This window comes from Rhopilema esculentum, chromosome 9, assembly GCF_057945365.1.
Source record: "Rhopilema esculentum isolate cy_ngs chromosome 9, ASM5794536v1, whole genome shotgun sequence".
Classification (NCBI taxonomy): domain Eukaryota; kingdom Metazoa; phylum Cnidaria; class Scyphozoa; order Rhizostomeae; family Rhizostomatidae; genus Rhopilema; species Rhopilema esculentum.
The window spans coordinates 11,439,298-11,583,476 of record NC_142823.1 but is presented as its reverse complement, the minus strand read 5'-3'; the positions used below and the strand labels follow the sequence as shown (position 1 = coordinate 11,583,476).

General features: G+C 36.2%; 11 protein-coding genes, 1 long non-coding RNA gene and 1 pseudogene across 19 annotated transcripts; 5 read left to right on the top strand and 8 right to left on the bottom strand.

Annotated features, from left to right (window-relative positions):
* Nucleotides 1-8,471: 8,471 nt before the first annotated feature.
* On the bottom strand, nt 8,472-9,325 carry LOC148959673 (uncharacterized; annotated as a pseudogene).
* Nucleotides 9,326-36,760: 27,435 nt separating this feature from the next.
* On the bottom strand, nt 36,761-55,694 carry LOC148959672 (uncharacterized). 4 transcript variants are annotated; one of them, XM_089110272.1, is made up of 5 exons: nt 49,726-49,884; nt 49,143-49,181; nt 48,880-48,947; nt 48,440-48,561; nt 36,761-47,306 (listed from the first exon to the last, which is right to left on the bottom strand). In XM_089110272.1, exons 1-4 carry the CDS (start codon nt 49,882-49,884, stop codon nt 48,528-48,530), a joined length of 300 nt encoding a protein of 99 aa, XP_088966398.1. In that variant the 3' UTR covers nt 36,761-47,306; nt 48,440-48,527. The 4 variants fall into 4 exon arrangements, with proteins under 4 accessions (XP_088966398.1, XP_088966399.1, XP_088966397.1 ...); XM_089110271.1 differs by lacking the exons at nt 36,761-47,306; nt 48,440-48,561 and adding exons at nt 51,370-51,491; nt 51,811-55,694 and having other exon boundaries at nt 48,765-49,181; nt 49,726-50,184; XM_089110273.1 differs by lacking the exons at nt 48,880-48,947; nt 49,143-49,181; nt 49,726-49,884 and having other exon boundaries at nt 36,761-46,868; nt 47,180-47,306; nt 48,440-48,557.
* Nucleotides 55,695-57,016: 1,322 nt separating this feature from the next.
* Nucleotides 57,017-58,339, top strand: LOC148959671 (uncharacterized). The gene is made up of 2 exons (XM_089110341.1): nt 57,017-57,263; nt 57,297-58,339. Exons 1-2 carry the CDS (start codon nt 57,017-57,019, stop codon nt 57,737-57,739), a joined length of 690 nt encoding a protein of 229 aa, XP_088966467.1. The 3' UTR covers nt 57,740-58,339.
* A 1,177-nt stretch (nt 58,340-59,516) lies between these two features.
* On the bottom strand, nt 59,517-60,362 carry LOC148959670 (uncharacterized). Its single transcript, XR_016144080.1, has 3 exons — nt 60,236-60,362; nt 59,876-59,996; nt 59,517-59,647 (listed from the first exon to the last, which is right to left on the bottom strand). It is a non-coding gene; the product is annotated as an uncharacterized LOC148959670 (long non-coding RNA).
* A 2,022-nt stretch (nt 60,363-62,384) lies between these two features.
* On the top strand, nt 62,385-72,612 carry LOC135695263 (uncharacterized). Of its 4 annotated transcripts, XM_089110199.1 has the most exons (9): nt 64,832-68,910; nt 69,296-69,346; nt 69,577-69,654; nt 70,101-70,169; nt 70,297-70,385; nt 70,515-70,632; nt 70,840-70,945; nt 71,194-71,252; nt 71,518-72,612. In XM_089110199.1, the coding sequence occupies exons 3-9, from the start codon at nt 69,607-69,609 to the stop codon at nt 72,037-72,039; spliced, it is 1,011 nt and encodes a 336-aa protein (XP_088966325.1). In that variant the 5' UTR covers nt 64,832-68,910; nt 69,296-69,346; nt 69,577-69,606; the 3' UTR covers nt 72,040-72,612. The 4 variants fall into 4 exon arrangements, 1 of the variants encoding a protein (XP_088966325.1); XR_016144056.1 differs by lacking the exons at nt 70,515-70,632; nt 70,840-70,945; nt 71,194-71,252; nt 71,518-72,612 and having other exon boundaries at nt 62,385-68,910; nt 69,577-70,418; XR_016144057.1 differs by lacking the exons at nt 70,515-70,632; nt 70,840-70,945; nt 71,194-71,252; nt 71,518-72,612 and having other exon boundaries at nt 62,385-68,910; nt 69,296-69,654; nt 70,101-70,418.
* Nucleotides 72,613-72,642: 30 nt separating this feature from the next.
* LOC148959669 (uncharacterized) lies at nt 72,643-79,616 on the top strand. Of its 2 annotated transcripts, XM_089110264.1 has the most exons (5): nt 72,643-75,342; nt 75,467-75,533; nt 76,636-76,855; nt 77,176-79,073; nt 79,237-79,616. In XM_089110264.1, exons 1-3 carry the CDS (start codon nt 75,298-75,300, stop codon nt 76,770-76,772), a joined length of 249 nt encoding a protein of 82 aa, XP_088966390.1. In that variant the 5' UTR covers nt 72,643-75,297; the 3' UTR covers nt 76,773-76,855; nt 77,176-79,073; nt 79,237-79,616. The 2 variants fall into 2 exon arrangements, with proteins under 2 accessions (XP_088966390.1, XP_088966389.1); XM_089110263.1 differs by having other exon boundaries at nt 72,649-75,533; nt 79,237-79,579.
* An 8-nt stretch (nt 79,617-79,624) lies between these two features.
* On the bottom strand, nt 79,625-80,929 carry LOC148959668 (uncharacterized). The gene is made up of 2 exons (XM_089110340.1): nt 80,629-80,929; nt 79,625-80,403 (listed from the first exon to the last, which is right to left on the bottom strand). Exons 1-2 carry the CDS (start codon nt 80,743-80,745, stop codon nt 80,167-80,169), a joined length of 354 nt encoding a protein of 117 aa, XP_088966466.1. The 5' UTR covers nt 80,746-80,929; the 3' UTR covers nt 79,625-80,166.
* Nucleotides 80,930-84,054: 3,125 nt separating this feature from the next.
* LOC148959667 (uncharacterized) lies at nt 84,055-87,868 on the bottom strand. Its single transcript, XM_089110197.1, has one exon. It carries the CDS (start codon nt 85,652-85,654, stop codon nt 84,371-84,373), a length of 1,284 nt encoding a protein of 427 aa, XP_088966323.1. The 5' UTR covers nt 85,655-87,868; the 3' UTR covers nt 84,055-84,370.
* A 345-nt stretch (nt 87,869-88,213) lies between these two features.
* LOC148959666 (uncharacterized) lies at nt 88,214-88,684 on the bottom strand. Its single transcript, XM_089110339.1, has one exon. The coding sequence runs from the start codon at nt 88,682-88,684 to the stop codon at nt 88,214-88,216; it is 471 nt and encodes a 156-aa protein (XP_088966465.1).
* Nucleotides 88,685-93,922: 5,238 nt separating this feature from the next.
* On the top strand, nt 93,923-110,244 carry LOC148959665 (uncharacterized). The gene is made up of 2 exons (XM_089110266.1): nt 93,923-98,494; nt 98,967-110,244. Exons 1-2 carry the CDS (start codon nt 98,167-98,169, stop codon nt 99,014-99,016), a joined length of 378 nt encoding a protein of 125 aa, XP_088966392.1. The 5' UTR covers nt 93,923-98,166; the 3' UTR covers nt 99,017-110,244.
* Nucleotides 110,245-111,142: 898 nt separating this feature from the next.
* LOC135695255 (zinc finger MYM-type protein 1-like) lies at nt 111,143-127,829 on the bottom strand. Its single transcript, XM_089110178.1, has 2 exons — nt 123,084-127,829; nt 111,143-122,956 (listed from the first exon to the last, which is right to left on the bottom strand). Exon 2 carries the CDS (start codon nt 120,666-120,668, stop codon nt 118,554-118,556), a length of 2,115 nt encoding a protein of 704 aa, XP_088966304.1. The 5' UTR covers nt 120,669-122,956; nt 123,084-127,829; the 3' UTR covers nt 111,143-118,553.
* Nucleotides 127,830-128,170: 341 nt separating this feature from the next.
* LOC148959664 (ATP-dependent DNA helicase PIF1-like) lies at nt 128,171-131,047 on the top strand. Its single transcript, XM_089110219.1, has 2 exons — nt 128,171-128,873; nt 129,059-131,047. Exons 1-2 carry the CDS (start codon nt 128,463-128,465, stop codon nt 129,473-129,475), a joined length of 828 nt encoding a protein of 275 aa, XP_088966345.1. The 5' UTR covers nt 128,171-128,462; the 3' UTR covers nt 129,476-131,047.
* An 11,092-nt stretch (nt 131,048-142,139) lies between these two features.
* Nucleotides 142,140-143,372, bottom strand: LOC135684111 (uncharacterized). The gene is made up of 2 exons (XM_065199514.2): nt 143,212-143,372; nt 142,140-142,859 (listed from the first exon to the last, which is right to left on the bottom strand). The coding sequence occupies exons 1-2, from the start codon at nt 143,323-143,325 to the stop codon at nt 142,140-142,142; spliced, it is 834 nt and encodes a 277-aa protein (XP_065055586.2). The 5' UTR covers nt 143,326-143,372.
* Between the last annotated feature and the right edge of the window lie 807 nt (nt 143,373-144,179).

The following is a 144,179-nucleotide window of genomic DNA, read 5'->3' as shown; positions in this document are numbered from 1 at the left end:
GCTGCTAATTTCTTAACTCATTCACTCCCATAGCGACTATAGTCGTCATCCCCTGCTAACAATTTGCAAACAATAGCGCCTGCAGTCGTCACGCATTTTCTTCAGTAGTATTACAATAGCAACTACAGTTGTCCTTGAAAAACAATGGTATTTTTACGAAAACCGTTTTTGATTGGCCAATTCAAACTTTATAGTCAGTTAGGCACATGTTGAAGCATTGTTTTAAAACAATAAGTTGATATTTGTGTTCGCTGCCATACTTGCCAGTTGGTCCAACAAAATCCCTGGGTGAAGATGCAAGTGAAATTGACTTTTTCGAACTTCTCTTTCCGAAGGAACTGTACGCCCACATTAGCATTGAGATGAACAAACATGCTCTCCACAAACACCATCCTCCAATGGTATCCAAGAAGAAGTCAAACTTTATCTGGGAATCAGAGTTTATTTGAACTTTCCGTCATTTGCGCAATATTGGAGCAAAGATTCAGTATTTGGAAATTCTTCTATTTCAAATCTGATGTCGAGGAATAGATTCCAAAAAATTAACAAATATTTTCATGTTGCTGATAGGACAACAATGCCTCCCAAAAGTTCGCCAGACTTTGATAAACTCTTTTTAGTGAGACCTGTACTTGATGCTGTTTGCAAAAATTGCTTGAAAGCATATAACCCTCATAAATGTTTTGCTATTGATGAGGCCATGATAAAGTTTAGAGTGCGTTCCAGCTCGAAGCAGTATTTGCCTGCCAAACCAACAAAATACGGCATCAAGTGTGGATGAGGGCAGACTCACTGAATGGGTTCTGTAACAAATTTTTTGTTTACATAGGAAACCCACAGGCAAAGAGTCAGAGAAAAATCTTGGTCATAAAGTGGTGAAGCAGCTGACCGAAAATATTGAAAAAAGGGACACCACGGTTGCGGGTGTGGAGGAACGTTTCGAAAAAGGAGTTTATTTGTGTGGCACAATCAAGTCAAATGCCAAAGGACTTCCACAAGAAATAAAAGGAAAGAAAATATGCAAGGAAGCTGGATCTTACATCCAGTTTCAGAATGGGGGATCGGCTTTATCAGCTGTGGCATGGCGACATAAAAAGTCTTGAAAGCCAGTGAAGATTCTCTCCGCCAATGTCAACCCCTCTGCCAAAATTTCATCTGTTTCTCGAAAGCAGAGGAATGGAACAAGAGTTCCAGTTATGTGTCCAATCCAAGTTTCGAACTACAACAAATTTATGAATGCTGTAGATGGCAATGACCAGAAAAGGGCACAGTATATGACCTATCGTCGCTGCAACCGTTGGTGGACATATATCTTCTGGTTCCTGTTTGATTTAAGTGTGGCAAATTCATTTATCCTCTTTAAAGTATGGCCAAATCACAAACAAAAAACAAGTCTGGGAAAGATAAAGGAAAAACACAGTTAAAATTTAGAATGGCTCTAACAAAGCAGCTTATTGCCCAGAAGATTTCGAGAAAAAGGAAGCGTGGGTCAGCCAGCCTTGGTGGAGAGGTGGCAGCCACTAGGCATTGGCCTAAATTTTTGAAGGAAAAAAAGGTTGTTGTAGAAACTGTCATAAAAAGGGAATTCGCCTTGAACCTAGATACATTTGTGGAGCATGTACAGCATTGGCAAAAAATAACGAAAGGATCCATTTGTGTCCAGAATGCTTTGGAGAATACCATTCAATGACAATGCCAAACATTTAGGTTGGTAAAGTTTAAAATACAACAGACACATTATTTTTTACATTGTTTTAAATTAGATAAGCCGTCTTTTCAATGTATGTAGAGTAACTTTTATATTAAATATTTTTTTGTTCGAAGCCATCGTAAAAAGTTATTTGAGAACAACTTTGGTGCGCTTTCTTTTCTGATTCCTGCCATTTTGCTTTGGGATAGAAGCGATTGTAAACAAATTCGTAGCCTGGGATCGAAGGTCATTTAGCGCTTAAACTTTACGGTAGTGATTGGGTTAACCAAGTGATCAATTTCTGGGACACTCTTACATAAGTCTCTGTATGCATTTGCAGTTGAATGCACTGCACAAACAGACTTTAGGATGGGGATGTCGATGTCTAATTTCCTTTGGTTGTTATCCAGGAGCTTCCAGAGACCACATTGCTCTCCAACATTCTTATTTTCCCAGTCAGTTGATAGATGAGTTATCACTTTCATTACTTCATTGAAGCCAACAGTATCGTCCGCTCCCAATTTCAATGCTGCGAGATGCCCAGAGGCACCAGGCTCAGTCACGTGTCCAGTGCCAATAAACTTGAGATCTGGTTTCCCATTTTCATCAATTACATTAAGTAGCATGTATTGATGATCCTTCAGCCTCTTATCCATGGACGCATCAAAGCAAAGAGATGCAGCAATACAGGAATGAATTTCTTCACTCTTGAAGGCCAAGAAAATGCTGATGATGTCAAACATTTTGCATCATTGTACACATTGATTATTAGATCTTGTTGGCCAATTTCTGGCGCTGCGAACTCAACATCTTAACCAAGGGCAAAGTTTGAGATTTCTTGACAGATGAAAGTTTCTTCAAGCGCTTGGGTCCCAGGCATTCTTCATGTGCTTCACTTTGTAAATGCTCTTGAATTGTGCGAGTAGATGCTCTTGAATTGTGCGAGTTCTTGCCTCTGTGCCCTCGGGAAGACAAATTGGTGGCACTCTACCCCTGTAGCAGAAACGCTTCAGTATGGTGGGCATACAGCACACAGCACATGCTTCCTTTTAGCTCTTGGTCCTGGCACACGCTGGATACATTTGTCATTGATTTATGTATCTACTTTTGAATGGGTCAATGCTTTTGGCTCGGCATCGACTTCGTTTCTCGGAACGGAAGAGCAAGGACAGACAGAATCATCGCACCTGTTGCGGCTAGAGCTTGTTTCCTCGTCATCGCTAATTATTTTTCTGTCTTTTCATGTTTTCAAGCCAGAGAAGAAGAAAAAAGACTTTTTACAAAAGAAAGACTGTATCTACAACATCTGAAAGTCAAATGTCCCTTGAAGCCAAGATAACGACACAGCAATTAGATAAAGTAGAGGAAGGTCATTCCTGCTTGACATGGTTAGGTTCCATGTTTTCAGTCATCGTTGTAGGCTTCAAAAGCACGTTTCAGAAAATAAATTTAAGAAAATTTTTTATATATATTAAAGCATGTTTTCACATGATCTCCTTGTGTACAGGGTTTGATAAGCAGGGTCGTGTTTCTCTTGGCCGGGCTTAGGCCTAAATCTGTGAATACAATCAGCTTATAGGACAAATCAATAACAAACAAGAAATTACTTAGTTTTATACTGATATAATAAGAGCACATTCCTGAATTTGCCATATTAATGATCTCATTCGATTTCATTTGATTTCAGTTCCCAGCAAGTAAAGAGACTTCTGCCAGTGAGAAAAAACTGGGTGATGCTGGTGCTACCACACCAAATTCGGCGGTTCTGAGCGGATTCAGAATCTTTCATCTGTCATTTTTGGAAGCCCTTCTTGAATCTGTTGTCTGTTGAAAATGCAAATTTGGAAAAATCTCCATCACCGAGGTCAGTGCCAAGAAAATGGGCCTAGCATCCTTCTTTGCCTTCGAATGTGACTCTTGTGCAATGGGATGTGAAATGTATTCCTCGCCCCATTCTAAAGGCTCCAGAACTTTGGAGGTCAATAGCAGATCAGTGCTAGGGTTGGGGCTGGCAAAGGAGGATTGGAAAAGTTTTGAATATGCTTCAATGCTATGACTGATGAAGCATATAACCAATTTGCAGAAAGTGAAAGATGCATGAAGCCAATGAAAGTATGAACAAGACTGCAGTGGAAGAACACTCAGAAAAAGGCTTAGAACCAACTGAGGCCATTGAGTGCAAAGCAATTTTTGACAGGACATGAAGAAAAAGAGGGTACTCTTCATTGCAAGGAAGCTGTAACTTGCATATCTGCAGCTACAGGCAAATGCCTTGATTATGAGACCCTCAACAAAGCCAGTTGTTCAAGGTGGGCCAAAAAACCTATTTCTGCAGAAAAAGAAAGATGGGCGGCAAACCATGTTTGCCCTATCAATTTTGCAGGGCCTGCACTAGCTATGGAGCCAGAAGGAGTGAAAAGGATTTTTCTGCGATCAGCTGAATCCAGGCACCTGCAATATACTGGATACATTGGTGATGGGGACTCTAAGGCATTTTCCCAAGTAAAATTGCTAAGACCATATGGAGACAAAAACATTACAAAAATTGAATGTATAGGCCATGTTCAAAAGAGAATGGGAACTTCTCTACGCAAATTAAAATCTGCAAAGGGGAAACAAAAGCTAAGCGATGGAAAAACAAATGGTGGAGCTGGCAGACTGACTGGGGCGCTTATTGACAAGCTTCAAATTTATCGTAGGCTTGCCATACTCCGAAACAAGGACAATTTGAAGAAGATGCATGTCAAAGTAAGGGCGGCCTTTACCACTCGGCTTCAACAGGCGAGCATCCCCAACATCAGTATTGCCCCAAAGGGCCAGATACTTGGTGCAAATTTTACCAAGACCAGGAAAATGTTATCCACCACACTCACAAAAAGGAAATTGCAGATGCTGTTGTCCAAGAGCTCATCATCACAAAAGACTTTCTTCGGAAGAAATGCTCAAAGACTGTCTAGGTTGGCTATATGCGAAGCTATTAGTCATTTAATTTGGTCAAGATGCCCCAAGAGTGTCTTCTCTGGGAGAGACCACTTGCATTCTGCCAATGCAGGGTCAGTAGTAGTGTTAAATAAAGGACTGAATGCTATAGGAAATGTCCTGTTTCATCTTAGAATAGAGCCAGGAAGTAATACAATGACCTTCTTCTTGAAAATTGATAGAAAGCGCAAGCCTGAGAGTGCTGCGAGTGCAACGGTTACTTAAAAAAAATTAGGCAATCAAAAAGGAAAGCAAAGAAACGGAAGGAAGACATAACTGCAACAGAAGAAGGAGTTACCTATGAGGTTGATGGCTTCTAAAAAGACTTTAATAGATATTTGGTCATGTTTTGTATTATGTTTATTTTTAAATTGATTTTTCTTAACTTCCAAATTTGCGTGCATTGGTACTTTTGTGACACCTCTGTAGATGGCATTTTAAAAGATATCTCGATGAAATTTTCAGCAATATCATATCAATAAAGATATCATATCAACACTTGGAAGTGTGCAATTTCTTTTTTGTTTTTCAAAAATGTAAAGATTATTCCAGACTAGCTTGGATTCCAAAAATATTTCAGAAATGGTTCAGAAAAATATCGAAAATTTGATATATTGAAATAAATTACCAATAATTTTAAAACTATTACATCTAATAAAATTTTGTTCCCATATTGCATAGTACTAGCCCTACCTTATCTACTCTGAGTTTTACAGATAAATTGGTGCAAAAATTAAGGCTTGAGAACCTAACATCACATCTCTCTCACTTACTGTGTTCTCTTTTCCCTGATGTGTCAAGTTATGCCTCTCTCTAAGGAAAACCATTGTAGCGAAAGTTATGATGCAGTTGCATGGAGGAAACATGGCTTTATTGGAGATAACCGTTTTTGTTGTATTATTTGCCGAAATTGGTGAAAAAATTACCCAATAAATCAAAGGAGGTATGTCTCGATTTTCTACCAGGAATCGATCCACTGCATCAAAGCCAAAAAAGGTTTGTAAAATGTTGTTTTTCTTGGTTTAGGCAACGATTTGGTACTGGAAACTGTATTAATTAGACATGTTTTATTAATTTTTGTTTTCTTGTTGATTTATTTAAGAATTTCGCACTTTTAGGCCCCATTTTACGGGCCAGCCTATTGAGAGTTATAAGTTCAAGGAATGCTTACGTCAATAGTTAGATACAAGTGATACATGAACCACAAAGATTCGTCTTAAAATGATAAAAAGTAAATTATAAAATAAAATTTCAAAGAGAAAGCATATCGAGCTTCCTGTCCCCTAGAGTATTCTCGACTCTGTATTAACTGCACAAAAGCAGGGTATCATCGGGTGCCACAGACTTTGATAATTAGGTACTTTTGAACAAAACCATATTTGTTGACTGCTGGCGTACACCAATCTTGTCTTTGTGTATAACATCTTTTGTATATTGCTTTTCATAAGTTACAAGACGAAGGTGACATATTTTTCAATGATCTTCTTGAGAAGCTGGGAAGCTCTTGCAAGTTCTTGGTTAATAAGGTGAACCAAAAGTTCTAAAATCTTTTTTGATGCAATTTGTTTTTCTTTTGAATTAACCCCCATGACTGCAACCCTAAAAACCTTTTCACACATGTTTACGATTTTGACAACCTGTTGATGTGGAAAAACTAGACTTCCGCGATTTTTGGAATTGATAAGATGAAGTGACACAGGACTGGCCCAATCTGAATAGTAGTGATCTGTTACTGCTGGCATTTCTTCGGGGTTCAAATAAAGTGCTTTATTGAAAGTTGGACACTGAACTTTTCTACATAGCTCCCTTACTATATATCCAGCTATATATCCTAAAACGGCCTTTTTCTGTGTGGTCAATTCATATGCTTTGAGGCTTGCAGTAAGGTCTTGTATATATTTGTCATCTTCTTGAGAAATTGGGTTTTCTGCCATGAGTGGAGCTATCCTTTTAGTCTATTTGAGTGAAAAAATGGACCCAGCAAACTGCTCTTGAAATGTTAGGCGGTTCCTATGTTTTGAGCCAATTATGGAATTTCTTAAAATAATTTTTGTAAACTTGATTTTAATTGCTGCACATTTGGATTATTGCTAAAGCCATTTCTCCCTCGAATACAAGCAAATAACAGTTCCAACTGGTCTTGAGAGAGTTTATATGTTAGAATATATTTCAAATGATTAAATAGCTTGCTCAATAGTAGGGATGCCAAGTCTCTTACGCTTGTTTATGTGTCTCCTGTGTTTTAAAAGTGGCATGCCTGATTTGTCTGTGTGTGCTATCAGATAGTTGATGGAATTATTTATTATTTTTTCCACTTTGCAGCATCATGCAGAAAAAGTGCTTTTTGAATCCATTGCCAAATGGATTTCTCAGATTCAATAAATCTAAGACTTGGTTAATTACACGTATGAATCTAATGGTTCCCTCTGCATTAACAAAATCAGGATGTCCACTATTCTTAAGATACTCCATAGCATCACCACCAAACTACTGAGGGTTTGAGCTGCAACCTTAACATTCATTTTATGTCCCTCAAACTCCATATGGCCTTTTGAGAGTTTATTACCAATTTTCATTTTATCTCCTGCTTTGCATCATGACAAAATACCTTGAGATCTGCTAGAGCATTACGGGCAAGTTTCAACATGTGGCAAGCCTCAGGGATGAAAAACGAAGGATGGTTATAGGCCTTGTGTGAAAAAGAACCTTTAATATCACTCAAATTGGTTCCAAACTCACACTCAAAATACCTCATTGAATCAAAATTAGCTGGATAGCCATCACATGTTACACAGTGACGGTCAGAGACCGATAGCCTTAAAAAAAGAAACAAACAAACAATGATAATAATATCCTAAGCACAAGGACGAATTCCCTATGGCTAACCCTAGCCTTGGTGAAGAATAACTAGAAATATAACCACCAAATATATAAGTGAAACGATGGCTCACTGTTCATGTCTCAACAACAAGGATTATATACGTTAATACTGATAAAGTTAAAGCATACTAAATACAACATCAGAAAGCTAATCAAATATATTGCAAAAAAATACGACTTCCAAAACAACTTGGCAGACCCAAAGACCATAAGGTATTACTCCGAGATTACAGGGGGTATCTACCAGCTGTAAGCAAACTTATGCAACTTGAAGTGCTACTAAAGGATTCCTGTAAGAAACCTTATTACACAAGTGGATGGCCTTACTTACTTACTTTTTTGTATAATAGGCTCCCTGGTAAACCAGCCCCTTGATGGGAGGCTACTTTGGGTAAAATGATTAAAATAAACAAGACAGGAAGTACCAGTAATTATAGGAGTGTTTGGGGCTTAAGCCCCCTTCAATTTATGTTTCTGTTGCTTAATTTCAGCTTTTAAACCCTTCTCGAGATATTCTATGAAGTGTGTTTTCTTGTTGGAAAATTATAGGCCTGAGCCAATCCTTGGAATTTTGTAAATTTTTATGGTAATTAACATTCTGCTTAAACTTAGTTTACCCCTTCTATGTGCTTATTAGGTCTTATTAACCTAAATAATGTTCTTTCATTATATGGAAGTTTATACCTAATTAATTTTTGTTGTGTTGATTGTAATTGGGTTTGTTGAAGTATGTTTTTTGCATTATATGTTCTCAATATTTGGAAAGCTTTACTCATATCGTGATTTTCAATGCGTATCATGTGTGTATGGGTCTTGTCTTGGTAACTTTGGTGGCTTTTAAAAAACCGTTTCTGTTGTCATGCAAAGATGTGATTGATTCCTCTCCTCTGCCAGAATCTTGATGGAATTTGAAAAATCAACCTTACCTAAAATATTCATCAATGTTTGGAGGTTTCACATTGAAGAAGGTTGATGTTGTGGAGCCATGTAAACATGTCAGGGCATTTCTTGAAAGGGCACAAACTACATAGATTTTCCCAACAGCACTCATTCCAATTTTAAGGTTTTTCTTAAAATCTATAAACTTAAAATAGTTTGCAATGTCCCCAAAAACCCATTCAACAGCAACACGAACCCTACTCATTGAGGTATTAAAGGCTTGTTCGTCTTCTGTTAAAGGTCTCCTCCTTATGATAGGACATTGCAGGTGAACCCTGTTTGGGTAGGCAGGATAGAAGCATACCACTGTCATGCCTGCGTCCTTCAACGGGCCCAAAAAGATTCGCAATAAGGCCATTTGGAGCCACAACTGATTGAAACTTCAATGCGTGGACTCTTTTGTGCCCATTGTAAACGACCCTTTGATTCCTAGTTGGTCAAGATATTGGCCTGACAGTGCCGTCTATAAAACCCCAGCAATTTTCCAGGGCTGCCCCCTTTGCATGGATGGCATCTGCATACAATTTAAGATTTACTGGGGATAGGTAAGGTTGATCGATGTCCCTGAGAAGATGTGCAAAGTTGTTGTAAATAGTGTTCACAACAGTGTTAAACATTGTGCACAGCTGCGGGATGGGCCTGCCAAATCTCGGGATCATATCGCAATATCTGCACGGGATATGCTAGTCTTTTCAGACAGATGCATAGAGCCTCAACTGCATCCACCTTCCAGCCATTGTAACACCGTATAACCCCAGGGATTTGCAGTGTGTTGACTAGGCCGTATATGTCATTTTTGGCGAATCTAAATTCCACCAAACATTCATCTTCGCGCATTTGCTCGAGGTCAATTTTTGGATACTGCCAATATGGCAGATTAACATGTAAATTGCTACCAAAGTCACGTGCCTACAAAGAGCGTCTTCAGATGGCGCTTCCAGAATCATAAACACTCTATTGTCTGTGAGATTTGCCTCCAGAAAGATCACAAACTGAGGCAGTTTCACAAATCCGAGAGATGGAACGTAAGTGACTTTATCAACCTTTTTGCACATGTTCATAAATGTTTCTGTTCATTGCGTTTAATGCCCTCTCAGAGACGATTTTTATGCAAAACTAGCTACCCATCCTCAATGATATACCTGACCCCGTTCCCTTGCTTTTCGTAACATCTAAATGTATTTTCTTTCATCCAAAAGAGCAAATATTATGTCAGTATTTTCATTTTCAGAAATTTAGCAATTCTCTGTTAAGATGATAATTTAATCAAACCAAATCCTTATTGTTTGTTGTCATTCAAATATTTTGCTTATAGTTATAAAAATTTGAAATGCTATCTCAATGTGGATAAAATATAATTTGCTATATATGTAATCTTGACAAATTAGGAAAATTTCATAAAAAGTGCGAGGCCATGTAAAAATTTTGATGTTTCTGCTGACATTATGTTTGCCCTTTGGTTTTTTCTGCTATAAACATTAATACTAATTTGTTTGCATGACAAGGAAATGAAGAACTGGCCAGTCCCTGTACCTTTGATGCTCCTCTTGGAAATAATCTATGCAATTCCCATACAACATACAAGAGAAATATTGAATGGTTGATATCAAGGTATACCTATATTTGAAAAAGCATATAACGATGATAATTTTACCTTACCAGTCCAAAGTTACATTTTTCATATTTTATAAAAATATTACTTCCCAATGTATACCCGACATTTTTTAAAAATATAGAAAGAGTAGATGACTGCACTATTCAATTCTGTGAATGTTGTCCAAAACCAGTAACCCTTTTAGAGCTTGGTCTTTGGTCATCATCGAGTCTGAGACCAACTACTGCATATATAATATATACCTTGGATTTGTCAATTCACTTAGATGGAAAAATAATCTATCAAAATTCCAAGTGAGTATGGCTAATTGACACTGCTATAGTTTGAAATTACCATAATGGTTCTCAGTTCTTTTTATTCAAAAGCTTTTACTGTAGAAAGCTGGTTGCAACCTTTAAAAATTTTGGTCAACACAACATCTATTTATATATCTCAAAAAGCATGATTAAGTGATAATCTGTAATAAACAACTTGATTAATGTTTTGCAATATGCTTCTTCAGAAACTTCAGAAACACAATTCTGTTTTTTCTTGTGGTATTCGAAGTTGGTTCGTAGTGTAGGGTGTATTTGTATCCGCTTTCATTGAGTGCTTTTTGGTATGGTGGCGTGGCTTGGTCGAATGATGATTTGTCAGAGGAAAGTGATGACAGACGTTTGTTGATGCCGATTGGTATATGTTTTGCTGTGGTTGTTGGGTGGTTGCTCTCGCGGTGGACATACTGAAGGATGGTGTCAGGCTTTGTGTATGGCTGGAAGGTACCTTTTTTCAGATTGAGGGTGACGTCTAGGAAGTTGCTGATCTGTTTGTTGGCTTCTATCGTGATGCGTAGTCCATTGTGGCTAAAAATTTGACATATTTTCTTTTTGATATTTTCGGTGACTCTTGGTGGTGAGTTTGAAATGGCTAGTCCGTCGTCTCGGTATAGTCCTACATTGATGTTGAGGTGTTGTAGTTGTGACAGCAGAAAGCTTCCAACCAACTCGCGTGTTTCAGCACTGTCGTAGCTGCCTGTTGTAACATCAAACGTGGTTTTATTTTTCTTTTTCCATGGTTGATTTTTCTGAACAAGGATGGAGTTTTTGGCATGAATGATGTTGTTACGTTCGTCAATTGTGATATTGTCACAGTCTGAGGCGAAGTCCAGTGCTCTGTTTAGGAGTTCTTGGCTGATTGAAGGGTAGAAGTCTACAACATCGAAGCTGATGAAGGTGTTGTTGTGTTTGCTTTTGGTGGCTTTAAACCATTCAATTACCGATGTTGTGTTCTTCCATCGATTCACCTTCTATTGATTCACCATTGATTCCACACGATGTTTGATGTTGTGTTCGCCCCTAATTCACCTTTTGTATAACCTCACACATTATGTAACACCTTCTGTACCGTATTATCTATTTATTCGAGGAATATTCCAGTATATCAACATCTCCTGAAGAGTGAGTTACTCACAAAACAGGCTTGTAGAGATAAACCATGTAGTTTTACTTTCTTCAATCTATGATATATCACGCTCTATGTGCTAACGTATTGAGCAATGTGCTACGGAAGTATCAAAAGACAAATTTCTAAATAATATATATGTATATTATTAAATGATAAGAATAATCTATATAAATAATAATCTAGTAATAATTAAATAATAATCTATATATACATATATTTATATAGATATGTATATTTCTAGGCAAATTCCCTCTACTGCTTGCTTGTAAATGAGAGTTTTGAAGAATTTCGCCATTTCATATATCAAAACAAAACCATGGAAAAGCTTTATGGTCTTGGTGATGGAGATGACTGTTTTATATTCACAGGTAAATTGAAAGCTTTATACTACAATGCTTCCTCTTTTATTCCTTTCTTAATTTGTATACCATAAAATTCTGAATAAAGGCCACCAAAATAAAGTCCCCTGTCCCTAATGTTAAGCCTCCCACAAAAAGTACAGGGCTTGAATTTAGACATAAAACACCATATTCACCATATACCAGAAACCACTACTTGTCATTTTTTTCAGTTTCTAATGCTTGTTACCTATAAAATTTGCTCCCTTTGTCCATGTGCTTTCCTGGTTTTTTTCAACATACATCTATTCTCAACATCCAGCTTGATTGCAAATGTCTCTGGAACATGACCGATAGTTGCATTTATGTTTGAGATGATATTGCATTTCTCCTGGTATTAACTGAATTCTGACTATAATTCCTTCCCCAAACAAAGCCCCCTAAATATAAGCCCCCTAAAATGACCTTTGAACCCCTTTTATGCTTCATCTTTGCCTGTTTTTACAACTGTTATCAGAATTTTATATAATGTACCTTCATTAAGGCCATTCCCAAAACATTGTGATAAATTTGCTTGCTTCATGTGCTTGGGATAAATTTGCAGAGTCTCTTAATGTAGTTAAGGAGCTAAGGTTTTGTGTAGACAAGAGGCGCGTCAGGGAGCGATATACAAAGCTTGAGAAGGCCTTTAAAAAAGACAAGAGAGGAGCACAGAGCCAGTGGCATCAGTCCTGAAATAACAGAGATTGATGAAGCCTTAGAGACAGTTGCAGCATTTTCAGAACTTTCAGAGGCAGCTGAACAAGAAATGATAGAAGCTCAAGATAAAAGAAAGAAACAAGTTGAGAAAGAGTTAGAAACAGCTGAGAGTGTAAGGAAGCGGTCCATGGAGAGGCTTTCACAGACAAAGGAAAGGGAAGGAAAAGAAAATGGAAAGAAGAGAAAGAAATCAGGTTATGAATTGGTTGATTATTTTCAGGGCAAAAAAATGAGAGAAGAAATTGAGGGAAAGAGTGAATATGAATTAAAGGAAAGGCAGTTGGCACTGGAAGAAAAGAAAGACTTCTTAGATTTGAAAACACAGGAACAAATGCTCAGAGAGAAAGAGTTGCAGTTACTGATGAGACAACAAGAGGAAAGGGATAAACTTATACTAGAAACAATGAATTTTTTTTTAGAAAATCAGCAGACAATTTTTCAAAGACTTAATGAACAAAAAGCAAAAATAGACTTAATATTAAAAAGGCAATAATTTTGTGAATAAAATAGAAGAAGTTTGTAGAAGCAATGAATTACGCTGGGTTTCTAAATTCTTCAATTACTTCAAAAATATTGCCTGACCATAAATTTTGCATTGAGCCCCTTTCTCATTAAGGCGTTTTTCACTAAAAGACCCTTTTTTTGAGTGCAGACAAAATTAGCCCCCATTTATCAATGTTTCAAAACATTAGAAATATAATATTTTATTTTTTATTCACTGCATTGACATCAAGATTTGTATGTTTCTGTTTGTTAACCTGTGTTTTCTACTAGTTCATTTATTAATTATATATATGAAAGGCTTAATTTTCATTTGAAATTGCCTCAAGGAGTCCTGGAACCACATGACCTTTGACCTTCTAAATACCTTTGACCAGTGGGTAAAACTCCAAGCAGTATATTCTAAAAGGCCCCATTTTTATTGACCCTCCTTCAATGTATCAAAAAATTATCCCACAGTGGCTTAAACATTGTAAACCTTCAGTTCTTGTATTTGGAAAATCAGTGCATTGAAAAAACTGATTTTTCCGATAGAATTTTTCGATTAGAGTTTTTGATAGAGTTTGTTAACTTTTTGTGTTATTTGGTAAAAGCTAAGTTTGGCAAATTTGCTGGCTTTTAAAAAAGCCGTTTTTCATTGAATCATTGCAGTTTTTATTCCCCATTAAAGGGCAGTTGGTTCGCTGTTGAAATATAATGCTGACCTGGCTCATGGACAGCACAACTCTCCTCTCAAACGGGCACTGAAGATGCCTTCTTTGGGGATATGCAGGGTCACCATAAGTACACAATGGCTGGCCTGTTGGTGAAAACAAGTATCTTCAAGCTGGTCCAACAAACCAGACATTCCTAATACCACACTGTCATGCTGCCTTCCTTCAACTGATCCAAATAAGTTGACAATAAGGCCATAAGGTGCAACAGCAGACTGGAATTTCAGGGCATGTACTCGTTTATTTTTCATTGTGAACAACTCTTTGGTTTTGTTTAGGTCTACAAATTGGACAAACCAGCAATTGTCTAGACTCCTTACCAGATGTCCGTGAGTATGAACAATAAAGTCAATTAATTTATTGAAGATCAGACACAACTGAGAAACTGGCCTACAAAACCTTAGAACCAAGACTGCATATCAACTAGGGTATGACAAATGTCTAAGGCAAGTGCACAGTGCTTCTACAGAGTCGACTATAAGGCCATTCGTGCATTTGAGAACCTTACAGGGAGATGCAATGCAAGGGCGAGACAATAAATATCGCTCTTCTTAAAGCGAAAATCCACCAAACATTCACTCTCATCCATGTCCTCCAGAACAAAACAATCGTATTTTCGGTATGAAGCATACCGTGAACATTATTTCTCCTGTTGGCAATATCAAAAATTAGAACCTCTTCAGCATCCAAAAGTCAATTGCAAATACTAGAGATAAAGGACATAAAAAACCCCACCTTTCTTCACTTCGAAATTCTGATCACCATGAACCAAGAAAACTAACTGAGTTGGATTGACCCTGATTAAGTTGAATAAGAGGCTACATTCACCAACACTAAAAGACAGACCAGCATCTTTGAACAACTGGACAAGATTTTGTTGCCATATGGCAACTTTGCCCAATAAAGGGATAAAATTCCTCTACCAAATAGTTATTTTACCAAGAAATGGAGAAATGAACTCGAAAAAATATTGTTACAAAAGACCAGATCATTGATAAGAATCTCCAGCGACCAATCAACTCCAACAGGCTTTATTTTTGTGAAAAGCACTTATCGGAAGACCAGCTTTGGATCTGTAAGTAATTTGCTTTATATTCGTGTTTAACTGACAATAATCCTGCGTTTTCTTATTTAGATATTGGACAGCTTAAGGTCTTTTACCTGAGCCTTTCGAACACTAGGCCAAGCTGTAAAGCCTGTTTTGAAATATTATACTAGGTCAGGACACAACACTGGATTAATTTTAGTCTCTCACAAATATGACATTGTCTGGTCTACAAACAAACAAAATCCAAGAGTTTTTTACTTGATTAACCATGGAAACAACCTTGACTACGAATCATTTCTCTTGTCTTGCTTTTGAAATATTTTTTGTACAATAATGGGGGCCTCCTTTTTTATCAGGCACTCGTTGAAAATAATTAATGAAAAATGTTGGGGGCCTCCTCTTTTATCAGGAACTCGTTGAAAATAATTAATGATTTATTATTATTTTCTACATATTGTTTCTCTTTAGTTATAATGTTATAATGTTGTAATGTATCAGTTGTAAAGAATTGTCACTTTTTACTTGGGATTGAATGATAAGTGAAACAAAATTTAGATATAGTCCTCAACAACTTTTATGCTTTATCAACAGATGCTACACGGAAAGTACTTAAAGATGGTGCTCTGCCATCACTTAGTCTCCCAAAAAAGAGCATTCCAAGTTCTTCTATTTTACCACACTCAACAGCTGCTATAAAGAAAAGAGAAGAACATGCATCTTCTGTATCTTTGGAATCTCCACCTAATGCTAGCTTGATATATGAAAGTCTTCCTGAATTTCTGAATTGTATTGGCAAACTGAAAATTTGTGCTTGTTGGCATATTTTATCTTCAGAATCTTTGGTAAGAATCTCTTCTTACTCAACTGAGCATTTGATTCTCAAGTATGAAATATTTGTGAAATCTTCTCTTCGTTTCTCTTTACGAATATTTGGCTGGATACTCACTGAAGACCATGATATATATACTAAATATGAAATATCATTTGGCAATGTTACTTTAACAAGTTTTATTCAAAAGGTTCAGCAATATGTTTAATGTAATGGCATTCATTTTCCTGACTCAAGAGCTGCAACTTTTATTCAGAGATATATTATCCCAAGGAAATTTTCCTTTTTCCAATATCAAGATAGTTCCCTGCAGTCAAGAATCAATCAAGAAGATTTTTAAGATCAGTAAACTGTTATCTTTTAATTAATGGAAGCAATTAATGCTCATCTTGTCAAACTTTTGGAGCAAGATATATATATATGAATCTACTATTCCAGATTGCGTTGTCTATTCTGACGTGACAGTGCTCGATGTGCAAAAGCACAGAGCAATAGATATAATAAAATAGAATATATACTAGAAATGAGACATGTTCTCCGTTACTCCGAGTTTCGTGCTTACGCACTCATCAGACAGACTATAATGAAGAATATTCCTGTTACCGCGGTATAAATATACAAAAGGTGTGATAAAGTTAGACAAAAGAAATTTTATATAATACAGGTTAATTAGTTAGGTGGAGTTCTATTGTTCATGAGATAAAACTTGTTTTCGTGTCGGCATTTGGAGATTAATTCGGATCGTTTGTTCAGAAGGGTGTTGTTATTTGCTTTGATGATGTATAGTTTTTCTGTTAAGCATAGGTCACACCTTTTTGTAATGTTGTTGTATGGTTTGGCTGAGGTGATGATGGTCCATTGTATGTCATAATCCTTGTTTTTGTCTTTAAGTTCCCAGATGTATTTTGATAGTTCGGTACTGTTGGCGTATTTTCGGTTGCGGAATGAGAGTTTGTGTTGTGTAAATCGTTGTTTGAAGGTTCCTTCTGTTAGGCCAATGTAGTTTTTGCTGACAGTGTCTTCGGTTGTGGTGATATGTGCGTTGTAGATGATGCTGGAAGAGAGGCAGTTGTTGTCTAGTGGGCATTGGTCTTTTTTTTGGCAGTTGCATGTTTTCTCGTTGGTAGTGGTGGGATTGGTGTTGATAATTTTCTTGTTGTGTTTGTTGATGATAGTTTGCATATTATCCATACAGCTGTAGCTGACTTTAACGTTGTTCTTGTTGAAGATCTGATGGAATTTGTGATTCTTGGGGAAGTGTATGTGTATGAGCTTGAGGAAAGTTCTGCCGATGTTAGTTTGTACATTCTTGCTGTATGGTGGGTTGTACCAGATTATGTTGCGCTGTCTATTTCTTCTTTTACGTGTGGGTGATGTGTGGTTGTTGTATTTTAGGGTGTCGGGGTATCCACTGGCTTTTAGGGCGTTTTCGTAGATGGGCTTGGCTTTGTTGAATTCACTTTCGTTGCATGATATGTCAGTTATTCTACGGTTGATTGCTCCAGGTAAGTGCTTTATGATGTTGGGGGGATGGTTGGACTTTGTATTGATGTATAGTGGCTGGTCGTTGGGCTTTCTGTATGGACAATACGATTGATTTGTTAGGTTTAGTGTTACGTCGAGGTAGTTCACAATTTTTAGGTTGGTCTGTATGGTGATGTTGAGGCCGTGAGTCTTGAAAAGTTTTGTAATGTCCTTCCTGATTCTCTCTGCTTGTGGACCAGGGGTGTTCTTAAAGATAGCGAGTCCGTCGTCTCTGTATAGACCTATGTTGCCTTTTCCGTATTTTGCACCCAGCTTATTGAGGATGAAAAGACCAACCAGTTCACAAATTTCCGCGCCGTCAAAGCTCCCCATAGTCACATCGAACATGTGGCTGTCTTTTTTCGTCCATGTTTTTCCTTTGCTGAATAGGAGTGATTTGCGGGCATGCATTATGATGTTGGTATCCTTTTCGGTGATTTTGCAGTATTTCTTGGCGAAGGAGATAGAGTCTGTAAGGAGTTTTTCGGTTATTGAGGGGTAAAAGTTTTCAATGTCGAAGATAACAAATGTATGTTGATGCTTGTTTGGTATGCTGTTGAACCAGTTGATTACAGACGAAGTGTTTTTCCATTGGTTTAGGGTAGTTTGGTTTCTGATGGTCGTGTTGATTCTGTCAAGGATCTGTTTGCTGATACGGCCTATTTCACTTTTTGCGGGGTTGATTAGTCTGCAGGTGGGGTTGTTCTGGAAGTTTTCTTTATGGTCTTTTAGAGTTATGAATGCTTGTCGTTCTGCCATACATTCTGTTCGGTCTTGGATGTTGAGTTCAGTGGCGATGTTCCGTGCTTCGTTGTTTATTGTGTGGATGGCGCTGTCGTTTGCTTTCTTGTAGGTTGTGGTTATGCTGTTAGTTAGTAGTTTGTCATGTAGTTCACTATCCAGTTTGTAGTAGTTGGTTGTTTTGTCAGCGGGGATGAAGGCTTTCGTGGAGGCGTTGATCTTTTTGATGTCTTCGCGTAGCTGGTCTTGAAATTGGTCGTGTGTTTTCCTGAATTGGATGTGCTTGATCATGTTGAGTAAATCAGACTCAAATGCATCTAGGTCTTCGTTTTGTGGTGGACATTTTCTAGACTTGAATCCGAATGTTTTGTTTTGGTCCTCGGTTTGTTGGTCGTCTTCCTTTGGCTTTTCGTGGAAGAAGGCTTTCCATCTCATACGCTTGATGACACTTTCAGTTTTCTCGATAAGTTTCTTTATGTAGCTGTTTCTTGGCGGTATCGGTATATTTTTCATTGATCGGTATATTTCATTCCTGGAGCAATCAACCGTAGAATAACTGACATATCATGCAACGAAAGTGAATTCAACAAAGCCAAGCCCATCTACGAAAACGCCCTAAAAGCCAGTGGATACCCCGACACCCTAAAATACAACGACCACACATCACCCACACGTAAAAGAAGAAATAGACAGCGCAACATAATCTGGTACAACCCACCATACAGCAAGAATGTACAAACTAACATCGGCAGAACTTTCCTCAAGCTCATACACATACACTTCCCCAAGAATCACAAATTCCATCAGATCTTCAACAAGAACAACGTTAAAGTCAGCTACAGCTGTATGGATAATATGCAAACTATCATCAACAAACACAACAAGAAAATTATCAACACCAATCCCACCACTACCAACGAGAAAACATGCAACTGCCAAAAAAAAGACCAATGCCCACTAGACAACAACTGCCTCTCTTCCAGCATCATCTACAACGCACATATCACCACAACCGAAGACACTGTCAGCAAAAACTACATTGGCCTAACAGAAGGAACCTTCAAACAACGATTTACACAACACAAACTCTCATTCCGCAACCGAAAATACGCCAACAGTACCGAACTATCAAAATACATCTGGGAACTTAAAGACAAAAACAAGGATTATGACATACAATGGACCATCATCACCTCAGCCAAACCATACAACAACATTACAAAAAGGTGTGACCTATGCTTAACAGAAAAACTATACATCATCAAAGCAAATAACAACACCCTTCTGAACAAACGATCCGAATTAATCTCCAAATGCCGACACGAAAACAAGTTTTATCTCATGAACAATAGAACTCCACCTAACTAATTAACCTGTATTATATAAAATTTCTTTTGTCTAACTTTATCACACCTTTTGTATATTTATACCGCGGTAACAGGAATATTCTTCATTATAGTCTGTCTGATGAGTGCGTAAGCACGAAACTCGGAGTAACGGAGAACATGTCTCATTTCTAGTATATATTCTATTTTATTATATATATGAATCTAAAAACAAAGAAGTACGATTATACCAACCTGCTAAATTGAAAGCCTCTGTTAAATTTACCTCTACAGAAAGACTAAAGTTAACACTTCAACAACAGGGATTTACATACAAGCAGCTTGAGCAAAGGGTATGTGAATTGAGACAATCCTTGGAATACCATAGTCAACCTGTAGATTCTTAGCTAAGTCAAGATTTCATATCCTTATTCAGTGGTTGCAATGAAAAAGATTTATGAAGTTATTTTGGCAAGAGCAGCAAAGTTGCAAGAGCAGCAATGAGCCTGCAAGAAGTATTCGATATCACCCTATGATTATAAAGTTTTGTCTTTCTCTTGCTACAGAACCCGTCTCCAGTTATTCAGATCTTGGCAACAACAGCAAAACTGGCTCTGGAATCTTAATCTTACCGAGTTTAAGAACCCTAAAAGACTAAAAAAAATTTGTCCGCAAAGAGGATTCAACAAATATGTTATCAAAAAATTGTCTGAGAAGACAAAACAGTCCTCTTCTATTGAAAGATTTATTATAATTTTATTTGATGAAATGAAGATCAGGAAGACCTAGTCTGGGATAAGGAAACTGGTGAGCTCATTGGCTTTGTTGATCTTGGAGACACTGATTCAAATTAAGCCACACTCCAAGATATAAAAGAGCTTGCCACACCTGTTCTTGTCTTTCTCATTAAAAGTATTGTCAACCCACTTCAGCTTCTTTCAGCTTTGCAACATTTGCCAAAACTGGTGCAACCTCATACCAAAACTTTGATATATTCTGGAGAGCTGTTTCTATTTTAGAGAAGATCAGTTGAAAGTTATTGATGCCACTGCTGATGGAGCCTCTTCTTACCACAAACTTTTTAGGATGCACAAGGGTCTTCAAACTGAGTCAGAGGAAAGTGTGGTTTATCGGGCCAATAATATTCACAGTAATGAGAACGGTTTTTTTCTTGGCTGATGTTCCCCATCTAACAAAGACTGCATGCAATTGTCTTTCAAATTCAGGATCTGGTCGTGCCACTTGCTTTAAGCAGAACCATGGTCTCTATATCTTATGGTCTCACATTTCAGTATTTTATTTCCAAGATCTGGACAGTGGTCTCAAAAGTCTTTGACAGTGGTCAAAATTACCAAGCGATCACTTAAATTTGACATCATTTTCTGTTATGAGAGTTCACCTTGCTGCTGAAGTGTAGAGTATTACAGTGGGAGTAGTATGCTTGGAAAAATTTGGACCACCTGAATTTGCTGGAATAGCAAAATTCTGTATCATCATGGATAAATTCTTTGAGTGCTTTAATGTGAAAAAAACTGCAGAGCATATCTCAAAGAAGAAGCCATTTCTAGAGTCATAATCCTCCATTGATGATCCCCGTTTTGCCTGGTTAGATTAATTCCTTGCATATTTTTCTGAATGGACATGGTCAGTTGATGAACGTGAAGGGGAAGTCACAGCGAATGCAAGAAGAAATATGTTTTTATCCTGGCAGACCCACTAAGGTCTTCAAATGACTGTCCATTCTTTCAAAGAGGTTTGTAAATATTTGTTGCAAAATGGTGTGCATTATGTTCTCTCAAATAGATTCTGCCAAAATGATCCAGATAATTACTCTGGTAGGCAAGACGCTATCGCAAGCCCATGCTACACTGTGCTGCGTTGTGTCGCTGATCATGTTCCTCACTTCATCTTCTCAGAAGAGAGACCAAAGACTGTGCTCAAGTGAAGCAATGGTTTTTGCCTCGAGTATCAAGGGTATTTCTGGGTTCTTGATAAATATTCATAAAATTCAACTTTTTCAAATGGGCTAAATTACTGGTGGGGCAATTTTTCCTTAGCGGTGGGACAAAAAGAGGGCAATAACCCAGCAGTACATATGTAAAAATATGCCTTGCCATTCGCCCAATTGCTAGAAATGTAGATGGAAATCTAAGAAAATATGATCCCAATGATACCCAGCCAATCCCAAAAGGAAGAAACATAAATAATTCATCAGTTGATATGTTATTCATTATATATTATTCATTGCTGACGAAATTAACATTACGAAAACGAATAATTATCTTAACATATTTTACTACTTTTCTTATTAAAAAGTTAGTTTAACAATAATTAGTTATATTTTGTCATGATAATCTCAACTGCAGGTTTTGGAAACAGTTATAATGCAACTGTTACAACATATTTTTGGGGTTTATATGGAGATGCGCATACTGCTTAGCACCCGTGACCCTTTGCTTTCTACCTTACTGTGAAACATTTAATGAAAAGGGTGTAGTGAACAAGGTGGGGTTGAATATGTGGGAGGGTTTGGAATTATTGTGGGTAGGAATTGGAGTAGAACTGGAAACTTCAGAATCCTGGAATTTAGAATCTAGAAAATAGAGAATTTAGTTGGCATAATTAGTCAGTTTAGCAAGAAGTCATGGAATTAGCAAAAAAGCATAGCATGGAATTTGTGGGATTGGAATAAATGTGAGGGGAGCAAATAAATGGGAGTGTGCTGGAAACAGGGCTTTTGGCTGCATGTAGGGATATCAGAAAGCAATAACAACCAAAGTAACCACTGATTAAATACTTCTGTGCATCATTTAGCTCTTGAATCAGTACGCATCTACTGTTTGTAGTAGACTATTCCCCTACTTAACTTTATAGAGATGGTATTTCTTAGAGATGTAAAAGTTCTGACTCTTATAAACAGTGTTAGCATGTGCTCCAGTAGATCCATGCAAACATCTTTATCAATTTGAAGAATGGCATCCAAACAGGTTTCTTTATAATAAGATAAGACAGAGGAATCTTGTAATAGTCTTTGCAAATTGACTATAGTAACTATGTCTTTGCAAATTAGTTTTGCTTTAAGAGAGGACGTTACTTAGACCACAGTTCTATAGCGTAATTATAATTGTAATTCATTTTTAAAAGTGAATGCAAATTTTTGGCGGAAAGATGGAGTGTAACTTTTACTGCACACCTGAAAACTATGGCTTTTAATTGAAGAGGATGAAACTTTTGGCAACTGATTTCATCAGTTGAAGAAAAGAAAGGGAAGGGTAAAGATGATGGCATATTTTCTGCAGAGCCTGACGCCATACCAGTGTGACGACCATATACTTTTCTGTGCTTTGAATTGAAAAGCCTGGTTAGTTCATGGCGAGATCTACAGGTCATTTCTCAGACGTTACATTTAAAACCAAAAGCAATTTCTTCATCTCCAGGTACCTCATCGATTTCCTTTATGAGATCATCATTATTAATGGGAAAACCACCTTCAACCAAATATAATATGTCTTCTCACAAAATTATTGCACCATCCTATTCCAAAATGGCCATGGTAGTCTGGGTACCGGAAACAGTATTATGCAAATGAGCTAGGGTTAATGCAGGGAATCACATTCCAAACGGAAATGAAAGTTCTATCAATCAAAATTGAATATTATTTGAAAACAACAATAACATTTGTTTATTAACTTCGTAACTTATTGTTTAAAGGTCTTTTTTTAATATTTTGTTGAGTAACCAAGCATTGTTTTTATTGCTGCGAGTCTTCTAGGAATAGAGGCGTAAAATTTGGAGAGGTATCCTTGCGAAAGTTGATTCCATATTAGCTGAACTCGATTGATCAATTCATCTTTGGTCTTCGGACCACCTCTTTCATCTGAATTGAGCTTAATTTTCATAAGCCTCTACACATTTTCGATGATGTTTAAGTCAGAACTTTGAGCAGGCCAGGGAAGGATATTAATATCATGCAAAGGAAAGAACTTTTTGGTTGTTTTGGCAGTGTGGGGCAGAGCATTGTCCTGCTGGAATATGCAAGGTCTCGCTTTGCAACCATTAATCATTTTAACGGGGTCTGGAAGGTTCTTTTTGAGAAGAGAAACATATTTTTGCCATTGATATTGCCATTACAAACGACCAGTTTTCCGACACTGTTGGGCCCAACACACCCCCAGAACATCCCTGACAGAGCATTTTTAAAACTTGGCTGAAAAAATTCGGGATTTTCAGACTCTGCTGTTGTTCGCCAAACTCTAAATGTTTTAGAGTCATTTTGCAAACTAAAACGGCATTCATCGCTGGATATTATGACGTCCCATTGACTCACTGTCCACTTGCTCAAAGCATCAGCCTACTGCAAGCGATACTTACAATTTCTTGCAGATACGAAAGTTTTGTGCTATCTTTCGTGGCTGTGAATATTGTATTTGTGCAAAATTTTCTTCACTAACACTATAGAAGGATTAGTTACAAAACCTATGCCACCTTGCTCCTCGACAAATTACGCATTCTCTTCTTTCGTCATTTCTTTTAGGCGACCTGTCCTTGCACACCTCTTCACTGAGCCTGTAGAAATAATTTTTTTTTATAAATTCTGAACACCGTAGTGTGGCTGCAGCCAATTCTTTTGCCTACTTCACGAAAAGATAGCCTACTTTGACATACAAAACAAACACCAACTCTTTCTTGATACGTCAATTCTCTAACTTTTCCCATTGTTTACTTTTTCAATTTTTTGAAAAAATTAAGCCATATTTTGCTATTTAATGGTTTCTGAAATGGCATCAGAACATTTTTGGTAATTTTCCCGCTAAAACCACCACTCCAATTTAAAAATGGTAGCCTTTAACAATATCTTGAAATTTTGCCTTGTGAAAAGCTGTTCAACGTTGCAACCATTTTGGATTAGGTTGGTGTAATACTTTTGTATAACATATGTAGATCAGGGGAGTCTAGATCATCAGAAGCTAGAGAGGCCTCTGACTTCTCTATCATGATTGTGAAGTGTGCACCTTTATGTTGTTGTTGCGCACCATTATTGCTGGTAAAAGTTTAACTTTACAAGAAAAAAATTACTTAGAAAAAAGCGACCAAATCCATAGCATACCTGAAAAACAAATTTCTATTTGGATTCCCTATTTGCAGAGTGAGCAGCAATATTATTCTAAGTTCACATTTTGTTTGTCAAAGGCGCAGTGTATCCATACTTCACAACTAGAACGCTCCACCCAGTCTACCATTTCTTCATTCATTGTATCGTTTTCACAGAAGAAAATCCCACACAAACGTACCTCTTGTTGCTTTAAATTTTCCTTCACATTATCAGTATTCTCAATACTTGGCTTCGTTTATATTCTTTTTCTTTTTTGTTGCCTTCTGTTTTGTGCTATAAAATTTTCTCTGCTTTTCAAAATGTATATTATGAGGGAACACCTCTGCCTGTTGCAAACTTTGTTGGTTAGAGTTCAGACTTGAAATTCTATCCAGGACAGCAATAGATGCTCATGTGCAGCTTCTAGGGCATCTGGAACAGAACAAATTTCCATTTTGTTGGACAAAATAACCATTTTTCTTTGAATAGACTTTTTGATAAAAGCCAAATCTGTTATTCTAACTGTTTTGTTTAACTGATGTTGAAAATATTGTCGTTTTCCAGTCACATCTTCATTTTCTTCTGCTCTATAGTTTTGAACACATCATCATCATCATCATCAAAGGCGTAGGCCTAGTGGCCCTTGGCACCTCTCACAATGGCAGCCCATTTGAGGCGATCTTGAGCATGCCTCGTGGCAGTTGCTAGTGGAAGACCAGTGAACATTTGAACACCCTGCTTATCATTTTCGAAAAAAATTGAATGTATGGCATGTATGTGTTTGCAAGGCACTGAATGGATTGCATAATCTGCACAGGAATAAGAGCATTGATGAACACATACTTTGCAACTGCTGCATTCCATTTTGCAATCACAATGATAGTCATTTTGTATAACCGTTTGTTTTCTTCAATTTGTTTTCTTTTGCAGTAGATGGAAAAATCCATTGTGTGGCATTAGCATTAGAAACGTCCAAGGCAAGTTCTAAAGAAGTCTTATGGCGTTTGTCCATATCCCTAATTTTGCTGGAACGGTTTCCTTTCTCAAGCTTTTCCCATGCCTCATGAGCTTTGTCTCTGGCAATTGTCGAGAGTACACAAAGTAGGTGATCAACCCTCTTGTTTCTTTTCCTATGGAAATAAATTGTTTTCAAGACTCTGTGAAAATTTCCAATGACATAATGGTATTGGCTTCTGTTGATGTCTGATAGCATTAAGCCCATTTGTGCATTCTTTGCAAAAACTCCTTTTTGAAATAAAATAAAGGGTAACTGTACTCAAGAAAACTGCACATTTCTTGTAACATAGTTTTAAACTCCTTTTCTTTGTTTCTGTTTTCAAAACCTTTACGTATTTGTAGACTGTTATTTGATCTTCAGGATTTGTTATTTTCTGCATTACAATTGTACGAAGGATTTTATCCACATGTCAAGAACAAATAAGCTGCCTATTTGGCACTAGAAATTTATGCACCAAGAGTTATAAAAAGATTCGGCATCATCACTCATAATGTCTATTTCTGACTGCTTTTTTAGGAAAGCAAAAAATGGATCCAGTGAACAATCAACCTCCTTATTTGCTATAAGCCATGCAACCCACACTCCCTTTCCAAAAATCATCTTTCACCACAACTGTCACTAACAAAAAATCATACCCTGTGGTACTGTGGGTGGAATCAATACAAACCAGCTTTGAAGCATATTTGCACTTGGTATCTTTTTGAAACTCTGTCTGTATACCTAGCAAGAAGTCGTTGGTTGGTAGGCCATATTTTGCTTCGCCTTGTGGTTTGTAGCATAAAATGCAGTTGTAGTCATCCTGCAATTCTCTAACCCAGCAGTGAACGCTTGTAGAGTCAGAAGAATGTTTCTGGGCAAGATTGATGTTGAATTGATGCATGACAATATATATGTCTTGTTTCCGTGTCAGATTATCATGATTTAAGTGCCCACAAAGGTTATCATAAAGCTCATAAAGAATGACTTCTACTTTCCTGGATAATTTTTCCGGCTATTTCTTCACGTAGTGCATCCCATCAGCATAGACTGCTTCAAACATCCTGTTATTATCATTCTCTCAAATCGGTTGCCAGCTGAGACAATTCATCACGTTTTTGGCACAAGAACAAAGGTGATTTATACGGAATTAGGAACATTTCAGTTTCATAACATAGGCTTGCTTTGCATACTCGTATCCTTGTTGGACATTTTCCATAACACCCCTATAAATAAAGAATTTAAAATTATTTTTAAAAAATTATATTTACTTATCTTCCGTTCATTTTGTCATAATTTGTAGAGTCATTGGCTACATTCAGTTTCTGAACATACTCTCTTTTGAGGGCAAGCGTTTTAGCATCAGAGCTTACAATATTTGGGAAATCACCAAAAATACTGTATAAATAACAGTCTTTAAAATCAATTTCGAGTAACTCCAGAAATGAATACCAGGCAACGCAGCATTGTTGGTTATTGATGACTGCTTGCTCATAATTGCTGCCAAGCTACCTCTTATTATATTGAAAAATTTGCGTACCTCATGTTTTCGAGCATCAAAAATTCACAATGAGGTAATGTTGTATCATGGGATGATAATGTTATACAATAAGAGTATGTACATGTGCTCTTGTATTTTAACTTGATGGTTTTCATCTTAACTTTAATTTAATTCGAAAATGGAAAAACATTTGTAAAGAATCAAAAGTTGTTTTTAATGAAATATTTTTAAAACCAATTAAGAGGACAGTTTCTCCAAATGTTTTCTTGAAATTTTAATTTCAGTATTCATTCTTATTAGATCATCGTCCAATTGATTATAAATTGCCAACCAGTTTGATATATCCAGGCTCTTGTATTTTAACTTAGTGGTTTTCATCTCAACTTTAATTTAATTCGAAAATGGAAAAACATTTGTAAAGAATCAAAAGTTGTTTTTAATGAAATATTTTTAAAACCAATTAAGAGGACAGTTTCTCCAAATGTTTTCTTGAAATTTTAATGTCAGTTTTCATTCTTATTAGATCATCATCCAATTGATTATATATTGCCAACCGGTTTTATATATATCCAAGATTACACTATTGCCATCTCTTTCTTCTCAATATTCGTCTTCTCTGACATCTGCATCTTGTGAAGACTCAATTCTTCTCCTCTAATACTTGATTTGCCAGGATTGACAGTTATAATTACAGGTAAATAATAATAATACTTTTTAATCAATAATGGAAATACTACTCTCGTCAACATATGTTCATACATCAATTTTGAATCATATGCACTGCAGCCTTTGCTGTATCTTTCCTTATTTTACTTCGAAATAACAAGAAGTATTTCAATGTAGTCTGATAGATGATTATATGAAGTCTGAAACTGACACCTTAAAAGACGGGGGTCAAATCCTTAATCACCTGCTTTTGATACAATTTTTGTCACTTATTATTAGAGTAGCCTCTCCGTGATACCTACCTCTTCGTGAGACTTCTTTGTTTTCACTTACTTTAAAGCACATGACCAGTTGGTCAAAGAGTTTACTGACACAGGGGTCCTGTCACTTAAAATTATTTCAATATTGTCTAATCTTATGTAGCTTTTTTACCTCAGTAAATACCTCATATCATAACTCTGTCCTCTCCTTCACTATTATATTCTCTATCAATGAGAAGACAAAAAAGTATTATTGAGAATGGCTTTAGATGTAATAAGAAATCATGTTGACATGCAAGACATGTTACATTGTTAATTTTTGCATTGTTCACTTGCTTTCACTCAAAAACAAAATATGTATCTTTTCAAGATCAATGATAATCTAATGCTAGCTTTGCTAACTTAATATTGTTTTTGTGGTTGGTCGTTTTTCTTTGTAGATCTGTCGTCTGACTTTAAAAGCAAAATCTGATACTGCATCTAATACTGCTTTTCGGGTCTTGTTGCCTTTACTTGTGGGCAAACAAGAGGAGGGGTCAGAAGATGTGGCCTCATTTTTGTTTTTTTTCGAATAGAACCATTTCTCCTTCAAATAAATTTTTTTGGTAAAAGCTATCTCCATCAGGAAAATTAATCTTATACATGGAAGAGGGCAATACCTCATCAACTTCGGCAATGACATTTAATGGCAAAAAATGGGTCATGGTTTCTCTTTATATGTAATATAGATGTAATTCTATAAATTTAATTTATTTTGAAAATTTTATTTGACATTGGATTCTCGTCGTCATATTGCTTTGTTCCTGCTCGACCAAATTTATGTCTGGGTTCTTAACCAGAACTTTGTCACCAACATCAAACTTGTCACCAGGGGAATTTTTTAGATCCCTCTCAATGTTACGGCGGATAGTTATTTCAGTGGCCTCAAAAAACTTGAGGTGATTCAGGAACCTTTTTTTTGACAAATTAAACAGACAAGAAGAAAAGTTACGACTTTCAAAATCTGATTACTGGCTACATTCAGTTTCTCTTGCCTCTATCTTGCCTGAATCATTACTATTATCATTGGAACGGTCTACAAAGTGTTTTGGACAAAGAGGCACCAAGACATGACTGCATTATCTCATTTGCTGGAATGGTTTTCACAGAGGAAACATCAAAAGACGAGGAACAATCTAAAACTTGTTTTTGAAAACTATCATCCTCACCTGTACCAAAACTATATTCATCTCCACTAACAGAACTTGTTGCAGATTCTTCATCGTCAGCTTGCGCAGCATCAACATAGGAAGATTTAAGGATTCTGTCTTCAGGTGTAACAGTGAAGCCAATAGTGTTCCAGTACGATTTCTATACACTCTGAAGGGGATGTCGTCAATTCCAAAATTATAAGATTTTTTTATTTTATCTGCAATACCAGGAAGTAACTGGCCACATTTTTGCCTGTTCTTCATGTGGTCAATTTTGCATTTTGCAAAGGTATGCCTTAACTGTTTTCTTCAAGTTCTCAACTTGCCCTTGATGTTTTGGTGTATAAGGTTTTCCCCACACCATTCTGAAATTATAATCCTTACTGAACTGCCTTATTAAATTATTTACAAATTCTTTGCCATTATCAGACTGAAGAATGTCAGGTGCACCCTTGACGTCAAAAATAAATTTTTTCACCCTGTACACCATTTCAGCTGTTTTATATTGCAAAGGGAAGAGCCAACAGAATTTACTAAAACAGCATTTTATGGATAGAATGTAACGGAATCCCCAAGGATTGTTTTTCATGAAAGATCTCTTAGCTGGAGCCATGTCAATAAGGTCATACTGAAGTCTTTCATGTGGACGAAAAGAGCGAAAAGGCTTAGGAGGAGCAATCTGTGTCAAGGGAAGAGGTGTGTTAATAAAACAAGATTTGCATCCTTTTAAGAAAGACGGAATTTCCTTGAAATAGTATTTAGAAGTGAAAATCTTCCTCAATGCATTTATGCCACCAGGGACACAACACGTTTCTCTACCAATTGTTTGAGTGTAGTGAAGATCTTCAAGAACATCGACCACATTTTCCTTACATATCACTGTGGATGGTAATGGTAGCACTGCAGCATACCATCCACAGACAAACAGGGTTCGATTTGAATCCATGCAGTTCATATAGCTCCTCTGTTGCCATTGGAGTAATTTTTTGGCTGCAGTCAAATCAACTTAATGATATGAAATATTCATGGTCACACCACACTGAATTGTTTGTTCAGCGCTTTCTGTATCTTGCGGCAGAGGAAAAGTCATTAATTTTTTGTACAAAGCAAACTCTAATTTAACTTTTCCAATTTGCAAAAGAATATTTCTGTTTCTTGTACTCATATTGCTGTTGTTGATTGTAAAATAATCTTAAAAGTTTGAACACACATTTCCGTTTAGATGCTTTCTCACCAGTAAGATAGCATCAGTAATCATTGATCTACAGTGTGTCAGTGCTTTTCAGTGCTTTTAAGTTATTTAGCTCAGTGATCAATGCTTTTCAGTGTGTTCAATGCTACTAATATCATGCTTCAAATGTTCCTTCTTCATCAAGCTGAATATAAACATGTGCCTGTATTTTTCTTCGGAACTTGGAGAAAATTTCTTTGGTAGATAAACATATTGTTCCTTTTTAAGAAAAGATAGAAGAACATTTAGAAAATTTCCAAGAAGCAAATGTAGCCTAAAGATTTCTCTAAAGATTTCGCAACTTTTTATAGAAAGTGATAGCAAAATAGTGAGAATCTAGGAAACAGCAAATGAAGTCATTAGTCCCAACTTATTTAGCCCCAAAATCCTCCTATTCAACTTGGGTAATTTTTTTGGTACAATTAGGCCCATATAAATTGTTAATTCGTCAACTAGCGAAGTGCCAGCTAATGCCACAAAATATGTTCAAATAATGTGAAACAGTCTAATCAAAGCAAATATATAATTTGGTGGAATCAAATCAAAGCTAGGGAAATGAGGGAGGCAGTTTTTGTCATAAAATGCAGTACATCTCCCTTACAAGGCCATTCTACTCAAATTTACCTGAAAATCTGGTAGCTCTATGTCCTTTCTCTGTCATCACAAAGATCTATCCTTAAAATAAGTGAATATTTCTTGTTGCCAATGAAAATGATCTGATTTGAAATCCACAAGGTTCTCTGAGGCCCAAATAAGAACTGACTTGAAGAGTTTATTGACAATGAGAAAGAATCCCAATGTATTACATCAACAAGTTTTGTGTATCAATTCCAAAGCAATTTTCCACACTTATCGGAGCCAGAAGCACCTCCACAAAATGTTTGTTTAATTAAAAGTAACTTGAATTATCGATTCAAAATTTTCAAAAATGAAAATGGCTGATTAAACAATAGCTTAATTAGGCAACAACAAAAGTTATTGTGTGATCCACCATTAATTGCCCTAGCGGGTGTTGCAATACTTTTGTCCTGGTAGTGTAAGTCAAGAAAAGTGTTCTTGGTAAAATAATTATGGTGATGTCTAATATATATTGTTAACTGCTCATTCTTTCAGACCTGCATCTGTAATACAATTTGTAGACGTAAAAATGGCAAGAAACCTGGTTGCCCCTGCAGGGATGCTAACCTAAGTTGTTGTGCCGATTGTCAGTGTGGGAAAAGGCACATTGGTCCATCATTAGACCTTGCACAAATGGAAAAGTACACAATTGTCAGTGTGGAAAAGTGATTTTTTCTTGTAATTTTCTGACCTATGATTGCATCTTCAAGTTACACTACTTGCCAGTTGAAGTTACTACGTGGTACAGTCACAAAAAAGTTTGTCCCAAACATGCAAAACTATTAACTAAGCTCAGTTTACAGTCATGTGTGACTATTACCAAAGTCTAATACAAAGGTTTTGTGTCTGTTAGAAAGGCTATTTAGCCTAAACAGTTAATTATGCAGAAGTGTCATCAAAAATGTCATCAAGTTTAACGTTTTATGTATCTGCGATTGACACAGAACTGCACACACTTGCAAATAACAGCTCTCTCGTTCGAGATGCTGTCAAACCATGCTGCTGAATAGGTTGTGCTATTTAGTGGTAAAAGTTCGACAACTGTTTGTTACAACTAACCAAATCAGATCCACTGGAGATAGTGGTAAGTTACCCCTTACAGCCTCATCTTGGCACTTATATGTTTGTTTGTTTGTTTATATGAGGTCAATTCAACAACACTGAGGGCTAAACTAATTCCTACCGTTGGAAATATGATCAATAAAGCCTACCTCCAAATGAAAAGGCTATTCAATGCCACACATAATAATTACCATTCGTAAAACAGGCCTACTCGAGCCAGTGGTCAGTTTTTATTTACGGCCCTGTGGAAATTTTCTATTCTTCCTTCTTCATTTTTACAAGGTCATTGTTACAACAGTAACTACTAAATGTTCTACTGCTTGGAAATACCTTAACCTATAAAAATAACAGTTTTAAACTGATATAATTACTACACATTTAAATGATCCCCTGGTGCAGTGCTAGCAATTTAATTCACGGCTCGCCAATGTTTTCTTATCTATTTCTCCTTTGGTATGAGGCCAGTATGACAACACTTACTGATTAACTATTCCCTCGTATTGGAAATATAACAATTAAACTTCATGTCCAAATCAAGCGGCTTTTTCAGTGACATACATATGTCACATAACTGCCATTACAACTCATCCGATAGACCCATCAGGTGTATTCGTAAGTGCGATTTTACTAGAGCTCGTTGATATAACTGTTACTATAACAAAAACAAACATTTTTCCACCAATAATCTCGCCACATTCTCTATGGACAACGATATTGTGGCGTCTGATACAAGGAAACATGCACATGTTGAAATACAAAGTTTACACTAATCAATTGGTGCCTCAAATGGGGCCCCTGAAACAGATAAGGCATCCCAATTCCCCCCCCCCCTCCCTTGTTCCAAACATTCAACAGCCCTGTCCTCCATCCATTCTATACATACAAACCCATTCCCAGATCAGGTACCCTCTTCTTCCTCTACCCAACCCATTTGGATCGCCCTTCCCATAGCCACACCCAACCCCGCCAACTCTAACTTTATGCTAACCCTAACCCTTCCCATTTCACCCAGCCCTTTATTCCCAAAGCCACGCCGTACCATGTTTATCCTCTTCACCCACTCAATTTAAATGCCTCCATACACTCTACAGTCCTACTTTAGTAAGCAATCTGTGTCGGTTGCTCCTTTTTGTTGATCGTTATAATATATATATATTTTTTATTTGTATTTCCTAACCTTTGCAACCGTGATCCTGGACACAGGATTGCGAGGGGCGCCTACGAGAAATGGACATACCGAATTAAAGCCCCGAAATGTCCCTCGTGGGTTTCTGGCTGATGAGTTGCTTATTTATCATTTTCTGCCCACTTACAAGCTAGTTGCTTAAAACATACAAGGGCACACACAACCACCCCCCATCTGAGTTTGAGGCTGTAACCAGGTGGTAGTGACTACTCCTTATCTCCTTTTTTCTCATTTTTCTATTTTGGATTTTATACTTTGATTCACATATTGGTTTTTTAGTTTTTACCTTCTATGCCTATAAAAACTATTACCAAAGTCTAATACAAAGGTTTTGTGTCTGTTATGAAAGGCTATTTAGCCTAAACAGTTAATTATGCAGAAGTGTCATCAAAAATTTCAATGTCATCAGGTTTAACGTTTTATTTATCAATTACAAAACAAATGACAGCAAGTTTTTGAATGACCTTTTGCTGTTCATGAATAATTTTTTATTGAAACGCATAGGTACAAGAACAGGGAAGTTGCAAAGAACATCTGCAAAGAAAGCCAGAGGGTGATGGCTTTGAAGAGTTGCGAAAAGAGCAAAAAAAGTCAAAAGAGGAAGTCAAGGTAGATCATATTCATTATCACGATTCCATAAAAAACTACAATATTATTCTTATCATTAGTACTTATATTTATCATGTGTAGAAGTTTTTGCACTTTGTAATGGTTTTTTTAACTGCAAGATTGTTATATTTTTCAAAATGAAATGACAACTGGTCAAATTATTATTATTTTTACCTATGTGATAGTGAGATTGGTAATTTTAGTTTTAACTGGAATTCAAAATGAAAAATTTCCGTTATAATCATTTTTATTATGTACCATAAGAGAAAAAACAGTAGTATGGCCAAAATTAACTGTGCCCTCCTTTGCAAGCTAGAATCAATAATAAACTCTGCACCAAATACTTTTGAGATATTCTATTAAAACTATATTCTGTTAGCGATATGTATCAATTGGCACCGTGCTTGGAAATAGTCAGCGATTACATTTATTTTCTTTCACAAGCAATACCTAGAGAACCAAGAAAAAGTAGTCCTAGAAAAACTTGTGATGAAGACTGCATGCACAGGAAATGGAAGCTTCAATTATATAAAGAATATGGTAGATTTCATTAAAAATGAAAATCAGCAGCCTGAAGGTAATAATGATGCTCCTGACTGGTGTGTTTGCAACGTGTGCAGGCCATTGCCCAAGGCAGAAGAAAACCACTGTTGTGGAAAACGCACATGTGTTACGTCATACCAGATGTTTGCACAGTGTATTATAAATCGGGATGTTTTGGAACTGGCAATTAAATACCACTTTGATACAAGGGCAAAGGACTTTGATTTCTCAACAAATGCAATGAGAAAGGCTGCCTACCGTCAGTTTACCATGCGGAAGTATGGAAGGTTGGGCAGGGGTAACAGAAATCTAACCCAGCATGTGTTGTGAGAATGATCAGAGAAGCCTATCCTTCCCAAAGGAATGAATATATGGGCTACAAGGAGTCATAAAGACTTATAATATACTCGTTTTAAATTAAGTCTTAAGGCTGATGTTAAACAGTATAACACATACTCATATTTCATAACACTCTTTCAGATTTTTATCATTTAGCATAATAACAGTTGTTGTTAAAAAACATTTCCAGCAAAGGTAATCTCCAGAAATGTTTTTATGCTAATCTGATGCTTTGTCCACCATCTCTTTGGTTGACAGTTGCCCTTGAGCTGTTAGAAATGATAAACTTTTATCACCCATTATTCACAGTTTAACATCAAGGCTACAGTTGTTGAACAGTGCATGGAGTGAACAATGGCACATTTAAATAATTTTAGTGGGATTACAAAATTTTTCATTGAATGGAGGGAAAAGCAAAAACTTTTTGTAAGAATATGGTAGCATACAGAAGGCACAATAATTGTTTTGTGTTTTAGAGCATTGAAGTTTCCTAATAAAACTTGTATTAGATTAATACTTTTGATACCACTCCATCCTTGTTTTAAAAATGTAACTCGGTCAATATATTTATTTCATCAGTGGCTATTTTTTTAAATTTTCATTTTCTGCTTTCAACAAGATCAACTGTTGTTGGTGGGTCTCCAAGACCTCCAATTGTGGGAGCTATTCTTTTGGGGTCTGTAGGGAGCCTTTCTGCACTTCTTGATGATGATTCCTCATCAGCATAACGCTGATATAAAACTTTGGCCATAAGGTGAGGCAAATATATTGATTCTTTGCCTCTTTCACAGGTTGAGGATGCCAGTGTCTGGTACGTTTGCAATACTTTCTCATGTAAATTGGCTTCCCAGTTTTAGTTTTGGCTTGTTGTCTGCTAATGTGGAAATTGTGGTCAATACCAGCTACATAACACCGTGTGATGTAATATGGGTATCTGAAATTTCGATGAAAATATTTTAAAACATATGCAGTACAGGCCTTATTGATTATCAGTATGCTCTTTCTGAAGAATACTCTTCTTATAACTCTTTTTGTCTGTAAACTGTCTTAGTCTTAATATTTGGCAGATGTGCTACTTTATATGCTACACTTTTGCACCAAATCTCCTTTCAAATAGGTTTTTAAGCTTTCTTTCTGTGGATCATTTCTTAGAATTACAACAAATACAAATGCATTGTGTTGGCATCTGATCCAGCATCTTTAAACAACAAATTTTTTTACACATAGGCAATAAATGCAACTCCTAGCCCACTTACTGAGAAAATAATTATGCTGGAAAAATTTTGCTGACTCGAATGCATTCCTCTTTGGTACATAATTGAGCAACAAACTCTTAAAGTTGTCAACTGGACTAGTGTGTCTAGAAACATTTCGAAAAATTGGAATAAAGTCAATGAACATTTCACAAAAATTCTTCATCCAACAATGTGATTGTACATTTAAAATGTGCAAGGAAAGTAGATAACCAAGGAATTATCTAGTAGCATCAAACCCTACATCAAATAACTCTAGATTACAACACTGAGAACACAATGAAATTTGCAACAGTGTACATGACTACCCAAAAATAAGATCAACATCTGATGATATTCATTCTTGAAGTTGCCAGGTTTGGCAATAAAATGGCAAAAGGTATTTTCTTTACATTTTTATTATTAACACAATGGTGAAGGTGCAAACTCTGTAGCTTACCGAAAGTAAGTATAATGCTGCAGTGATTGTAAGAGCTTCTTATCAAGAATTATTTCAAGCAATGCAGTTATTTTCTTTGAAGTTTTCTTTAGTGTTTCCTTTTCATCATCAAGTATCTCATCATACTTACAACATTAGTTTGCCCATTTGTGTCGACCACAGACATGATGTAGCGAACTTAACCACATTTCCTTGAATAAAGAAATAATTTTAAAATGCCATTGATGTAGAGCTACAACAGCGTGAAGACAAAATTGAAAAAAAACAGAAGATGGGTAACTTCCTATTGTTGCCCTTCCTTCAAATTTATGCCACGCCCTTACTTTTTTCTGGCACAGTAGTAAGAAAACAAGGAAGAGAATTGAAATGAGAGGGTACTATAGTTTTAAAAGTAGTTAGGGCAAAAAATACTGATTTTTGATTACATATTTTTCTGGTACAACAATCTATGCAGAATCTGATATTGCTTTCCATTTTTAGCATAAAGAACATTAAGTTCCTAAAAACGAAAGTTTTTGATCCCTAATCTCATCCCTAACTATAAGAAAAATTCCCTAGCAACGAAAATTAACTGGTTGCTAGGGTTAAAAAACTAGTTTTCCCCTCTTCTCCGACCTCCCTTTTCAAAATTTTACATTCTGGGTCCCTGTGTTTTCTCTCTATGTGCCTTGGGACCCTGTGTGAGGGATTGATCTTAGCAGCCATAGCAACCTTTGGGTTTTAATCTCTGTTGTCATATTTGTAGCGTGTATCGAGAGAAGTTTTTGTATTTTACTATTGATAATATCTGGTTAATGGCACCAAGTAAGTTTAGAAAGGCGAAGGAGCAAAAGAAAAGTAGAAAAAAGGTTACAGAGGAGTTCAAAAGCAGTTTTTGAGGAATTTGACGAGTCAAGAAACAACCAATGGTGTTAGGCCAAGATTGTCAACTGCTGCAGCAGTTAATCTTTTCAGTGCTGATATCTGACTACAGCAACGGATAGAAAGCTTCTGAACAGCTCATTTACAGAAGATTTGCAGAACATTCGTTATGTAACAAGAGAAAAAGCAAAAGCTGAAGGGTTAGGCCCTGTAAGGAAAACAAAAACTGCCAATGGTTGTGCAATTAAAGACCTTGCCTGTCTTGAAAATTTTTCAAATGATGCCGTTGCTTGCAAGATTTGCCTGAAAAAGAAGGCTACATTCACCTTATTCTCAGCCGAAGAAAAGAGAGATTGTTTGTCATTACAACTAAGCCTGAAGTGTTCATCATGACTGAATTTAGTTTCCTTTAACACCAGCAAGAATATCAAGGTAGGTGCATTTGAAGTGAACCGTAGATCAGTACTGGCAGTGAATACTCTAAAGGGTGGAAGAAAGAGTTTGGCTAGGTTTTGTGGCATGATGAACATGCCTCCACCTGTAACCAACAATGCTTACAATAAGCATCTAAAGATCTCTGCTTTAGCTGCAGTAGAAGAGGCAGAAAATTTAATGATAGATGCAGGTAATCAATTGCTAAACTTGATGCTCAGAGGAGATCCTGAAATTACTGATGATGATGAAGATAATGCTGTTCCTGTAGCTGTATCCGTTGATGGATCCTGGCAGAAGAGAGGATATTCTTCAAAGTGTTGTGATTGGGGTTTTGACAGGCGAGATTGTAGATTATGAAGTCTTTTCATTATTTTGCAAGGAACGTTGTGTACATGAGAAAAGTCAAAAGGACAGTGAGCAATTTCTTCAATGGAAGGAAAAACACAAGCAACATACTTTCCATCAATTTTGAAGGATCCTCTGGAGTAATGGAAGCTGCTGGGGCAGCAAGAAATTTTTGTTGCTCAATTCAAAAGAGAAAACTCAAATACACCACTTTTGTTGGAGATGGAGATAGCAGTACATTTCAAGTTGTGAGTGAGAAAGTCAAGGAAATGTTTGGTGAGAGATATCGTATAAAAAAAGGAGTGTCTTGGACATATCCAGAAAAGAATGGGCAATGCACTGCGAAATCTTGTACGTGATATGAAAGGGAAAAAGCTGGCAGATGGGAAGACTGTTCGGGGCAAAGGGCGACTGACACAAGATAGAATTGATTCTTTTCAAAGGTTTTTTGGGAAAGCTATAAGAGAAAATGCAAAGAAGTCAGTTGAAGACACCAAAAATGCAATCTGGTCAATTTATCACCATTCAATATCCAATCCAAACGTGTCTCTTGAAATTCAACATAAACTTTGTCCACAAGATACAAAATCATGTTGTATCATGGTGCCCAAGATAAATTAAAGGGTACAAATCAATATTCTGAGCCAACAAGATTGCCCGACAAATTAACTGACATTGACTCTTATCAAAATGTCAACTTGGACTGACTCAGAATTCAAATGAAAGCTGTCACAACGTATTGTGGTCCAAATGTTCAAAAACTATTTTTGTGGCAAGGAAAGATTGCTATTAGCTGTTGGAGAGACTGTGGGCACCTTTAACAATTGAGCTGGTTCAAAGAAAGCTTTGTTGAGAGCTGCTGGCATAGAAAATGTTGGCTTCAAACCCTTGAGAATGCTGCAAAGAGAAGACGAAATTAGAAAAAAATACAAGGCAGAAAATATCAAAAAATACAAGCTATACAGAATAAAGAAAAAGACAATGAAAAAGAAAGCAGTTAAGGAAACAAGAGAAGATTATGAAGCAGGTGGTTTTGATCATCAAGGAAAAACATTGAAAGCTATCTCAACAAATAAGAGTGCAGAAGCATCAAAGAGAAAGCAAAGAAAAGGTATATCTCCTCAAAATGTCCCGTGTTCAAGTGAAGAAAACATTGAAATAACAATGCCCATCCCTCTAAAAATGATAAAGCCACTTTGATATCACCCTTTGGGCTTTGATATCACCACTTTGATATCACAAATAAAAAGGATTGGGTGATCCATTTATTGGCTGGTTGCAACAAACAAGCAGTTTTGTTAATTTTTCATTTTAAAACTTCGTTTTCTCAATAATGCCTTTTTACAGTCTTTCTAGGAAAACTTCCTTATTCACACATACACACTTCTTTATTCCAAAAGACAGTCTCCTCAGCACTAAAGCTGGTATGTTGGGACACATCAGAGGCGTTACAAGATGCAAAGCTTTTAGAGTGTAAAGAAAGTGCATCCTCGTCTACCTCGTCAGGAAATTTCCTTTTTCTGGCCCTTTGTCTAAGGACATTATGATTGAAGGCCCCTTTTGTGTTTTGTTTTTTGACAAAGGCTTTCACCAAGGCAGTTAAAGCGCTTATCGAATTTCTAATCTCATGGAGAGGGTCTGGAGCAACAACAACCACGTTGAATACATTATAAGCGTGTTCATCTGTCATCACGGCTAAAATTCGTCAAAAAAGGGAAATTATGAATTTCGAGTTATTTTACAATAATAAAATAACAATGTACTTCCCTGAAATAAGGACGTATCTCGAATATAACCTGTTCCCCGGACTGGGAACAGGGCCAGTGCCTAGAAGAGGTGCTATTATTGGAATATTTATTTTGTTCAGAACAGTGTTTATCAGTGTCCAATAGATTTTACTACTGGTCTCAGGATTTGCCAAGGATTGACCTGCCTTTAGGAAGTAATTGCGTTTGGCATCTTTAATCATTTTTGAACCTTCAGATATTATATTTTGGATACCCTCTAGCTTGTTGTCTGGTTGACCCCTCCAAACAAAATTTTTGTAAGCATAGTTTTTTTAGCCTGCATGCAGACTCTACTATCTGTTGCAAAAGAGAGCCAATACGGAACTTGTTAGCGCCCTTGAAAAGTCTGCAAATTAGAGTCCGTTTTTGTGCTCTGAGACGTTCCGCAATAAATCTCGCCTTTTTCTTGGCATTGTATTTTAGCCAAGTTTGTATTTGTATTGAATTTCAGTATTTGGTTGGAGATTTTAAGGACCCAACCAAATTTAAGCACAATAATCACGTGCTGGTGATATTTATGATTTTCAAGCTCTTTGACAAAGGGCTATTTTTATTACCATATAGGCTAGCTTAAAATCCTCCTCACATACCTACAAATTACAGTTAGGTGGTAAAAGTCCAAAATTCTCATACTGAAGTGTATGCTAAATTCTTTAGAGTTAATGACAGATAGGCATTTTAATCTGGTCTGTAGGCACATTTGTTATCAATAAGATTTGAATTCAGTAACTGCTTTACTTTCAGGGGATATGCATCTGCAAGTAATTCACCATTTCGAAAGTGGTACCGCAATTTGTATGAATTTCGCCTACTATTGGACTCAAGCATCAAAGTTGCAGTTTTTACAGCAACTGCAACAACTGTGACAAAGAACACTAAGGAAGGGAGTCACAGATTGTTATTGTGTTGAGAAGAGCCCAGTGGAAAAAAACATAAAGTTTATGTCAACTTATACCTCAAATGAGTTAAATTTGGAAGAGAAATTTAATGACATTGTAAATGATTTATCTGCCAGAATGGAACATTCCGACCGGGTTATCATTTATTGTCAATCAGGAAAACAATGTGCTCTCCTTTGGCAAATGTTTTCTGGACAGCTTGAAATGAAGCTGTATTTGAATATGGTTAAGAAACACCAAAAGCGTCTGGTTGAGATGTTCCATGCTGGAACTCCAGCTCAAGTAAGGGGACATATCATTGACCAAGCCTCAAAGAAAGAAAGCCATTTGCACATGATGATATGCACAGTTGCATTCAGCATGGGGTAAACTGTGCTTCTTTCAATAAGGTGATTCATATTGGACCTTCAAAGAATATTGAATCATATGTTTGGGAGTGTGGCAGAGCAGGACGAGATGGGGAAGGAAGTTTTTGTCATCTTCTTAACAACAATTTGTTGACAAGTAGGTGTGAAGATGACATGAAGGAGTATCTTTACTCTGAAAGTAGACTAACTATTGCAAAATGGTTAGGCTGTCTGAAAGTTGAAAAGGAAAGTCCTTGTTCATGCTGTGATTAATGTGCTTTGCAATGTGAATGTGATGCAAATTGTGAGGATGCTTTGCAATATAGACTGAGAATAAATACAAAGGAAACATCTAGAAATAGAGAAGTACCAAAATCAAAGATCAATGAATTGCAATCACTATTTGCAGAAAATGCAGAACATCCAAAGTAGGCAAGGTAAAACAATGTCCTATGTTGTGCCTGATTTTGAATTTTCAGAGTTTCAAGTAAATCAATTTTTGAAAAAATTGCAATCAGATATTTACATTGGAAGATGTGATGTCTAAAGTAGAAGTATGGAGAACATATTGTACATGTTAGGGCAAGTGTTCCCAGATATTGATGTGGGTGAGATGCAACTGCAGTTTCCTGAAGAAAATCAAAATGCAGCTGGCGAAATACCTTCTTAATGGATGGAAGTGCGTGACGACTCAATGATAGGTTTACCAACTGAAAGCAATCTCTTGGCAGATATTGAACATCAATTGGACACAACTGTTTTCGAGTGTGACAAAAATGTCTCTGATTATTCAGATTTTGACCAAAACTGATTTTTTTTTCAAAGTAACTGCTCTAGTTGTCAAAGAATCTTTGAAACGTTTTCACATTTGTGAAATTTTTTATTAGAAGCAAAACCATTGTCTTCCATGACTTGAAGTCTTGTCACAACAGAATTCCTGAAACTAGGTATGCAAGTTTCAAGCAATAAACCAAATAAAGCAATTTTTGAAAGAACAGAAATGTATCAAACATTCTTTTGAAAGCTATATACAGCATTATATTTTTGTTGCTAATTAAGCCAACCTTTAAAAACACACAAGCCTTTACTCTCAAATAAATTTCTGTTCTCTTCTCCTTTGATAGAGGTTGAGTTTTAAAATATGGAGAGTGAAGTGATTTTTAAATTTCAACTCTTATTCTTAACAAAATTGATTGCATACATTAATATGTTTATCTCAAAAAAGGTTTCTCAAAAATATAAAATACGCAGAAGGTGAACACCTTTGATGTTTGCGTGCACAAATTTAGAACAAAAAAACCAATAGCTTTCTGCCATAAACTCGTTTTGATTCAGAGCTCTGGAGGACGAATGCCGACCACCTGGATCAGTTGCTGCGGTGATATAAAGAGTGAATAATGGCTTAAAAGTTTACATTTCATTGTCATCAAATTTGGAAATAATCTACAAAGGTATGTATTCTTAGTCATTCGAAAGCTAATTCTGGTTTTGCCCAATTTCAGGGCTCCTCAGTGCAACTCGACGTAAGCTAGACTAAAGTTTCTGTTTCGCTGAGAACATAAAGTCTTGTAACTTCTCTGCGCAAAAAAATACGAACAGTCTGGGAGGTAAAAAGTGGCCAGTACAAATTTTGAATATTTAAAAACGACTAAAATGAATTTTTAGTTGTCAGCTGCAGACCGGACCTTTTTATTGGGATGAAGCAATTACTTATAATAGTGACTGTGTGCAACATCCTATTAGATACATTATATGCGAAGATTTTAAATAAATTGTTTTTTTAAAAATTTAGAAAGAATCTGTTTTAGAATACGCGAACAAAGAATTATCACATTAGTGGAGGGCAAAAGATGAATGTTGACGAATGTTAATGACAATACCTTGCTTGGTCAGAATCGAGGTCCAGTTTACGACATCAAAAAGAAATTATGATCATTCCATTGAACCAAGCAACTCACACATTTATATAATATTAAGCAACATTCATAAGTCAAAAGGCAGACAAGAGGCTCTATTCTTCTCTTTGTATTTTATATTCTTTTTCTTTGTTGCTACAAGTTCTCTGTTAACATACTTCAGACAATAATGAAAAGTTCCATAAAAAAAACATGTCAAAATGTTGGAACATTCACGTTTATGGTGGCAAGAATCTCTTTCAGCCCTTTTCCAATCCCAGATGTTTGCAATATATTGCTGAAATATTCCTTAAAAGCATCTTTCAATTTCTTGGCACAGGCAAATATGTCAGCAGATAGTACAACAAGTCCAGAAAATGTACTGCTAGACTCATAAGCCTTAAACATCATAAATACATTCTGGTTTTACCTTCCATTGTTATTTGAGAGAACAGAACACTTTTCGCATTTGTGCTTCCTGTATGTTTTGCGCAGCAAATAACCAGCAACATATGCCATAGCATTATCTTTGAAAACTTGCTCATTGATGTAGTCATTGGAAATCATTTTAAGTGACTTTTCGACAACATGAACCTCTGGGAGCTCTCTTATATCTTATAACTGTGCAAGGGGTTCATTTTCATCTTGCTCACAATTGGCAGCTGAGATTGTTAAAAGATTTGTGAGGAACAACCTACGATATGTACTTTTGAATTGGTTTGGGGTTGGATTGTCAGAATCCAAAAAATATTTCAAGGAGATCTTGGTCAAGCTGTCTTGTAACCAGGAAGGTGACATCATGCTCTTCATTTAATTTATGCCACAATTTCGAAATTGCCTTCAATGCAATGCACCAGCCTTTTAAACACCTTAATTTATTTGTATGGTTATCTTCTGTTGCTCCATTAACTACTTTTATTGACTGTAAAAATCTTATGCCATCTTCCATTTCTTTCAGGTAAGGAGAGGAAGCAGTTAAAGGCCGTTGAGATATTTCATTATCCCTGAAACTTAATGAGTTGCAACAATCAAAGATTGAATCAAATTTAGAAAGGCTGTAGATGGCAATCGTTGAAGTGTAACATATGTAAATAACCCAGCAGAAACTGGATGGCTGAATACTTGTGCTGCTAGCTTTACACTCATTTTTGCAAATTGTGCTGGATTGATATGCTTATCTGTCAGCTTAGGTCTAGTTCTTTTTGCAAGCTTCTTCTCTTTTCAATAAAATGATTTAACATCTGACCAAGACACAGTTTTTCCATCAAAAGTAAAATTGTTCTTCAATAAATTGTGCCTTTTTGACTTTAACAAATGTGTTGGATCAAAAATGGAGAGTCTTGTTTGCCATGCATTTGAAAATATGGCCTATCTACTGTGAATCCCATAGCATCATAGAAACTTGAAAAGTTGGATCCCTGATCACTTACTTCAACCTTCTAACCAATTGACTCTAACTGCACAAGAGCTTCATCTACAAAACTCTCTAATTTAGCACTGCTACAAGCCTCATTCACAAAGTATTATGCAACAGGCTGCTTCCAGTTTTCAAGAACACCACAGGCCATAAGTACTAACAAGGAATTAGCAACAAGACTACCATCATCAAGAGTTTCAAACTCAATAATAGGGTCCTGAACTACATTGTAAAAGAAAAGGGACTTCAATGAAATTTCATCCATGACCAGAGTGCAAATTCTAGCATTGTCAGACATAACTTGAACACATTGTCTGAGAACATACAAATCGAAAAGCCAACATCTGAAGCAAATCTAGAGACAAGTTTGGTTGATAATGATTTTGAAGGTAAATTAAGGAGCTTGGCAAGAAATCTGTATGCCTTTCCACTGATGTGATAAAACGTTAAAGGCCAGGCTTTGAAAGCTTTATCATATTGTCTCCCTTTCTTTTTTTCAAAGAGAGGGCCAGCTGTTTTTAATAAAATCTAATAAGTTAGAGGAGATTACCCCTTCCAATTTTTGAAATGCCTTATAAACTTTTTAAAGCTTAGTCGTTTTCTTTGTTGTTGTAGAACTCTTTTGAATACACAATTATTATTCAATACACAGATTTTTCACCTCTTTCTTTGTAGCAATTTTCTAAGGTTTTTTCTTTGCATGTACAAAGAAAGGTAAGCAGATGTTTGACATGACTTTTCTTCTTGAATTGCTTCAATGCATCAGTTGACTCAAGAGGAATTTCTTCTATAGTGGCTTCTTCCTTATCAACTAGGAAATGAATGAAAAACAATCAATGACAAACTGGAAGGTTTCCATACAAAGCTTTAGTTTACAATTTTAAAAAGAAAAAATACTCAGAAAATGATTCAAATCATACCTGGAATAGATTTATCGCCTTCAGATTCAAGAGAAAGTCATTAATTAGCCATATTTTCAAACAATGTTTTTATTTATCAAAACAACTTCAGTATATCATTCCAGGTCTGGTCTTAAACAGATCTGATTTTTAAGGTGATAACTGAAAGAAAATGTCTGTATATTAAGATTATAAATCAATGCTTCTTCAAATTTATGTTCAGAAGAATTTACAATAGTCATATTTATTATGATGCCACATCGATCTTGGTGGTAGGAACCAACCCAATGGCCATCAGTTGGGCTGGCTGTCACCAGCTTTTTTGCTCCAGAGGGGGTTTCAAGGTCCAATTTGTGGACAAGATGTGTGAACCATTCTTCATTTGCAGACAAGTTTTAAAATTTGTTGACAAACCACAGCAAATGAATGCTTTAGTGGTCTCTAGTAACATTACTTCAACATTTCTTTTCACATCAACTTTGCTGTGATATTATTATTGTTGTTATCAATATTATTTGCAATATGTCAACTGTGACTAACCTTCATCTCCCACTGATCTTTTTTATTTAGATACTGCCCCCTCTTTTCATGCACTCTTTAGAGCTAGGATCACAAACAGTTGAGTTTGTAAATAGCGATATGCTGCAAGGTGACTCTTGTTAAAAACCTTGAAAATGAGCCTTTGGCCCTTAAGCTACTCTATAGTTTTTGTGAGTTATGTCAATTAAGCTTAGAAATTAGAACACAAAATAGGCGGCAATGATCTTTTTAGCCAGCCACTTTTATACTGCAAACCCTAATCAATCTCCTAATTCATTATATTTGTAGCTGTGAACTGGAAATATTTCTATAGATTTTCCTTTTACAATCAACTTCAAGAAGAACTAAACGTCAATCAGGACCTAAAAGTTAGATACAGAAAGAGCAACAAAAGATTTTCTGTTAATTTCTCTATAAATATTTTAAACTGCACAAATTATCTTAAATTAAATTATCTATAATTATTTTATAAAATCTTAAACACAAAGATAACACCTAAATATGAACATTAAATTCAAACTGATATTGACAACTATTAATATTAAATCAAACTAATAAACAAATAATCAATAAATTGTTAGCATATAATATATATTTTCTGCAAAAACAGCCAGGTAATTATTTTGCTTTTCCCATTCTGTCAAAATCTCGAATAACCACAAGTAAACCTTAAATTTAAACTGATATAAAGTACAACTATGAACATTAAATGAAAAAACTAACATTTACACAAAAAAGAAATATTTGTCTTATAATTTGACAGAAAACGACAGGGTAAGGTTTACTATTACTATTTCATCAAGTTTTAATGCCTATATAAAAAGAATGTGGAATTCTTTATATTCATTTTAAAATTTTATTATTTGAACAATTAACAAACACAACAACTATGAACATCTTTAAATATATATACAATTCACAAATTAAGCTTAACAAAATATCTAAAATCTTGAAAATAAATAAAATAACAAACTATAAATTTAAAGCAAACTACCTACTTATAATGATGATAAATGAAAAGTTTATTATTCCCAGAGAAGTTATAAGAGGCCCCGGGTGTCTCAAGTTTTTTTTCTTCTCTCTTCTCTTGCTTTTACTTTTTCTTTAAAAATTTGACAATTATCCTTATCCCTGGTCTGTAGGGAGAAGAGAAACGTTTTTACTGAGCTGCCACTTGTGAGATGCAACAAAGATATTGAAACATTGTAAATATGAGAAATGAAGCGATCTCAATAATATCACCAACAAAGTGTGTGTGCATGGAGACATAATTTGGAATCTGTTCAGATCAAGGGGCTCAATCTCTTATCACGCTTTTTGTAGCTTATTATTTAATGGGCTCATAGATGAAGGGGAGCATTTCCGAACATTGATGTTTATATAAAAGAAACTGAGGGCTGGTTCGTTGAGAATACACACTTTTTTATAAGAATATAGAATCTACTACCGGCATAGAAGATGTAGTTTTTGCCCCTTTTTTGGGGGTTTCTTTTGTTGTCTTCGATCTTTCTATAAATCTTTCTTTTGTTGCCTTTGATCTTTCTACAAATTTTACTATAATTGTCATCCCTGGTCTGTAGGGAGAAGAGAAACGTTACTTAACCGACACTTATTATGCAACAAAGACATTGAAATACACTCATTTTTTATAAGTGCTGGACAGTAAAAAAAAATTATGAAACTCCAGTACTCGAAGCAAAAAAAATATAAAATCGTGACTAAAACAACAGGGAGCAACGAATTTTTGTGAAATCCAAAAGCATTGCCCTAGAAAGCTGTTGCCCTAGAACTTAAGACACAAATGCAAAAATGTACTTCCCACGTCTAAATACAGCATCAGAACAGAAGCGAATCTTTTGACATGATATCATAATTGAGAAACTCTTAAGAAACAATGAGTATTGAAATTTCCAGAACATTAAGAAACTGGAGTACTCAACATTGACCTTTGTTTCTCATAAAAAATGAGTGTATTGTTAAGATGAAAAATGAAATTATCTCAATAATATCACCAAGAAGGTGTATAGGCATACAGACATAATTTGAAATCTGTGCAGATGTAGGGGCTTGATATCTTTACACGGTTTTAGTAGCCTTTAATAATTAGGCTGATAGATGAAGATGAGTATTTGCGAACATCGATGTTTATATAAAAAAAACTGAAAGGTGGTTTTATTGAGAATACACACTTTTTTATAAGAATATAGTCTATAAGAATATTGAGGCTCATAGAGTCTATAAGAATATTGAGGCTTGAAATTGCTAAAATTTAAAAATAATTTAAGAATAATGCCAGGCTCAACCATCATCAAGATGAAATTTTTCCTTTATCTGGATCTGAATAGGATCGTATTTGTGTAATTATATTTTGTATTTTAACATCAAATTTTGTTTGTTTGCTCTTCTTACATTCATGATGCAGCAACACATCAGAAAGATTTAATGTTTTTCTTTGATCTTAAAGCAAATTTAGACCTTGTGTCGAGCAATAATAGTTTAAGAATAATCTAGGGCTGAAAATTGAAAATTTTTAAGAATATTAAGGCTTGGCAAAAAATTAGGAATTCTTATAAAAAAGTGTGTAGAGCCATTTTAAGCAGAGCTTTAAGGAGAGAGGAAATACCGGCTGTACGAGAGTAGAAGGGGGGGGGGGGGAAGAGGTGTCACTAAGCATGAAAATACAGTAGGGATATATTGTCATAAATACCTTATCTCATTCAGCCGTCTTCTCTCCCCATTCAACCTTATGAATGGAGTTTTCCTAGAAAGATGGAACAACTGACAAATCAGGCGCTTCATTGCGCCCAATTTTGTTTGGTAGAGCAGCACCTACAAAACACCCAATGAATATATTAAAACTGACAGTTCTAATTGGTCTAAACCACAAGCTTAACCCTCAAGATCAATTTAGAATAATCATTTTAATGAATTATTGATCAATTCCAACAAAGCCTAATGGTTTAAGGTGTCGGGTGGAAGAAAGTAAATTTAAAAAAATTTAATTGAGCTCTAAATTCAGGTCAAGCAGAACGTCCACTTATGAAGTTTATATTATTTTTGCTGAAAAATATTTACTACCTGTGGCAATAAGAAAATGAGCAAAGGTTTCTTACTCCTGTTAGATAATACAAAGTCATGAGATCATACCTTCTTTCTTCCCCCGACGACAACTTCCACCTGCTGCTCTCTTTTCTTTTTACTTTTTTTTCCACTTCCTAAAAGATATTCCAAAATTTGTAACGCAAACAGTCAACCTTTTTTAAGCTGCCTATCATCACGAAGGGTAACGGTTGATAGGGTACAATTATTGTTGTTAAACTGACGAGATATCATCGAAAATCATAAAATTATTCTAAAAATCACTGCTTCTAAAAATTCATGTGAATTAATAGAAATGAATGCGATGATACCTCCTTTTTCCCCGCCAGCGATTCTCCGTTTTCTACCTCCTGGAAGGTAAGGGAAAATTTATACCAAAAGACTATAAAAAATATTTTGAAAATATATAATTATTTCTGAGACGTAGAGAGTAACGGTTGATAGGGTAAAATTATTGTTGTCAAACTGACTAAATATAAAAAAACAGAAAACGATGCTTAAAATCACTGTTTTATTATTATTCATGCTAGGCAATTGAGAAAAGTGAAAAAAAAATCATAGCAAAATGGCGCTTGACTGTGCCAATCTGTTGCTGGTATGGTAGGTTCTATATTACGCTAAATGAAGATATTAAAATGTGCAATTCTAATGCGTCTTAAACAAAATTCAAACCCAAATATCAATTTAGAATAACCATTTTGATATACTATCAATTGATTGCAACAAAGTTAAGTGTCCAAGCAATGGGGTGGAAAAAGTGAAATTTAAGCAAAGTTAAGAAGTTTTGAGATTCACACTAGCATTGCTAAAGGAAACATGCCTCTCCGTGGAATAATTAAAAAACAAAAATGTTCATAGTCAAGACTAAGGATATAATAAAACATGAGATCATACATCCATCTCCTCCACAAGTCCTTTGTTTGTCTTTTCTGTATCCATTTTCTTAAAGATAAATGACAATTTACACCACCAAACTTTAGAGAAATTTATATACTCATTCCTTTTATTGAGACGTAACTTAATGTAATATAAAACATTTTGGCTGCCTATCATGGGGAAGAAGATGAATGTTCACAATTTCGTTCTAACAATAATTTATAAAATATTTAATTAACAAACACAACAACCAAAAGCTAATATACAATTTACAATAAATAACAAATCTATAAAATAAAAAAAAATTCTCTAAACAAACTACTGAACTAAACATCAAACAAAAAAAATTTAACGGTTAAAGACCGGCCTGCTACCGGCATGAAAAATGTATTTCGCCCCGCTTTGGGGGTTTGTTTTGTCTTGTTATGTCTTTGGTGACTTGGTTTTGTGAACTTGACAATTATTGTCATCCCTGGTCTGTAGGGAGAAGAGAAACGTTACTTAGCCGACACTAATTATGCAACAAAGACATTGAAATACACTCATTTTTTTGATAAGTGCTGGACAGTAAAAAATATTATGAAACTGTAGTACTCGAAGCTAGAAAATTAAGAAAATATATAATCGTGACTTGAACAACTGAGAGCAACGAAATTTTGTGAAATCCAAGAGCATTGCCCTACTATTATTCTGTTGCCCTAGAACTTAAGACAAAAACGAAAAAATACTTTGTTGCCTAGAACTTAAGACACATAACGGAAGCGAATCTATTGATGTGATAAAAAAGGTCACTCGTGACACCATAATTAAGAAACTTTTAAGAACAATGAGTATTGAAATTTCCAGAACATCAAGAAACTGGAGTAGTCTCAGAACATCAAGAAACCAACCTTTATTTCTCATAAATAATGAGAGTATTGTTAAGATGAAAAAGGAAATTATCTCAATAATATCACCAAAAGGTGTCTAGGCATAGAGACATAATTTGAAATCTGTGCAGATGTAGGTGCTTAATATCTCCACACGGTTTTAGTAGCTTATTATTAAATGGGCTCATAGATGAAGGGGAGCATTTACGAACATATATGTCTGTAAAAAAGAAACTGAATGCTTGTTTATTGAGAATACACACTTTAGTCTACAAGAATATTGAAACTCATAAAGTCTATAAGAATATTCAAGCTCATAAAGTCTATAAGAATATTGAGGCTCGAAATTGCTAAAATTTAAAATTAATTTAAGAATAATCCCAGGCTCAACCTTCATCAAGACTGAAAACTTTCCTTTATCTAGATCTGAATAGGATCGTATTTGTAAAATTACATTTTTGCATTTTAATATCACATTTGTTGTTCTGTTTGTTTTTGCTCAATTCAGGATGAAGCAACACATCAGAAAGATTTAATGTTTTTCTTAAGGCGAATTAAGACCCTGTGTCGAGCAAGAATAATTTAAGAATAATCTTGGCCTCAAAATCGAAAGTTTTTAAGAATATTAAGGCTCGGCAGAAATTTAGGTATTTTAAAAAAAAGTGTCTAGAGCCATTTTAAGCAGAGCTTTAACGAGAGAGGAAATAGCGGCTGTACGAGAGTAGAAGAGGGGGGGGGGGGAAGAGGTGTCACTAAGCATGAAAATACAGTAGGGATATATTGTCATAAATACCTTATCTCCTTCAATCTTTTCCTGTCCCCATTCACCATTATGAATGGGGATTTTCTTTGGATTTGAAAGTGCTTTGAGATTTGGCGCTTCATTGTGCCAAATTTCTTTTGGTATGACAGCATCTATAGAATATCCAATAAATATATCAAGATTTACAGTTCTAATCAGTCTAAATCACAAGCTTCACTCCCAAGAGCAATTTAGAATAGTCATCTTGATGCATTATTGATTGATTCCAACAAAGCCTAATGGTCAAGGAGTCAAGTGGAAGAAAGTGAAATTATAACAAAATTTAATTCAACTCTAAATGCAGGTCAAGCAGAACGTCCACTTATGAAGTTCATATTAATTTTGCTGAAAAATATTTACTACCTGTGGCAATAAGAAAATGAGCAAAGGTTTCTTACTCCTGTTAGATAATGCAAAGTCATGAGATCATACCTTCTTTCTTCCCCTGACATCAACATCCATCTTTTTTTTGTTTTTTTTCTTTCACGATTTCCTGAAAGATATTACAAAATTTCTAACGCAAACAGTCAACCTCTATTAAGCTTCCTATCATCATAAAGAGTAACAAACATTTGTTAAGGTGAAATTATTGTCGTCAAACTGAGCAGGTATCATTGAAAATCATAAAATCATGCTTAAAAACATCAAAAACCTACTATATCTTCCTGATATAATAGCTTCTATATATGGAGCATTCAAAGAAGATGTTGATGAAATGCATGTTCACTTCTAAACTGTCCTATACACAAATCAAACCTTAAGATCAATCATTGTCAATGTTAAATTGTGAAGAAGTAAAACAGTTATGAAATTCATACTGGCATTGCTAAGAAAAACATGCCTCTCCGTGGATTAGTTAACAATAATAAAAATGTTAACAACTATGAACAATTTTGCGAACCTAATTGATAAAGTTTTAGAGCATTTTTGCAATCCAGGGTTACCTTGTCAATGAATTTTCAAAAACAATTACAAACACTATCTTAAAAGACAATAAAGGCCTGAACAACTCCATAGAATGCAATAGCTAGAGCAACTCCACTGCTTACACCCTATAAATTAAGGAACAAATCAAGATCACTCACTCCAGCCACTGATTTTTCGTAAAAATTAAGAAAAGCCTGCCTTGAGCTCCATCTACTGCTTCTTATTGAAAAGGAGTGCAATTTACAATTTATTAAAAAAATATATGATTTTGTGAAATAATTGTAGAAATTATCCTTCTCAGGATCAATTTCGGGGCCAGAGGTACTAGATTCGCCCCTCTGGCTGAAGGATTAGAATTACCAATGGGTTCAAAATGTTCCAAAGATTCAATAAAACAAAAGGAAAGATTACGTTATATATAAGAGGAATGTATATATTAACTCAAAAAGATAAAGTAATTTAAAGCATAAATTTCATAATTTCTTCTTTGTTCACTTTTGAGGGTTCATGGGTGTGTTCATCGTTCATAGGAAATAAGTGTTCATAATTTCACCTGAGAGTTCTTTCTAATATTGCTTTGATTCTTTGAATTTGCTTTGATTCCTTGAATTTGCTTCGATGCCTTGAATTTGTTCAAATTTCATGATACTTCTACTCTTGCATCTCTACTCTTCTAATGTTCGTTTTAAAAGCCATGCAACAATCACCATCAATCAAAATCATACAAAAAGTTCAACTCAATAAAAGATAGCTTGTAAATAGAAAGGAAAGGTCAAGAAGAAAGCAAGGGTCAGGGGCTAGCGGCCCCATTTCCCCACAATAATAAAGTGTTCTCCAGTCAACTTTTAAGGTAGATAGCCTAATGTTAAAAAATCGAAAGGGCACTTTTACATTTAGACTCGAACATTATCTTTTCAGTTGCCTTCTCAAACGGAAATCAAACATTGCTTGATCCGTATTAACTAATTTAAAAACAAAATCTTTGTTTGTGTTTGTTTTTCGAACATGGAATGCATCTCTTTTTAAATTCTAAGTTTACTGGCTAAGAACGAAAAAATTAACATACTCACCTAACATGTTCAAAGACTCCTTTGGCAGAGATATTTTTCAATTTAGTTTTAAAACAGATAAATCACATGATCAATCCACGATAGAGAAACGACATGAAAGAGAACATCTCATGGGAAATGACAATTTATTTTAGTGATGCAAACAAATTACACTAACAATAAATTGAACCAATTTTGCAACATATCAACATTTTAACATTCATCAAAATTACAATCATCGATAATCTGGAGCTATTGAGGAATGAAAAATTAGTAAGGCCAAAGGAACAATAAAGGATGGATGGATGTTTATTAGAAAATCAGCCTTCTTCAAACGTATGTGAAAAGGCCTGCTCACAGGGAAAACACTAATTAATTCAAAAACATAATCAATTTCCAAGGAGATGAATCTCAACAGAATTGAATGATTGACAGTACTGTTAACACAACTAGATACCATTAAACAACAATATATTTATCAATCCATTATTGTTCAGTATGATAAATGCCCTAATTATGTCTGCGTATTACTGTAGAACACAAAGCGAATACAGCACATAGGCCAAACAGCGTCGCGTTGCCATTTCTGGATTGGTCCTGTACTGAAAAGAAGCAAATAATAATATTTTAATTAATGAAAAAAACAAAACGGGGTTCTCTATAAATTATTAATGATCAGAAAAAACTTGAAAAGCCCTTCAAAATGAGCCTTTGGCCCCAAACATACTTCATGCCGTTTGAGAGTTATGAAAATAATGCCTAGAAACTGCAACACAAAATGGAGGGAGGGACCCGGTTACATAGACGTTCCGGTACCAGAAATTAAAAACGCCCTAGAAACATCAATTGCTTAAGTAAACCCACATGAAACAGTGCCATTAAAATTGCATCAAGGAGATCTTTCATTTGGTATCATTTATTTGATGTATAGTATCACACTCAATAAGAAACTGTAACAAATCATCAAAACAAAGCTATGACGTCACTATGACGTCACAACTACGCCCAATTCAAAAACAACTGACACCAGCAGATGATCCTAGTAAAACCCTTCAAAATGGCCCATGGCCCCTTATTTACTCCATACAGTAAAGGAGTTATGGCATTAAAGCTTGGAAAATCAAAACACAAAATGGCAGATCGGGCCTTGTCAGAACAATTACACTAATACAGAAATGTGCCAAAACTTCAACCGGTCAAAGTGACGTCATTACTAGGTGATACCCCAAAACAAATACCACCAATCGATTCGCAATTTAATATTCCCGAAAATTAAGATAACTCTAAGATATACCATCAGCTACAGAAACTTGGCAGCAGGCCCTTTATACTTTTTGTAAAAATGTGTCTTTCCTAGGCCCAAGGTTTGATTTATAAAAATAATGAGTGCTAGTGGAAGGGTAGCAGCCTTGTGGCAGCATGTGCCCACATTAATATCGAGCCAATATCCTATAATCAGAGGTTTATATGACTTCATCAACGACCAGGCTTCCTAACACCTTTGTGGCCTGGCTCTTACCACTAAATCTAACATGAGGTAGAATCTGTTTAACTGAGCAAATTATACATTCAACGATTTGAAATAAAATATCACTTCCTTTATTAAATGAAGATCAACTGCCCTGCAAAGCTAGCTAGCTGAAAACTTCAGCAGGACACGAGAATTTATAGTATTCATGTTTAAAACTGTGATCAATGTTTCGAGTTCAAATGAGTAAAAAGACTGCAAAGGAGAAACTGCAAAGGCCAATTTTAATCCTATTGGTTACTGTTAACAATTGCATAGGTCAACTCGGCTTCTTATTGGTTGCATAAACAACTGCAGAGGTCAACTCCGCTTTTTATTCCATAATTCAAATCTGACCTATGATGGCGCCAAAATTGCAGAGGTGAAGTAAACGCTGATTGGTTTACAAGAAGTTTGCATAGTTCAAGCACGTGGTTATTGGCTCTCGGGTGATAAACAAGCTACTGGATTCAGAAAATACGGACCAAATAAATACAAAGAATCGCCACGGGAAAGGGCTGTGCATAAGCGTAATGATAGTCAGCAAAATACATGATCTGTCATACCTATGCTGTTGGTATGTAATGGGGTTTGAGTAGATCGACAGCAAGAGATTGCGTGCAACTCGTATTGAGATTATGAACTAATTAACGATTCTAAACAGCGATTACAAAATATGCAAACAGGAAGATTATCATTAGAAAATTAGCACGAATTGGTGATTAGATTTCAGTCCTATTACAGATATCGGTGGGGGGGGGGCAGATTTAGGGCAGAAATTTCTGAAGAATTTGACAAAGAAACTATTATTCAAAGATTTTCATGGTCTGCAAAATCTGACTCATGCTACTGCTGTAGTCTGGATCTGCTTCTGGCTGCAAGGTAACTCTGTAACAAAAGCAACCTTACATTTTATGATACATTCAGGTATAACATAACTAGAGTATATCTTTCCCTATTGAAGCTGCACCCTGTTTCAAAGCATTCAGTTGTTTCTCCTTAGGAAGAGAGAGTCTAGCCAAGCTCATATATCTCTGTTGTAGAAAGAAGCAACAGTATTAGTGTTGATGAAAATGGTTTCGCCCCGGACGACCCAGAAAATGCCAAAACTACCGAAATTGAATTTAAATTACAGGATGTTGAACTCTTAATAAATCTTACAAATGAGAAGCTGAAAATTGCAAATAGGCACCAAAAATCTAAACCCTTGAACTAGCAGGAAGACAGCTTAAGAGTTTAAACTGTGAAAGGCCTCTCAAAAAGAGAATCGTCGCCATGCAGGATGTAATATGTGGAGAAGCAGCGGAGAAGATCATAGATTTCGTGGTATAATTCTATTCGGCTTTTAAGTGAAGTGCCGCCTGATTGGTCAATCAGCGCGTGCCTAGATACGTTGGTAGCAACAAGGCGCACCAGAATAAATGTCAACAAGATACTGCGGTTGTAAACGTTCGAGCTTAGCTGACGTCTATATTAACAAATTTTTTTCCAAATTCTTGCTTTTACAAAGTTCACTTGGCGTATTTATATCAATTAAATCGTGCTATCCTGTTCAGTACTTAAATAATTGCTTGGAATCGACACTTGAAGTGTTTGCGCTCGGAAAGCCTAGTCAGTCAATATAGAAGTTATGGCGGAGGTAATATCACTTACCGGAATGGTCAAGTTTTTCAAAGAGGATACAAACTGTTTGGAAAAAGGGGAGCTGAAATTCAAGTCAAGTTTTGTTCTTGATGTCAAGTTAATTGGCCATGAAGTTAAAGCTGTTGTACGAGCGTCGTTGAAGGACAAGTGTTACAACGTGTCTCTGACTGTTGACGGTGAAGGGTGTATCTCTACTAGTCATTGTCAGTGTCTGAGAGGAAAATGGACCTGTGGTCATATGGCAGCTGCAGCTATATTTGTTAATAAACGTGGATTTTCCAAAACGGATCTTCCGAACTCTTGGATTGCAAGACCTAACAAGTTTGTCGAACTCAAGCCTATGTCGGATTTGTTTCCCACGCCGAAGCCCGACTATACAGCAACATCACTTGAAGTTGATGATGAAGACAGGGCTTTCTTTTATAAAGAACTTTGTGAAACAGGGCTTACGTGTCCTTTTCAGTGGATAGTTGGTCCAGAACCGCCACAAATTTAAGCCAATAACCCGCTAATGCCGCAGCTAATAGAGGACCTTGTGGAAGACTTCTTAAGCAACAAAGAAGCATTCATTGAAAAATGTAAAGTGAGTAATGCACAGAAAAAATGGTTGGCATCAAACACCGTAGAACAGAGGCTTTCTCCAGTGTGGGCTAAATTCAGGCGATTACGCTTAACAGGCAGCAATTTTGGGGCAGTTTTGAAAGCCATACAACGCAACAAAAATCAAAACCGACCCTACCCTCCTTCCCTGTTTAAAACATTGAGAATGGAATATTCACTTTGAAAAAAAGATGCCATTATGTGGGGTCAGATGCATGAGGAGATGGCAATCCAAAGCTATTCTCAGATAACAGGCAACACTGTAACAAAAACAGGTCTCCGTTTATTTCCTTGTGGCTTTTTGGGTAGCAGCTCAGATGGCATTATTTCAGTTCCTGATGACACAGAAAATATTGGGGTTATTGAAGTTAAATGCCCATTCAAATACAGAAATGCAAGCATCAGTGAGATTATACAAAATGAACTACCTGATAGTTCTAAGGGAAGTTCATTCTACCTTAAGAAAGATGGTCATCCGAGAGAGAACCATGAATACTGGCATCAGGTGCAAGCTGAAATGGCCTCAGTTGGTGTCAATTGGGCACATTTTGTACTTTGGACTCTAAAGGAGACATACTACACCCAAGTGATCAGAGACCCAAACTGGGAAAAAATATTACTCCCATTGCTTTAAGACATTTATTTGAATGAGCTCTTTCCAACATTTTATACTAAAGATAAAAAATTAATTACTTGATGCTTTCTGCCGTTATTTCTATCATTTGTTATCTATAAAATGACTTAAAATCATTACATGTTTATTTTATTCTAAATTAAAAACAATAACAAACTTTTACAAGAAAAAATAACAGTATTAACTGACTTAAACCTCCAACTGTAATAAGTTAAATGGATTAATACTACTGTATTAACCTACACATAAGGTGCACTTTTCTCTCATCAGCCTGTTTTACATTGTGTATCATTATACTGTAACAATTTGAGTCATCATGTGTCAAATGAGACAGTCTTTAATATTTAATAATTAGGCAACGTTTCTGGAGCATTGACTCAGATACCCAAAAAACTTTTCATTATCAAATATTCTGATTTATAACATGTATTTAATTAATTGTTTTTCAAAAATCACTGCAATTCAATACTATGACATCACCATGAAATTACAACCACGCCCAAAAACGACAAAAAACAACCCTAAGAATTTCTCCATACAAAAACCTTCAAAATGAGCCTTTGGCCCCTAACATACTCCATACTGTTTGACAAAAAGTTATGACAAAAAAGTTTGGAAAGTCAAACAGAAAATGAGGGGTGGAACCTCGTAGACACTGATTCACAAAAAAAGTGAAAACATCATTAAAACATCAATTCTTAAAATAAAACAAAAATCAATACCACTATTTGAATCGCTTTGATGAGATCTTTCATTTGGTGTTATTCATTTTGATGCTCATCATGTATTCAATTAGTTAACTTTCAAAAATTCCGTGAGATTAATGACGTCACTACTATGACGTCACTACGACATCACAGCCACGCCCAATCTGAAAATTAACCACCCCAAAAGATGCCCCTTGCAAAAAGCTTCATAATGAACTTTTGGCCCCTATCATACTCTATATTGTCTGAGAGTTATGACAATAATGCCTAAAAATTGCAACACAAAATGGAGGGTCGGACTGGGCTACATAGATGCCCCTTGTAAAACCCTTGAAAATGAGCCTTGACAAACCCTAGAAGTCCCCAAAGCTACTCTATAGTATTTGACCAATCTTCTATTTCATTATATGCATAACTTAAAATTGAAAATTTTTTGAAAATTTATTTACTTTATAAATAATTGCAAATTCAAATCAGGACCCAAAATTGTCTAGTTAATTCAGTTAGAATATTATATTGTGTGTAAGAAGTTAGATACAGAAAGAGCAAAAAAGGATTGTTTTAAAATTCTCTATAATTATTTACACACAACAATTCAAAATTTCAACATACAAAAAGTCTAAACACAAATATAACACATAAAGAGAAACATTAAATTCAAACTGATATAGACATCTATGAAGAGTAAGTGAAATTAATATCCAAATAATCAAGAACTTTTTGTCAGATAAATTATATTTTGAGCATAAACAGGCAGGTAACGTTTTTGTTTTTTCCATTCTATCAACATCTCAAACGGCCAAAAATAAACCCTAAATTTATACTGATATGCAACTATGAAGATATTTTAGAAGCAACTATGAAGAATTTAAAGTTTTTTCCATTCTATCAATATAAATGTCTAAATAGGAAATTTGCGTTTTTTTCCTTCATTTTGAAATTTCATAATTTAAAATAAGATATGAAACAAACAAACAGCCGAACATATTTAAAAACAACAAAACTACTAAAAACAACAGAACATATTTGAACACAATAAAACTACTTATTATTATTGACTGTCATGTTTGGGAACGTTCCGGAATAGAAATTATTACAAAAGGAGGGAAATTCCTTTCTATAAAAAGGAAATTCCCTCCTCTGCTGCTCTTTTCTTTTCTTCTTATTATTAAAGATTTTGACAATAATAGTCATCCCTGGTCTGAAAGAGAATTAGAGAAATAAAAATTGAATATATTGGCCTGTACATTATATTAAAGTATTAAAAGATTTCTTAACAATCAGAAATGAAATATACCGTCTTCAAATAATTTCAATAATTTAAAGAATGATATATTTTCGCAGCGTATTATTCGCAGCGTATAAATTGAAAAATGAACAAGTTTTTACTGTGCAACAGTAGGATTTACAATTGTGATAAGATAAATACCTAAGTTCCTTGAGCTTCTTTTCTCTTTATTTAAGAACAGAATTGTCTTAATGTCTTTTATATAAAAATCTTTTGCCACAGTCCTTCTCATTTTTGAAAATTTTTTTTCGAATGGTATTTCCTAAGAGAATAAGAATGTGACTATTAAGTTTTACAATACAACAGTAACAATTTTTTTTATCTAATAAATACTGTAAAATTTGAAACGAAATTCCCAATGTAAAGATTGACCATCAACTACATGAAATTTTATTGTAAGCAAAGTCTGTATATAAGTCATTAATTTTTAATGTAAGTTACAAATATTTGCAAGGAAAATACTTGTATATATTAAGTATTATGAAGTAAGCAAATAATAACCTTTTTTTCATTTTTAAAACATACTGTGACGGTTTCTGGCCTTTCTTCCATTGTTTTTTCGTCGTCAGACATTATCTCTTCTTTCTGAAATTTCGCTACAATGTATTACAAGGAGTCAAATTTTTCAACTATTTATACAACTTTGCACACAAAGAACTCAAATTTTCTAAAACATTTGGTGAAATTGCAAATTCGCCTGGAAAAATTTTTTATAAAGTAACACAAAAAGGGTGGCCGAAGCCATTCAAAAGTATGAAAAAAATGCAAAATTGTATTACCACCAAGATCACCAGATCTGAACCCAATAGAAAATGTTTTCCACAATGTTGAAAGAAGCATTGCAGGAAAGGATACAGAAGGAAGATTTCGCAGCTTTTAAGGAGAGGGTGTTACAGACACTAGCCAATTGCAGTGGTTGATTATTTTATGGAACTATCAAAACTATGCATAAATGTCTCAAAACAAAAACTAAAAATGGAGGATACAGAACAAAATACTGAAAAATTGTAATTTTTTTGTAAACATATATGTTTATAAACAGCTGAGTAAAAAATGACATGGCTAAAATGTATACGAAAATCACAAACAAGTAGAATTTTTTACTGCGTGATGCTCCTTCGCACATACAGACATCAGCAAGGTAGAGAAAGTGTTTTGTGATTCCTTAAGAGTTCATGCTTATCTCTGCTTTTGTGTAGAATCTTCAACTTAATCATAGTAGAAGATTGGCATCTCAATATATTCCAATACTTAAAATCATTAGATCTTACACGAAATTGAATTGAAAACTATTGGTATTCAAATGTCGTAGGGCCATCTCGTAGACCAAAAGGTCTTCCCCACGGTTAAAGTGCCTCTCCACCTAAAATCTTTTATGACATTTATCGATATGATACTAGACATACATTACGTCAATTGAAACTATGTCACAATTGGACTTATAGTTTTGGTTTTCTAATGCGTCAAAGTTGTAAATATTGACGCATTACGTAATCAGTTTCGATTTAGCGCCGCGCTGCGAATGAATGAAAAGTTGCCTCGGTCGAATGTTTCTGACGTCATACCGGGAACCAAAAAAATGTATATAAGGCCAGCATACATGGAAGGCTATTGAAAAACTAAATCGATATGCCGGTGTAATATGCGTTTTGGTACCCTATGCAAAAGTGTAACATTGTGAAACGCAATGTGTTACAAATCATGTTGATTTATCATGGTGTGATGTTAGGACACAATGTGCGAAATCATGTTGATTTATCATGGTGTGATGTTAGGACACAATGTGCGTTACAAATGGAACACAGTGCTTCCCGAACAAAATATTTCACACTTGCCTATCACGCAAACTAGCGGCGCCATTTATTTTGTACTCTCTTTGCGTTTCCTATATAAAGGAAAGCAGAGCACCGCTTGTAGTTAGCACCGCCTTGTTAAAAATTAGTTAGATTGCTCATTACATTCTGAACAATACGGACCAAACCGGAATGCAAAGAATATAGGAGCCAAAGCACAAGAACCGTATCCATAAACTCAGTTGCTTGTGTACCCTCTTTTCTTTTTTTACAAAAATTAAATAACTTGAGGTCAAGCTTTGTATATTCGTTTTAGTCAAACAGGCCAAACTTTCCTTGGTTGTATGTAGAACCATTTCGAAGAAATAATTTAGAACAAGCTGAGGCAGAATTACAGCCAAACTTTAAATTTGAACAAATTTATGAAACCCCCTTAAAAAGTGTAATTCGAAAATGGGATTTAGGGGATTTTTCTCGATTTTTCAAACTTAACAACAGTCCAGCCTCAATGCTTAAAATGGAAAAAATTAAGAACAACGAGCCTGAGTTTCAATTTACTAGTTCTTATACAAAGAAGCTTATATCACCATCAAAGATCATAAAGAAAACTTCCCCACCAAGGTATCATGCAGACTTAAAAACCCAACCAAATCAGACATTGGCAAAATTAGCAAAACAATATTAGATAAAATTAACAATGAGATCATCACAGCAAATAAAGTTCACCAATGGAAAAATACAGACTCAGTTATCCAATGGTTTAACAGTATTAATAATAAAGAAGACGTAAAGTTCATCACCTTTGACATAGAATCATTTTACCCATCAATATCTGCTGAACTATTCAACAAAGCTATCGACTATGCCAAAAACCTAACAGATATTACAAACAAAGAAATTGACATTATATCGAAATCAAGGAAAACATTACTTTTCAACTCAGGAATCCCATGGGTAAAGAAGAAAGGCGACGAAGATTTTGATGTACCAATGGGTTGTTTTGACGGAGCAGAAATTTGTGAATTGGTTGGTACCTACATCTTAAACAAATTAAATTCAGTAATGGGTAACGGAAATGTTGGGCTATACAGACATGATGGGTTAGGTATTGTGAGGAATTTATCAGGACCAAACATTGACCAAAAAAGAAAGAAAATCATCCAAATATTCAAGGAGTGTGGACTATCTATTACAATTAAGACAAATCTCAAAACAGTAGACTTTTTAGATATACGCCTGGACCTTCAAAACAATACTATTCAACCATATCGAAAACCAAATAACAATCCTGTCTACATCAACAAACATTCTAATCACCCGCCGACAGTATTAAAAGAACTACCTAAAGGCATCAACAAACGGATATCAGAATTATCATCAACTGAAGAAATTTATAGAAGAGAAATGACCGTATATGAAGAAGCTCTTGGAAAAAGTGGTTTTAACGACAATTTGAAAAACATCCCCAAAGATACCGAGAAAAGGAAAAATGAAGATAAAAAGAAGCGCAAACGGAAAATTATTTGGTTTAATCCACCCTACTCGAGGAATGTCAAAACCAACGTGGGCAAAATCTTCTTAAAGCTTGTAAAGAAACATTTCGCTGATGATGAAAAACTGGCTAAAATTTTTAATAAAAACACAATCAAGGTTAGTTACAGCTGCATAAAAAATATAGGTTCCATAATATCCTCACACAACAAATCTGTTTTAAACCCAAAAAGCAAGGAAGAATATGGATGTAACTGCAAAAACAAAGACGACTGCCCATTAGGAAATGAATGTTTAACACCCAACCTCATATATGAAGCAACAGTTAGCAACGATAAAGATGATGAAAAGAAAAAATATATTGGCCTCACCGAAGGTACATTCAAACTACGATATGCTAACCATAACAAAGATTTTAAACACGAAAGATATAAAAAGAGTACCGAACTTTCAAAATATATTTGGAAATTGAAGGAACAAGGAAAGATACCAACCATTAAATGGAGAATTGTCAAGAGAATAAAAAGCACAGCTAGAAGCAACTTTTGTAAATTATGCCTGACAGAAAAATTTTATATAATTCAATCTTTAGGGGACAATAAAATACTTAATAATAGAACAGAATTTATAAGCCAATGTAGACACCAAAACAAACTTTTGATTAGCAATTTTCGATCTTAGAATGTAGTTGTTATGATTTATCACTCTGCACAATTAACTTCGTTTGATTGTGTTCGATTATTCGTTTTCACCGTTATATCTTGCTTGCCGTTAGCTTGTGTTCTTTTATACACCTGATGATTGTTTACACATGAAACTCAGAGTTGTGTCACAATAGTCTGTTTATTTTAGTCTATCTAATCGCTCCGGTAAGTTGAGCACTCTAGACAGCAATATGATAATTAATAAATATATATATATATATATATAAATATATACAGTCTTTGTAATATGAAAATAGGCCGCGTGCGGCATTTCGCACGCCTTGATTACTTTGCGCGTGCGATGGCGTGCGATGCGAACCGCTTTTGATCGGTTGTTTCTCATACCTGTTGTCAAGAACTGCTTTTAAGGAGACCTTTTGTGTTATTAACTGAACGGAAACCAAGGAAATTGACAGAGAAACTGTTCTTGTTCTTTTTTAAAGATGTTAAATTTATTTAGTCACTTAAAGAAATCTGGATTGAAAAAAAATCTTATTACTGATAGACCCTACCATCCGTCGACACATTGCCAAGCAGCGTCACTGACTTCAGTAGCATCGTTAACATAGCGGATAACTTAGCGGATATTCATAAAAACTATCTTACCATCGTATTCCTTTGGAATTGAGCTAACAATCAAATGAGAAGGAATGGGTAGAGAAATGACACAAACGTCGAAATTAACACACTTTCTTTGAGCACAAAACCAAGTTTAAAATAATTTAAAAATAAGTACAGTCATCGTCACTTTCTTCTTCATCAGAGCTTTCTTCAGCCTCCTCCTCCTTATCTAGCTTCGGTTTCTTCAGTAAACTGTTGCACTTATCCAGTTTTCGCTTTCTGCTCTTCGAAAGATAGATTTCCGTTGCCCTTTTCAAAATATTATCTCTTTCTTCGTCAGTCCATATAATGTCATTGACTGCGATGCGAAGTCTCATCTCCATAACCCTATGTGACATTCGCAATCTTCTATCTGACAATAATATGCTGAGAATACTAAACGCTCTCTCTACAGATGAATTGGAGCCAGATATTGCAACCATTATCTTTGCCAGAATGCAAAGGTTTGGGTACTCGTCTGCCCTGTAAGAAAGCGTATTTTTCCACAGCTTTCTTGCCTCAATCCAAAAAGCCCTATACTGTACGTATTTTTTGAATGACTTCCATTCCTTGAGAGCTTTCGAAACGTCAAACTTTGTCTCGCTAAGAGGGGTTTTGAAAATAGCTGCAAAAGCAGTGATTTCTGGGACCCCGTAATCCTTGTTGTCGTTCCATTGCTTTTGATCAAACCATTTCATTGTACTGAACACTCCATCATCGTATGTTTTCAGGCGTTCTTGCATTGCTTTGATTCGTTTTTAGCCTGTGACACTGCGTTGGCGCAGGGCCTCCTCCTTTACTGCTATGTGTACATTCTTTATTTCTCTCATTGTTACAGTAACAGGGCTGCGATTGTCCTCTTTATGTAAATTGTCTCCTGTACGTGTAAATTCACTTGTAATTGTGGTCTTGCCTGAAACATCAATAGCAACTTGGAATTTACTATGTAGCATGTTATCAGTAACAGATTGTGTAACCATCTGCTCCGACACAGTTTGAAAGTGGGGGGGGGGGGCAAGGCAAAGTTAAACACCCAAAATAAAAGATCTTGAAAAAAACCTCTTATCTTTTGCATAATTCAACTTTCCTTTATAGATTGCTCGCAGGTAGGGCCAGGTAGGGGTTCAAGTACAACCGCAAAGCAAGAAAATACAATGGTTACTCACAATGAAAATTGAATAAAATACACTAACCATTTCTTTCACATCTGATAAGGACCATTTCTTTTTCACGACCAGTTTTTCTGGCTTGAGACCCATCTGATAATATGGACATAAAATTGGTACTTGCGATCTTGTCGTATTAACTGTTAAGCGATCTTTTTGACGCTATTGATAAATCCCGTATAAAGCCTTTGAATTTGGCGACTTTGAGTTACCGCTGCTTTGAAAATCTTCGAAACATAAGCAATTTTAAAAATTGTTGTGGCAAATTCTTTGTTTTGCGCGTGCGATGATTAGCACGCCTCAGACAATTTGTGCGTGTGTGGAGGTGTGCGCGTGCGATTGCACGCCTCATATTACAAAGACTGAATATATATAGAAATTTATCTTTTGATACTTCCGTAGCACATTGCTCAATACGTTAGCACGTAGAGCGTTATATATCATAGATTGAAGAAAGTAAAACTACATGGTTTATCTCTACAAGCCTGTTTCGTGAGTAACTCACTCTTCAGGAGATGTTCAGTCAGGAGGTATATATATATATATAAATATATATAAACATAAATACTGCTCACTGCGCATGCGCTGTTTGATCACTCTGGCAGGGTCCCACAATCAATCCGTTAAACTGCCTTGTTGCTCTGACAGCATAGCTCGGGTTGTGTCTCAGACAAGCTCTGTGCTGCACTGACGAGCCCACAAAGGGCGAAACAGTACTGTCTGCAGATTGAGTAAACATAAATATATATATATATATTGGGCCCTTTGGCTCAGTGGAATGAGTGGGGGTTTTTGAAGCAGCAAACTGGAGTTCGATTTCCACCAAGAGTGGTTCGATATAATTGGGTAGCACCCTTGTGGAAAGATTTTCCTCTTGTCAGCCTTCGCCTTATGATTAGATATGTACATTTATATTTTATATTTTTATGCTTCTGTTGTTATTGCTGGAGTTCTGACATCGTTCCCAAATCCTTTTTTCCACAATAATACCTCTTAAAAGCGGACATCGTGTTTTATTTTCTACATTTACGCCAATAGAGATCGGTAGGCTGAATAAAAATCAAGAAATGGCTATTTCTTTTTTACTAGTTGAACAAAGAGTTTTACCAAATTCTTGGCGTTAATCACAAGATGACGGCAGCATACCATCCGCAGACAAATGGTTTAGACGAAAAGACAAATCAGAATATAAAAAGGTATAGAGTTGATTTATTATGCAGCATGTTGTGATTTTAATACTCCTGATCTTGGTGCCCTCTTTGTTGTCGAAAAAACTCTTTTTTAGAAGAACAATTTCATAGAACACGAGCCTCAATAGAAAATTGGTCAAAAGTTAAAAACAAATTAAACAATTTCGAACAACGTTCTCAAAAACGAGAATTTTAAGCCATGTGTGGGTGCTTTTTCGATGAATATTCAAACTTGTTGGCAAATGAAGGTTGTCTCACTCACTTTGTTGGCAAATGAGGCCTGCATACCTCCCTAGCAATCGCATTGCTTACACCCTAAAAAGTTAAGAACAAAAGAGCACGGGGCCTTAATAGAGCTTTTACGGTATTTAAAGTGGAGTTTTATAATGTTAACTTGTTTTTCTATCAATAAAATATTTTCTGGAGTAAAATGCTTATTTTTGAGGATCATAAACTCTATTAATTCACTTTTGAATCTATATTTTAAATTTACTTTAAGGCGTTTAGAGAAGCTTCTTTCAGAGGAGGAGTCACTTGATCATTGGGACGAGCTTATTGACCCAATACTGTTTTCAATCAGAACATCAAAAAGCTCTACCACAAAATTTTCTCCTTTTCAATTGATGTATGGCCGAGAAGCCCTGCGACCAATCGAAACTACGGAGTTCGTTAGTGATATATCTGAGGTATCTGTTTTCTAGCTTTTTCAGTTAGATTATTTAAGAGCATAAGTCAATTTTTATAGTTTTGTAAATTGGCCTTATTGGAAGAGAATACAGCAATCTGTTTTGACTCATGTTTAGTATCACTGAACATTGATTGAACTCAAAACAGGTGAACTTCAAATGTCCAGCATGGTCTAATATATTCAGGGGCGTAGCGGGTAGGGGTGGGGCTGTTTGGGGGTGTCACACCCTTAGCTAAGAGGGCTTAACTTCCCAAAATAACTATGCACTATGATTATTCATTATTATTTGCATCAAATTTTCTGCTTTATTAGACACTTGAATGCTGAAGCAAATTAGTGATTGCATCTATTAACGACAACAATGTCTCTTTGCAGAAGAGAATACAGCTCCCATTAGAAGATGACATTGTTGCCTTCGTCAACAAGATAAATGACGTGAAAGGAAAGAAAGATGAGATTGCAAAAAAAACATCAAGATTTCACAAGAGAAGCAAAAAAAGTACTACAGAAAAAAAAGACTTCCTGATGGAAAGAAGGCCATTACATTTTCTGTTGGTGAAAAGGTGCTGCTGTTCACTGCTCGTCAAACCACCCGCAAAGGAGACAAGCTTGCCAAGAAATGGACAGGACCGTATACCATTTCGGAGATTGTTGGATCAAAGCATGTCTTCCTTGATGGTAAAAAAGTGAAAAAAAACATAAAGCACCTAAAACCTTGGATTTTCGAAGAAGAAAAAACCGAAAGTAAAACTGAGACGAGGCCTAACGCGGAAGATAACACAAATAATCTGGTGCCAAATCCTACTGTCGATGAAGGTGAGAATGAGGCTGAAGAGATTGTAGATCGGGACATGAAGGAAAAGAGCAAATCAAGAATTCACGAGAATGATGATTCTGAAATTGCTTTTGCAGATAATACTAATGTGACTGGTTTCTGTGAAGATGATAGCATGTTGCCAAATCAGGAACAGTTCGAGCATAACCTCAAAGGTTATCCAGAAATGAATGCGCAATCTTCGTCTATAGTTTCCAGAACCGAGCCTAAAAAGGAAGATGAGGGCCTATAGTTGTCAGCCAGACGAATGATGAAGATAATGGGGAGGCGTATGCATTCAAGGTATCTTCGTCGTTTGTCACAAAATCGCAGGTGATTTCGATAGAAGATGACGACCCACGTGTCCACCTACGACAATCTGACAAGGCACTACGAAAACAGGAATTGCCTCCCAACGCTGGTAAGAATTGCTTGCTCTCCTAACAGTGACAATTTCAATTATCTCTTCTTTTTTCCAACCTGTTATGTTTAAACAAGTGTTCTTGGGTGTTACAATTAGTACTAGATACTTTTACCTTTTAATAAAATTTTAGCCATCTATTTTGGATGTTGTAACCCAGCTCAACATAATATTTTGTGATTATTTCTAGTCGTTGACACCATATGGGAATGTAGCGGTGTTGGATATTGCGTAAGCAACATCAATGGTATAAGCATCAGTGATAACCGAATCCTAGAGCTGAAGGGCGAATCATACCTTTCAGATGAGGTAAGTACAATTCAAATAATTTATTGGAGTTTTACGTTTTTTAATGAGAAAAGTTTTTTTAAAATTAAAAAGTTCCTTTCACAGGTTTTGCACTAAATAGTGCTTTTTAACTGCTCAAAAAAAAACCTTGATCTGTGTAAACAAATGCTTTACTTTACATGAGTTCTGGGCAAAATTTACACTTTATGAATGGAAATATATATAGAAACAAACTTTTATAAATTTTTTTATGGTATATATTATGTGATTGCAAAGCCTGTAGCTACTAGGAATTTTTGACTTCATTTCAATCGAAAAATTAGTGGCTATGATATAAGATGTTGCCAAATGTGAGAAAACGATGTTACAGAAACAATTAGCAGCCAGCTGTGTTTTTATCTTATAGGTGATAGACGTGTATTTGGTTCTTCTGTCGAGGCTATACAGCAACCAAAATGTAAGTATAAAGTGCATAACTACCTGGAACTAATTTTCTGATGACTCTGCAAATTTTTAAAAAGCAGTTCAAAATTTTGATGATGTTATTGCTTTATGCAGTGTAAAAGCCTTTATCTTTAACGGTTATTCATAAAGAAACGTAAAAAAGAGGCTTAAAAATTGCTACTAGACATGTTTCGTAAATCTATCTGGGCAAGCAAAAATTAATAATAAAGGAAATTTTCACAGACAAAGATTTTGGTCATTGGCTCCTGCATCATGTCCGAAATTTGCAATGGACTGTGCTACAAGCAAAAGCTAAGGAAGGTAAGAATTCAAACAATCTTTTGGTAGTACCAAAATTAAAAATGGCTTTGAAAAAAGCAAACATTTTAGTAAACTAACTTCAGAGTACACTCTTCAGAGTATAAAACGTCAGAACATAGATCGAAAACTTTACGCTAGGAAATAAAAATACCCAGTTGTGGACCGAAATAGGCCAATCAGAAACACGAATTGCTTAAATGAAAATGAGATTAGTTTACTCTGGCTCATAAAAAAGATTTCCTTTGTTTGATTACATTCACTACATCATGTGAATTTAAGTAGAAAAATATGACAAATACTCTCAGCCTTGACGACGAAAGCTCAGCTTGTCAGAGAAAATTTAGGCCCCTCTTCAGCAAAATAATAGATGAATAATAAAATACATCAATGAGTTTCGAATATTTTTGTTGCTTTTCGGAAATACACTCACAGATTTTTTCTTAAAGGTAAAAATTGAGGATTACGACTTTGTGGTTGGTGGAAATAACATGAATTCATGTCATTGGACTCTAGTTGTAAGTCGTCTGAAAAAATTCGCAGTTTCGTCTTCCTGAATTTTTACATGCAAGTCGTCTTGTTCATCTAACTTCCACGACAAAGCGGTTTAATCACTAATCTCTATAATCTCTATTCTGTTTGCAGATGGTGAAGCCCAAAGAAGGAGCATTAATGTTCCTTAATTCATTTGGTGAGCTTCAAAGTCAGGTGGCAACACTCATGAAGAACTGGAAGTATGGAGAATATACCCATATATTATTTATTTGACTGTATAGCTTATTTTTAAATTGCTGCATAATGAATTTGATAAGGCTCTTTCTATGCCTAAATGACTATGATTAGTACTGTAATTATTTGTTTAGATTATTCTGGCGAAACAGGGTGGCATATCTCAACGCACTGACAATTGCGTGGAGATACGTAGCGCTATCGCATCCAAAACAAACTGATGGATTTAACTGCGGTGTCTACACAATGAAGGTATGCTTTGTGTTTGTATCAAAAAGTATTAAGGATAAAGAAGAAGTATAGCAAATTTGAATGGTACCTGTTAGTCTAGGCGAGTTTAGCTCAATAAATTTTCACTTAATTTTAGAAGACTGTATGTTTTTTGTCTGTCTGAAAAAATTAATTTTCTGTTTGTGGTACTCATTCATGGAAAAATAAATTTATCTGTATTGCTATCAGTTTGCAGAACAGATAATTGCTAAAGGACACGCAAACATTGCAAACAAAACTGCGGACATGGAAAGATACCTTAAAGAAATCGCAGAATTACTTGTTGCATCGTCAGGTGAGATATTTCTCACTTAATTGCAAAAATATATGAAAGTGAAAACGTTGAAGATTTTTTTCATACAGTTATTCTACATCAGCAAATGTTTGAACATGTGCATAATACTTTGTATAGATTTGTAATTGTTGCTTTTGTTTGAAAATTTTCATTTTCATTTAAAACTGTAGCCCTTTCAGACCAGCGGACTGCTTTTCAAATGGATCTTCATGTAAAGAATTTTCACAACCCTTTTTTTCATACTGCAGATGGCAGAGAAAATGGATGGTGCAGCGTTTGCTCTTTTTATGAAGGTGATGATGTTACAGTAAGTACTTGACTGGGCAATTTTCTGTAATTTTTTTTAGACTTCAAGGCTATCAATTCAACAAAAGAATTATATAATACAGTTAAATAAGGGAATTTTCTACATCTGTACTTACCCGACGATACAATAACGGGAAAAAGTCTATTTTTGATCGCCTATCTATTTTGACCACCAAAAGTTAACTACAAATATTCATTTGTCACATAATAGATTTTTGTAAAAATCAGAAAACAAATTTGAACGAGAAACTTGCATTTTTTTCTAGCTACAATGTATGTCATGCCCAAGATGGATCCATGCTAAGTGCAAAGGAGAGACGAAACTCCAAGACAACGAAGATTTCGAGTGCGCTGTTTGCATTTCGGAGCTCGTGCATGCAGTAGCAAAAGCAATCGAAAATCCGAGTCCTCCAGGATCTCCACAACAAGTCCTAGCAACACCAAAAGCTTCAAAAATTAAAATCAAATATAGATATTTGATGATGAAGGTTGGCAAAAAAACAAGAGCCAAAAGGTGTGAAGCATGCAGGGCCCCCTTCAAGGAAAAGCAGCAAGCAATGCAAAGATTTCTGATCGGACACTACAGCTCCAAACCATTCTATCTCAAGCGCGATGGTAAATGGCACCAAGGTGCACGAAATTATTTTTATTGTGTCAGACAAAGTTGCTTACACTCGATCGATATTTCGGTGACAGGATCCGAGATCGATCTTTCCAGTGTGAAAGATGAACTTCTGCCATCAGATATTCAACAGTTTTCACGTGATGGAGTTTTAATTAAAATCTGAATTTACTTTTTAATTTTTCACATTACCTGCTGATGTTTTATAAATCACATATTTATTACCTTTTGAATCGAGTTTTTCTAGATTTTCTTCACTATCCTTTTATTATGACCTGGGTTCGTGCGTCAAATTGCATTTATGTCTGCAACTAAGCTTTTTCGTAAACAAACTAGTTTTTTTTGGTTTAGTGCAGTTCAAAGAGAAAGGCCCAATTCCACCATTCGTTTTGGCTGCCTCTTCTTTAAGTGATTGGGTACTTTTTTGCATAACCAAAATTGCCATGCGTTTGTGTACCCGGACCGAAATGCATGCTAAATTCTACCATTCGTTTTGGTTACCTCTTCTTTAAGTGCTTGGGTACATTTTTGCATAACCAAAATTGCCATGCGTTTGTGTACCCGGACCGAAATGCATGCTAAATTCTACCATTCGTTTTGGTTACCTATTGTTTAAGTGCTTGGGTACCTTTTTGCATAACCAAAATTGCCATGCGTTTGTGTACCCAGACCGAAATGCATAAGGTTACCGAAACGCATATGACACCGGCAAGGTGCATTTTACCAACTTGCAGTAACATACCTGATAAGAATCGATGTATTGCACTTCATCCAGTGCTGTTTATCAACGCTGATTGCCCTGAGGCTAAAAGAAGACGCAAGAGATGGATCGACTTCATCAACTCGAAACGGGCTGATCAGTGGACAGCATCTTAACATTCGGTCATCTGCTCTGCACACTTCACCCTAGACAGTTTCACTAGGAAAATTTTGCTCCCAGGGACAAGCCCACGGCTTATTACTGATGAAGTTGGGGTAGTACCGTATCCTACCATATTAGAGTCAAACAACACGGCGAAAGACAGAGATGGAATGATGACGGACGGAACGCGAAGAAAGGTAGGGGTTATAGAAACCATGATATTTTCTCCAATGTTAGATTTACCAGGGTAGTCGTCTAATGAAATATATTCGAATTTATTTAATATTTACATCAATGCTGGCCAAATAAGATCATTAATCTATTTGCGGTGTGTTTCTTTTCATGGTTAGATTTACAACAACATTTCGGCCTACAGGCCTAAATAAAAATTAGCTACCCGCATTTTGAAGTTAGGCACTGTTTTGTGTCGTATTTGTAGCAGATTTTGAACGAGAGCAATAAGGTATTATTTGTTTATATTGTTCTAGGGTCTAGAACAATCCCATTGGGCAAAGCCAAAGGGAATTCTACCACGGATTCAACCATAGGCCTACAATGCCTGCCAAAAGTCCTTGGAACACCCTGAGATTTCTGTGAATTCGCGTGTTCCTTTCTATTTCCATGTCAACAAGGAGGGTGTTGCTCCCTTTCCCCCGCATATAATGTTGATTCGCTAGCTGAAAACCATAGCTATGTAAAAATGTATCACTTGTACATGTAGCATTATTCATATTTCCGTGGCACAACATTGTACAAGGGGGGAGGGGATGTTGCAGCTCGTGCACAACCTAAATTGTCGCAAGTGTTCCAAGACTTGTGGCAGGCAAGACTTTGTCTGATTTTTATACATCAAACTGAAAGACATAGACCCGCCACTTTGTCCGAACATAGGGTAATCGAGGGCGCTGATTTCATTGCCGATGACGAAACAACTGTTTTTTAACACCTTATTGTGATAATGGTAGGGGGTTGCATTTTCTCTATTTCAAGTGGGGTTCCATTATCTTTATGTTATAATTTGTATTTGTTTACGGTTTCTTATGGCATCTATTAAAGCGATTCAACAGGAGATGAAACTCTCTCGCAACACATATAAACAATAAGTAAACAGGCTACACCTTCTCTTTGTTTATTTCTTCCAATCGACACATCCCTACGTAAAGGGCCAAGACCGTCATTTACGTCAAATACTTCACAGTTAGCTTCCATTGATTTTTCAGTAACAAATGGATTAGAAAACAAAAAAGAGTGACGTGCATTCATAAGCAATTGTGTTGAAATGAAATGTATATAAATTCAAGTCCATGCGAATTGCAACCTTAGCAAGAAGCGAGAAGGTGCAATGGTGTTCCGTGGCAAAATCAACTCAAAAACGAGAGCCTATGCTATTATTTGCGAGTTGAGTTTATCATATCGAGAAATTTCGAAAAAATGTCATATATCGCCGTCAAGTGTTGTTTGCATATGCAAGGAAGCTTTGGCCATAAAAAAGCAAAAAAAGATAACAGGCCGACCACCAATTATGAGCAGAAGAGAAAAGCAGCGATTCATAAGGACATTCCAGCAGCTAAGGAATGAAAATGCCAACGTAACTGTACATGATGTTGCAAAAGAATGCAGTGTAACCATAGGCAGTTACAGAACTCTGGTGCGATTAATGAACGAAAATGGATATAGATGCTTACGACCACGACAAAAAGGTTTGCTGTCAGAAAAAGACAGAAGGAGGAGGCAATGTTATGCCAGGCAAGCAATTCAAAAATATGATCGGAAATTCTGGACAGACGACTTCCTTCTCTATTTGGATGGTGTTTCTTTCGTTTACAAACGTAACCCCTATAGAGACGCTTTAACACCAAGAGGGAGAATTTGGAGAAGATCCAATGAAGGTCTCAAGCACACCACAAAGGGGTCCAAAAGCTTACCTGAAGGGCGGAGACTCCATCTTCTAGTTGGTGTTGGGTTCACAAACAGCGTTGTCATTGCAGAAGAATATCAAAAATTCAATGCAGAATGATTTGCAAGATTTGTTCACAAAACTTTACATCCTACACTAATTGAGTGTGCCATATCAAAGGAGAAAGAGGAGCTAATTTTTTTAATGGACAATGATCCAAGTCAGAGGAGCAAACTCGCTACCGATGCGTTACACGATGTAGGGGCAGAGCTCATAGAAATACCCCCAAGATCACCCGATTTGAATCCGATTGAAAATATTTTCAATAATGTTAAATCTCAGTTGGTAAAAGAAGCATTATATTTGAAGATCGAAAAAGAGAGTTTCGAAGAATTCCGTGTTAGGGCTTTGCAGACACTTTTCAATTTTGATTCCTCCATCATCGATCGTACGGTAGCAACGATGCATGATCGTCTTAAAATTATAGCCAAAAATGGTATCGAACCAAGTATTGACTGCTGTAACACTGACTAGTAATTAAAGAAACATGTAGATTAAAGATTAAAGAAACAACGTAAATTGTAGCAAGTGTTCCAAGACTTTTGGCAGGCATTGTAGATAACCTCGCTGCAATCGACGAACAGCCAAATGTTGCTGGTCATTCAATGGAAGACGAAAACTACATCGATAATGAATCATATAATCCAGAGGTATTGAAGAAAACAATTATTCAGATTTCTAACGTTAAATTTGTTTTTAATTAGTAGATTTTCATGATTTTGCACATTTGAAAACACGTCCCTCCTGTAACTCTTGCACCTAATTATTTTCTAGGTACAACAACATCAAAAGGTAAGGGTACTGTTATCAAAACAAAGACTGAAAAATCAAAAATTGACAAGTTAGTTCAAACAAATGTGCTATGTATGTATAGAAATCAATGACGTCAGAGAAGGGTGGGTGTGGCATCACCGTGTCAGAAATGTTTATATATTGAGCAAGAAAAAATTCAAATTTTATCATAGTAAGGTTTTATAAAGGATAAGAAAAGAACTGACACGTTTTTAAGTCACACATTCTTTCGGAGAAATAAACGTTATTGAATGCTATATAAGAAGTAGCCTTCAAGAACCCAGTTTAGCCATAATCAGCCAGGAAAAATATTTTTTTTCAAATTTGTAAATAAATTTTTGTTAACATTCCATAATTAACAGGGTAAAAAAAAAGGAAAAATGCGGGGGGGGGGGGTCTGGGAGGAAGCCTAAGAAGCATGGGCGGATTTAAATGGCAAGAAGTGGGTTGTTAGATTATGATTGGATTTGTGTCACAACCTTAAGGTGACTAAAAAATGATGGACACGTCCACTTTCAAATTCAGTTTTTATCTTTGAAGAAACTTTAAAAAATAGGTGGGCATTTTTGCTAAACAAACTTGAAACAGGAAACTGCACCAGTCAAACCCTTCAATAGGGAGGGAGGTCTAGGGATAGAGGGAAGACTGAAAGAAAATCCAGTTTTGGTGTTATGGTAAGAATAATTTTATCACAAAATTTTTTACTACAATGTAGGTTTTTGTTTTTCCTAATTATTTCCCGAATGTGCAATTGATTCTGTTTGATCCAGAAGTTTTTGCATTCTAAATGGCTTCTAAATGGCTTAAATCCTTCTACAAAGCTTTTCAGTTAATTTGGCCCTTTAAATTTCAAGGCTTCTGTTTCACTTTTCTCTCTGTGACAAAAGCTGTGGAAAAAATGTCCAAAGTCCAGGTATACCAACTCCCTCTCTCCTGAAAAGATCTGAACAGGGCTTTGCCCCTCCACTAAAGTGCTACCATTATAGCCTTAATTGAGGTAGCAACCTTGCAAAGAAGAGTGCAAACATAATATCATAAAATTGCACAAAGAGCACTGAAAAGCCTATTTTGGAAGTGATGCCTATTTCATACTAAGGATGGATCATCACTTGAATCCAGCCATTTTTATTGTGGTGAAACATTGATTTCAGGGAAAGTAAGGAAAACAAAGAGGTCACCTAAAAAGAGTGATTCTACAAAAATTATGTCCGGTGATCTTCCAAATGAAGCTGATAGTTCTGAGGAAAGTGATAATGAATCATTGGAGGAGCATGATTTTGATTGTTAGGATGAGGAAATGTCAACTTATGAACCATCTGATCCTTCAGACACAGAAAGCGATGTAGAAAGTGACACAGAAGAGGCTTCTAGGTAAATTAATCAGTACCATTTACATGTTAAATATGATTGTATACTACCCACCAATTTAAAATCTGGTTTAGTTGTCGCAGACATTACTATCCATTACTTTTGCTCTGATGAAGCCCCATATGCTGAGGTAAAATATTACCTATCTTTAATCCACTTGTGTTTCATTGTTGTTTATTATCTGCACATTGCAGTGTTTCTTGTTTTAAACATTACTATTCTATGCAGTTTTGCAGATAGATAATTAGCAAAGAAAACATATCTTTCAAATTGTTTAGTCAAGTTATGCATATGTTTAAAATTTACTTCATTCTGAAACACAGGTTCTTAGCTACAGATGGAAACCTCCGGACAGAACCAAAATTCATCTCATTTTTGGTTCAAATCTTGTTGCTCTTCAAGTTCTGTCATTTCTGCAAGAGTGACAACCCTAACATTAAAGCAACTAAATGTGGAACAATGCTGATTGTTAGGAGCCACTGTATTAACCCAGCATGTCTGAAAGAATATCTTTGGAGAAGTCAACCGAAAATGACTGGAACTAACATACCTGCCAGCAACTTCCTGCTCTGTATGTCAACATTGTTAGCTGGGGGCTCAATCTCAAAGTCAGACAGATTTTCAATCACATGAATCTTTGCACAATCTCGTTCACAACTTTCTTCAAAGACCAAAGGGTAAAAATGTCAAAATATTAATCAAATTTGCTATTTGAAGCTAATTCTGTTGAATCTAAAATGAGTTGATGCCCCTACTTGGAAATTGATTTTGTTATATTTTAAACCGAAAAAACTGGTTAAGTAATAGTCTCTCTTTATTTTATGACTAAAAACGTCATCCTTGTAGAAATGTGCTACAGTATAGGGTTCATTTTTAACTATAAGTTTCACGCAAAATGTTAAGTGGATCACACAAAATTACAAAGAGGGCACATAGGTAGTAGTGCAGCGGGTGATACAATGCACCGTGCAAATTGTGATAAAAGCATGAAATTTGGCAGACATAGACACTCTCACGCTGAAAAAGATGAGAGTTGGACCCATCCTGAAAATTGCCTCCATCCCCTTTTTTTAGATGGGGGTTCTCGTGCCCAGTCCCCTTAAGAAGATTCAACGTTTATCTATCGTCCAGAAACACATAGCAACAGAAAATCTGGTAGGTACAGATAATTTCATGTGCAGAAAACGATTAAAATTTGAAAAATTCTCAAACATGCCCCCTGTTCTATTTTTAGAAAGGGGTACTAATGCCCAGTCCCCATTCATGGAATTTTTTACTCTTTGACTGGGCACTAGTACTAGTACTTTGTACATAATTTACATTCCAGAAAAATCAAGCTGGTAGCAGCAGTGCTATGGAATTATATGGATTCAAACTCTGTCTAGAGGCTTTACTGATAGATGTCCCAATTTCCAAATTTGTCTCAGATCGCCACATAGTTATATCAAGCTTTATACAAGAGAACCATCCAGAAATACTTCATCGTTATGACATCTGGCATGTTGCAAAAAGTATGTTTAACAGCTTTCTTTGTATAATTGCCTTGCAAACGTTTTCAAAGAGTGTTTTCTTTTTTGTTTATTATTATTCACAACTTCCTTCCATTATTAGCACAATTGCAAATCTTACCATTATTAGCACAATTGCAAATCTTCTAATTTTTTATTTTTGACTTCAGAAGTGAATAAAATGTTAACAAAACTTGGCAAAGAAAAGGGTTGTGAAGTCATCAACGAGTAGATACGATCATGGGTTAATCATGTGTATTGGAGTGCCACAACAACCATGGATGGGAATGGTGATGTGATACTTGCCAAGTACAAAGCGTTTTTAAGCCACATACTAAATAAGCACGAGAATCTACCCGACCCATTATTCAGTAGTTGCAGTCATCGTCCAGATTTAACAAAGCGCAAATGGTTGTTAAAAGGTTAGTTATGAAAATTGCTAAATTTTTAATCATTCGAAAGTAGAAGCTCATTCAATGTACAGTACTAATGCAAATCTTACACCTATCTGTCATTTTATCAACATGTCATTTAACTGCAGATTCTGATGCATACGAAATAGTCTGCAATGCCCCGACAAAGCCAGGATCCCTAAAAGGCATAAAGAAGCTTTCAAATGATGCGCAGACTAGCTGTTTGGAAGGTTTTCATTCTGTAGTCAATCAATTGGCACCAAAGATGATTTGTTATTCATATGTTGGAATGTACTGCAGGTAACAAGTCAGTTTTGATAAAGATTCAGAATCCCTGAAATCAAAAGGTTTCTTTACAAATATTTAGAGATTTGAAAAAAATTTATATTAGCTTCATGAGATGTAAATAAAACTTCAAATAACTTTGTATATACTTTAATATATCAAAATTGGATAATTCCAGGCATGCTCTAGCTGCAATACATTTCAACTATAATGTCAACCGTGATGTATAAAGAAAGAAGAATGGGTCTGTGCAGATTAAAGTAGCCTACCCAAAATTCAAAAATGGTACCGCAACAGTATGTGATGTTCCAGTGGCACAAAATTTTGGTAAGAATTCCTTTTTTAAATTCTCAATTAACATTAAACTTAATTTTCTGAAAGTTTTCTAATTACACATTTGCTTTTACAGAATTTCACTTTGACTCAATAAAAAATCTAATACAGCCCTGCTGCAGTTAAGGTTATAATTTTGAATTAAATAAAAACAAATGGCAATAGACAATCCAGGAAATTTGAGGTTCAGAATTAAGGATTCTCGCATTCTGTATTAAGGAAACTCTTACTGAATTATATCGCCAAATTAGGTGGAAGACATTTATCAGACCATTCTTGATGGCATCAAGTCACCAACAATGTTACAGGATGCAGTAAATGAGTTAAAGGATGTTGAAAGTTGGTACTGATGTACGTGAATGAGTCAATCATTAGTTGCTACTGATGTACCGCCAACAATGACAGGTCAGCAATTGTTTCATAACCCATTGATTAAACATATCCTCGGTTAAAGTCATATTATAATAATAAAAGCATCTTTCTTAATCCACGCTATATAATCCTGATTTGCAGAGCAAAAATATGTTACATACATACAATCAGATACATACAATGTACCTCTTAGCATTGAGAAGCTTCTTCTTTTTCATGACAGTTAACCAAATTGTACAAACTGCAACAAAGCAAAGATCAAAGCCTCAATGCTCTGTTTGTAAGCATCCGATGAAAGGACACAAGGAAGTCGACTGTCCAACCAATAAATAACATTAAAATTGTATGGTTGAGAAAGGTATTAAAGTATCAGGAAGAAGAATTTACTTTTGGAAACTTAGATTTACTCTGAACTATTACTCTCAAACCCCTTTGCATTTCCTGCCAAAACTGGAAATTCTTGTCGAATTGCATTATATGCACAGGCCGGCAAGGGAATTCTTTTGTTTCCAAGGCGACCGCGTATCAACCTCGTGAAGGATCTGTATGAGATACTTCGTAGGAACCTGAAGGAAAAAGATAACACTGAATGATGTTTATTTTGTAATGAAAACTCACAACACAATGAAATATATTGAACCTTATAAAAAACCATCACACATTAGATTTAATTTAAAGAAAGGAAAAAATTCTATGGTAACCCCAACAACTTTAGCCTTAAGGATTATAGAAAATGTGTTAACTGTATATAATACTCTGTTAACTTTGGATAAGTATACTTGTGAAAGTGCAATTTGTTGTTGAAAACAATGCACTTACTTATTTTCAAATCCAGTAAGCTTGTATCTTGTTTTGTCGTTTTTTAAAGCTCTGTGCTATCACCCCTAAGGACCACTGGTTTAAACCCAGGGTCCTCAAACACACATGTTGGAGTCTGTTCGCCAATATCTTGCCTTACTTCAACAGTTGTCAATGATAACATAGAACCTTTAATTTCAGTGCAGCATTTGCATTCTCTGGCATTTGCAAGTCTGTCTATAGCACAGTTTCAACATTTGCACCTAAAGAAAAAGGCATAATCCTTATAGATCTGAGGCAGTTATCCGTAACTATTTAACATAAACATTTATATTACTATATCTCTAGGTATTCACTTTTGGATTTTGTAAATTACGTACAAAAGGGGAATATGGCCCACAAGTTTTATATTTCAGGGGGACCCTTCAACCAGTTTGTTATTTGAGGTTATAGTTTTCGATAAATACTTTGATTTTGGTGTAAATTGGTTAAATTTGCACCTCGTATTTCGGTAATCAAGTATTTAAGGCTCGAGTGTAGAATAAATGAAAAATAAGCCCTAAGATGCCAACGACTCATATATTCAACTTAATTAGATTCCTAAATACATTAATATGAGATGGAAAAACACTCATGCCCACATTCGAATAGAGTGACATCACCCCTTATGGAACAATTCAATTTTTTCATGAATTCTGACTGTGCAGTGATAAAACTAAATATGAAGGAGTTTAGTTTGGTTTATCTTCAAAAAACACGCGAAATTATTTTGCTGACGACATTACTTGAACTCTTTGCTAATTATTGGCTAATTACTTGAACTCATTTTTTTTTAAAAGCTAGGAGAATATTTTAAAAGTAAGCGGAATGTAAACGAAAAAGTTGTCATTAGACCTTCGACCCTTCTTTATTTCCTGAACCTCAACTTTCTTGGTCATTCCCTCGGTCGCTTTTTAGCTCAAACAAAACCAACCCCCACAACGTGTTTCTTCATCTCCCAAAAACGAATATTCGTTGAAACCCAAACAATAGCTTGCACAATTTTCATTCACCGGGATTTTTTATCAGGAGCACTTTCATTGGCCTAGTGGCTTCTTTGATGGAACGGTGGGCTTCCTGTTGTGTTTCTCAACAATTCATGAGTGGATGAACGTGTGACATGTGATAAAGTCTCATTCAAGTAAGATAACCAAACTGGGGGATAACTTTCTTTTCTTTACCCTGAATTTGAAAACAAATGGCTCAACGAAAATCTGATTTGATACTGACGAATGATAAAGGTAGAAGGAAAGAAGGCAAATAATAATTCTCGGTTTTTCTCCATTGTGCACTTTAAAAGCTTACCAAAAAGCTGAGGAAACAATTTTTACTGAAATCGTTCCATAAGGGGCGACGTGACTCTATATCGTCATTACTTTGGTCTGTGCCTATTTATTCCGGTTTGTAGAAATACAGTCTCTAGAGGTAGAAAGTCTTTGACTAAAAATTCACCAAGAGTCCAGTTGTTCAATGCCTTCAAAACGTCTTGATAAGATGCTTTCTTCTTCTCGATTTTCCTGAATAGCCCTTTCATAATTTCGAACGTACTCTTCGTCCGCAACGGGATCGTATTCGAGTAGGCCATTATCATTGTCCGTACTTGAATCGACATCAGCAGCCGCGGCGGCACCTATTTCCTCGTTTCCCTCAACCTCTATAGCATAATTCACTTCAGACTCATAATCATAACTACCATTCGCATTAGACACATCACTTTCGGAAGAAGACATGGTAAAATATTGGAAAGATTGAGCAAAGTACGCACAGACCTGGTCTTCTTCCAGATACGATTCCAATATGGGTTCCTGGTATGATGTAGCTAAGGCTCATTCCCAGTCCACCCTTAAAACGCAGTACTGCATCGCGAGGGGTGTGGAATAAAACCCCAATATTTCTGAATTCCTTTGCAATTACACAACGAAAAATGGCTTTCTAACTTCTTATGTTTATTGGGCTGCGGTCACACTAGGTTTTTAAGCATGCTTTCTTTAAACGTGTCATGCTAATCTCCTTGCTAAATATTTCTGGAATTTGGCCGGCTATTAGGATTCTCAAAGAAAATCTCTCTAATCCTTTAGGATGCTCGGTAGCTTCCCAAAACCAATCTAAATACTTGTTAAGCGTTCTAAATAAATAAATCCCTGCTGTTCTGTTTCCTACTTCTGATGTTTCCTTGGGGTTGGCATGAAATGAAATACAGACGAGGAAAATTTTTTTTCATTAACGTACTTTCACTGAACAAATCGAAGAACCAAAATCAAAAGTACTGTACAAGCATGTCGTACCCTTACAGTTTTCCAGGCAGTTCTCGTGAAAACAACTATCCACCACAGTCGTTTCAGTACCAAATGTATTCGCAGCAAATGGAATTTTAACGTTATCAGAATGCACGTATGGCACTGAATCCAGAGGATGCGCTCGATTCAAGCAAAGGAAAAAAGGAGAAAGAAGTTAAAAATTGTCGCTGGTCCGAGAAGCAAACAAGAAGCCTTATCAAAGAGTGGAAGGATAATGTCACAGAGCTGGAAAGCAGTCGCAATAGACAGGCATGGTTAAAAATTATAAATAATGTAAATAAAAATGGACCGAAAAAAACTGTCAAGCAAGCCAAGAAAAAACTTTCAAATTTAAAAGACGGGTACAAAAAGCAAAGGAGAACAATAGAAAGAGCGGCGCTGCTCCAGATTTTCCTCCATTCTTTGAGGATTTTGATGAAGTTTTGTCATGCAGGCCAATCGTTGAATTGGCTTTGGTAAGAGAAGTTGGGGTAGCTGTCGAGGAGGATAACTCTTGTGAAGATAGAAGTGTGGTAGAAAAAGGGGTAGAGGCTGTGGAATTGGAAGAGGAGGGTAATAAAGAAGACAATGGATATGGCGATAGACATGATGATGATTATGATGATGATGATGTTCACGATGAGGATGAAGATGATGATGCTGATAACAATGGTAACAAAAAGAGGAAAAAAGGAATGAGCTCTACCGGAAAAAGTGGGAAAAAAGCAAAAAAAGTCAAAGAGAACTTCAAAAATAAGTTTCTGGAGATGCAAGAAAGGCAGATGGAGGCATTGAGGGAATCAGATCAGAGGAACAGAGAGTTTTTGATGCAGCTGGAAGAACAGCAGAGAAAAGCAGCGATTGGAGAAAAGGAACGAGATATAATTTTTTATGCAGTTGGCAACTCTTTTGGCTAAAAAGTAATGTTTACTACATTGCCATATATTTAAACTTATACTTAATTTTCATGATTATATTTATGTTAGGGAGCAGTCGTTATTAAAAGCAGGGAGGGGTTGGAAGCATTTTGATGATATTAGCAAAAAAATTTAGACCCCTGCATCCTGGTCTTGAAAATATCAAGCCCCTTCTAATTTTTGCCAAAACCTTTCTGACCCCTGACGGAAAAAACTTTACTGGTAATAGTAACAATACTACATCATAAAGCATAATTTTAAGCTGATGAATAAGCTAATGAATAATAAAACTACATCTACAAACTTCTTCAAGAGAAACTGATAGATAGTCAAGCTGGAATTTACCAGTAGCAAACACATGGGAGGTAAGGGGTGCAATTGCCCCCTAATAATTTAAAAAATATTTCCAAAGAAATAAAAATTTAGTTTGTTTATTTTCAGACCCCTGCCTGAAGCCTTCTTAAAATTTCAGACCCCAAAAAATTATATTAGAAATTTTCAGATACCTCCTCATTTGCTTCCACCCCGGTCCCTGCAATAATTTATGACTGCTCCCTTAGATATAGTTCTTTTGAATTCAGTTGTTTCTTAGAAAGTTTTTTATCAATGTCCGAAGATTTGCACCATTGTTTTCAGCAGCATCTTCGTTAATTGCTACCATGCCTTGTTGTTCGCGTTCAATAACACGCGCAATAAATTCTTCGTCTTCCACTTCATCTCCGTTATCTTCACATATATTGTGAAGGACACAACAAGTTATTAGAACCTCTACAACGTTGCTGGTTTTATTATCAAGCCTTTTTAATAGGCATCTCCAACGCGCTTTCAAAACCCCAAACGCTCTCTCCACAACAGATCTGGCAGAAGAAACAGTTTTGTTGTATTTTATTTCCGATCTGGTCAATGCTCCATTGTCAGGGTACGGTTTTAAAAGCCAACTGCTCAGTGGATATGCCCCGTCGCCAATAATGAACGGTTTAACTGGCTGGTTCTCTATGTATGCGAGTGGATTATTCAAAATATCGCCCCTTTCAGCTGTATGATAAATTGAATTTTCACGTAAAACCCTTGCATCGTGAATACTGCCTGGAAAACCAGTTGATATATCTATAAACTTCAATTTTCCATCCACTACAGCTTGCGTATTTATTGTGAACTTTTGCTTTCTGCAAAAGTAGTCAATAGGCGAATTTTCAGGTGCAATGATTTCTACATGTGTGGCGTCAATGGCTCCTATAACTTGGGGGATTTTAAAAATCTCTGAAAATTTTTCCAAAGCTATAGAAGTTTCTCTCTCATTTCTTGGAAACTTTATAAAATTGCTTGATCGTTTCGCAATAAATTTGCAAAATTGTTTGGTTATATCGACTGCGCTAGAGTTCCCAACACCAAAAACAGCAGCAGTTGATCTAAAACTGTTTCCTGTCGAAAGTCTCCATAGCGCAATGGCTACACGTTTTTGGATCGGAATCGCCTTCCTAAACTTAGTGTCGATTTTTTCCATATCGCCAGCAACAATTTTCAAAATATAATTGAATGAACGCTTAGAAAATCTGAACTCTTGTTTCCAATAGTCATCGAAGGTATCAAACTCTTCATTATCCCATAGTCTATCGAACCATTTCTGAGGCCTTTCAATAGACCAAACCCGCTTTGCTGTTCGAAGCAAATTTGCTTCTTTTAAAACCCAAAAAGCATGACAGCTGTTCGTTGATAAAAGGAAACGGTTTCTTCGTGCTCTGGCCAAAAGAAAAGCTCGCTTTGCCATGATCTGTTTCTTTCTAAAAGCTGATGCTCTCGAATATGCAATAAATCGATAAACCATGGCGAAGAACAAGATAGAAAATTCGAACTCCATCATGATAACGAATAAAGAAACATTTCAAATTGGCGCGAACACAGAAGCATTGCTAGAGGGGCATTGGCGGGAAATGTACTGTGCGTGTTAGCAATCTGCAAACACATGACGAAAAATTAGCAAATTTTCAACAAACAAATTTGCATTTGATCAAGCATCCTTGTAAAAAATCATATGTGACCGGTTGGCATGATTTAAGAGCAAATACGGATTAGAAAAAAGGATGCTTTTACAAGTATAGTGTGACCGCAGCCTTGGTCTTTTGTTTTCATAAACTCCCTCCAAGGTGAAGGGGCACTTAAACAGTCACGGTTAACAATTTTTAAAATGCCTGCAAAAGTATGTGTTAACGAGAAAAAACAATGCAGATTTTGCCAAGAGGTGTGCAATGTATGTTTCAAATGCTGTATAAACTTTGACTTGGATTTCGTACATGCGAAAGGAGAAAATTGAGAGACAGTCCACAGTATATACTTTTCTTGAAAATTGAATTTGATATGATCCAAGACTATTCCATTTTCAAGTGTTAACCGTGAGTTTTTGCAAATCTTTTCATTTTTAGGAAATAAATTCAGGCCAAACGTAGATTTTTGGGTAGATTAAATTAGACACCTTCTTGAGGAGCTTGCGAGCGAAAAAGTCTCTTAAATAACGAATGAGATGAAAAAATTCAGCCACAGTTAACACTAAAATTAACAGTTGTGCCATGTTTCGCATCAGCAGGGAAGCCTTGCGAAGCCTTGCCCCTGCCAAAGAAGCCTTTTGTATCAAATAATGCCTATTGTGATTGACAATTGCTGCTGATGCCTAATGTCACAAGATCATTTTGGCAAAACAATGTCCACAGGCAGGAACACATTTCTGCACCCATTCATCAAACTGATGTTGGAATATAAAGGTTTGCCAACAAACTTTCATTATCTCTGTCTCTCTCTCATATAGCATGGAGCCTGCGATGAATGTGGCAAAGATCGGAGTGTTCTGGGTGAGCTCTATATCCTCGCTATACACAGTTTTAAGAGCAGCGTGTACAACAGCGCCCTCCAACAACTGCAGGGTTGAGTTGCTTATGATTAAGACTCGCTTTCTTATATTCTTCTTAAAAAATTGAGTTTTTCCTGGTCTTCGTTTCTTATTACACTTGATGTTTCTGTCTTTTTCTTCTCACCTGCAGGTTTGCTTCTCGGTTTCTTTTTATTTTGCTGTTCTGAGCTACTTGTAGTTTACACATAGACTGTACTTTGCTGTAGTTTTGGCAAGCCATTAATTGCTTTGTTTGGAGGTGCTGGTTAAATTTGATGATCCCCTCTCAGCTAGCAATTTCCAATATTGAAGTCCAACATGCAGGCTTCCGTGTCTATTTTCCTCATGAAAAACAAGGAATTCGTCATCATCGATCTCGTCGTCATCGTGCATGAGAACTAACATTTCCTCCTCCATTTTTGATATAAATCAATTTTTGTGGCTATTCTGAGTCGTCTTCCTCATTTGTAACTTAAATTGAGCCGGCGAAGTAGGGTGCCTAAACTCAATTAGTACCCAGACCTCCATGAGCCATCTTCACTTCCGTCTTCACTTCATGTGCAAACAGTGCTCCTTTTCCCAGTGGCATTATTCAATTGCCTCTGGAATACCTGTATATGAGACCTCTGCTTGCGAGTCAGGTATCAAGTCGTTAACACTACAATGGTGTGGAAAAGATAAATCTGTGATGAATAAGGGGGCACATCTAGCAGGCCTAACATAGTACCAAAGTCTGTTTCTTTTTTGAGATAATTAGTGATTATCTGTGGTTGTTTAGATGCACTCAGGCAATTTCTAACTGCTGATTTGAGTACAACATCAGAAGAACTGATATTGAAACCAAAGCGGAGGCCATGTAAAAGCCATTGTTTATCTTAATAATCATAGTTAGACAGCAGTAAATTCCAAAAAAGTAATTTAGTGGTGATATAGCCAAAGGCAATAAGGGGATTTAGATTCCTCTCAACAGTAGGTAGTTCCAGTGGGGAGAGTCACTTGGAGTGGGCTCTCTTGCCTGAACCTTGTGGTACTGGCCCACAAAATATAGATTCAGATGCCGCTGGGGGAAGACATTGAACCTGTGTTTGACAGGTTTTCTTTTTGTGGGCGCCACAACAAACAGAACAAACACTATGAGCATAACAACAGTGTGCCATTGTGCATTCACCAAAACAGGGGAGATAATTTTTTGAAGCAATCGTGTTATTTCCCTCTCTTATGTCTGGCACTGGCTGCACAGCGGTAGACACAGAGCATGCAACAGGTGTGTTAGCTGCAGACTGAGGCACCATATTAATAGGCTCAACAGCTACTGCTATCCAAAACCATGCTAGGGCCCTGAGCAGGCAAAGATGAACACTCAGGAGGAGGAATCACTTTTAAAAACGAAAGGGAAGATGCAGGATGCTCCTGGCTTTCATATTAGGGGTTGACATTATCAACAGACACACCTGAAACTGACTGTGAAAGGCCTGCTGGATTTCAAGACACAGACACTTATATATATAATTGCAGTTACGCAGTCCCGACATGAAGGTTTCATGTTGTTTCTGCTTCTGCAGCTCTGCACACTACTTCTGATAATCTTCTCCATTCTTTGCGGTCCCTTGCTGTGGATCGTATCTTTTCAAAATCTCCATTGCTCTTTATGTTCGGTAGTGGAAAAGACCTTTCCATTGCTCTTGCTCTGGTGATATCTTTATTAAAGGTTGTCACGAGAGTTTCTCTAGGTCTGCCTCTGAATCCCCTCTCCGATCCCTCAAAGTAAAATCTCATTGCCTTCACCGCTGGTGTATCGTCGGACAAACGTAATATGTGACCAAACAGCCGCCATCTAGCCTTGAGGATGTCAATTGAAATTGGTCCTTCTTCGCATCTTTTGTACAAGTTCTGATTGGAGATCTTGTTAGGGTACTTTTTTCCTATTAGCTGTCTCAGTTGCTGTCTGTGAAAAGCATCTAGACCTTTCGTATCTTTTTGTGTCAGTCCCCAAGTAGAGCTGTTATACATCAGAACTGGTTTTACAAGTGTTCTTTAAAGCTTGAGGCGAAGTTTTTCGCTGACGTGGTCTTTTCTGATCCAGATGTGATTTAATCTATTCATGGATGCTATCGACAACTGTTTTCTTCTTTGTATATCTTCCGTATCACTTAACAGAGAGCCTAGCTTTTTAACTGTCCTCCATCGCTCTGTGTTTCTGTCTCCTCGAAAAATTTCTGTTTGCTCTGTTTTGCTGTTGTTTACTTTCAAATTATCTCTAAGCAGAATTTCTCCAATCTTTTCTGTGATGATATTCTTCTCCAATTCACTACTTGTGAGGAAATCAGCGTCGTCTGCGTATATAGCTTCCTGAGGTAGAAATGTTGGAGACCAGTTACCATTTTCTTCGTGATCTTTACTGTTAATCTCATGTCTAAAATTCCTTACTTTTCGTAGTGATTCTTCAAAATAAATGTTAAACAGTACACCGCTGAGCGCATCACCTTGTGGTGAGCCCACATTGCTACTGAAGGGCTCTGTCTCGGCGTTGTTCATTCTCACATCTAGAGTTGTATTGCTTAATAACAACTGTATCATTCTTACTTCATCTTCGTCGAGGAATTTCTTTGCAATATCAACAAGCTGTTCACGTCGGATTGTATCAAAAGCGCTACTCATATCTATGCTAGTGATGTAAACTCTAATTTGTGATTTTTGTGTCTTTGCACTGATCCATTTGTATGCCCACACTATATCTGAAGTACTGCGACTCGGTTGATATGCTGCTTGTGAATCTGATAAGAATCGTTCTACCTTAAGTTGGATGCGATGTAGAACTATGTTCGACAAGATCTTTCTCAGTATTGGGAGTAATATCACTGGTCGTAGGTTGGTGACAGGGCCTTTGGTTTTTCCAGGCTTCAGCAAGGACACAAGTATGCCGTCGCCCAATCCTTGTTCTATTTCTTTTTCAAAGGCTTCATTCAGGGTATTTTTGAAGGCTTTGGACAGGGCCAAAGGGCCATACTTTACCATTTCGGCAGTTATATTGTCAATTCCTGGAGTTTTGTTGTTGTTCAGTTTATTAATGCCGGCTGTAACTTCTTCTATTGATATTTCTTTATTCAGTTTTCTTGGCAGACCATCGAATGGATTTATACTACTAACATCATCGTCGTTGAAATGTTTCTCGAAATGACCTCTAACAGACACTTGCTGCCGATTATTAGCCATATCTCTAATCATATGGAACATTTGCCTTATAGTGTTGTCAAGAGCATTAAATTTATCCATTGATTCTTGCCTGCTCCTGGCGTCCGTTTCCCTCAACATCTTCCCTGGCGGTGTGGATTGTTCGCTATCTCCCATCGCGCAAAAATATGGTTTCAACTTCAGTTGAAAAACAACAACAACAACAATATCAAAGTACGATTATGTTTGTTATCGACAGAAAATAACAATATCACAACGGAAAGTCAAAAGCAACGGTAATAAATGGAACTTTCTCACCAAGGCAGATCAAGTTACTAAGTAGGCACAAGTCTCTAGGCCACTTTACACTTCGTACTTCAACTGTGTCTCTGGTAAAACCAATTCTCTTTACAATCGAAATAAAGAACAAAATCCTAATCCAAAATAATAAAAAACTGAAATCCAATTGAACTGGGTTTCACAAAAATAAATAAAAATCCTAAAAAACAACCCTGGAAAGTTTAATCTTGAATTTCTAGAGGTTAGATCACCATGTGACTGGAAGATCGTGCCCCCATCACGACATGTCAAGTGACCCAAAACCCATGCTCCTCCCTGGTGGCATTAACTGCTGTTAAACCTCTGCGCATCTAACAGATATTTACTTTGCCCTGTATTGTTTGGTCGATTAACCTTCTCAATTATACCTTTCTCAAGTTGTTCCTTAAATACAGGATCTTACTCCTTAAGCAATTCGGGATTCTCTTTCAACCAAGAGTAAAAGGAATTCAAATGACCTAAGGCCAATCCATAATTTTCCTTTAAATAATGCAAACAATCAATTTTCTTAGGAAGACTTACTTTGTATCTTTCTCGCTTGAATTCAATGTCCATTACATCACACGATGTTTAGGATTTGCCTTCATCAACTTCTTTCTGGGTTTCTGTTAATCAATGGGCTTCATGCTTCCAGAATTCCTTCAGTGTTTCAGTTATCTCTCCGTTTTCATCTTGGTTTAGAAACTCAAGTTAGAAACTATGACTAGATTAGAAATAACATTAGTGCATGTTTCAACATCAGAAAAGGTTTGATATTTCCCTGCAAGTAACCAGCCTAATTTTACTGTTAATTGCAACTGGGCCAGAATTACGCTTGATTATTTCACCTGTAAAAATCTCATAATAAGAATCAGCACCTATCAATACATCTATTCGCTTATTGCGTTTACTTATATTCGCGTCAGCTTAGTTAAGACCTTGTATATGGGGGTAATCATTAACTGCGCTGACTTCCACTATGAAAGAGGACATGTACCAAAAGGTTCTTAGACCGATCTTCTCCATATACATAGGCTTCTGCGGTTTGCAGCAAAACTTCATTTTTTCCGTGGTAGTTGCAGTGACTGTTTGCTCTGTTTCCTTTTGCTGCTCTGAATTTTCATTAAGGACACTGTCCTTCTTCGATCCCTTGAAACAAATGGCTTTATGGTGGTATTTTTCGCCACACGCTCTACAACTGGCAGTAGAGAGCACGATTTGCTAATATGTCCTGTTTTCAAAAGCAGCGTTTGGAATTAATCAATATCTTCTTTCGTTCATGGACATCGGTAATCTCATTATAGTTTGACGAAAAATGACTTTTTCAACAAAAACAGCACTAGAAATTATCATTTTGCTTGGCTATGAATGATTGTGTGGTTCCTTGTTGTGAATTATGTCTTGAATTAGCGTGCCTTTCTTGTTTCTTATCTTGCGTTTCGACACTATCACTGTAAATCCAAGTTTCTAATTTCTCTAGCTTCAATTTCTTTCCGCGCAATTTCTATGATTTCTGCAATGGGCCATACCTCTTATGTTGTTTTTCTCACAACTTGCAGTGTGATATCCCTCTTGCAACATTCCAAGGGACTCGAGCCCTCTGACATGAATATTAATGTTGTCGTATATGTAACGTAGTTGGCTTACTTTGTCGTTTCGGCTATTTTGTAGCTTCAACAAAGCCTGCATACGAGACATTATGATAATCTGCTTATTGTTGAAGCGGTTATGTAATGTTTCAATTGCATTAACATAGTTCGGTTAGTTCAAGACCAGCAATTGTTAGGTGCGCTGGACCTTCCAACAAATTTACCAAGTAGTTTAACTTGTTGATTGATGAAATTGTATCGTTTCAAAGCTTTATCAGAAGGATGTGAATCATGTTATTTTTCCATTATATCATGGCAAGTTTAATTTTGGCAGATGCATTCCTCTATTTGAGGCTGTCAAGTCTCCACTTCGATTTAAAACGTGAAACATATTTTCATTTGATCGTAGGGGTAAGTCCTGATTGATTGAGCCGTATGCTCGTAGTGGTGTTGAAGCTTCTTCCCTCCCAGCTCCATTTGCACTGGGTTGAGTTAATCTTCCATTCTTAAAATATTTGATCTTTTCGATAATTTCATTCAATCGAGAGTCCCATTCAGTTGCCTCGACAATTTCTTTTTTTTTTCTATAGAGCAGTTATCAATAATTTTTTTATCAAGCTCTTTCAAAAGTAGTTTCTTTTCGTTAAGCGCTATTCCAATCAAATGCAGTTTGATAGCAAAGTCGGTGTTGAATTAATTTGTTTGTAGTTCATCAATAATTTCATTTGCTTGTGTCTCAAGCTTTGTTACAATAGTTCGATTCTTTCAATGAAGAGCAACCAACTGTTTCTTCATTCGACATTTTCTCACACAAATTTTATCGCTTTTTTATCGTGCCCTGCCCCTCGTTGAGCGCCATTATTTAAAGAGTTTTAGGTCAGGACATTTTGAAGAAGACATCATTTGGGTTTTTAATTCATAATTTCATAACATCAACAGGAACATAATAAAACTATTTAAAATTAACATGATCCAACATGAACCCTTGTTCATTACAACATGACGTGGACGACTGACTAATGCAACTTCAAGGTCTAGGAACGGGTGAAGGATTAAACTCGTGCTGCTCCTTCACAACACATATAAAACTCTGGAAACCAGAAAAAATTGAATTGACAAAGAATCATATTTCAAGAAGAAAACTTAGAGTATTACCTGATAAATCAATGCATGGAAATAAGCAAAAGGGAAATAACAATCATCTCAATGAGAGTACTGTAGGAGATTTAAGTGAGAGTGGTGAAGAGAAGGCTGTGATGCACTTGTGACTGTGAGAGTGGAACTGGTCAGGAGATCCCCATGGAAACTTTTCTAATTCTTTAAAGACCTCTATACAAAAACTAGAAGTGGTAGGGTGGCTGGTACCTGGAGAGTATCAAACCATTATTGAGGTGTCTAATAATTTTAACATTTGCATTCAATCCTATTTGCATAGCTGGGGCATCAAAATATTTTGAGTCCACAGACTGGGGCTCCAATTAATCTTTCCATGTTTCACTGGTGCAAAAAATTCTTGGAGCTATTTTCTCATTTCCCTCTGCCCCCTGCCTCTGATACTTGATAACTGCTCCCTAAGCTTGTTAGTAAACAAATGCTGATTTTCCAGTGCGACCACCCAAATTGCCACTGAGCCAAATTCACTAATGCTTCAAAGATTTTGTTATCCTGCCCCAGAGCAGGATGAGATCCTTAAAATGATTAGCAATTAATGCATTTTCCTGGTTCCACACAATACCCATGTTAAATCGTCCATTGTTTTAAACCACATTACATTAGCCTAACAGCAAACAACCACTCCACACATGAACAGCAGTGTGCTTGAATTTCCAAGCGGAAAACTGATTATCTTTCTCAAACTTGAAAAAGTATTCTGGATTTTCTACTTTTACAAAGATAATGAGTTTTTGGTCAAAAATCAGTGCATCTAGGGCCCAAATGTTTCATCTCCTAGCAGTAGTCTCACAAGAAATAATAATGATAAAACATAATATGACATTAGATGGTTACAAGTTGTTTTGAATGGCATATAGTTTTCTTTTAAATTTTTTTTTAGAAAAAGCGTTTGGCTTTGTACCCACTTGAAAAATTGAGTATGAAAGTCACCATGTTCATGTTTCATGTTGGTAAATATCAGCTTTGTTACAGTTTCTTTCATTTTCTATCAGAAGTCCCACATGACCTATAGATGAATATACACTTAGGGGACAAAAGTATGGAAACGATGGCCTACACGGCATACTATGGCGTCAGCAGGCTGTGCAGGAGCTGTAAAAATCAACAGACTTTATCATGATTGATAGCTTTCATTCTCAAACTATAGCTTTACCAATAGAAAGAGCAATTACAAATTAACTAAATTAACATTATTTTCAATTTAAAAGGTAAGTGTGCATGTTTTTTTCAATATTTTGTCGGATATCCGTTCCGCTTTATAACCGCAAGCAGTCTTCTCGAAATTGACTCGTACAATTGAGAAATATATTTCGGAGGTATCTCTTGTCAGATTTTAAAGATTTGTTCAATCATTTGTTGTTTGTTCCTTGCAAGATCTCTATTCCTTTTTATTTTCATGAACTGCAACACATTCTCAATTATATTAAGATCAGGGCTTTGAGCAGGTCAAGGAAGGATCATGATACTGTCGCAATAATGATCATGACTCTCCCAGAGACGTAACTTGCAAGCCATCCGAAAAAATGGCTTTTTCTCCCTGCCCTGAAAGTTTATTCGGACGGCCACTTCTTTGCAGTTTTTCAATGGAGCTAGTTTTTTCGATGTGCTTGACAATCTTAAATGCCCCAGACTTACTGCAGTTAACTTGTCTGCCAATTTATGCAAAAGAATGTCCCGCTTTAAGCAAATGTTTCATGGCCACTCGTTCACTTTCTGTAAATTCTCTAATTTTAACCATCTTGAAATACTTAATATGAGGGAATATTTTGTTTGTCATTTACTAGAAATATTTTTGTTCGTGTTTTCCTAACCTATGCTGATGCCATTCTTAATTTTCGTGCCAAAAACGCTCAAAATATTTACGGGGTCACCCAAAGTCGAAGTTAGTTGTCATGAATTTAGGCCATCGTTTCAATACTTTTGTCCCCTAATTGGAGAATGTGACATTAGCTCGATGCAAGAAGACTCTTTCGAATTGTAAATGGTTTGATATTCAATAACTTCCTATAAAAAAGGTTTCCTGGGGATGTGTAAATTACAGGAAGCGTAACTACTTGATTAAGAAGAAGGATTTTCCTTACGATTCTCCAGCAAAGTAAAAGTTTACTAGAAATTTAAATTTCATAAAGTTCAGTCATATTTTTGGATAGACCAGGGTTCTCAACACATACAAAGGAAAAGGTTTCCAAAATTTTACGAACAAAATTCAAATAATGTGCAAAAGCAAAATACTGTTTAAAAACCAACAGACAATGGAGCGAAATCAATGAGGCTAAGTAGTCACAAAAAAATTGAATACGGTTTGTTACTGCAGGTTGTACTTGTTTTGATTTCATCGTCAAATGATTGTCTGTAGTTTATAATTTCGTTATATCCAATCTGGTTTAACTTGTAATTATTTGATGGTTAGAGAAATCAATTGTCTTTACATAGATATTCATCTGAGTCTCAAAGTTTTGTGTGTAACCACCCATGTCGATTTTATCTGGTTGTTTTTGGCATATAGGAAATTATGTTTCATTGTTTATTCTCATTGCTATATGCACTGGCTCTTCCTTCCTTACTGTAATCAAGTTATTGTTCTTTTTTTAAATATGATTTTGGTAACTATATCCCCTTAAATAGCCAAGCATTTGTTTAGGAGAAGTCATGTTACTCAGAAAGAAGGGAACGGTTTTTTTTACTTCAGTAAAAAAGCTTAAATATTAAAAGTTACATGAATCGTAATTTTATAGCTAAATGCATTATGTGTTATGTAACACTAATAGTGTAAAATAAATGGAGCAATTCAGCTCAGATGATAAGAAATTTGGATAATTTGGTTATTTTTACATGTTTGATGTCGATTTTTCTAGCTTCAGATATTTATGTTCAAGTGCCAAAGAATTGTCTTTATGTGCTTGGACCACATCTTTCTCCAAGAAGTTGTTTAAGACATCAGCTGTTGCGTTTAAAGAAAGTCAAGATGGTAATCTCGCACGTTAGAGTGAGGGGGCTTTTTGCTATTGGCATGCGACCAGTGCAAAATGGGCATGATATAAATTTTTCCATAGCTGTAGCTACTATTTTTCTTGGGAATGTTTTCCTGAAGCAAAGTTTGGATGACATGGAGACTGATGGAGCTTGTGTGATGTTAATTGTCTGCGCTTTAAGATTGAAAAGGTAGAAAATACGCAAGATTTGCTGTAAAGAATGGCTTCAGAAAAGAGAAGACACTAGCTTATATACTGGGCTTGTTAGCAAACTCAGGTTGGCTGACAGAGGAGATTATCAGCGCTTCATGAGAATGAATACCACAACATTTGAGGTAAGGCCCATATATTTATTTAAAAATCGTCATTACTAAATCACAAAATCGCCATTACTAAATCTGTTTGCAACTACACTATAGAAAACATCTCTGTGTGCAGTTGGTAACAAGCAATAAACTTTTACCTACTATTTGTTACATCCAAACTCAGGTCAGGTACTGCAAAAATGAATATTGCGACTTCTATGCTTGTACTGCAAAAGAATATCTCATTTTTTTAAAAATAGGTCTTACAGGTAAAACTGGGCAAGACTCATGGCAGAAGAATCTGTCTCTGGCTGGAACAATGTTGTCATCTCAGATAAGTTTAGTTTTGTGCGAACAAGTGATCCAGAGGCATTAACAGTTTTGTGTATATTTTTTTTCTGTATATTTTTTCAGACCTCGTAGCATATTACCTTACCACACTAAAAGCAAGATGATTCTGAAAGTTATTTGGGGAGGCGGCAAAGTCCTCACTAGAAAAATCATCAATCAAACAAAGAATATAAAAAACTCGAGGCAATAGAGGCAAGTGTTGGGGTCATTTTGGCAGATGAAGGGCATGCTGATGAAATATCTAAAGTCTAAATGATGACAGCAGGTTTATTTTTACTTTTCTTCACAAAAGTGTTCGACACTTTGCGAATCTTGTTTCTGAACATTTCACAAGATCTTTCAGATGTAGTTTCCAAAGCATGGATGCTTCAACCAACTTTCATGATTCTGGCCCCAATTGAAAAAAGCTGAGAACAGACATCAGTATCGTTCACAAGCCATTTGAACCTCTCCTCTTTACAAAGGTGGGTATCTACGAGACCGCTTTTGTGCAAGGCATCCCAAGCCCAGAGAACATTCTTGGGCGGTATATCATAAAGAGCTGCTGATTCCAGTTCTTCTTTGAAATTAAGATGAAAATACTGACCATCAAATGATCCTCTCTCTATCTGAATTGATTGGAGATTGAGTTTGTCAAGTATTTATTTTAAATTTTTGGCTATTTGAGGCTGGCCAAAACTAATCACTTGAACCAATTCGCCTGCACCAGGTACCTCCACTGTGACGCAAGATAGGAACTGCCTAGTCTGATGCCTGTAAGTTGCTTTGTTTGCAGTGATGTTTACAGCTGGGAGATTTTTATGGTCTGGACAAGTCTTGTGCCAATGAATGTGGTAACTCTCTGAGCCACAGCCCTGATAACAAAGGCCTAAATGCTGCTGCAAACTTTCGTGAATGATTCAGTTCCCCCAAAAACTGACCCATTCATCTTTTCAACCAGGATGTCATCTTCATAGTCAGTGTAAAGGCGACCTTTCAAAAACTTTTTCATGCACAGCCTCCCCAAATTCATACCAGCCTACTCATTCTTCTATTCAAGCAAGGTCCCTTCTGCTTTCCTTTGCTCTTCTGCTAGCAGGTTTTTCTTGTGGGTAATAGAATCTGTTAGGTGTTGCTTTTCTTTAAATTTATGAATTATCTTGGAAGAAATTCTTCACTTCCAAAGTCTTTCTCCAGATCATTTTCATATGAGAAAATGCCTTCATTGGTTGTCTTCCCAGGGTTTGCATTATTGGCATCTTGACAAATCATACACCTTAGCTCTGATGAATCACTTTCAAGGCCAGTTTCCACTTAAACAAAATTGGTCTAATCAATCGATTTCAATCGATATCGATCGATTTCACACATGCACAGATAGCATGCCGCAGACTACCCCTCGACGCTGTCGATCGATTGAAAAGTTCAAACCAGTTGAACTTTTCTGTTGATCAAACACTATCGATAGCGGTCGAAAGGTATTTGAACCAATGAGATTAAGTATATTTTAGCATGTGATCAAGTTACTAGGAAATCAGGAAGTGGAAAAATCAACAAAAATCTATGAATAGGCAGGCCAACTTTATGGTGCTACGGCCGTATGATCTTATTTGTAAACAAAAGAATTTTCTAGTATGGCTTCCAACGCTCCTTATTCTAACGAAGAGCTAATGGCATTCTTTACCAACATGCAAAATCAAAGCAGGGTACAAGTTAACTGGCAAACAGGGGCAGCTTCTGCCGAAACAGAGGCCTCAGCATTGGTCGATGATGAAAATTCAGCTGTTTACTTAGCTAATGTTACTGAGGGCAGTGAAGACGCTGACAGAAGTTTTGATGAAATGTTTGTTGAATATGTACGGTCGTACAAATGCATATGGGACACTAGCTGCAGGGGTTTCAAAGATACCCAGATGAAACAGAAAGCTTGGGAGGAAATTGCGGAAAAGTATGGGAGGAATGGTGAGTGTTAACTTTCAGTTTAAGCCCTCCTCACCCTTGAATCTTTTTGAAGCCATAAGCACACAAAATAGATTTATTCTGGATTCATTTTTCATTAACATGATGATGACAATTAACATCCAGAAGATGATGACAAGTCAGATTCAGAATATGCCAGTTCAGATGAAGATGAAAAAAAGTAATTTCTACAAGAGTTTTTTTAAATAGAAATATTTGCACATTTTACTCCTCTATAATGTTTCCTTAATGTGTCATAAATTGTATTAAGTTTTTTCCAGCAATACCCCCTGTTTCCTCCTCATTCAACATTCCTAACAACACATAGGAAATGTATCAACACAGTGACATTACTGAAGAAATAACAGTGTGTGGCATTTCACTTTTCTTTTTTTTGTTAACAATTTTCTTCACCCATTAGTTTTAATTGGTTTATTTATGATTCTCCTTTTGATTGAATTTATATCTCTTTCAGCCAAACACCATCTGTTGGTGATGATTTGCGAAAAGAGCCAAAGCACATAGTGTTGTTATCAAAGCTTCTGCTCCTCTTCAACATTTGTTTTGTTTGCAAAAGCTGACAACCCATATGTTAGAACATGGCATGGTTATTGTGAAGGAAATTTGCTGCAATCCAGAATGCGGCTACAGGTTTAACTGTTGTAGCCATCCATATTTTGAAAAAACAAAGATCCCTGTTGGTAATCTGCTGTTGTCAATGACAACTCTGTTTGCTGGCGGATCCTTCAGTGATATTTGTACAATTTTCAAGCTTATGATAGTTAGCTGTTTTAGTCATGGAAGTACCAGAATGTTAGTTTTTGTCCCCTGCCAATTTATTTCATTATCTAGTTTAAAATTAACTATTTAAGTATAATTTTAGATTATTCCGAATGGAATCTATGGTTAATTTGAAAAAACAAAGATCCCTGTTGGTAATCTGCTGTTGTCAATGACAACTCTGTTTGCTGGCGGATCCTTCAGTGATATTTGTACAATTTTCAAGCTTATGATAGTTAGCTGTTTTAGTCATGGAAGTACCAGAATGTTAGTTTTTGTCCCCTGCCAATTTATTTCATTATCTAGTTTAAAATTAACTATTTAAGTATAATTTTAGATTATTCCGAATGGAATCTATGGTTAATAAACTGTTTTGGAATGAAATTTATGTTTTAAATTACCAGTGGCGTAGCGTGACTTTTTCAACTGTGTATTCTCTATTAAAAAAAGGGTGGGGCAGGTGTGGCTTGGTGGGGCTTGGTGAAAACAGGGGGTAATATGAAGATTAAAAGGGCTAGCTATTGACATTTTATCTAATTTTCTTTTTGGTTCGGTTGGCACTGTCAGGGCATTACTATGATGCAAACGATACTTTGCTGAAGAACCCAAGGCAAATACACTCTTTGAACTCATTCATTACATAAAATTACCACTAAAAATTTCATCAAAAGTAATTCAAATCAAAACATATAATTTAAAGTCAGTAAAAATATACTGGTCGAAATTGTTGTTGTTGAATTCTTTAAAATATTCACTGATGGAAAGCTGTACCTTAATGTCTCTTGATACCATAATGCAAAAGGGCTTTCAAAAGTTTTGAAATTTTTTTACATAGGGTATTCATTACATGAGTTATAAATAGTTTGTGGTATGCAATCTAGACTTTTACTTCATTGCCTAATCGTGATATTTTCAATACAAGTTTATGTTCGAAAGAATCGAAGGTAAGGAGACGAGACTGCACAATAGTGCAAATAAATGTGCTTGAATAATGCAAACAAAATAGGCCAACAATATAACTGAATGAATGCACTATGAATGCATAAGGATATTATCCAAGCCTATCTGCATAGAAAGTTCAGCAACAGAGAAATTTCTGTGTCATCCATTACACCATCACAGAGGATGAACAAAAACCAAGCACAGGCTGTGGATCTTGTTTAATTTGGATGGGAGCATAATCACAGCATTTTGTATGTGTACTGCTGGCCATAGTCAGTGTTGTAACCATGTTACAGCTGCATTGTACAAAATCGAATATGCCAATGAAAAAGGAATCACTGACCCTGCTTGTACTGATGAAGCCTGCCAATGGAATACTGCTGCAAAAAAGGTCACCCCCTTGAAAGTAAAGGACATGCACTTAGTTATGCACAAAAGGGGAAAATCTGAAAAGCAAAAGAAGTTTCTCATGTGCAAAGAAAAGCAGGGGTTTGATCCACGGCATCAAGGTGCTCAGGAGGTGATCGCGGAAGATATAGCTGCCTTTTTTGCAAATATTAAACAAGTTTTACCAACAGCTGTTGTAAACCACACATTTGCACATGCACCTGAGAAAGATGTGCCCCCATCATTGTTGGAGATTGTCTCAAATATAGTAAAAAATTCAAAAAAAGATGCAGATAAAATGTTGGAGACATTTTTAGCAAAGCTTTCTTTCAATGATGATCAGCTGAGAGAGCTTGAGAAAGTGACAAAGAGTCAATCAAGTTCTAGAGATTGGCACAAGCAAAGAAAAGGGCGGATCACTGCATCAAAATTCCATGATGTACATTCAAAGATACAGGCCTTATCAAGGAAGAGCAAGGCTTGCAGAGTAACCCTACTTATTTTGGCCATAGTGGAGCCAAAATTTTATTGAACGTCCCATCTCTTGAATTGGGCAAGCAAAATGCTGCAAAGGCTTTCATGCAACAAGAAGGAAAGCACCATGAAGATGCCAAATTTATTCCCTGTGGTTTATATGTGTACAAACCATATATTGGTGCAACACCAGATAACATTTTTCAGTTCACAGGGCAAATGGCAGTAAATGGACTAAGGCAGACATACTTCATTGTATACACAAAGAAAAGTATTTTTGTAGAGAAAATACAATTTGATGATTGTGACTGGCAAAAAATATGCCCAAGTCTTATGATGTTTTTTAAAACATATATTCGAAGGTACTTGCTTGGAGGCATTGAAATTTTTGCTTGTCCAATTTTTGAAGAGCCACGTCTAATTGAAAAAGAGCTTGATTCTAAAGAAGAAAACAGCATTCACCATTGGGGCTGCTGCAACATTAAAGAACAAAGTGATGTATGCACGGAATTTGTTTGCTTGTTACGTACATAGAAACAATTTGTAAAAAACCTATTTTTCATTGTCAAACTAAAGATAGCTAGTATTTACTTAACACAAAATATATTTATCATTTATTATATTATTTGATACACATTACCTAAAGACTTCAAATATGCCTCCATCTTCATAGAAGCCCTCGCTTTAATAAACGCCCCACCCTATAATTTTTTTTTGAAAGTGAACATATAGAGGTCTTTTAAAGGACTAACAGCATTTTTCATGTCTCGTGGTGCTAGTGCATTTTGAGAAGTATTTTTCTTCCCCTTCCAATAGTGCATTGTTCTAGCCTTTTTTGAAAGGAATTCAAAAACCAGCTTGAAAGTTGATGAAATTGAAAGGCCTGTGAAAAAAGTAACATCGTGATCTCTAGTCAAATCAGTAAAAATCATGGCTGAAATCATTGGATCTGAGCACTTTACATTTGCAATGGTATTTGAATCTATGTCTTCAGAAGGTGATGGCTGAAGAACATCAGCCATTCTGTTCTGTCTTCTTAACCGCTTTCTTAGAGAAGGCTTTCAAGCACTGTGCACAGACATGTACAGTGTTAGGATCGGAAATGATAATGAAGGCTTTCCATATTCAACATGGTTGGAACAAACTACCTTGTTGTTTGAGACTTGAAAATAAATTAGTCTTTTTTCCAATTCCTTCACCAACAACTTTCTCTTCTAGGGATCTTTCGGAAAGTAGTAAAACTTCAGCTCTTGTACAATGCTTCGCTTAACTATCTTGTCTGGATATCTTGAATCATTATCACAGGCTTCAACACAACAACGGTAATTTAGCATCGCAACAGCCTTAATGACTTAAGCGAAGACACTTTGAAAACCTGTATCCTTGAACATAAACACACTCTAAGTCCAGCCAAACGTTAAAAACCTAGGCCCTGATTTCCTGGCCCTGATTTCCTTGCCCTAATTACCCAAGATGCAATGCAAGACCGTGAACGGGTCTATTGCTACAAAAGGAGATGAAATACTAAAAGAATGAGTAGCACAGAATAATGTTGAGAAAATATGAAATAAAACACCAATACAGGGCTTCATCAGAGAGAAAGAACACTTTCTCTCCTTCTTTGATGCTTCCATTTTTTCAACTGCAGTAGGTTTTAAGTTGAGGAAAGTTTAAAGACCTGTTTTGTATTTTTTATTTATATTCTAGGCTACATAGATGAATTGTTTCAAGTATTTATGAATGCAAGTGAAAAAGAGTTGGCAAATGCTAGAAAACAATTAAAGGGACTCTATCCACCACCAATGAATGTAATGTTGGAAAAACAGCCAAAGGATCAGGCAGTGACCCAACATTATGCACGAAAATTGATGAAAGTGCCTAATGTACCTCCAAGCTCACAAGGTGTGTATTTTATTGTTTGCACATTTGGTGGCTTTGGTTTGTTTATCAGTTGATGAAATTTGAGTGATTGTTATTTGTGATTTAACAACATACAAATGTTTTTAAAAATTTATTTTATGTCATGCGAGAAAGAAATCTTACTAGCCTTACCTAGACCCCCTCACTTTTCAACAATTTGTTATGTTTCTATCTTTGAAAATGTAAGAAGGCTTGCAAATCTACCTCTAAACAGTTATTTTTGCCTTTATATTGCTGGTTGAAGTTGATATAAAACCAAAAAGGCCAGCTGCTCAGTTAAGTCCCAAGAGCAAGTGCTGATTTTGAAAAATGAGGAAGACAACACCATCTGGTTTTTAAAAACAATCATCAAAAATAATTACATGTAAAGTTATTTTACTAGGTACTGGCCAAGAAACAGGCAAAGTTGAACAAAGGCAGAAGCCAATGTGCAAGAAGTGCAGTGTTCCAATGAAACAACATCACTGTCCATTTAAATAGTTTTCTTAAATGTACTTGTAACTTTATGTCAGATCTTGTTCATCATTTTTATAACCACAATGTCTCTCCATATTCTAATGGGAACTGTCTTCGAATTGGAGCATAAACACATGAGGGTAGAGGAATTCTTTTCTTTCCTAAACGGCTATAAACCATTCGTACAAATACCTTGTAGGATATACTTCTTAGGAACCTATAAAATAACTCAAAAATGGCTGTGATCATAAAGGAATAACAAATCTTCTGGAGTAGTGCTGTACCTTTTATAATTTCCTTTAAATGTTGTGCCACTTTCCTTTAAATGTTTGCCCAGAGACATGCCATAATGCCCAGAGAAAGATCAAAAACTTTATTTGAAACAGTCCAGTGTTGTAACAGGGGCAGTAAGATAGTATAGACAAAGAGTCAAATGCTATGCTTTTCAGAACTTCCATTTATTTGGATTGATATAGCTGCAGGCTTTGGGCCCCTTTAACTCGTTTATCATGTCCAGAGCACCAGCCTCAAAATAAAATAACACAGACAAATTTTGCTGGGGGCCCTTAAGGTTGGGGGTCTTTGGTTTTTGTACCAAGAGTAACTTCAGTCTGTTATGCCTCTGGCACAATCAGTTTAATCAACTCTAGTGATAAACCTGCTAAGACAGTTACTATAGTACCATTGCAGCAAGTGTTTTTTACATAGAGTTTTTTTTACCCTGATGAATCTTAGAGAGTTGAATAAAAGTATCTGTTATACTCATAATCTGTTTTGAGCTAACTCAATCTTATCTTTATCGGACTCAAAGGATTCATCTCGCTAAACAAGCAGCTCTCACATTAACCAGTCCATGTATGCAATTTAATGCTATCAATAAAGGGTTTTTGACATAAAATTTGTCTCCTTTTTTTCAAATATTTTATTGAATGTACGTAAAGATCATCCAAAGTAACTTCTCTCTTTTTAGCTTTTGATTTTTTCATTGGTACCTCAACATTGCTCTCTTTTTCGTTCAGCTGCTATAGCATTTTGGTGATATTGTTTCTTCCAGGTTTTTTGCATGTTTTTTGCATTAGAATTTTTCTGAGATTTGCTAGGGATGCATTCTTCTTGAAATCTTCCTCACCATCGCCAACGAGAGGAATTTTGGAAGCATATTCATTAGGAACTGTCATTATGGTTTCTTGCAATTAAATAATGGCAAGACATAATGAAAACTCTCTCTGGTATGCCTCCTCTATAATCGTTGCAAGAGACTCATTTTCCAGCATTGTTTTAAATATTGTGTTACAATGCTGCTTTTTGGTACAGCTTCTTTATCTCTCATATTAATTTTTTTGTTTATTTTAGTAGTGGGCTTTCTTTTTATAGCTTCCTTTTCTCTACTACTAACTGGTAAAGTTTATTCAACGCATATTTGAAATTTTGATGCAAGAGTTCATCCCAGCATAAAAGATATCTTGAGAGTAGTATATGTGTGAAAATAATCATATATTTATCTGATATCATATCCTTTATCTGGTTCTTTATAACTAAAGCTGCATTGGCAATAATGTAATTTTGGGTCTTCCTTGATAACATCTTTGCATTTCGTTGACTGTTTTTCAAATGTTCTCTTACAATATGGTCATCTTTTGCAATCAGCTCCGTTATCGCAAATAAGTTTCTTCTGTTTTCTGAACTGTCGCCCATGTCATTTACTTTCGTATCCCTGTGCCCTCTCAGTGAGAGCCTCTGTTTGGCACAAAGCAGGATGGCATCAACTATTGTTCCAAGTACGTTTTTGTTTTGCTGATAGTACTGCTCTGAAGTTTTGTCAGCCTCAGCACTGTTTTCTGGATGCAGGAATGTCCTCATGAAATTGGAACCTTGGGCAACTGCAACTTTGTGGGTCTCTGCATGGGCTTTGATCAGTTCTGATTTCTGCTCCTATTTGGGCTTTATTATAAGTTTTGTCAAACAAGACACACAGTTTACACAATCCTCCGTTCAAGTCTGGACTGTAAATAGCGTTTTCTTCTTCCCATTCTTACTTATCTTCAATGAAGAGAGTTTTTCAGAAGCACTTGGCTTAAAATGATATTTCAGATAGTTTGTACTTGTCTTCATCCGTTAGGTTAGCCAATAGTCTTTTACAACATCTGCAAAATCATAAGCCCGCTTTATTTCTTGTTGATGTTTAAAACTGCAACAGCATATTCCCTGACTTCAGTCAATTGGCTGTCTTCGCTGTTGCTGATGCTTTTGCCATCGTCCTAGCTGGTCTTTTCAATGCAGGTCTTTCCATTTTCATTTATTCCTTTCCTTTGTGTATCTTGGCCTACACCACTACTTTTGCCGAAAGATTCTACCACAGAAACGAATGTTGCATTTCTTGACGCTTCTGAATCTTTGCGGAGTGCTTTGAAGAAAGAAAGTTTGCTCTGTCACATACCTTCTGCAGCAGGCTTGAGTGCCCTCTTTTTTCCACTTCAAAACTGCTACGTTTCTAGGCATGGCTTTCAATAAATTCACTCTAAACGTTGACAAATGTGACAGCAGTACCAGCTCGAACAGAATTTTGTATCATACAAATCAAGCATAGGCCAAGACAGAACCTCTTTATTCTGTCACGTACAACTTGGTCGCAAATAATTTGATAAGAAACGGAAAAAGCAATTGTGATCAACTCACATTGTATAACGGAAACAAAATAATAACTTGAAATTTGAATTGAATGAATCCCATGTTGAAAATTTATCAGGAGGAGCTATTATGTTGAAATACATATCCGGAATGTGTCATTTCTCTTAGCTGGATAACAAAAAAATTAAATCAAATCATTTCTAAACATTGGCAATTTTCTCAAAAGAGGCACTATTCTTCTGTTGAGAAAAAGAGCAGAGGTCTGGACCCCCAGGACCCATAAGAGAATACAGAGCAATGTTGACTTGCTGAATAAACTTCAGAAGGAACACACGATCATGCATGAAATGTGCGTGTGTATTTTACATGCTCAACTTGCCAAACATGAGATTTAGAACACTTTGGAATTTAATAAAACAGGAGCATGACTAAGCGATTTGTCATGTATATACAGGGGCTCTCCCATTGCCCACTCTGATTTTCTATGGCTAACAATGACATCTTTATTAAAAAACCTGATAAAGGGTCTGGAGTGGTAATTTTGAACAAAAAGGACTACATTGAAAAAATGGAAGAATTTCTCCACAACAACAAAAATTTGCAAAATTGGGTGATATTGAAACACTGGACAAAACGGCCAAACTAGAGTGGAAACTCCAAAAACGTTTGTTGGAACTGGTCAACTCAAAAGTTTTGGCTACAGAAATTTATGATAGGATAAGACCCACAGGCTCTCAACGACTACAAATGTATGGCCTCCCCAAAATACGCAAGCCGAACATCCCACTTAGACCAATATTCCGAAGTTTTCTTAGCCAATACTTCTGTCGCACTGCTTCTTACTTTCTGCAACAGTTTTAATAGCATACCATCCAGCTTGGTTTGGTGTGCATAAATTCCCATTGCCTTCATGCTTTGATTGGTGTGCATTGAACCAACTAATGTGTGGCACTTCAAACCGCTTCTTAAAGATGTCTTTAGGAGCTTCAAAGAACTGAACAAATGCTCAACAGATGCATTTGAAAAAGGTAATGAAAATGCCTTGCTACCATTTGCTACCTAAGTTTGGATACTTATATCCGCCGTTGAGCATCTTAGCTTCAAGCCAGTTCTTCCAAAATGCTGTTGCTATTTGATTTGGTAGAATGTAGGTGCCCTCTTCCAAAGTTTGCTGCCACCATCCCAAGTTTGCATCTTGAAGCGATGGAGACTTACATCGTACAGCATTTGATGGCTGTAAAAATTCCAAACACCTGAACACTGGCTGGTTGATTTGAAAGCGCTTTCTGATTTACTTGCCTAACTCAACCAGGAAGGCAAGGCATGAGCTTCTCACTTTCGAAGCATTCTCAATGTCACTGCATGAAAACCATCTGGTTTGACCACAGCTCAGGATTTTGTGCAGTCCCATAGCACCGCCATCTTCAACTGAAATCATGTCAAAAAAACGTGTGACTGGCATAAATTCCACTTCATCCATGTACATTATGCAGATGCCAAGTTGCTTTTCAGATGAAATGTCAGGACTCTCATCAGGAACAGTACTGAACTTGGTACTGAACCAAAATTATGCAGATTAAGGAAATTTATGCATCTAAGGATATTTTGGTCAAATTCTCAGGATCTTTCTATGAAGCAAAGTGAGAGCCCTGGTAATCATCTATCATCAGTGTCAGGAGACATTTCTTTTCGATGGCTTCATCAATGAATTTGATGACAGTTGACTCATGGGAATCTGCTGTTGTAATCAAGTCTTTTCTTTTGGTCGATTTGGAAACAGATATACCACTTTTGTTTAAGATTACAAGGCCAGATTCATTGATCCCCTTCCCTGTCATATTTTTGGGAAAATAATCTTTTGAAACCAATTGGCTTTTTGGGACTGTCCATATACCAACATGTATATTATGGCCAAAGCTTTGGTCTTTCTTGAAAGGCGTCTGGTGTTATTGTGACATTGCTGTTGTGACGGCATGAAACAGCTTTGTTGCATCTGCAGTCCTGCAAACCTGCTTGATCTTTTCAGGCTCAAATGGAGGAATGGTTTCACTACTTCCATAGCTAAACCACAGCTGCTCACAAAGAAGTTTAACCTCCAGTTGCTTGTTATGACCTTTTCCAGCTTGCGAAAATGCTAGTCTGGATGTAAACAAATTCATTTGATACCGCCACAGCACCTATGCCATCAAGAACACCTTCTGCTGGCATATACTTTATGAATTCTTTTGGAACCAAGCAAAATGTTTTACACTTCTACTAAAGAAACTCCTTTCCACTTAATGAATGGTAAAGATCCGTGACTATCAATTGATGTTTCATTACTTAAAGCTCAAGAGTCATACCAGAACACGGATGATTATAGAGCATTCTTAGCGGATAGATTTTTGAAAGCACACAAATTAGCCCACGACAGCATCAAACTAGCTCAACAATGTCAAAAGGAATATTACGAAAGGAATACTAAAGAAATTGAGTATAATGTTGAACAAAGAGTATGACTCTACACACCGAACAAGAAATCAGGGTTATCATCAAAATTGATGCACAACTTGTAAGGTCCATTTTGCATATTTTAAGCAAAAAGATTGAACTTCGATGTCTATAAGAGACATCTCTACGGGAGAGAAATTTATTGGTCAAGGAGCAAATTCAGTCAACGGCATAAAAACTTGAGCTTAATGACTTTAATGAGATTCGGAACAAATTTGTTCGTATTAATTTGACACCAATTTTTATGAAAAAATTTAGTGCGGGATTTTACCCCATTTATTAGTTCTTGATGTTTTCTTGTTGTTGCTGATGCTGTGGTTGTCGATGAAATTTGCCTCTTCGTGAGGGGCTGTGTCGGTTTAAATTATTTAGTTGGAAGTTTTATCTGCCGTAATAAGGTTTTCCGCGATCTGGGAACCAGATCTTGCAACATACAACGCCATTTTTTGGTAAAAGAAGGTTGTTTGCGATATACCTCCAAATCCTTCTTTTTTTCCTTTTTGGTGTATCCCTCAACATATGATGCAAGGGAGGATGGTATATCTATCTGTCCCAGTGGGTTCATCACCCTTGTAAGAAATTTGAGGTATGGAGCAACAGAAGGAAATGAAGGACCTGCACCTGTACTCAAAAATCTGAGTCCACATAGACGGAATTGAAACCTGTATCCATGGATTCAAGTAAGAAAAAACTCCCATTCCCTGGAGATGGGGCCTGCAATGAACTATTGGCTCTTGCAAACACCCAAAGAGAAGAGAGCAGGCTTGAACTTGCCAATTTTGTACTGGGCAAATCTGCTAACGCCTTGAACAAGCTCATAGCTACGACTTGGAAAATGCATGGTGCATCAGCATCGATAGCAAAGGCAAAAATGTCGCAAATGAAAATAGTTAAAGAAGAGGCGGCAAAAGAATGCAAGAGCAGTTGTAATGGGCTCTGGTTTGAAATGTGCTGTGGACGTGTTGCACAACAATAAAGTAAATAAATATGTTTTTGCCGATTCAATGCGTAATCTTTTGGAGAAGGGGAGAGGAAGGTTTAGAAACATAATGATCACTGGCCTTGCAAACTGTGGGAAAACAGATTTATTGAATCCTCTGAATGACCTCTTCGAAACGTTCACAAACCCTGCTAATACTAGCTTTGCTTGGTTGGGAGCTGAGAAAGCCCAAGTTATATTGCTGAATGAATTTCTGTATAGCACCGAAAAATGGCCTGGAATGGCTTTCTATGTTTTTTGGAGGGACTAACTGTGCACTTGGCTGCTCCAAAGTCTACATATGCCCAAGATATCCTTTTCGACAAGGACACTCCGGCTTTTGCTACTGGCAAGGAGCAAATAAAATTCTCGGGGAGATACAATATGACAGACGAATGAGAGAAGGAGATGATGGCTGCCAGATGGAAGGTATTTCAATTTTCCCACCAAATGCCTGAGCAACAACAAAACGATGTGGCAAACTTTTCAGTTTGTTTTGCTCGTCTGGTTATACTTGTAAGTGACTGAAAAAAGAAAATTTTAAATAGAATCCAATCAATTGTTGTGAACTTTTTCCTACTTTAGTAGCTTATATAAAATAATAATATCCATTAAAAATGAGTAATAATGATAACTTTAATGATGATGATAATTAAAGTAATAATTATTATTATCATAATTGTGATAATAATAATGAAAGCAATGATAATTGTTATTATTACTGTAATTATCATCTTAATTATCAATATGATTATGATTATGATTGTTAATTTAATTAATACTAATCAATTTACAATCAAATATTGATTGCTCTTTGCTGTTATGTTTATTCCCATATGAAAAAACCCTTATTAGAACTTGAATTTTCTTTGAAACTTTCACATTGTAACTTTGTAAAGATCTTGAATGATTGAGAGACATTGTTTCTATTGTATGAACCTTCATGAGAATAGCACACTCAAACAAAATAAGTTATAAATAAATTTTACTTATGTTATTATAACATCACGATAAAGATTTGTTTCCTTTTTACTACCTATGATAAGTCAATACTTTGTTTGCTCGCCTTTAGATTTGACAATCATCTGTATTCTGTGATTCATCAAATAAATAATTTTGTCAATTCTATCAACTGGAATTCCATGTACTACATTTATTATTCTCTCATGATACTCCTCTATTGTTTCACAGCAAATATTTTTCTCTATGGCCCCATCATTAAATATTTTCTTTGTGATTGAGAATATATTCTCGATAGGATTCATGTCCGGGCTTCTTGCTGGAATGGAAAATAGCTCTGCATTAACTTGCATCATGGCTTTTTTTGCCTTGGCACTGTTTTGAGATGGGTCGTCATCTTGGACCCACATTCGTGACAACGTTTCTCCTGCTTTCATGATGTTTTCAAAGTTCTCAACTATAAACCCAGCAAATAACTCCCCATTCATTCTCTCGTAGTGTTTGACACATGTAACCCCTCTTCCATAACTTATGGTAACAATCACCTTGAGATATTTACCTCCTGTACCACAAGCCTGACCTTTTGCGGTGCAATCTTGAACAGGTCCTTCGCTTCTCTTTCTCCACACACGTCCATTCGGGGCCAAAGCCTGGTCTTTAGGATTTCGTTTATATACAAAACCAACTCCATCAAGATAAAAGTTTGTGTTCTTACACCAAAAATCTTTAGGTTTTTTGCTTCAATATCCATTTTGCAAATTTCAGTCTTATTTTCTTGTCTTTTTCTGTTAGTAAACCCTTTTTACGAGCTTGCAAATAGTAATACCCATTGGCATTCAAAAATCTGGTAACTGTCCTCCTAGAAACATCTACCACGTCTGCCCTTCCCATCAGTCTTTTTATTGTCCAGTTTCGATTCTGGGAGCGGACACATTTAACAAGTCGGAGAAGTCGCCTTTTGTGTCTTACAGATAGTTTAGATGGTCACCCATTGATTGATTTCTTCTTGTTGTTTCAGCTAGTTTTCAAACTCTCACTCCATATTTGATAAATACGAGAATTACAAATTACAGTGTCTGCAATCAATTTAGCTACTTTTGCGGTCCTGTTTAGTTTGACATAAGCTCTTGTTTCTGGAGAAATGATTCTTGGACGGACCATTGTTAATAATTTGCATTCATCGAGTGCTAAAGAACAGCCTCAACCCTTATTTGATATTACGTCAAATTATCAAGATAATAGCTTACACAACACAACAGGTGCAAATGACGCTTTATCGTGACCCTTCAGTATAAGTGACATGTTGTTACAAAAACTTGTAAAATAGTTGTTATATCAATAACACACAATAACTTCCAAACACAGACAATCATGGAGAAAAGTTAGGAGACATTTGCTTTTATAATCATTTATTGCAGAAGCACCCAACCGCATGCCCCAAATATAAATGTTGATGTTGATTTTTTAGGATTTCTGGCTTCCACAATCAACTGCCATTACCCACCACCAACATTGACATTGGGGGGAGGGGCATACCACTGGTTTTGAGGGCAATTACGCAGAAAATCACTTAAAAAGTAATTGTCTCATAACCTTTTGTCCAGGATTGTCTTTCAAATGCTCATACTCTTCAAACATAAGCCTTAGATTAAACAACAGCCTCACAGCGGATTTCGTTGGATTTCTTCAAGAGAACATTGGCAATAACCTGCCTGATGAAAGACATTCATTCTAATATCCATGTTACCAACTCTCATGTCACATCAAGCTATTATGTTTCACTTCAAGGAAATTCTGTCAAGGCAAGGATTTGTAAAAATAAAATACGAAGTCACACATCAGCTCTTTTGAGTTGCCAGACTTTTCAACCTGCTTTGAAATACTGATCTGTTGCAGCATTTAGGCCACACATATCTTCACAAACACCACACTTGCACCAATCTGGGGCGCTAGGCCTGATTATCATCTCACTGAGCGGATTCTCAACCAAAGATATCATTTCCTTCCCAAAGTCACAGCTTCTTTTCCACAAACAACCAACTCAAGAAACAATTTTTACAGGGTTTTCATGGAATGTTCTGCGACCAATTCCTGAAAAATATAAAAAATAGTATTTATCAGCAACAACATTGAGAAAAATATTCTATTAATTATAATGTTGGTATTGTATGTAGGAGCCTATAAACATAAGCAAAAGGACACCCAAAACCATGTTTACACTGTTTCTAGACATTCTTTACCAACCTCAGTTCAAAAGTCCTACATTTTCTAAAAGCCTTGCATATTTACATGTCCTTCCACATTTCTAGCATCAGTTTCTAGATCTTGGGGCTGCAATACAAAGTAAAAAAAGGAAAAGTTTGTTCTATTTGAGATTATATTTTATCACGGATAAGTGAAATACTTTGTACAATAAACTACTTCTTTTTGTCAAATTGCGATCTAGATTGTTAAAGTAAAATATTGTTTCGCTTTATGTGTTTTTAATTTTTTGGCCAAAATACAAAGCTATTTCATATGGATTAAATCTATCTTACTACTAACATGATGGAATCAGCCGAAGATTTTGAAAAGGCAATCCAAGAAGCTGTGTCTAAAGCTATTGCAAGCCAATTGAAGAATCATAACCATGCTGTGGAAAAGAGAATCTAGATGCACTTAAGATATTAACAACCCGTATAATGGAAATTGATACTAAAATAGAGAAGATGAGAGGTGATCAAGAGAAAATAGAGAAAAAAAATGGATCATTTGATGGTTATTTTAACATCTCTGGAAAGAAAATAACAAGATCGTGAAGGAGCGCATAATGAAAATAGTTCGCTGTAATGAAAATAGTCACCCTATTCACAGTAACACTATCCTTGATTTGAATAGAATTAATGAGTAATAATTTTAATGTTACCTGTCCAAATCTGAAATGTTTAAGAATCGTTAATGACAATCACCCTATCTGTTGCAATTTATGCGATTTGTGGTTTCATTTCAAATGTTCCTCATTAACAAAGAATCAATTTCAATCATTTTTGTTGGATAAAAGTCTTTCATGGTTTTGTGCTTTTCGTTTAAAAAATTCACTCCCTTTCCAATCCACGGCAAATAATAGTTTGTTAAAATTGCTCTATGACTCAACATTATGGCCAGTCAAAAGCGGTAAAGCTTTTAATCCCCTTAATATTTAAGTCTTTGAAAAGAACTGCACTGTCTGCAACAAGAAGGTTTGTGACATTGTTAAAGCTATTCCTTGCCAAACTTGCAAATGTCTGATTCATCAAAGATGTTCCCGTCTCCAACCTTGGCAGTCTGCAAACTTTTTTAATGTACTCAAATATTGGAGTTGTCATCAATGCTATATAAATCAATCTCCATTTGCCATGTTAGAAACAAAAGAATTGCTTGACCTGACTTTCAATTCAAATTTCACATGTGTAACAATAAGGGTTCTTATCATGACGGTGAAGTGAAGAACCAGTTAATAACCAAGCTCGTTAGTGGAGCGATAGGCTAGGCTAACAGGCCTAAGCCCCAAATAGATAGCACACAAGAGATACTCGTTCTTTGGTGTGATCTCTATGATAAAAACAGTAAGACTACTTTATTCTAACTTGGATTACATTATATTGAACACAAAGAAAGGAACACTGCGAAACATCACATAACACGATGACACACATATCCCGGAAAGGGAGTTACCAACACAACAGCGTGACAAACAAACATGTGACATTAACACGCAAGAGAATCAAGGAATCTAGCTTCTACTAATACTAATATGCGGATATGCAAATGAGCCCCGAACAAAAGATCCACACCGCACGGCGGTTCGACCCCTTTATCTACCCAAAGGGCAGAGCGGATCTTCCCCGGCAAGGTCTCAAATCAAAGCTAGATAATTGATTTGCTATCATAAAGGTATAACGTTTTTTTTCCTGCCTTGTTTCTCGAGATATTTGGCGTTTTCTGAGGCATCGTCTCGATCACCATTAGTGCTCTCCGTGGTCTTTGGCCCGCGTTTCTGAAGGTCCTTTCTATCTATTTTCTCTTGGTCTCTACAAAAGATTTCAAAACTTTTTCCTCCAGCAACCCTTCAATTTGAACGGAGGCTTTTCAAATTCGTTTCGCTTTCCACAAAGGATCCATTAGATTTTTCGTAGTTAGAGGAGAGGATAGCTAATAATAAATCTACGTGCACTGCTGCTTGGCATTCCTTTTCGAACTTGAAGCGATCCTCGATGGTCGTGGTCTGTGCTACAGCTTGAGGCTTCAGTCATTACAGCTTGTGCTACAGCTTGAGGCTTCACAGATTGAGGCAACCTTTAATGGCAGTATAGTCTATGGATGTGGATTCAAAATGACTGGTAGTAGCTGCTCTCGATCTCAGGTGAGTCTCCTTGGCTTTTTTTATCAACTGGTTTTTTATTGATCGACGATTGAACCCCGTTTCTTATTTCGTTTGCAAGAGCCATGTAATTCGTGCTTTTGACAATCTTCCTTTTCGTTTTAGTAGCTACGTACGTACGGTACACACGCTGCTGCCCGTTTTTTTGGTTTTGCGATGGCTGCTGGCTGTTCCCCTTCTTCACTGGCATCAGAATCGATGGCAACCGAATACAGGTAAGCGTTCTTGTTTATACGTGTTTTTGATATTCCTTATTTCAAATGGTTTCTTGCTCATTTCGAGGAAATTTCACTAAAACCGGCCGATAGACCCCTGCCGCGAACGAAAAATTTTTACTTCTTCTTGTGGTTTTGTGCTAAAAGGAAACTGGATTGGCTTTATTGCAATCAACTGCTGTTTATTCTTGATGCAAGGAAATTTGATTTTCATAGGAAACCCGTTGTAATGCGAATTATGTAATGCCAGCCCCCAACTTTTAATGCCTAACGAGAATCCTTTGCAGCAACTTTTCCTAACCGCCTTCCTTCCTTTTTTGTAGATGAACGATCGGATTCGCTGACTTTTTGGTACAACAAGTGAGTAATTTTTCGATTAAAAGATTTTCCCACCGAGACAAATAGGATTTGCCTGCCTCTCAAGTTAGAATTATTTATAGCTTTGACAGCATTTTCGCAATTGTAAGTGAATCATTCTAGAAATCATTTCAAATGACTTTATGCTGATTTGGGCGAAATAACACTCAAAACCGGTTGCTAAAAGGAGTTGCTAGAACGTGTCACGAACGTGTTTCTCTTAAATTTTTACCTCTTCGTAGTTTTGTCCTTAAAAGAAAATGGATTTACTATATTGCTCGCTTAACAAGAACAATTTCAAATGATTTTATGCTTAATTTAATGAAATTACACTAAAAACCAGTCGCTAAAGGGGTGGCTAAGTTCTCGGGGCGAACGTTTTTTCTGAAATTTTACAAAGCATTTTGACCATCGATTTCCTTAGAACGTGCTTTCATTAACCATGGAATAAGATCTTCATTATTTTTTTGTTCTTCATCTAGACCAAAGAGCGTTTCAAGCAATAATTATGACGCAAACGTGATTCTCGGACCTTCGAAAGGAAATTTATGGCATTTATGCTGGCGTTAAATCGAACAAAGAAGCAAGAAAAAACCATGACTGTGGAGAAAATTACTAAATCTATGAAGATTAGCTGTTGTCCATGAATTGTATTTTGTTAATTTGTTGTTTGAGTAAGAATCCTTTCTGATGCACAAAACTTTTGCTGTTTTCTATCTTTCAATTTCTTAAGTGCTTTGTTGCTGTAGTGTTTTAAAAGCTAATTGTGACAAAGATATGATACCAGGCCCTCAAATGAAATAACGGTGTAATTATTTTAATTCTTTGGAGTTTAGATCAGAAATCGTTAAAATTTTTTATAAATCAACATACTTTTTTAGGAATTTTTATTCTTAAGAAATTTTCAGATGATGTTTGTCTAAACGATCACCATGGGCCAATAACGGCTAACAGGAATATTGTGTTGGAAAATTTCAATATTTGATTCAGAATAAACAGGGAGCTTTGAGGGTGGCCCGCAATTATGTCTTAAAACAGCATCACAAGTGAACAAAGATTGAACGAAGTGCTTTAAAATGAACATTACAGCTCTAAGAATGACCTTAGAAAATATTTAAAAAAAGCCCCTTTAAGTCGACAAGGGCTAAGAGTGTACGACTAGAAAATTTTAAAATTTGTTGGAGAACTTTAAAATTTGATTCTGACTAAATAGGAGAACTTTTAGGAATAACCCATGAAATTGTGTCAAAGAGGATTAATAATTGGTGGGGGCAGGCAGAAGCATGTTGTTGTCAAACTTTAAAGTAGAATTCAGAATAATAAGCAGAGCTTTTAGATAAGCCTGCAAAGTATTTCAACGATTCATCAAGAGATAAAAAAAGATGGAAACTTAAAAACATTGCAATTAGAATAAACAGGAGAAATGAAGAGGGTAACACGTGAAAATATTTAAACGAGGACCACGAATAGACCGGGGCTTGCAAAATGTTTTTAAACAACTTTCAACCCTGCCTCTACATGACAAATGTAATGTATCAAATTGAAAGTATGCACATTTCGATTAACAGAAGACTAGCTCCCCTGAGAAGCCCACTACGCGGGCTTGCCAGTGGCCCTACGGTTGAATATTAAGATTAGCCTTGGAAAGACAAGAGTGCCATAAACCTCGATTTCAAAATGAGGAGAGGTCACGTGATAAAAAAATTCCTTGCACTCCTGTGCGAATTAAATTCGCACTTTTGTGACTATCTCTAGGAAGGGGGGAGCCTCAACCCCATCTTTCTTTTTAGCAATTTTGTTATCACGTGACCTCTCCTCATTTTGAAATCGAGGTTTATGGCACACTTGTCTTTCCAAGGCTAATCTTAATATTCAACCGTAGGGCCACTGGCAAGCCCGCGTAGAGGGCTTCGTAGGGGAGCTATAACATAATAATAACAGTAAGTGAAGTTTACAAATTCTAAAACGTTACACATGTCCCTGTCAAAATTCTTGCATTGATGTCAATGACTATGAACTACTGTGTAACAAACATGTTCTCTGCCACATAATTTTAGGGAGACCTCATTTACAACATATTAAACAAGAACTCAAAAGAATAAATACTCTGTCTAGAACACAATTTTTATGCTCTCATTTTACCATGTTTACCACAATCCATCATCTCCCAATTTCTCCTTTAAAAATCTTTCTTTACAAACGATATATAATCATAACCAACAAATAAAGAACAAATCCTTGCAACACACATTAAACGCCCCTGGGAACATTCACACACAATACAACTATAGAACAGAACAAATGCACGATTATAACACTTGAACACCACTGAACAAACAATGATAACCATACTCAGTGGCGGCTGGTGGGACATTTTGCTGGGGGGGGCAAAATGTCAGGTGTTGGGTGTTGCCAAATACAAATTTAAAAGCCATGCTCCTGGTTCCCGGAAGATAAGTAACATGAGAAAAAGTCATTACTTTTGTTATGCAATGCTCAAAGATCTAAAAGTTAGTTAAAAATTTAAATCTAAATCTACCAAGAAGTATTTTATTTGCACAGAGACTTGTTATAAATGTGTTCAAAATTGCTTAGTTTTACATACTTTCCACCTTGGATGCCACAGTTTCAAAAAAAGAAATTATGTTATTCAAACAGCTTTGTAACTAAAATTTCTTTTTGTCACTTTTTAATACAATTTCCATAAAATGTTCTAAGAATTTTAATTGATGGCAATCATGGCACATTACTAAAGTCTACTTTGCTCACTTCATTTCTAAAACATCATCATTTTACTTCAATCAACTGTGATGCTTACCATTTAAAACTAACTGAGAAACTAGAAAGTTAAAATATCCAAAGTACCATTGTGAAGGGTTAATATTTTGTGGCTCATTAGGGGCTAAAAACCAATTTCATGCAGGTTATTTCTTGTTAAACCAAATTTGCAATTGTAAAGAAACATTATATAGACACTGGCATATGAATAATTAAATAAACTAATAGAAATACTGAGGACAAAAAACAGAAACTATCAACTTTAAGTTTAACAAGTTTGCAAAAGTTTGTCATTGATTATTTAAAAAGGAACTTGGCTCTTCTATTTTTCAGCTGGGCAAACATCTCAATGACATTTTTGTTAAAGTCTGTTGAATCTCTGATAAGGCTCTTTTCCATGGAGAGCATGGCCAAAGCATTCAACCTTTCTTCAGACATTGTGTTTCTCAGGAAATTCTTTATTCTCTTAAGTGTTGAGAAACATCTCTCTGCTTCACAGGATGACATTGGAATTGTCATTATGATTTTAAGCAGTTGCACAGTTTCTGAAAATGTGTCTGCAAGGTTGCTTTCCATGAGAAGATGAAGCAATGGAACAGCCCCACAGCATTGTCTAAATTCTGGTCTGCTATAGATGACAGAAAGTTCTGATTGTAGCTTGGTTCCATCAAAGAAAGGAAAGGATTTCACTGCATTTTCAACGACCTTGGTTGGGAAGGATTGTTCAAAATAAGAAAATGAACCACTTTCAAAAAGTGTGGCAGCAGTAAGATGTTCAGTGAATTTGAATCTTGAGCAGCAATGTGATATTATAACATCAGAGACTTCTATCAGTGTCACAGATAATTCTTCATCAGAGTAGGGGAATCTGGGCCTTTTTGGAAGAGGATCCACACTCTCAGCAGATGAGGTCATTGAACAGATATCTGGAACTTTATCTCTCACATTGTTGATAGCTTTGACAAAATTATGGATGCATGTCTGAATGAATGTTGCAGAGATCTGGCGTTTTTGCAATTGAGCATAGATAATATCTACATGTGGCATCAACTGCTGGAAGAACTCCAGATAAATTAAAAAGTTTTTGTCCTGAAGCCAATGAAGAAGGCCACTTGCCTCACGAACACTTACTTGGTCTCTTTTCCATGTGTTTATTATCATCTCAAAGCACTTTATCAGATCATCCTTGTGCTCAAACACAGTTGAGACAATTCTACTTTGAAAATTCCATCTGGTTTGCACAGAGCGAGGAATTCTTCTGGCCACACATTCATCGAGGCATGATACTCTCTTTGGAGAGCGAGAGAAAAAAACTGAAAATGCATTTAAATTTGCAAAGAATATTCTTACACTGGTGATATGTGAAACAGCCTGTTGTAGTACCAGGTTGAGTTGGTGGGCATAGCAACGAACATAGTGAGCATTGGGATATGCATCCTTTACTATGCTCTGAACACCTCTATGTTGGCCACTCATTACTGATGCACCATCATAGCATTGTGCAACAAGCTTCTGTTTGTCATGAGTCCCAGGTAGAATGTTATCCAAGCAACTTAGCACATTGGATGATATAGTTGCAGCATCACCCTGTGGCATGTCACAAAATGTCCAAAACCTCTCAACAATCTTCCCAGATGTTATGTATCTAAACACCACAACATTCTGTAAGTGATTTGATACATCAGTTGTGTCATCTGCAATCACTGCCACAAAATCAGCTTTCTTTATCTCTTTCTGGATTTTACTTTGCATAATTTTGTACATGATCTTAAGCAATTCATTCTGGATGGTTTTAGAAGTACCTCTAAATATAGTTGCTGTCTCCAAGTGTTGACTCAAAACAGAATCAAGAGCTGCTGTGAAGTTTACCAAACCAAGGAATACACCTGGGTTGTCTGAACTAGATGTTTCATCGTGTCCTCTTAATGCTAGTTCAAAAGCACCACAGAACTTAATGCAGTCAATAATTCTTGACAGAATATGCCTATTTTTTTCAACTTTAAGATTATGTTGAAGAATGGATTCCCTGTACGCTTGACTAAGTTGCTCGGCAATGTTGGTTTGGCCAAAAAATGCCAGCTTCAAGCAATTCTCTACATGGCTACCACATCTAATGTGCCGTTTTACCTTGTCGGATAGATGTTTCCAGTCGTTTACACCAGTCTGTGTCCAAGCCTTTTCTCGTTGAGACTCCCCAAAAAGGAGACATGGGAAACAGTAAACTTTACCAGATTGAGTACAACCAGTGAGCCAACTGTACTTCAAGTACCAGGCTTTGGTAAACCGATGGGACGACGAGCCTGACGTCGTCAACAAATCTGGCCTATCAGGGCCTAGCCGCTTCACCTCTAATTTCTCTTCCAAAGTTAACTGGTGGAACGGACGCATTAGTAGATTTCGAACTCTATTCATAACTAACGAGTGTATTGAAGTCTTCACTAAGTAGAACAGAATATTTCATAAAAATGATACTGGGCCTTCGAAACACGACAGATCAAGATTTGTTTGTTTAATTGGATGTTGCCCTGCAACGACTTCCACGCTCTATCATTGTGGTTGTTGTTGAAACAGGGAGGGCAAAATTTTTCTTGCCCAAATTTCTCATAATTCAGCCAATCATCAAGCGTTTCTGGCAGCGCTGGGACTGTGATATTTGAAACTGCGCATGTCAGACAGCCAGTTTGAGGGGCAAAAAAAATCTTGCCCAATGGCATGACATCATCATATTGGAGCAAGGCTCACATCGTAGAAGCGACTTTTTACATCGAAAAACAAGAAAAGATATTCAACACGCAAACTCTGGCCTCGCTTTTTGCCCTAGCAAAAAATCGTAGAATTTTTTCATTTTTCTTGGGGGGGCATTGCCCAAAGTTGCCCATTGCACGAGCCGCCACTGACCATACTACATCAGTCGCTTTACATAACAAGATTACTCCAAATATATTGGAGCCACACCTGATGGAAAAGTCTTTGACCCAACATATTTATCAAGTTTTTGGCTACTTGAAATAAAGTGTCCCTACTCCCATGGAAACCACTCAATGGAGGAAGCTTGTGAAGACCCAACTTTTCTATGTTCAATTGTTGATGGAGTTGCTTGACTAAAGCATGATGACAGGCGTGGCTACTATGCTCAAGTTCAGGGGCAGCTTGCTCTAAATGGCTTAGAGTGGTGTGATTTTGTAGTTTATTTGTAAGGAGCAAATACAATTTCGAGCTTCGGGAACAACAAATTCTAACACTTTTTTGAACTTTTCGTTTGAAAGTTTTTGAAGCCGGTGTGATGGCTTAAATACTTCTCCTCCTTTTGTGCAGAGTGGCATGGTTCTCTCAACTGACTTACTGAGTTGCATGGCTGTGATATAGAAACTTGAATTGCTCTCGATAGCATATCAGATCTGCTAGTGGTATCAAATTGCCGCTCAAGGATGGCAAAGCATTTGCTTTCAGCCTCTTCGTTTTGCTAAGGGAGTTGATAAAATCTTCCTCAGAAAAATGTGCAGAGCAAACCTTCAGGTATTTCGCAGCACTGAAGTCTTCTTTCTTATCTCTTTTGATGGCTGTAATCCATTTCTAACAGAGATCAAACAATGTAAATAATAATCACAATGAATATGATGGCGACAATAAAGGTGAGGAAAGATTTGGCTGATAATTCAAGAAAAAAATTGTCTTAAATTCTTACCTCTCTGAGCCTTTTGTTGCTCGGAAGGGAATGGAAAGTCAAAGTACTGTCTGTAGAATTGTTGAAACATCCATAGGCAGCACAGTAATGAGCCATTTTTTAAGATAAACGGGGATAAACAGGTCGAAATTTGCCACTGCACGTAATCTGTCTGTGCAAGCTCGGGTGCGGTCTGTTATGTTGTTTACCCATTTCAAGTCACATGTCTTTGCACTCGCAACAAATCCAAGCAAGTCTATTAACAGCATTTGATTCAGTACTGTATCCTGCTCGATATGGGCCTGCGCTTCTCTTTGTTTCAGCATTGAAAACTTCCGTTATCAAGTGGCCATGTATATTTGAAAATGGAGGACCCAATCAACTTCCTTCTTATCCTCTCAACTTCATCCCTTTAAATGCAGGATGGGTTTTCTCTTTCAAGATCTCGCAGGTAAACGTGCTGAAATGACATGTATCGAGCATAGTTCACATGATTAAAAGCAAAACAGTGTTTCACCATGTCCCTTTATTGAACAATTCAAGAAACTCTGCATTCTCAACGACTTGTTCAATTAGGGAAGGACTTGGATCCATAGGATATGAGCAAGCCTTGCATACACTTGCTCGTCTGCATGAGCTTAAATATGTTCAATATCTAGCTCTTTCATTACACACAACAATTTATCAAGAAAGTTCTTGCACACAGGATATTCTGGAGGCTGTGGAATAACTGGAAAATACTCTACAAGAGACTTCTGAACTTCAACACCTGTCACAATTTTGTTAAAAGCTATCCAAGAGCCAATCATATTATCATCTTCTGTTCGTCCAGGAAGACCATTGAGTATCACCCATACAACATTGCGCTTCAGACAATATGTTAAAAGATTATCATCTGTGTTATCAACAAGATCAATGAACAACTTTGAGGGAATTCTCTGCCCAATTTCAAAATTCCCAATTTCTTCAAGCTCATCGACATCGGGAGCGATGTTGAGACTTGTCTTGTATGAAAGAGAGGGACCTGGGTCTTCACCTGAAATAGAAAGTAAGAAATGATCAAAACTTTAATTAAAATAAGAAAAGATGACTGTGATGAAAAATACAGAACAGAAAATAAGCATGTCAATCAATTAACAACGATTCTATGGTTAATTACATACCTGGAAGGACCTGTTGAAATAATGTGCAATTTGAATCATGTTCCAGAAACAGTTGCACTACCTTTTGAGCCGTCATTGTTATCAATTGTAGCATGTCTAGAAATTCCCTTTGCTATCTTGTTAGAAACACAACCGCTGGCTAACAGCATCCCCGCCCATGCATCGTTCTGAAGTTTTATGTCTTCGTATGAAATAAAATTTCCTAGCTTTTGCAGGATAACCACTGACTGTTTACTGGTTGTGAAACGTTGCAGCATCATCCCAGTAAAAACTTGTTTCACAATCTTCTGTTTGAAGCATAGTAGCACTTCCCAGTCAGAGGCTAATGACCACACTTTTGTAGTCATTGGTTTTGATCTTGTCACAGCATAGCCATACTGATTTATTTTGTAATTTTTGTCAACTGTTGCATAAATCATGTTTTAAATCTCTTGCAGTGGACCTCTGTCAAACTGTTCAATCAGTTCATCAGGTTACATGGCCAAGTACATTCATACTCAACCCTCGCTACCATTTTTCTGTTAATCATTGCTGCACATGCCTTGATTAAATCCTCGTCTCAGAGAACCTGTCCCTTCAAATTTGCAATCACATACTCCAAAGGATTCACATCGCTTGATTAAATTATCACCTGGCGTACTTAAAAATAAAACCCAAGCCTTTCAGAAAATACACCGACCAATTTCTTCTTCAATGCAGCTGTATTGTTCACTGGTGAATCAACTTTTTCATCACTTGAATTCATTAAATCACGAAGAGGATCGCTCAGCAAAAAAAGCTTGTTTCTCCCGCAAATCTTTGTTTAAATTTTTCCAAAGATCTCGCTCATCACATCATTCTGAATATCTTCTAAATCGTCATCAATTTGTTTTTGTCTCTGTTTATTTATAGCAAACTTCAAATAACACGACTGGTGGTAATATACATGGATAGCAAAGATATCATGAGACTGTCCACTAATAGCCAATTGTAGTCTCTTAGCCGCTGCAAAAAATTGATGTTCCTTATTCTAATTATATTCTTCTTTTTGTTTTAACAACCCATTTGCTGATTTGTTCCTTTCACAACGCCCCAAGCCCCCGCTTTCATATTGATTATTATCAAGTGTTTGCTTCACATTGCAAATAAAACATATCCGTTTCTCCCTCAGATGCTGGCTACAGCAGCGTCTTGACACTCTGTCTTCTTTTTGAGATTCTCTTACAAAATCCTCACCAATACTACTCTTCTCAATCTCAAATAATCCGTATTTTATTTCACATCCTTCTATTTCTGTCCTAAAAGATGTTCTGCACACTGTGTGTGCCAAAAGCACAAGTTTCAGTTATCTCCTTGAAAACTTTTGTAAATGCGTACTTTGAATCAGCACTCTCCACATTCATTGTTGACCAGTGCCTTGCCTGTTCTTGCACATTCAACCATCCGTCATCTTTAAATGAGCTTATTTTTTCCTTCTTTTTTAAGAGGCGTTTACACAATAAGAATTTCTCTTTACTATCTAAGTTCAGAGCCAAAAATGAACTGCTTTTATCCTTTATTTAAATATTTTTCTAACAGGAAAGGCCCAGCACAAATAATCAGTTGAAACTCCCACGAGGCAAATATAATTTCATGGAATATCAAATTTCAAGGACAAGTAATTTACTTCCTTTGGCCAAAAGTATAATGCAGGGTAATGCAAGCGAAAGATACGCAACATCAGTTTGCAACCATTGGTGATCTTCATCAACTTCAATTGTACATGACACTCATTCAAAGAGAACATGGGATTACAATATTAGAAAAATATTTTCAATGATGATGTCATCAATTTTTTTGCTGACATCTGCAAAAATCTGAAAACTATACACCATTCAAATCATAACATTGAGAACTATTGATTGAGACCGTTTTCACTCAATTTACGTGTATTTTTACTGGGCTATGAGTGTTTTACTTGCAAAAAATGTCGCTCTGCGACGTCATCAAAAAACCACACTTCGGTCGAAATTTCAAAGAGCCCACCTCGGATTTGGAATCAGCATGGTCGAATTGCTATTATTGTGAAAGAAAATTCAAAGTAAAGTTGAAGTTCAGATTGTTGAGGAAAATTCCCTGCCTATTAGTCCTGATGAATAAATAGTGCTAGTTCATTTTCAAATTTTCTCTATGGATTTCCAATTTTTCGCTCCTTCAACTTGATGTTGCCATTTTGCAACATTGAGAATCTTTGGTTTCTTTCACTCGAACTTTCAAAAAAAGAGATGCTAGTCTTATTCTGGAAAATATGTAATTACATCTAGTTTATGTTTGAGTTTTTTTGTGAAAGCAATTTATTCATCTCATTTACTGATTTTTCTTACAATTATCTGAAAAAAATTACTTTATTCCTAGATTTATATGAGTATGTCACAAAAAAGGCATATGATATTTCAGAGGCTCTAGAGATTGTTTTGCTACCTGATGGAAATTGTTCGGATATAGATGAAGATTATTCTGATACAGATGGTGAAATGAAAAATCTTGATATTGATTCTAAGGCCCCGTTCACACGGGAACGATATCGTTCCGTTCCGTTCTTCTCCGTTTCAAAAAGCGGAATGCTCAGGGGTTGCGTTCCGTTCCCGTGTGAACGCGCAGAACTGGTCCAGAAAATGTAACGATAAGAGTTTTGCCCTGGGCGCATGCGTCTGTGTTGCTGTTGAGGGAAGGAAAAGGTGACAATGATAAACTCAACAAAGAAAATGAAGGATTTGAAAAACACCATTGGCTGAATCTCGCCCTTAGTCCATTTAAAAGATTCAACACCATTCTGCAAACATTAAAATTCCTTCCTTTTAGGGTTGGCTTCCATTTTCCCACTAGCTTGCTTATTTTGGGGCGCTTTTGTATTCTCAATTTATTCAAATTTCTTAAAAAATTCAGAGATAGCTCAGAGATAAATCGAAATGCTGAAATCTATCTCCATTATGGACATGCGCATTAAAAATCATTTGCTTATTTTGGCGTGCAAATATCAGAACGGAACAATTGTGTTCCCGGCTGAACATAAACAAAAATTGATACGCAATCATTCTGTTGCTGTGTGAACCAAAAACTGGAACGAAACGATTGCGTTCCTGTGTGAACGGGGCCTAAATGTAATGAAGATGAATTGAGTCTACCAAACATGGGATCTTGTGAGTTTGAAATTCAACAACCAGAGGGTGCTGCAGATCAAAATGAGAGCCCATTTGAAGTCATTGAGGGATGTGTACAAGGTTCATGATTTTTGTGGTAGGAAAAGACATCCCAAAAGTCTGCTTTGGGATCAAAAGAACATAAAAAACATTCAAAAAATTCAACAGTAAAAAAGGTCCATAAATAGAAATGTTCTAAAATGTCACTGATAATACTTTAACTGAGAAATTCTCTGAGCCGTCAGGATGTATTCCAGGTCCCTACAACTATTTCAAGCAATTTGTTAGTGATGAATGCTTTGAAAATATTGCTATGCAAACAAACATATATGATTTGCAGAAAGATGGAAGGAGATCTGTGTCTCCATAGATAAAATAGATCAATTTTGTGGAAATCTAATATTCACAGGAATCTATTCAGCAACAATATACAGAATGTACTGGGAAATCCACTCAGCAGTTATGAACTCACTCAGCAGGTAGAAGCAGTTATGATTTCAGGTCAAACACACATTCTGGAATCCCTATTGTCAAGCGGTATTAGACGAATTTGATGAATCTGGACTAGTCTGGGATGAACTTGAAAGACAAATTCACATCCCAACCTTCAGAAAAAGTCTGGCCTCACTTTTGTTTTGGACAAGACTGCATCAGTAGGTCAGTACTTCAATTGCCTGTTTACCATTGAAATTGTCCAGCACATTGTTGAACAAACGAACATTTACGCTGAGCAGATGTTAGATCGTCATTTTACTGCGGAATCAACAAAAGTGCGATGGAACCAAGTAACAGAAAAATTGGGTTCCTCGTCAACAAAATAGCATTGATGAGGGCATGATTGCATTCACTGGAAGAAGTTGTATCAAGCAGTACATGAATGATAAGCCAGATCCATGAGGATTTAAAATGTGGAAGCTGGTGGATACTGTTGCCTCTTACCTGTATTTATTTGATATTTACACAGGTAAAAGTAGTGAAAGAGAAACATGCCTTGGTAAGAATGTAGTCCTAAAGCTGGCTAAAAACCTGCAACCTGGTCAACCTTGGCAGCTTTTTTTGATAACTTTTTCAGCTCAGTTTCTCTCGTGGACACATTGTACAAAAGGGGAATTTATGCCACTGGAACTATTAAGGCTGGGTTACTTGATCACTTTTTACCATCACTTTATTCGTTATTGGACTAACAAGCTGAAAAGTGATCGCGTAATATACTAAAATTTCCCATTTTCGCTGCCAAAATTAATGCGCTTATCAGGTGTGAATCCTCTATCATTGGAAATTTTACTCCGAACAAAAGCAGAGTAAAATCGCGTCCATCACTTTTTTCAAAGGCGCTAAAAAATTATTATGTCCTATAGTGTTTTGATGAGAAAGGAACGGCCTAGAGTCTCGAAAAAAGAAGAAAAACACGTTAATTGTGCTCAGAAACATAATTATTAGCAGAAAAGGAATATGAAAAATGATTTAGAGTAAATCGAAGAGCAGCACATTACAGAAAAATAAATGCAGATTAATAAAATACACTCATTTTTATAAGAAACCATCCTCGACATTGAGTATGTGAGTTTCTAAATGTTCACAAAATTTCAGAACTCAACAGTTTTTGGAATGTTTCTATTTTATTCTAAAAAACAAGAGCCTCAATACTTTAAATTTAGTTTCCTGATCACTGTGTAGTTTATTCTTTTTGTAAGTTTATAGTGTAAAAGTAAGTTTTGTCAAAATTAGCAATAGAAAATCAAGAAAATTCTTGATTTTGCATTTTATCAATCTTAATCAGTTTCTTAAGTTTTTTTTAGCTCGAGTATTTGAGTTTCTTAACCTTTTTTTCATTTTCAAGTACTGGTTTCTAATAGACTGTTTCATATAAAAAATGAATGCAGTTGATAATAATGTTGCTATCAGGAAAGAAATCAATATTTTTTCATTTAAGTATATTATTACCATTAAAGTTTATCATTAAAAGTTTATTTTGTTACCTGTTTAAAAGTTAATTGTATTCATTGCTTGATTGTTGTAGTTGAAATGGTTGCAATGGAGGATAGGCAACAGTTGGCTGTTGTATCTGTGTGTGTTGACCATGCTTCAACTGCACAAGCTGACGTTGTATATCCATTTTTGCCATGTCTTTTGCAAAGCCTTCTGGAATTTCTGCCAATAGTTTCCACACCATTTCCCCAAATATTTGATCTGCTGTTCTCTCGCCTTGTTCTGGGATGCCATGAGAGCCATTCGCGATGACATGTACAGAGAGTTTGCAGATTGGCTCTTGAGGATTGGTAATGGTGTGGAACCTCATGATGATGGCGATCAAGTCACCTTGCCACAAAACATTTTGGTGCCTTCACTCAACGAAATGGTGAATTTTCTCTACCCACTTCCACAACAAGGACATCCTAACCTGATGCTTGATCCTGAAACAATGTCAGAGCGTTGCTGCTTGACACCAAAAAACCAGTTCTCACACCAGATCAATGAACTGGTACTTGACAGAATGCAAACACCTGTATGCACATACCTCAGTACAGACCGGGTCGTCACTGATGATCCGCTTGAAGCAGAAGCATACCCAGTTGAGGTTCTTAATGCACAAACACCTGGAGGAATGCCACTCCACAAATTACAACTAAAGGTACTCTTTAATTATCAATTTACACTTTCCATATAATTTCACTGGTAACATCAATTACACAATTGATTATCATATCTTTATATTTATCTGAACAATCACAGATGTATGTTGTACTCTCTTTCTATAATTACTTAAATCTTAATCATGGTTTGTTCTTTAATATATATAACAATTTCATTTTTCAGGTTGGTGCAACCATCATCCTGCTACGGAACATCAACCCTAAAAGAGGGCTATGCAACGGTACCCGTCTGATAGTACGAGATCTGCAACATCATGTGATCTGTGCAGAAATCATTGCAAATAAGTACAGAGGACAGTATGTTATGATACCCAGAATCACCATGTCCTCCCAAGATACAGCTCTGCCAGTCAACATTGCAAGAGTGCAATTCCCAGTGAGACTAGCATACTGTCTCACAATCAACAAAGCTCAAGGCCAATTCTTAAGGTATGTAGGTGTTTACCTCCATGAGCCTGTTTTCAGTCATGGTCAGCTATTTGTTGCCATGTCACGTGCCAAAACATTTGCAGGTATCAAAGTCATGTTACCACAGGGAAACAAAACAAGAAACATTGTTTACCCTGAAGTGTTGCAATAGACAAAACAGATCATGACACTTTATTGGTGCAGAGGATCCTTCTCTTTTACCACAATGCATATCAGTCTTGATAAGTCATTGTGCCACATTCGGGTATTGTTTTGTTTTGCATTTTGTTGTATACTTCCATGTATCTTATTCCTATCTCATCATCACTTTGCTATTTTCATATCACTACCTGTTCTTCTGGGACTTATCCTGTTATATTTCACCATACTGACACAGTACTCATGAGCCAAGTGCTCAAGGTGACATATGGATTCTCAATTACATCAACACAAAAAGCAGTTGATTTCACAGATCCTTCCCTGTCACTATAGCATAGACAACTCTGATCAATGAGCTCAGCCAGTTGTGGTGATGTAGCAGGTAAAGTTTCATCCCTTCTTTACTTGCAATTCTCTATTCCTTTTCCTTTTCTTTCAGCTTTCTCTAATCCAGCATATGTTGATTCTTTGCTCCAGCAAGTTACGCTTTTGCATGTTCCTCTATGTTGCCTATTGACTCCGCACAGGTCACTTGATAAAAAATTACTCGCACTCCTGTGACTATCGCTAGGAAGGGGGGAGCCTCTACCCCTTCTCTATTTCAGGCGACCCCCTGACAGGCGACAAATCGAGGTTGTTAGATCTCTTGTCTTTTCCGAGGCTAATCTGCATGCTCATTGGGGGCTTCAACAGAATTCTTGTCTTTACCGAGGCAAATTTTACTATCATTCACAGGGTTTTAAGAAAATTCTTGTCTCTTCCGAGGCTAATCTATGTACCCTACCGTAGGGTCACTGGCAAGCCCGCGTAGCAGGCTTCGTAGGGGAGCTACTATTATAATAATTTTATTACAGTGGCCGTGAAGAATTCATCAGAAGCCTAGTTTCTTAGCGTAGTTTCGGTAAATCCTCACATAATGCCAAATGCTTGTACCACAGATGCAAAGGTACATGTTTCCAAAACTTCTCTTCAGACATGTACGAAACTTGATGGCCCAGTTTTTCCAAACCAGCATCTCATTGTTCATTAATCTGGCTATTGATGCCTGAAAACCATGGTTACTATTGGCACAAGCTGTGATGAAACATTAAACAAAAGGTGTCAGGAAATCATATCAACTAATAAACCTGCGTTAACATAAACATTGCTAAATCTTGGCATTAGACAACTGTTGTGTAGCAAATCTTCGTTCAAACCAAAGTCATTATAAAATATCCCTAAAAGAAGCAAATCTTTATGCTTTTTCCAGTGGAAATGGTCAGACGGAAGTTGTATTTTTGAAGAACACTGGGTCTCTGTTTAAGCAGTATGAATGCAACAAACACGAGTTGTCAATAATTGCTGCTGGACCTAAAATTAATTTGAATTGTATCATTAAGATCAAAGCAAAGTATATAATTGTGTAATAAAATTGTAATCATTACAATTTCATTGATGGCTAATCAAGTGTACGCTTTAATGCAGAGAGTGGTTCTAAGGTGTCCAGAAAAGATATTTTACAGTTGTCATAGGTGGAAAAGCCACAAGGAAACTGAAGTAGTTAAAAGTTATCAAAATCTAAAACTTTTTCAATAATAACTTGAAGGTTATTCTAAGGTGATTAACTTTAAGGTGATTATTCTAGGGAAGGAAATTATTTATTACAAGAAGTGGCTGAAAGAAATATTGGTGGTTGACCCCTCTGGTTGAAAACTTTTTTATTTTAAGGAATTTCTTGATGAAATTAAGAGTATGTAAGAATCATATGCTCAAAAAGTGAAAAATGTAAACATTTAAATTAAATATGCAAATTACTTAAAATGGCGGCAATAACAATGGAAAAAAGTTGATGCTGCCTGTGACAACAATTTTTCATACAGGAACACTGCAAGGGCCTGAAAATTGGTATACTTACAGCAAGAAGCTACATCTAGTGAATGCGAAAGTTTGACTTAGCTCCTATTTGTAATTTTGAAAATATTCAAGAAAAGCTGAACATCGATCAAATTTGTATGTTACCTGTTACTTTTATTCCCTAATTATCCATGAGCTAGTTTACAGAAGGCAACCAAAATACTTCAAGCACTAGAGTAACATGCAGAGAGTACACCTTGAAATTTTCAGCTTTTTCAGATGAAGCATGTTGGAAAATCATTGTCACAAAACTATCACGGTGGTCATTTTTCACAAATTGAAAAAGAGCTGAATATATATACAATGTTTCTGAGGAAAGTGTTAGTGGCCTCCAGCCTCGTACATGTTGCCTATTTTTTCCTTTTCTGTATCCCAAAGTCCTTTTTCGATAGCTCTTAGTTCTTTCCTCCTTTTTTTAGGCTTTTCTGATGACTTTTTATTTGTCAAATTTATACGCATCTTATCACATTTGATGTGATAAACACCTCTTTCATAGAGTTTGGGCCAATACAGGAAGTATTTTGTGCTTAACGATTGTGATTTTTCTTTAGCAAGATGAAGTTTGTGCTGTGCTCTTTCGAAAGACTGTAGACATTTTTTCCATTTTATCCAGGAGCTCTTTCCACTGGGATGGCATCTTCGACGATTTGACAACAGACAGGGCAATAACTGGAGCATTCTGTTGAATCACCAGCAAAGCTTGTTCATTTTGTCCTGCTTGACCTGTTTGACATATTGCATCAAAAGCTGCAAATACTTCATTTATTGGTGGGCAATACGAGCAAACAGGACAGGTTTCATACAATCAAACCTCAATAACCAATTTATTGTCCTCACTGCATATAGGATCCGTGGGTGCACTTAGAAACGCCTTAGAAAGATTTAGGCCACAAAGGGAAACATCCTGAAAAAGTGAAAACACCAGAATCATCAGCAGACTAATATCTCTGTAGCGAGATACAACAACTTTATAATGTGCAATATAACAATATTGTCAATTGGAATGATTTGAAACCTAACTCACTCCAGAAAAACAAAGGCTTAAACTTTGTAGTCACACCTACAAATGTGAACATATACACAACAATACAATCGTTTGCTGAATTCAAAAGAAAAATGATCCTACAAGTCCACTCCATAGACAGCAAAAATGATACAATCGCCTCACCATTTAGGCAGAAACCTGAACCTGAATCTGTTTGAAACTGTGATTTCTTCCATCTATGGAGTTTTATAAATAGACAGATCGTTTAAACAGTCGCTTATAGGCCGTTGATGTTGTTTTTGTTCAATTATCGATTTTGTTGCATGTCACGTGACAGTTACATACCAGCATTGCATCAGACATTGTACTTTGTGTCAGATGCATGTACATTGTGTCAGCCATTTTTCTATCGCTTCCCCGATTGGCCAGGAACATGAAATACATTTCTATTAACCATATTTAGTAAAGATATATTAATTCCCTAATTTTAACCTTTGCCCTTAGTTATTCATATATATATATCGTGTAGCATAGTTTTTAGAGACACTCCACGAAAGCTGTAGACGAATGAAGTTGTTGTCAAAATCATTTGCTGTTTTAGACGAGATGTGTCTTTATTTTTCTGCTCAAGGTCAGAAGTTAATTCTACTTATTATTTAGAATTCATGCCTTTATGTTAGTCCAACTAGTGATTAAACATTTGGTTACCCTGTGCCAGGAAGACAATTGAACGAGAAAACTTTTTAAATGCAATAACTTTTTCAGTATTCAAGACATCTTAGCAGGTTAGAAATTATTTTTAGTCGTTTAATGATCAGTATTCACGTTTTATCAAAGATCAAAGCCGTTTTTCTTCAAGTAGAGAGAATTGAGAGTGAACTTTTTATATTTGCCTTACAACGAGTAAATTCAGTTTATTATCCTTGCAAAGAGTGAACTTTGTTTATTGTGTTGCATCAAAGTTTGTTTGAACAACCCCCATTTAATGGCCTCCCAAACGAAGATGTAAACAAGTGGCTGGGAGAATTCAATAGACTTTCAAAATTTTACAGTTCGTCAAATGTTGGAGCCCAAAATTTGTACTTTGGCAAGGACCAAACGAGCCTTTATCAGTCTACACAGAGGATATAATAAGAAAATGCCAACGTCTTTCTCTTTCGGACATGGAGATGATGAACTTATTTATCTATGTTCTAAAAAACGAAATTAAAAGTCATGTCATTTTGAACCAGCCTAAAACGTTTGTAGAGGCTGATAATTTAGCCAGGCTCCAATCAGCAGTCTCCTCCACTTCCGTATCTGAAAACCTTTTTCCTAGTTTGAGTAACACCCTGCAGGAGCAACAAATAAAAGAACTTGAATGCCTCTCAAATACAGCAAGAAAAACCTGTCAATGCTATTGACACTGCGTTTCAATCCAGTTGACCTCTTTAATATGGTCTTCATGTACTCTCTACCCTATATTGCACAAAGCAACAGATTTTTGCTGTAAACCTTGAATTGGAGCCAGAAGAAATGTCTTTACCTCTGATCTTGGACAACTGTAGGTAGAACTTGACGCGGAGCTGAGTTTTCTTGATAAAGGTTTGACAAGTTAAAATAAGATATATAAGGACATGGTAGATAAAGTGAGTTCCTCAAAAGAGTAACTGTTTGCTCTTGCTTGGGACGTTTCAAGCAGCTAATCGAAATGAACAAGAATTTGCAGAAAATGCCAAATACTGCTCTTGGATCATTGGCTGAATCTGTAACAGGGCACAATAATATCCTTCTAAAGCTGGCAACACTCTGTGATGAACTTCAAAAATCTTTCATTGAAGCAGAGATGCAGGTACTCATCTATTCATTTGTAAGGTTTCCCCATGAAAGAGGGACATGAAGCCTGTGCAGTTCCTGTAAGACTGTTGCTCTTTCGTTCTATATGATACCAGAAAGTTTGGGATTTAAGAGATGAAAGATGCTCTTATTGCAAGAGATCTGATTCTTGTCGGCTTTGTCACTGATAGAGAGTGGAATTCTATGCAAACTCGAGGAAGTTATCACCATGTGTCAGTTAAATAATCAATGACGGATGCCAAAAAGAAAGCAAATAAGGTTCACATTAATGAAATAAAGCAGTTCTTAATATTATCTTCCTCTACACAAAAGCCTGTGAAGGAGCACCAACCATTTCTTTTACAAGACATGGCATTTTTAAATAAATTTTGCATGAATTGAAAGTGCATTGATAGAGCAATTTTCATTTTCAGAACAGCCAAATTTTTCCCTGCAAATATGATCCATACCCTTGTCTCCTGACAAAAGAATGAGTGAGTTCTGTCACTGCATCCAGTAGTTGTATATAAACTCATTAATGAGTATCCAGAGCAAGCAATTGATTTTATAGAGCATCGATCATTTCAAGAGATGTGAATCCAGACAAGAGGATATGTACGTGAAAGAGAAGAACATGGTCATCTTTTGATGTGCTTAACAAACTGTTTTAGGTAACATTTCTTTAAAAATATAATTACAAAGGCTTTTTTATAGAAGCACTACAGGACCCAAAACAGGCCTGACAGGAGAAAGGCAACAAAATGTGCACGATTGTGAACTTATCTGGTCTTATGATGTTCTTGAATTCATGGAGAGCAAAAGTTATAGAAATGAAGCTGATATCGTTGATATCATTAGGAACTGTCATAGAACTGTTGATGGTTGAGGATCAAGTGAAGATGACAGATCCCATCATATCAAGGCAATGCTTTGTTGGTTGTTGAGAAACTGGATCCCATCCTTGAATGAACAATCAATTGCTTCTAGATGTAGCCAGGAATATTAGTAGAAACAAAAGTAGATGGACTTACCAGGGAAATTGTTGTAGGTTTAATTTCAAATCTTAGCTGTCTGGTGCTTACAAGAGCAGAGAGTAAAAGTAGGAACATTTGACCAGAACATTCCTGCAGTTGAACTAGTGATGATGTTAAATCATTTATATCAAGACTGCATGAGAACTATTGGATAACAAGGGATCCTCCAGTTTGTTTCCAAAAATATTTGGTGAGCTTCACAAAAGTTCTGATAACACAGTTTATTACTGGACTGCAAAAAAGAACATATTTTGTGATCTTCTGCTGCAATCATCCAACAAGACCTTGCAGAACAAACAAGACAGACTTGGTATCATAAAGCAATCAACATGTGCAGATCCCGAGTAGCTTAAACACAACCTTAAGATCCAAATAAAACCATTCATAATGAATCTAATTCCTCATACAACAAAACTTCTTGATTATATTTTTCTATATATAATACACCAGAATCCAGAAAACCCTTTATCGAGACCGTCCAAAATTATGATTACCATTTTTTGATATTTCCATAATCATCTATTTCGACTACCATTATTTAATAATTACAACTCTTTGCAACTGATGTTACCTTTTCTAATGGCTATATTAAGCAACAAAATCTCGAGTCATCATTTAGAAATGCCTTTTTTTGCAATCTGTTCTAAGAATTACTTTTCAAAAACTTTATGTTATTAATTGTGTAAGAGGCATCTGACCCAAAGAAAGATCAAACTTCAACATGTTACATGATTTGTGATAGTATATCTTAGGGGTTTAATAACTGTGCCTCTGTGTCTTAAGGGTAAACCCAATAGCTGAGACTTTTTTTCAAAAAATTGAAGTCAAATGTCTTATTAACATATAACATGCGCTGGTAGCCCATATCCCCTTCCCCTTGATGTCAATGTTGGGTTTTATGATTGTGGAATAACTGGGGAAAAACAGTTCCCGATCTACCCAGAAGAGCAAAGACTTGTCAGTGTCTTTGAAAAAATTGCATCACAGACATTCCCATTTGATCGCTGATCAGATGAAAAATCTGTTAACGGGCAATTAAAAAGGATTAATTCTTGCTGCTTCATAAACTTCAAGCAACTTGTAAGGTCGTTTACACGATCACATTCTGTGATGACATAAAATATTTGATGCAAATGTGACCATAATATGATCATGTAAATCGGCCTTTAGGAAAACCTGCGAAATGCAGAAACAAGCTGGTCAAGAGTGTGTGGAAAATGCAAAATGCATCAGCTACTATTTAACGTAATACAATGTCGCGAATGGCCATTGTGAGGGAAGCTTTTTGAAACATTGTGCCCATCTGTATGGTGGTTTGTAGCTAAACTGTGCCAGGGACATTGTAACAACAGGCTAAATGCCTTCAGTTTTGCGGATGCTGTTAGGGAGCTATTGACAAAATGTCCAGTAAACATCATAATATGATGATTCCGCCAACTGTGGAAAAACATTCATGCTCGACCCCCTAAACGATATGTCCAGGGTATTTACTAAATCTGCCAGTACCAGCTATGCATGGCTTGGCACAGAGAATGCAGATGTCATCTTTCTAAATGACTTTCGCTACTCACAGGAAACATTGGCCTGGCTATATATGTTGCTTCTTCTCAAGGGGCAAACAATCCATTTACAGCCCCAAAGTCCACTTATGCCAAGGACATTATTGTTCGATAAAGACATCCCCATTTTTGCAACTGGAAAAGAACCGATACAGTATCCTGGCCATTACAACAGCACCAATGAGAGGGAAAATGAAATGATTGAATGTGGGTGGGGATACTCAAATTTTCACTGACAAATTGAGGAAAAAGACAGAAGAGTAATTTCTAAATGCAAACGCTGCTTTGCAGAACTGTTGATGCTCGGCTCGGATGCCTAGAAACTCTTCTTTGTTGATTACTTTCAATTGGTTATTCCTTAACTTAGTTAGTAGGTATTGATTACTTTCTAACTTTTTTATATTGAATACTTTCATACATGAAAATTTAAATGATAATACCATTACATAGATAGGCTTTGATTAATATTTCGAGGTTTGCTTATAGAAGTTTGCTCATTGGCACAAACCTATTGAGTATTGCAGGCCCCTGTTAAATTAAAAGCGTGTGTCACTTGTGTTTCGTGCCTGTTCTTAACGTAACAAAAAAATTTGGTAACCATCTTTGAATCGTTGGTGAACCATTGGTGAAGCGTTGGTAGTTTCTCTTTTATTTGTGAGACACGCAACTTCCACCTTATTTTGGGTAAAACTTGATTCTCTTTTGCGAAGCAGCCATTTATGAAGTTTGGTTTTGAACAGAGGCAGTTTAATTTCAGACAGAATAATAATTTCATACAATAAACTGATACAGATAAAAAAATACAAAATCTACATATACACGTTATATACATTTAATGCCCTTAACAGTTGTCAATCCTCTATCATTGTTCAGAAATTTTATTTTGAACAAAAGCAGAGTAAAATCAAGTTGATCACTTTTTTCACAGGCGCCAACAAATTCTTACCTCACATAGGAAAAAACGTGAATTGTTCTCAGAAACATAATTATTAGCAGAAAACGAATATGAATAATGATTTGGAGTATATTGAAGAGCAGCACATTACAGAAAAATAAATGCAGTTTAATTAAATACTCTCATCTTTTATAAGAAACCATCTTAGACAGTGAGTACCCCCAGTTCCTTAAGGTTTACAAAATGTTAGAACATTTAGAAAGTTTTTAGAATATTTCTATTTTATTTTCAAAAACAAGAGCCTCAAAACTTTAAATTAGGTTTGCTAATCACTGTGTATTTTTATTCTTTTTGTAAGTTTGTAGTGCAGGTAAGTTTAGTCAAAATTAGCAATAGAAAAATCACGAAATCTTGATTTTCGGTTATCTCAATCTTATTAAGTTGTTTTTAGCTAGAGTATTGGGGTTTCTTAACCTTTTCTCATTTTCGAGTACTGGTTTCATACAGATGCTTTCTTATAAAAAAAGAGTTCAGTGGAAAATAATGTTGCTATTAGGAAAAAATTAAATTTGTTACCGTCAAAGTGTCCAAATAGTTTTTGTTTATCTAAAACAGTAAAGGACTTTTTAGAGCATTTGTCCTGTTCAGATTCAAACGAAATATTTGAATGTGTTCTGGAATTTGTTCTTTGGCCAGGCGAGGAAGAAGGGCTGCCACGTGAATTGTATTCATTGCTTGATTGTTGTAGTTGAAATGGTTGCAATGGAGGATAGGCAACAGTTGGCTGTTGTATCTGTGTGTGTTGACCATGTTTCAACTGCACAAGCTGACGTTGTATATCCATCTTTGCCATGTCTTTTGCAAAGCCTTCTAGGATTTCTGACAATAGTTTCCACACCATTTCCCCGAATATTTGATCTGCTGTTCTCTTGTGTTGTTTTACGGTTGGCCTTGGCTTTTTCTGTGCATCTATTGCCGTCTCAATTAGCTCATTGGTTCGCTTAGCTTCTGTCTTTTTTTATATCTTTGACAAAGGTTTATTTTCATCTTGATATGCATACTGGCTGTTGTCATTTTCTCCATCTTCAATCTCCTCAGAATTTTTCTTCAGCAAATTTGATTCCGTTCTTTTTGGAGCAATGTTATCTGCCAGGATGCTGAGAGCCTTGCTTCGGTACACTTGCTCTGCTTTGGTGGGTCTTGTTTTTTTCTGCCACAAAATAGCTTTGTAGATAGTCATCTTTTTGTTTACCTCTTCATATGTTGGCAAAGGAAATTTGTAAAACCACTGAGTTTACGAGGGTTTTACAGGCTTGTGTTCGCAGATTCGGCAGTAAAAGAAAGTACAAAATTCAATAAGCGTGTTCTGATTTCTTGGCTCGACGGTTCCTATAGTTTCATCTAATTCAACAATGACTAAACGGGTCACTTCGGCAAAACTGGTATGCTTTAAACTTCTTGAAATAACAACGGCTATCCGAACATCTGAAATCACGTCTAAACCTTAGCGACTAAATTAAACGACTGAATTACTCACAAAACCCAACAAATATTTTACTCAACAGCAATTAAGATAATTAGGACAGTTATACAAAACAGAACAAAGGAGCTGATCACAAGACAGGCTGTTACATGGAAATTGGCCAAGGTGCTAACAAAAGTCAAGCACGCAAATGAAATTCAAACAGCAAACAAGCAAAAGTTTCCTTAACGAAATTCTGTCCTTTTACAAATTTATCTTGCTCTTGGAGGAAATCAATTACTTTCTGTATGGCGTTGCCTCCCTTGTCTTTTAAATGGTACTAAGGATTGGAAATATTGTACAGCACTGGGTGTAGTTGCAATTGATTAATCATCGCCTCCACTACATCATTAGACCAATATATTCTGTCATCTACGTCTTTGATGGCATTTCTGCAGCTGCCTTCTTCTCTTTAGCATCAGTTGTTTTTGGTGTTTTTTCTTCACTTGCAATGGTACTGGCACTTCAATATCACCTTCTGTGTCACAACTTGTCTCCTCAGGATACACTCTGCAAACAACCAGATTAAGGGCATAGCATAGCGACAATAATTATGAGCAATGTTCCCCAAGATTTAGAGGTAAAATGAAAGTCAAAAAGCTAGTATTTGAAAATGTCTTACCTTCCTGTTGGGGAAAATAGCCATTGTCCATAGTATCTTTGAACTCCACGCGCAGCAATTATTATTTTTGTATGGATGTAGTTAACAATAGTTTATTCATTTAGTTTGAGCTTATCGACTTTAGCTTTGTGACTCAAGGTATTTTTTTTACACATGACTTTGAGCATAATGCACCTAATAACCTCGTTTCAAGAGTCGTTAGGAAACTGACCCAAGATTCAAGCTTCACAGGTATTGAGTATTGGCACCTATTGTTTTTCTTTTCATGAAATTTTTCTTTTCTTGAGATTAAACTTTTCATGTTTTGGTAAAATCTGATTGGTTTGACGAATTGTTTTTCTTAATTCCTATTGGTTATGCTATTTTTATACTTATTGTAAAACGTATATATGCACGTGTGATTTGACTTAGAGTAGAGAGTTTGAGACTAGAGTTAAGAGAATGTAAGTCTCAGAATTGAAAATTGTGATGTTGAACTTGGAAGATGTTTCTTTTTGAGCATAACTCTGCAATTAAATACGTATCTTGAACTAGCGCTTGAAGAATACTTAACACTTCCGTTTAGCCCATGTTGATATAGATACTCTTGAAAACTGATTTGTCTTGCATCCATTTCTTAAAATTTTAAAGACTTCTTGAATATCTTTCGAGCTGAGAGCATGAACAACTAGATCTTCTCAAAGAACTAGTATTCAGAAAACATGCCTGGTCATTTAATACTATCTTTGCGGAATGGGAGAGAAATGCGAAACAAAGAAACAGGAACAAAATGCGCTTGCAGTTTTGTAATCCAAACTTGCAACAATCACAACCAGGAATCAGAACAACCAGGAACAGTGATGTAAGAATTTGTTGGCGCCTTTGAAAAAAATTTATGAACTCAATTTCTCAATTGATGAACTCTGCTTTCGTTCAGAGTAAAATTTCCAATGATAAAGGATTACACACCTGATAAGCGCATTAAATTTTGCAGTGAAAATGGGAAATTTTAGTATGTTACACGATCACTTTTCAGCGTGTTGGTTTAATATAAAAAAGTGATGGTAAAAAGTGATTGTGTAACCCGGCTTTTCGGCATAACAAAAAAACTGTACCTTATGAAGTCAGAGAAGCTAAGTTGGCACAATGGGATATTATCTGGAGGATGAAAGACCCACAAACTGTGACAGTGAAATGGAAGGATACAAAAGATGTCATGTTGATCAGTACCATGTGCCCTGCAACACCTGGCCCAAATGACAAAATCAGAAAGTCCCAGAAAGAAAGTGCAGAAAAGGTGGAAAGAATATGCCCTCCAGCAACCACAGTTTATCGGCAATTTATAGGGGGAGTTGACACCAATGACCAAATGCTGGCATATTATGATATCAGTAGAAAGATATCAGGTAGTGGGTTCCAATTTTCTTTTGTCTACTGAAGCTGACAATTATGAATGTTTCGAGACTTGAACATTTTCAGGCAGAGGCTAATAAACGGGGACAGAAAGCATTCAGAATAGAGCTGTACAAAGGCCTTACTGGGTCTTTTTCATCAAGAAAGAAGGATGCAGGGCAACTTCCTAATGCTTTGGCCAGGTTTTATGGCATTCGATAATAAGACACATAAAAGAGAGGATTTTGTGCAAATGACTGTTAAAGCAAAGTTGGGACAAAATGTGTAAAGTGGGATATTTATCTATATGTCAATTGCTTCGATAATTATCACGGTAAAAGTTAAAAAATGAATAATTGAAGTATACTAGAGAGGCTTTTACGAGAAAACTCAAAGAAGGAACTGTAAAACAATATTAATCAAAATCTTTAAAAGTTTTGGCAGTATGAGTTATCTGGTATGGATGATGAAATTAAGGGTAAAGTTTTGCTAAATTCTAGGGAAATAACCTCTTGAGAAAAAAAGATTTAAGACTTTTGCTTTAAATGGATGCGGTGTGATTGAACTGTTTCAAACAATTTCTTTAACTTTCAACTCTTGCTTGCTATTGTAGGTTTATTTCTAGTCAAGTCCAGTTATTAAAATAATTAGTAATTAGAATAAAAGTAACCAGAAAGAGTATCTATAAAAATAAGTTTTCAATGCTTAATTGTCAGCCTCATCTGCCTTTTTTAATCCTTGTTGTAATGCCTCATCTTTCTTATGCTTTTTTCTTTATTTATTTACAATGTCCTTTGTGCAAGAAAAGCTCTAACACGAATGTACAGTGACAAAATTTTTTCCAAAAGATCTTGTGCCACAGCTTCATCAATTGATACCTCTGAAAAAGTAACCCAGTTTTCATAGAGAGCTTTGAAAGCCAAATCCTTCACTAGCGTATTAATAATTTTATTAGTGTCTATCTCTTTGGTAGCAATAATGTTACGCAAGTAATATCTGTTGCACAATATTGTTGATGTACCAAAGTCCACCAGGATTTAAAGATTCAATAAGCTTTTGAGATGAATCATCCTGACATCTTCCAGCTCGAAGAATCATTATGCAGTCTTGGCTTTCTAATTTAGAATAAAACCGTGCATGATGAAACTTCTTGTTAATGTTAGAAAGCACATATCCACCTAAATACTGCATTGCCAACTTTTCTTTTTCTGTTATTTTAACCTGAGGCATTCCCATGTCTGCAGAGGGTTTTTGCTCTTCCTGTACTGCAAGTAGACTGTCTGCCAATTTCATTGCAAGGAAAACTGCTTGTGGCTCTGACAATTCTGGGAGGTATGAATTTGCTTTAGCTACAAATTGGGCATAAAATACCTTGTAAAACTTAGCAGCATTTGCTTTATGCACCAAAACTTTGAACAATTTCTGAGCCAAGTGAAGTCCATTTGTTGCATGACAGTTATCTACTTTGAATGTGTATGACCAAAATGCTGCCCTTTCTGCTGGAGGAAGACAAAGGTCAGACGCTAATGATTTGGCCCCATTATTCACCAAGTTTTCATAAATATCCTGTGTAAGGTCAAGTTCTGGAGACTCAGGCTTATGACCAGGATCAGGATGTTTTGCCTTTTGATGTCTTCTGAGTCCCCCTTTCGTTTTATAGACTTTTTGACAATCAGGGCACTCCACAATGTTCTCTTGAACCTGTGTATAAAATGACGATTTACAGCTAGCCAAGATTGAGCAAACATTCTGTAAAACTCTTTGGCTACCTAGCTCTAGAAGGCCTAAAACAGTAAGCTGAAAGGGTGAAAAGTTTACTTGAGGTTTTCACCCTAACGCTCCAACTGTTTAATTTAATTTTCCTATACAGTAAATCATGAGTTTATTTGTTATTTATGTTCATCATTTACGTATCATGTAAAGTATTTAATTCATAATATCATGTAAAGAATTATTTGATTCATAATATCTAAATGTTAATATCTAATTCATGATGGCCTAGTTGTGACCGATAGCAAGTAAGGCACAATGATGGCAACAAAACATAACCTACCTCATCTACTGCCCGCTCGAAATCTAATTGAAGTTCAGCAGAGTCTTCAAAAAAATTTTCATCAAGCAACTGCAAGATTATATCGCATTCATTTAGTTCACTCTCCAACTCCATCCCTTTGACTTTCTTGTGCACATTCGATCTTGTGAAGGGCCTAGTTGCCTCAACATCCGAGGTGGCTTCCTTTTATCAAGACAAAAGGTTTCCAGACCGTCCCAATTCTATAGACTATGGATCAAAGTAAAAACACTTGGGTGCTGTAGTATTTAAAGAAGGCAATATAATTGACCAATATGATAGAATTGCAACACATAGCCTTGCTAGCTCTACTTTAGCATGTCAGGGTAATTTTTCAGAAGCTTTAGAAAGGGCACAACTTTGCTGTGATTATTCAGACAAAGTTTTGCCAGAAAATCATAGTATCCTCGAAAAGGTCTTTAACCAACTGGCTGTATTGAAAGCCGCAAACAATGAATTTGAAGTGGCCCTGGTTTATTTTGATAAGGCTTTAAAAATTGTTGATGAAACTACTGGTTGCAAGAGTGTATCATTTATGCTTATTAATTTCAATAAATATCTGGCGCAGTGTGTTAGTGTAAAGAATATTGAGATAAGTGAATTTGACAAGTTCTGGAATAATGAATTTTTTCCAAAAGATCATTTTTTGAGGAATACAATGAAATTTGACATGTTACAAACTGAGATGGAGCAATCTGCAGAGCCCTTATTTATTTAGATGTTTTCATTTGTATCACTTCTTGATCACCCCTTCAGTTGGATCGATTACCCTCCAGTTTCAAAATGTATAACATTTGGAGCAGATTATCAGGTTTGGGCACATCTAGATCAACTTCTCCATTTGAATCCTTTGCGCTACTCATGGATATCAACACTATTCTTCTGGGTCTTTCCATAAACTTGCCAATTTGCATGAAAAACTAGTAAAGCGGTATGGCAAATTTCATATT

Bases quoted from the DNA above. Each gene is read 5' to 3' on its own strand.
- LOC148959664 (XM_089110219.1), top strand. From the start codon at position 128,463: ATGAGAGCCATTCGCGATGACATGTACAGAGAGTTTGCAGATTGGCTC. The intron at 128,874-129,058 runs GTACTCTTTAAT...TTCATTTTTCAG, and splicing joins TCCACAAATTACAACTAAAG to GTTGGTGCAACCATCATCCT.
- LOC148959669 (XM_089110263.1), top strand. From the start codon at position 76,782: ATGTCAACTTATGAACCATCTGATCCTTCAGACACAGAAAGCGATGTA. The intron at 76,856-77,175 runs GTAAATTAATCA...TCTGAAACACAG, and splicing joins GACACAGAAGAGGCTTCTAG to GTTCTTAGCTACAGATGGAA.
- LOC148959671 (XM_089110341.1), top strand. From the start codon at position 57,017: ATGCCGCAGCTAATAGAGGACCTTGTGGAAGACTTCTTAAGCAACAAA. The intron at 57,264-57,296 runs CATTGAGAATGG...TTTGAAAAAAAG, and splicing joins CCCTCCTTCCCTGTTTAAAA to ATGCCATTATGTGGGGTCAG.
- LOC148959672 (XM_089110270.1), bottom strand. From the start codon at position 49,884: ATGATAGGCAGCCAAAATGTTTTATATTACATTAAGTTACGTCTCAAT. The intron at 49,182-49,725 runs GTATGATCTCAT...CTTACCTTCCAG, and splicing joins GACTTGTGGAGGAGATGGAT to GAGGTAGAAAACGGAGAATC. The intron at 48,948-49,142 runs GTATCATCGCAT...AATATCTTTTAG, and splicing joins CGCTGGCGGGGAAAAAGGAG to GAAGTGGAAAAAAAAGTAAA.
- LOC135695263 (XM_089110199.1), top strand. From the start codon at position 69,607: ATGTCCGAAATTTGCAATGGACTGTGCTACAAGCAAAAGCTAAGGAAG. The intron at 70,170-70,296 runs GTAAGTCGTCTG...TTCTGTTTGCAG, and splicing joins CATGTCATTGGACTCTAGTT to ATGGTGAAGCCCAAAGAAGG. The intron at 70,946-71,193 runs GTGAGATATTTC...TTCATACTGCAG, and splicing joins ATTACTTGTTGCATCGTCAG to ATGGCAGAGAAAATGGATGG.
- LOC148959665 (XM_089110266.1), top strand. From the start codon at position 98,167: ATGGCTTCCAACGCTCCTTATTCTAACGAAGAGCTAATGGCATTCTTT. The intron at 98,495-98,966 runs GTGAGTGTTAAC...TATCTCTTTCAG, and splicing joins GGAAAAGTATGGGAGGAATG to CCAAACACCATCTGTTGGTG.
- LOC135684111 (XM_065199514.2), bottom strand. From the start codon at position 143,325: ATGGAGTTGGAGAGTGAACTAAATGAATGCGATATAATCTTGCAGTTG. The intron at 142,860-143,211 runs GTAGGTTATGTT...TTTTATACACAG, and splicing joins TCGAGCGGGCAGTAGATGAG to GTTCAAGAGAACATTGTGGA.
- LOC148959667 (XM_089110197.1), bottom strand. From the start codon at position 85,654: ATGATGGAGTTCGAATTTTCTATCTTGTTCTTCGCCATGGTTTATCGA.
- LOC135695255 (XM_089110178.1), bottom strand. From the start codon at position 120,668: ATGAATAGAGTTCGAAATCTACTAATGCGTCCGTTCCACCAGTTAACT.
- LOC148959666 (XM_089110339.1), bottom strand. From the start codon at position 88,684: ATGTATAACAGCTCTACTTGGGGACTGACACAAAAAGATACGAAAGGT.
- LOC148959668 (XM_089110340.1), bottom strand. From the start codon at position 80,745: ATGTTATCATTGACAACTGTTGAAGTAAGGCAAGATATTGGCGAACAG. The intron at 80,404-80,628 runs TAAAAAACGACA...GTTTTTTATAAG, and splicing joins GGGGTGATAGCACAGAGCTT to GTTCAATATATTTCATTGTG.